We start from the raw sequence: 144,179 nt of genomic DNA, 5'->3' as shown, positions 1-144,179 counted from the left end.
AGGAAATAGAGACGTAACGATTTAGCTTATACAAATCCCAGCTTAGATTTGAGGACGATTGTAATTAGAAATGGATTAATTACCTTGAGAATAATAGAAGAACAGTCACCTGCAGATCACGAATATATCGCCCAAATGTAATTTACTGCACAAGAAAAAAGAGGGATGAGAGACTATAAGGATAGAATAAAATAGGCTTAGAGACACAGAAGAAATACAACCTAAATATCTGCCAGAATTAACAGTCATAATCAAGAAGTAATACAAGCGCCAGAGGAAACAGAGACGAAGAAATTTAGCTCTACAAATCCCAGATTAGTTACGAAGTAAAACAATTGTAATTTGAAATGGATGAATTGCCTTGAGAAGAGCAGAACAGTCACATTAGATTAAGAAAATATCGCTCAAATAATAGTTATTGTACATGAAGAAAGAATGGTGAGATAATATGGAGGTACTGATAGTAGTACTGTGATCATCACACTTCATACATCTTTATGCACTTTGTAATATTTTAACTCATATGCAATTTCTTGTCGTCCTCTCTCTCACAGATTGTTTATCAGCCTTTGAAATACCACTCTTTGTTACATTGATATTTAGGATAGGATTAACTCAGTTTGAATGAGTCAAATGAGTTTCAGAATTTGTTGTTGTATCCGATTCTTCTACTAAATTTCGTAACCATGCCACTCGCTCAATCGGTAGATACCGTCACCAACAAAAGCATAATTCAATTTTCGTTTGAATTTTTTAAAATTTATTGTTTAAAATTTTCTATGATGTTTTCATCTGTTTTATAACTTTGCTATTCTAAAGTTAATAGCTGCAATAACGTTACATCAGTGTACAGTACTGTCAAAACTGACTGTAATATATGTTTTGTTTTCAATTTTATCAATTAATATGAAATTTGCATCATATTTTATAGCTTGATTTAACTTTTCATTACGGGGGCCTCGAGTGGCCGAGTGGTCTAAAGCGCTCTCCGTTACGGATCACTGCCATCTCACCTCTGTCTGCGCCGGTTCGAGTCTTAGATTCAGCAAATGTGGGTATGTGAGAAAGCTTGCCAGTAGTTTCGGGGGCGGGGGGGGGGGTCGGTGGTTCTTTTCGGGAGTTTCCCCTGGTTCTCCCTCCACCATTAATACTGGCCGCCATGTATAGCCTATCGTGTGCTGAAAAATGGCGTTAAACCCCACAACAACAACAACAACTATGCATTACCGTTATCTGTGAATCAGTTACTTTAGTGGAGAAGTCAGTCCAACGATTATGTTCGTAGTCCTCTGTCACATAATTAATTTGATCAGTTATCAATATTCACCAATGTGCAGCAATAACGGCTTCGTGATTATATTTACGTTTGTAAGCAGGTAACACAAGAAAATATGTATACTCGCAAAATACTATGGTGCACAGATTTTGTTTACTATACAGACGTATCTCCCGTCATTCTGGTACAATTAAAATTATTTCATATTAAGTAAATGTTGTTTCATATCTATATTATAGTTATTTGATTTTAATGTATTGTCATCAGGTACAGGTATTATACTTGCAGGCATCGGTTCTTCACGTCTGGAAATAAGCATGAAATTTGTATACTGGTTTGACCAATTCTGAGACATCTTGCGCTACCAGCTGCTGCCGTTCACACCACTCATTTGACTTGATTCCTGTAATAAATAGCTCATATCGTATTGTGCTCGGTATCTTTTCGTAGAACTATTATGGACGAGAGCATAGTTATAGAATGTTTAACGGTGTGTACCTGCAAAATATGAGCTTCAGTATAAAAAATGTTTATCTAGTTATAACATTGATTAAACTGAATTTCAGGACAATGGATATGTTCGGTGTCTAACTTTTTTGTTTCTTTTTTTAAATAAGAAATTCGAAGTTCACTTATCAAAGATGAAATGTTAAGCAATGTTTATCCATACTTGAAAGTAACTTTTCTTATGGAAACAGATACATTCAGCATATATTTCCTTTTTACCACATTCATGCGTATATGGTCCAGTCCGTCAATAGTGGACACCTCGCAGAAATGGCCAACTGGCCTTTCTACACGGGTGATCTCAGTATGCAGTTTCAACTTTTGGATTTGAGTTCTGAACAAAAACCTTGCAGATAACACAATTATCGTTACTGTTATTATTATCATTATTTATTATTATTATTAGTTTATTATAATATTCAACAAAATACAAATTACATATGTTATTCTATCTCAATGTTAGCTATGTTTAATTAATCTTCATTTCCTGTAACTGTAATGCCATTTTATTATTTCTGATTTTAAACACTTTCTACATAGATGGTTTTTTTTGTACTTTGTTTTTTCCATTTCTTCTGTCATTTTGATTTTGTTACATTTGAACATTTTAGAACTTGTTACACGGGGGCAGTGAATGTCCCTCCGTATTTGGTTTTCGTTATCTAGGGGTTGACCGCCCTCGATGTTATTGCCCGGTTCGAATAAATATAAATATAAGTGGTGAAACTTATAGGTGGAATAGATAGAGATCTGAGCAGGTATATAGAACAAGCCAACACGAGCCCCCGTACATGTAAACAAACAATTTAATCAATTACATACAAACACTGTGAAAATTCATTACATCAGGAATGTACTCTGCTTTTAGAAATTTAACTTTCACCGAAAGAAAAAGAAAACGCAAATAGATCTAAATAAGATAGCCGATCTGTTACTGATAGATTTAGTTCATCATAGGATCGAGTGAACAATCGAAGTCAACGTCTTCTACGATTTCATAACCTGCTCGTCCTCAGTCTGTTTTTGCTTCCTCTGTCGCTGTTCAGACCCTTGGATCTCAGGATGATATTTTTTACCATCCGTCTCAGGACACTCTCAGAATAAGTCTTCAGAAATTAATACGTCGCAGGATTGCGTCACAGGATTATACGTCTGACTGCACTCTTCTCTATGCTTCTCCGTATAGGTCTCAGAATAACATCACCTCATTCGTTCCATACGTCTCTGGAGCTATCTTCTCCCTTTTAAATAAATATAAATAGAGACAACCTATATTTCCCGTTATTTATGAAACAGTTAATTCTTCATTATTCTCCCTCCTTATCAGATTTCACTATCAGTGCTAAACAGACGCTAAGGCTATCAATCGACTCCACATGTCCTATAATGACCCTAGTTAATCAAATGGCTAATTCGTTACGCCTTGACCTTACACATTAACACATACGCGAGGCCTGGGGTTCTGAACCAGCCTCACTTTACACAGTGAATAAATAGGATACATCACGTCAATCAATTACTAGATCATTTCCGTCAATACACACTTATTCTTAATTATACGTGAAATCTTCTAAATTCGGCGAATTCACACGGATTCCTGTAATCATTTTAACTAATATAATGTATTAAATTCTTAGAACATAATTCTTATGCAAACAAGACGACAAATTCAAACAATTCGTCAAACTTATCTAAAGAAGATTAATGTACAACTTCCTATGCATAAACTCAACACAGTTATGCTTCATAAAGCAAATTATTACACGAATGTAGAAAAAAAGATTCATGCAGATACAAGTAAATAACTTCAGCAAAGCATTATATATGGCATCAACAAATTACATGGAATTGTCACACTACCTTTGCTTTCAAAGTTCCTCCCTCCAATCGGTAAATTAGTTCGTCGGTTCCTTTCGACAATCGTCCACTTTTTGGACAACAGTTGTTTTACGGAAACTTCTTGCAAATTTCCGGAGTCGTACTTTTTGGGTCTCCTCTCGTAGGAAAAGCTTAGACTGATTAAAATTCGATGCGGGCGATATTAAAACCTATGAAATTTTGTGTTGGAACACGCCCTCTCATTTAACGTAACCAATCAGAATCAAATATCTCTGCCGCCTTTTTCCAGAGGCGCCAAAGTCAGGGTCAACTTGACCCTGGTAGTTTGAGTAACAGAGTTTCTGCGATCTCTCAATTTGTGACAACTTTACCATGAAAATGAAGTTTTCCTTGTCCTAAAGTGTCCGCCTGGCTGCTGTATAAACAAATGTTTAATTAGGAAGGAAATTCTCCCTCTAAAGGACATTACCGTACACGGTAGTATGGCGATATGATACGCGCTTGTCTCCATAAATCTAATTAATGGTTGTCTGGTCTCAACTAATGTATTCTTGTTAGATCGACATAAAATTTGCCACTTCACAGAACTGATACTTTTTAATTTAGTAATCAAATTTCAATTACTACCAGATGTGATATGGAAATTTGAAAGGAACCGTATCTTCAAAATCAATGTACTGGCACATTGCTAAAGACATACAAGATTTAACTTCATCCATGTCATGTGAAAACTCTAATTCTTTATAACGAAAGGTTTAATAGATGTACTAAAACTCCCCATGGTTAATATTTTTTCCTGGAAAAGTTGGTAGCTAATGGTGTAGTTGCGCGAAGTGCGTGCACTGTTGGCACTTTTGTCACGATTGCTATGCCTTCTTTTAATGAAATTTGAAAGAAGTTTAAAACCTTATACATGGAATCATCATTCGTGTGACTTTTATAGCATTTTAAAATTACGAATTTCGTATTCCAGCTTATAGTGTTTAACACTGCATATACTTTGAAACTTTATTTGAGATGTAATTGAAATTGCCTTCATCTGTTTGAATGATGTCTGTTTATATTTCTTCCCTAATTTAATTTCTTCAACTGCTATTTCATTGTTCACCTTATTCACCTTTTAAGTCCATTTATTACATTTTGCATGTGCAATATTTTGATATTTACTTGTGGCGTATATTTCTTGAGTTTACTTTCTTTTCTAAGTTATATTCGTGATCAACGTAAATTCGGATGCAGAACAATCTTTTAATTCATACATTTTCCAATGCACTGCTTAACAGCAATAACATTCAATAAACATATATTTTAAAGGTCCAAGATTTGTGATGTTGTTTAATGCTTCCTTATGTATGTTATTCCTCCTCCAATTATTGTATTGTCATAATGTTTTCTGCTGGTTCCCAACTTTCAAGAGTCGTACTATATCTTCAATTATACGAGTATATACCTTTTCTCATTCTTCTGACATTCGTTTCTACTTTATGTTTCTTGTTTGTCGTAAGTAGTATATGGATGTTGTTTAGGGTATATGGAAATCCCAGTGAAAAAGGTCATGGGGCTGTTTAGGGTCTAAGGGAAATTTAACATGGGGCAAAACCTTAGGGTTGTATAGAGTCAATGGAAGTACCAGTCATAAACGTGTCCCGGCACTATGGGGTCTATGGGAATTTAACATGGGTGGGCATGTGTAGGGACGATGGAAATTTAACATGGGAATGGCAACAGGGGAATTGAACATGGGTGACGTCGTGGTGTTTATAGGGTCAAAACTATTTACAGGGTGAAACGCATTTATAAGGACAAAGGTTGATAGGGACAAACATATACATACATAAACAAACAAATACACATTCAAATAAAGAAGATGCAAACACACAGAAAAGAAGATAGAAATGTTCGGAAGAAAAACTCACAGATATAATAGAGAATCGAAAATGAAAGGTCTACTGTATGGGTACAAAACATTGATTCAAGTATATACATAGGCTCTCTGGCCTGTGCTTTGGTCTAAGCACTATCCATTTAATACATAGACATTTAGACATGAAACAAACCTGTTTACAAGTTATTTAGTTCTTGGTTCTAGTAAACTACACTTTAAAATTAAAGTTCACGCCTTTCTAAAAATCACTTCAAATACAACGTATTTACATTAAATGTTCATTTATAAGAAAAAGCTAAAACAAAACAAGTAACAAACAATCAAATAGGACAAAGTTTATGTTTCTCTCTATATCCGTCACACACGTTGTTTAAAATCTGGTCAGCTACCACTTGTGTCCCAGCGTAGATATTTCCCATCACGTACTCCCTTTCATTCGTAAATCTGCTGTTATGTCCATCGTGCTAGGTACACTTATCGGTAAGCAGATCAAGCGCAGTCATCGTCTTCTTCCCATAGAGGTACAACGTATACCATATGAACGGTCACTTTTCCATCGGTGATGTCACATCTTACTCTCACAGTCTGCACGTCTTTAATAGTCCTCAAAAGTTTGGAAGACGTTAATTCTGCAGGCGTGCTTAACACGAGACATAGAGGCGAGTTCAAACTGTCGTGATATCAAACTACCTCTATTTTTGACTTGGCACTGACGTTTGAGTTCCTCTAACAGTGAGTCAAGTAGGTCCGTAATGAAACCTGCTACTTCCTCGGGTGGAAAATCAGACGCGAAGTCTTTAAATTTCACTGTGTAGGTGTAAGTTGTCGTCCTAAATTTTCTCGAAGTCGCTGTCTGAGTCATTTGGATGCTAAAATACTCATTTAGGTCTACTTAATCCTTTCCCTTCTTGGACGCACTTTGTTGTGACGGTATGGCGGTGAAATAGGTCAATGATGTTTGTCCTTTTTCTTTTTTCATCTGGGTAGAATTATTCATCTTTCTCGTCGCTTGTCCTCGCAATGAAGTGTCGTTCTTCAAAGTCGTCCCTTTTTATACTGGGTGGTTTCAGCATGTCCATAAGGTAAGTCTTGTGGTCTGGAAATTGTACGTGTTGCACGTAGTTTGTCATGGTGTTAGTACATAAACATCTAAGATGTGTAACTGAATTGGTGATGTGATCGTGACGCATAGCACACCTGAGTTTCTCGTTAGACTTGAGTCTTACGCTCGATACTTGCTGTTTCAAAGAATTCATCTTCCTCGATTGGCGTTGGTAGTTACAATGAACTATCGGTCTTGGACGTTGTCCCTTTTTATATGCTGACCAATATCGACGTGACCGTACGGTAAAGTGATGTGGTTAGGATGCTGAACTCTCTTCTGGTACACGATTTGATAGACTCTTTCCAACGGTTGACAGACGATTTGGTGTGTGCGTAAACGTACAATTTTGTTCTGTTCACGCGTGGTCACTTTAAAGTTTTAATCCTGTCCAGACTGCAAAGCTTCTTTCAATACGCTAAAGTTCACCATTCGACAGTTGTGATAATTGAGGGTCAATCCTTTCACTTTTCACTCCATGTGCACTTTTCCTTGTGGGTCCCGGTATTCGTAGTCGTAATGTTTAGGACCTCCATTAGCAAAACGTAGAATCTTGTCATCGGGGTGCTCGTCCGTACAGGCTCCTAAACGGTCTCCTTCGATGTCAGGGTGACGTTCACCCAGGCGATTGATGTAGATGTAACTGTCCGCGTCAAAGTACAGGGCCCGATCTCCTAACAGTTTATAGATTCGTACAATTTTAAGCGAACATGGGCTATCACGTAAGCTGCAATGATGACATTTCCAAATTCGTCGCCTTCTACAAGTCCAGTTCTTCTTTGTAATTGGCTAAGATAAAGACCTCAGGAAGGACGTCCACGTGTTTCGTGTATTTGGTTTTGTCGTGAATCATCTGGGAAGGTTCTGTCAAATATTCCGTCTTGGCTAAACACGGTCATTGTGCAATTTTACCACACAAGCAATTTAACATCCCTTTGGTAAACGATCACCTTCCTTCGTTTTTCCCCACGTGGTCTAAAGTGATCCATTGCTGCTCCCAGTATTTCTATTTGAATTTTATTTTGATCTTCGGGAATGTGGCAGGATGGTACAAGTCCGTGGGAGGCAAGACTTTGCACTTGATCAGTCCTTCGTGTTATCGAATGTTGTCCAAGTCGATGTGTTCCTTCAGCAATTGATGGTGCCCAGCGGGAAAGTGGCGATATTTTCTCACGTAAGGATACAGAGAACACACGTCCGAGTATATGATTTCTTCTCCTTTCTTCTCGTCGGCTTGGTACAGCAAACAGGTAATATTTGTCTGTCCTCTGCACAAACTGTCCCTCGGGTTCAGTGGGTCGACCAGCTTGTAACTTTCCATGATGCGTTTAAAATATGGATCGGTTTTCAAATGGTGATCGTACTCGTGTTCCCACATTTAGACCACTTGGTATCCTTACTGTTCTAACTTCAAGTGCCGCTGGCAAGAGGCCTCGTACAAAATCTTCCATGGTACTTTGTAAAAACTAACTTTTAGTGTCACGTTGAGGGTAGCATATAGGACATCCGTGAAATAAGCATCCGTTAAACTCGTACAAGATCTTGGGGTTTCTTAAGTCCCAACCATCCACCGAATACGTTCCGATGATCTTTGCGCCTCTCCGTTTCGAGTATGTTGAATCCATTTGTCTTCCTTGTCGCACAAATAATGTAGTCAGCGTAGGGCTCTGACCGAGTATTGACGTTTGACAAAGTTCGTCGCTTGAGGGCTTATGACAGCCATTGTGTTTTCGGGCATACATCTTTGGCGGTACACTAAGGAACACGCTTTGGCAATGGTGCAGGCTTCTTTCAAAGGATGATCCCTAAGTATTCCATGATCAGTTCTCGAAATTTTCCACAGCAACGCCGAAAAATGTCCATGTCGGAACGACAATACTTTAACATCTCTTCCTGAAAGTCGAAAGGGTCCGAAGCGTGAAACTGGTATCAAGCGTAGAAAGCTTTTCATTGTTCGGTATTGATTGGCTTCGGTATTGAAAAAGTGCGGAAAATAGCCTTTGGCCATTTCTGTCATTCCAAACGGTTTAGGCATTCGACTCAAAGTCATGGCCAAGTAAATCATTGAATCTTTAAACTGCACTCGGCCCACTTGCATACGTTCGTCCCACCACGATGGCATGGGCTAAACACATCTGGTCTTGAGTGTTGTTAATTTGAACAAGGCTCTTTTTGGTGATGAGACGTTCGTCCACCAATAACATATTTTTTGCGTCCTGTCCCTTGGGGATGAGAAACGTGGGTCATGAACAGTGTCGCTTTCCCATCGGTGATGTGAAACTTATCGTTGGATTGTTGCACGTGTTGAATCTTGTCGATGACTTTGGAAGGTATCAATTCTGCTGGGCTGCTAAACTCGATCCAAACGGGGGACTTCAAATTTTCGTGATGAATGGAAAGTCTCAAGCGATCGTCTTCTTTGGCTTCACATTGCTGTTTCAGTGTGGTTAACAAAGAATCACACACATCAGTGATGAACCCCACTGATATCTCCTCCGGTACGTCGGACTTGAAATCTGTAAACTTCACCGTGTACGTGTAGGCCGTGGTTCTAAATACTATAGAGGAGCGCTTTTCCGTCTCTCGAATGTGGTAGTACATTTAAGGGTTTACTGGTGGTGGTGGACTTTGGTTCGGAATAGGTTCTCTTGGTCTGGTCGAAGACGTGGAAGGTGTTGGTTCAGGTTCGCTTATGTCTTTGATTTGAGCGAACACTTCTTTTCGTTTGTGAGGTGATATGTCACGTCGCTGCCTCTTACCTTCTTCTCTGTCACTGAAATCGTGCGACAGTTTCATCTCGACTGCTGATTCAGAAATGATTTAACCAAGTTCGTTCTCTCTTTATATATCCCTCTTTACCTCTTGTTGTGACAATGACTTGGCATATGTCACAAGAGCAAGCAAAAGTCCAACCGTTAGGAACCCTGGCTGACTTATGCGAATGACAATGGTGCGTCTTAAACACATCATGCATCCTGACAGCTGGTGTCATCACGAGAACTATAGACGGCACTGTGCCGTTAGGACACGTACTTACTCCAGAAAACCACGCTACTCGACTACGATGTCTCATTCTCTCTGTCAACGTTACGTTGTCGTTGAGCACGATGTCTACCAACCCTGATTTAACGAAAGTTTTTCTTCATTTGATAAAAAAAATATACTAAACCCATTTTTAAAAGAACTACCCTTTTACGACAGCCGGGATGATGTCTCATCCTGCTCTTACCACCGTTGCTGCACGTATAGCGGCGATCTTTCCTATGACCAAAGTATGAGACAGAGCAAGTAAGTTGTGAAGTTTAGCAGAGGTGTCTAAACAACAACTGTCAAGCTCCTATGTTCCAGTTCTGGTTGTGATATAACTTGCGATACTTCTCATTTTCTAACGTGGAAATGTTTACAAGCCGTACAAACGTTATGTGACTATAGCTTTTGACACTTGCACAGTCTCTTCACTTCATAAGTGTCACGAGAAAAATATCTATCCGATTTTTACCATTTTCCAAAGCACGCAGACACTTGCAACGTGACCAGAATCTGTACTTCTTTATTTGTGGATATCCCACAGACCCGTCCCATCATATATAGCTGGTTAAGAACTAGGAATATCCCCTCATTTTTTTCAGAAATATCAAAACTTTTATGTATATCTTCCTTGTTTCATCCTTTATTAGTGCTTAGGTATGTTCCCTAAAGATACAAACAATTTTGACCAAAATTAATTTTGAATTAAGCTTTCTCTCTGTTAATACATTTTTTTTCTTCAAGTTGTTGGTGCATGGCAGATTACATCCAAATACCTTCTCAAAGTGAGAGGCTTTTCTACACATGTTATTGTTTTTGTTAAAGTCGGTTTTGTTGGTTAGTCATCGTTAATTTTTACTTCTATTTTTTGATGTATTTCTTTTTTATAGAAGATGTAAGATTGTTTACTTTTGTAACGGTATTTATGTTGTTTAGTCTGTTGCTGCGAAAGAAATTATATATAGCAAAGTGCTTAAGTTTGTTCAGTTTCATATATATATATTTCAAGCTCTACAAAAGGTACCAAGTTTGTCTTGCAAGGGGATTGAAACTTTAAGTTACGCGGATGTGAAGGAAAACATACCTTTGATATTAGAGTTTGCTGTCTTTGTGTTCATTCTAATCATGCTTGTCTTATATCTTTGTGTTTTAGAGATCATATTTCTTCTGATGTAAATACACGCATCAATGGACAGACAGCTTGGTTTATCATCATTGAGGTTCACTGTACTTTAGTTCATTTACTTCATAGATACCTCTCCAAAATTGTGATCAGTAGTCAGCATAATCACGTGAACTGTTCCGTTTGTCATTTAATTTTATTCCAAAACTTAACACCCTAAAATTGTAGAACGATTTTTTCTTTCATCAGTAAATTCTTGGATGAAATAAAATCTTGAGTTGACTTGAGGTTGTACAATTCAGGTATCTGAGCTTTATCCTATTTTTGCACTGCATTGTGTCACAGAAAAAATTTCTGATATCTGATCTACCGTTTTTTTCTTTCTCAGAAAGGCAACAAAACACGAATGACGCGAGTGACATTGCACTTTATAGCCCTGCCTATCGTTAACTGTAAATTCTAAAGCCAAAACATGCGTTTAGAAAAAAATGTAACAATGTTCGACCTATTTTCTCTCAGTTTAGATTGTCGATAGAACAAGGCACGTTTTGTGCTGCTTTTTCTCTCTCCGCCCTTAGATTTGTGAAAACTTTGCAACATTGTTGGTAGCGTGTGCTGCGAAACACAGGACATCTCTTAAATTTGGGATCTACAGCAAAATGTTAAGCAGTCAGTCGACAATAAATATCACACTATGTTTGTTTTTTTAATTATAAAATTGCTGAATGAATGAAAACAATGAAAATTTCTCACAACGAATGCATGGTTGTCTTAATTACCTTAGTTATATAATACTGAAAAAATGACCATTTTTTCTTTCTTTCTTCTAGTAATGTTAAATCTGTCTGCCCATCTCTCAGAACGACTCCAGACTAAAGTACCACCCGATCTACAGTCACCAAATGCAGTAACACTTGTGTGCGTGCTTCGCTTATACATATTTTTTAAGCGAAAGCACGCACACAAGTGTTACTGCATTGGGTGACAGTAGAAATGGTGGTACTTTAGTCTGAAGTGTTTTGAGAGATGGTCATACAGAATTAACATTACTGAAAGAAAGAAAGAAAGAAAGAATGGTGTTAAAAAACGTAGGACACCATTTTGGGTCTGTTATATTGTGCGGTATTATAGGACGCACCATTGTCGTTCGCATAAGTCAGCCAGGGTTCCTAACGGTTGGACTTTTACTTGCTCTTGTGAAATATTCCAAGTCATTGTCACAACAAGAGGTAGAGAGGGATATATAAAGAGAGAACGAACTTGGTTAAATCATTTCTTAATCAGCAATCGAGATGAAACTGTCGCACGATTTCAGTGAGAGAGAAGAAGATAAGAGGCAGCGACGTGACATATCGCTTCACACACGAAAAGAAGCTTTCGCTCAAATTGAAGACATGAGTGAACCTGAACCAACACCTTCCATGTCTTCGACCAGACCGAAAGACCATATTCCGAACCAAAGTCCACCACCACCAGTAAACCCTGAAAAGTACTACCACATTCGAGAGACGGAAAAGCGCACCTCTTAAATTTAGAACCACGGTCTACACGTACACGGTGAAGTTTACAGATTTCAAGTCCGACGATCCGGTGGAGAAAGCAGTGGGATTTATCACCGATGTATGGGATTCTTTGTTAACCACACTGAAACAGCAATGTGAAGCCCGAGAAGACGATCGCTTGAGAGTAGTATATAGGGACGATTCAGCCTCAATGGGAATTAGCATTACAGACCCCCCCCCCCCGGGACTGTTTAGCCTCAATGGAAATTTAACATGGAGAAAAATCGTGGGACTGTTTAGCCTCAAGGGAATTTAACATGGAGAAAAATCGTGGGACTGTTTAGCCTCAAGGGAATATAACATGGAGAAAAATCGTGGGACTGTTTAGCCTCAAGGGAATTTAACATGGGAAATAGATTTTGGGACTGTTGAGCGACAAGGGGAATTGAACATGGGAATATGGGACTGTATAGCGTCAAAGGAATTTAAACAGGGTGGGACTGTATAGCGTCAAGGGAAATTTAACATGGGATTTTATTTTTTTTATTTTTTAAAAAAAAAATAAAAGGGGTAGGCAATGGAAAGTCATTCTCTTTTCGAGACCTATGAGTGGCCCTAAAAAGGGCCTTTGGGTTTCTTCTGCTTCTAATTTCTTCTATTTCTCCACCAACTTCTTATTTCTGTCCTACACTCTTTCTCTTCTTTTCTTTCTTTTCTTCCTTTTTTCTCTTCTTTCTTCTTCTCTTCCTCTTCTTTCTTCCTCTTCTCATTTTCCTCTTCTTTTTCAATTTTTTCATTCCATGCTCTTATCCTTATCCTTTCCTCTTCATCCTCTTTCTCCTCCTTTATTTCTTTCATCACAGCACTTATCATTTCCTTTACTTTTCTTAAGTTGTTAATTTCCATCTTCACTCGATGGGGGCTATAAGAATAGTGATCCTCGTTTAACCTCACTAACATTTGCTCCATCATACCCAAATTGTCCAGGACGTCTTGCAATGTTTCGTTTTATCAAACTGGTTCGAAGCCATCTTCTTTTTTATTCTTTGTAGAATGGTTTGAACGACGAATACTGTGGGTTCTTATAGTGAAAGCGCGGACGTGATGGAAAACATCCCCCTAAAACATAAAGTTGATCTTACCTAGATCATAACCGAACAACGCACGGACGTGAAGGAAAACATCCATAACTTTTCTCAATTCATATGATCTACTATCCACATACGTGAAGCATCAATAAACAAATCCCTAATCTACTATTTACACACGCAAAGCATTAAAATGAAACCCAAATCTACTATCCACACAAATCTACGTCAGCGCTTAAAAACACAAACACAGACACTATAAAAAAAAGAGTCAGTATTTATATTCACACTACTCTACCTACACACATTGGCAAATTGATTGTTATTTCTTTTCTAAAGGTTTGGGTAGCCCTGAAAAGGGCTGGTTTTTTTTGTTTTTTTTTGAACTCCATGACACCTGGTTAATGATGGCACCTTCCAGGCCTGGCACCACACACACATCTTCTTCCCCAGTCTCTTTTCACTTTTTTTGGGGGGAAGAGCAGAGGCGGGATAAGTGGCTTCAGAATCCCAATTTTCTGTCTCTGGGATTCTGAAATTTCCTCTCTCCTCTTCTTTGTTTCTTCTCTCCTCCTCTTCTTTGTTTCTTCTCTCCTCCTCTTCTTTGTTTCTTCCCTCCTCCTCTTTCATCCTACCCTCTTCTACTAGGGCCTCTGCAGCCAGCTCATTCACTATACGCCTGGCATATTCCAGGTGTACATGAAGTTCAAGCAGTTTTGCTAGTCTGGTGTTCATTCTCTTGATCAATCAACCAGGGTAGCTAGACTGCCGAACGAGTTTCATTTATACTAAAAGCGCGGACGTGATGGAAAACATCCCCTAAAACAAAATTGATCTTACCTAGATCATAACCTAACAAACGCGCGGACCTAAAAGAAACACTCACTCACTTTTTTATACTGCCCATCACTATTCTAAAAAATTTTCATTAATCACTTCAATATACTATTCACATACGCAAAGCAATCCAATCAAACCCCAAATCTACTCTCCCCACACCTCAAACAGCCAAAAACACGATCTTAATCTACTATCCACACAAACGTACGTGAGCACTTACAAACACACAATCATATACACAAACACATACACTCACACTATAAAAGAGTCAGTGTTTATATTCACACTACTCTACATACACACATTGGCAAATCGATCGTTATTTCTTTTCTAGAGCATTGGGTAGCCCTGAAAAGGGCTGTTTTTTTGTTTGCTATGGCAATCTTTTAGTTTCTAAGAATGCAACGTCCTCTGAGGATAGACTTTCTGACGATAGGTCTGCTTCTTCGGAAAGAGAAGAAGAACTCTTTGGTGTCGATACGACAATCGACAAAGCCTCTGTCAGGTTCAGGTTGCTGCTGCTGCTGCTGCTGCTGCTGTTGCTGTTGCTGCTGTCTCTGAAGTCTGTACTTCTCTGTCCATTCTTCTTTCTCCCTGTTCACTTCTTCTCTGAAAAGCTCTTCTATCAGGTCTTCAGTGACTTTTAGCATTCTCACATTCTCTATCTCTTCAGGCTTCGGTATCAGACTGTGTCTGACCCTATGCAAATTCACGTAGGCTTCATTTAGCTTAGCTAGTTTGGAGCACATCTTCGTAGGAGGATGAGTCGACAATGGATGGTTAGACTGGAGGCTACCCCCGGCTTTAAAGTCAAAGCGCGGACGTGAAGGAAAACATCCCTCCGCGGTTTTCGAGCCGCAACGTTCAATGAGTGTCATGAGAGGGATAGTAAGAAGTCAAAGAACATGAATCAAGATTCCTATAGCCAAACAAACCACAAAGGCATTTTTTTTTCAAAACACAACATTTTTTTTTATTTAAAATCACTTAACACTAACAAACAACTCTAATATTTTTAACAATAATCCAACAATATAACAACAAACATTTTTTTCAGATCTCAAACATTTTTTTCAAACAACACTCTACTTTAAACAGGGCTGACAACGTTGTGAATGAAATTGTGATTTCCACTGTTGGAAGTCATTAGACCATTGATGGACACTACGTTTCCTAGCTTGAGACAAAAGATAAGCATAATGGTCACAAAACCATCGATCTACTTTCACATCGTTTCTAGAAGAAGAACGAGGATCAAAATGAGTCACTAAATGTTCTAAGGAATAACCCAGGCTGCGATGATGCAGAAAATACACACAATATTTTCCACACACCAAGGAATCTGTGCCTTGTAATTTCACATTATTGAATCGGGTGGTCTGAGCATTTCTTCTCATAAAGTCAATGATATCGTCTTCCAAAGGGGGCAATCCGTACAAATCGAAATATTCCACACATCCTTCCTGAGGAAAGTAAACGGCTACCCAGTGGGTTCCTGGGAGATGACTGTCGTCCGTGTTGATGACATAAGCTTGATGGTCTTGAGGTTTGCGATGAGGGAGTTCATCTTTAGCACAGACGACAGGATTCCAAGAAGCCGTGTACGAACTGTGGTTCAAAAGGTAATAAAGTTCCCAGGTATCCATGTTTTGTTTTTTTCTTCTTCACAGGTAATAATAAGTCATCAATTCTATCCTGACTTTTTGCTTGAAAATGTCTGACAAATAACCGTTTCTTCGTTTCGTCTCCTCACTCTGATTCAGGAGAGCTTCGATACGATGGATCTCTTGAGTGGTTAATGGTGGACAAGAATGTTCACGCAAGTCTTTATACCACTGATGCAACACGACTTCGTCCGAGATGAGACTCCAAGCTTCGTCCAGATACTCGTCCAATTTCTCTTCTTGACTCAACATCAGGCATTTATCGTGTTGAATTTGACTGGGATGATCGTTTTGACATCCATAGCAATCTTTCTTGATCAATTCCGTCATTTGTTCGACCAAGTGTTTGGCAAAACAGGAGACTAAATGGGCTTCTTGTTCTGGCCATCGGGACTTCATCATGACAACTTCTTCTTCCACAGTCTCCTCACATTCCATGTCCAAAGTTTCTCCACTAAGTAAAGAGGGATAACAGTCTTCCATGGCTTCTAATAGTCTAGAATGACTTCTCTCAAACTGTTGATTTCTATCGTATTATCGAATTCTGCATATAGGATGACGTTCAACGTTTCATCAGGCTCTATTTTTGCAAACTGAATTTCCACTCGAATCTGACCAGATTTTATAGGGTGGAAATGTCCCTCGTCGCTGCCTTGGTCTGGAGTGAAATCGAAAGCCCACAAAGCATAGCCTCCTGCATAATCCTCGTACGTAATACCGTGACTGGTGTTGGTTCCTAACTGTCCGGTGGCTTCGTACAGGGACAAGTACGACCTCAAGTAATTCTTCTTCGTATCACTAAAGTCAGGTTCGAAAGGTCGGGTACACAAGGTCTTGCCATCACGACTGACTTCAATCTTGGACACATTGTTATGCTTAAACTCAAAAGGATTTTGATTGTAGGCTCCGTTGAAGGCTGCATTGCTTACGATGCCAAGGATTAAACGTTTGGGTAGCTGTCCTTGGAACAGATGATCTTCGATGATAGATCGCAGTCCAGTAGAAATGGTGAACGTTTTCACTTCTACGCGTCGTATTGGATACTTGGCGGTCGTTCTGCTCAACGTCTGACTGCTGTCGTTTCCCACTTTAGGTAACACTTCCACACGACGCACGTAAAGTCGGGCTTCTTGAATGATAGTTTGTAAGAGGCATCAGCCATCAAATGGAATGCAGCACTACTACGATTCAGTCTCAGGCGGACATCCACTCCGTTCAGCAAATACTTTTCTCGCAACCACATGTCCAAATGCAAACGATCCATCAGTTCTAAACTACGACTTTGCTTGATTTTCAGTCGTCGAGCTATATATCCCGCATTGCGAGGATTGTCATCTTCTGGTGCAATAGCTAGGTCCGTAAACGTGGTTGTACCCGCTGTGTCAGGTTTCCATACCACGCAAGCATCCAAATGAGTATTCTTGGCCTCTTTTCCGTACGTCAAGAGATTTTCCAGGTAGGCGCGATAAGGGTAAGTATCCATGTTGCTGCTGACTAGTTTGTTATTCAAGTACAGATCCACTGAGGTGAACAAAGAATGCATGAAATTGTTGACGGGAGCTACTTTGTCATTGAGTCCTGAAGGAGTGCTGTCCGCTTTGATCACTTGGACTTTCAAGTACAAGTAACTGCTATTCAGATCGATGTAATCTTCGGGCTGTCCTTTGATTTCAAGCTCGATGGGAGCTGAATCCGTCAAAGAGGAGACGGGGTGAAATTCCACCCACTGGGATTCTTGCATGGTCATCATGGTGGGGGGCATGGCAAACATATCCAGTTCCGACTTGGAACAAGCGCAAGACTCTCGGTGCATAATTTTATTCTGTTTCTCGATACTTTAATAATCGAAAACGTCTAAGTCTCGAACGGTTCTTCTTTTCTTTGTCTTTCTAGTTTTAGACGTGTGAAGACTGGTGAAAGGGTGTTTTCTTCGTCGTCTCTTTCTACCTTGTCCTTGCTGTGGCGTCAGGGAAGAAGGAATGCCTGACTCGGTAGCGTGCAGGGTATTTATAGGTGTTTCTCGTCGGCCTAAAATGTCTTTACCCGTTTGCAACAAGACATTTTTGCCTGCCCTCAAGAAGGCTTCTTTAGGGTTTTGTTTGTCGATGATGACATTTTGGAGAAATTCTTTGCCTTGCGTCAATGCCGCATCTTTCAAGGCGTGCAATCCGCGTGTTACCATCGGTTTCAACACCGGGGCCACCGAACGAAAGGCCGATTTCAACATATCTCCTAAACCGTGTCCTCGCTGTCGAGCAACCCCTCGGTACACTGGATACATGACTTACGAGTCGTGAGAGAACCGTTTTCGAAAATGGAGTTTCACCGTGACTTTTCCTTTGGTGAATGGAATATTTTGTCCCAGATCTCCTTTTATAGCAATGTTGACCGTGTCGAAATACGACTTGCTGACAGGCAAATAGTGAGGATGTACAAATTCGCGGTGTACGTGATAAGTGTTTCCACCTTCTTCGTCAGTGTTCGTGGCAGAACTTACTTTGAAAGGAATGACACGCAGTAACGGCACGGAGGTGTGTCCCACCACGTTGTACTCCACCACATCGGAGTACACAAACATCAAATTCAGTCCCTGGTTCAGTTCTACCGGGAAACGAAAATACCTTGCAAAATGCACGTTGTTGTCAATCTCTGCTTTCTCTATCTTTTTGGTCTTTTTATCCGTGACCAAATTGAGGTCTCCACCCAAAATGTCATACAATTCAGGGCAAAATGTAATACGTATACTTTTTTCCTCACTTTCAAATTTAATGAGTAGACGATGAGACAGTTTGTGGTACTCAATGGTGACACGTTTTCTTAGTCCGGTCAGAACTTTGTCAAATGTTGCATAGAATTTGTCAGCGATGGCCTCCACCAGATGTTGACCACTAAAATAATGGCCTGGGTTAATTTTAAAGTGATAAACGTAAAAAGGAGGAGAAGTGTCACTGCTGCTGCGGGGTATTAGGTCCTTCGCAAGAAATGATCTATGTTGAGGAGTGTTCGTCATGGTTTGCTGCACCGTTGGGTCCAGAATTTCGACGTCAAAAGTGTTTTGAGTTTCAGTGATGTTTTTGATTTGTGTTGGGTAAATCATTTCTACCAAAGCCACTTCCCAATGGGCTTCGTGCTCTAATGGGATGGCCTGAGGTAATTTGGCCGTGTAACAGCACAACGTGTTGTGGGGAAACACCTCCATGGAACTGTCACTGGGTAAGGTTAAATAAAATTGGTTTTGATGACTCATAATTCCAGAGTTCTGTGGCTGTCCGAGGGGTTACTGGACGTCAGAGGCGTGTCTCCGCCCAAAATGGGTTTGTTATTGTTGTGGTTGGAGTGGTGACTGGCACTGGCACTGGACACAAGGTTTCCGTGGTTCCCGTTCGAGGAGAATTTCAGGGAGGGATTGGGAAGCAGGTAACCGATGCAACTGCTCAATAAAATGGTCCACAATTGTTTGTCTCCTTGTTGCAAACTCAAATTGGCGATGGCTGCCCCGATGACACAATACACCACGAAGATTTGACAGAAAAAGACGATTTGCGTTTTAGGCACACGTTCTCCACACCACACCCACAAGGGTTGTTTTTGTAAATCTTGCACAGAAGAACTGGGGGAAGGAGTGGTCGACGTAGCTGCGTCTGTGTGAAAGGGCATGATGGTCACTTCTTTTTATAGTCGATGACTTGCGAAGCGTCGATCCAAGAATCAAAACTGGGTGGATATCCTTTCCAACGTACTTTGACTTCTTTGACAAGTCGTTTGCCCACTTTACGGGTTCTGCGTTCGAGAATGCTTTCGATGTCGTACACGTCGTCTTCTTTTTTGGTGACACGTTGTAACTCGGGCAAATAAAACGTTCCTTTGAGCACTTCTCCGTTCATGTCTTCCAATTTATAGACGGCAGGATGACGGCCATGCACTCGTCCAGTGACACGAAACAATTTGGTCGTCCAGTTAGGTAAGTAACCTTTGTCAAAAGTGCGTTTGGTTTTGCCAATGCGCACCCAATCTCCTACGGCCAACATTCCACTTTTCTTGGGGACAGCACTCGTCGGGGACGTACCAAACAGGCGCTTAAACACCAGTACTTCGTTGTCGGGAGTCACTTCTTGCGGGGCACGTCCAATGCTTCAATGGTAAGATTGGTTGTACGCTTGCACCAGGTGCGGTAAGATGTCGATGTACTTCAGAGTGTGGTGATGCGTAAAATATTTCCACATGCGTTCTTTCAAAGTGCGTTGAAAACGTTCCACGATGCTGACTTTGGTTTCGGGATTCTCGGTGGTAAAAAAATAAATGTCACGTTTCTTTAAATCTTTTTGGAAAGCTTGGTTCAGAAATTCGGTACCTTTGTCCGTTTGCCATCGAAGAGGGTGACGACCGCTTTGTTCAACACCCGTTGCAGGGCTCGCACTAACTCGCTGCTCGATTTGGAAGTCAAAGGCACGACCCAGGCAAATTTGGAAAAGACGTCGATGACACAAAACAAATATTTGTAGCCACGATTGTAGCTGGCCAAATGAGAGACATCGGCTAAATCGGCTTGCCATTGATGATCGATGCCTTCCACTCGGGTGCGACTTCTGGCAAACTTTCGTCGAATGGGTTTGTGTAAAGTGTAAGTAGCTTGTTCTTGTAACCATCGTTGCACTTGAGGTAAACAGAGACTTTTCAGTCGCGTTTTGGCAGCACGATACAATTTTTGAACTCCTGCGTAACCTGCAGGATGGGAGGGATCGTAGTAAATGCTGGCTAAGACTTTTTCCATTTTTTTGTGTTTGTTTGTGTGTTAATAAGTCACCCACTCTTCGGTGATGCTACTTTGGGTGGGTCGAAAGTGTGGTTTAGAAACGGATTTACGTGTGCGATGGGCTACGGGAGTAGAAGTAGAAGGTAGTGGTGGTGGAGGTGGCAATGGAATGGCTTTGTTCTTCTTTTCTTTTTTCACTTCTGGTTTCCCTTCTTTCTTTTTCACTTCTGTCGAAGGAAGAGTGGACATCATCTTTTTAACCCAAGCTTTCATTTCTTCTCGTTGGGGTGTGGGGGACGGGGTCAACAAGGATGCTGAAATCTTACTCGAAATGGGAGCTGCTAACGGTGTTTGAAACACTTCTCGCATCTCTTCTTCCTCAGGTCATCGTGGGGTAGCATCTCTGGTGACCCGTGGGGATGGCAGTAGTGGTGGTGGTGGTGGTGGTACTGGTGATGGTGCTGGACTTTTCATCAAGGTCTTAAAATCTTTCAGAGTGGGTAGAGCTGTTTCGTCTAAAGCTTTCTGGTGAAAGAGTTGCAGTCGTTGCAAGAGTTGACCGTACTTTTGCGATTTTTCTGTTTCGGACAAATCTTGGCGATCCATCAAGGACTGCAGTTCGTGTTGTAACTGGGACATCTCGCCCATATTGGGATTGGGAGGTAAATGCGGGGTGCGTTGTTCTTGCCAACGATGGTATTCCATCCATCGTTTGTAAGGCACTAAAGCTAGTTTTCGTCCTTCCATGGGGTTCTCAGGGGTCGATTCTGAGATCTTGGGACTTCCGACGGATTTTTCATCTTGCTCCCACCAGTCCTCCCAACATGGTTCCCAAGACTCCTTTCAGTAAGGGGCCTAACAAGAGGGGTAAAATGCCTCCACGTTGGACCAACATCTTCTTCTTTTGACGAATGGGAATTTTCTTTTGAACCATTTGGCGAAGAACGTGACGATGTTTGCCTAAGCATTGTTTCTGGTGTTTGGACAAAGGGATCGTGCCTTTCAAGACGTTCAAACAACATTCGCACACGGTATCGATGACCTCTTTGGAGGCCGATTGAATGAGTTTTTTTCGTAGAGGTGGAGAAGCTTTGGAAAGGACAGATAACATGTCCCAATGTTTGACTGAACGAGGAGGCAGTCCTTTTCTTTTCTTTCCTTGGGGTTGTTTAGAATAGGGATGTTTTCTGGAGGGTGACATCTTTGAGTCTTCAGGAGCACCAAAAACACTGATGCCCCGACTTGGTCACAGGCCATTGTTATACTGGAACGCGTCGCCACTGATTGTCTTTACGTCGTATCAACTTCAGGACAGGCATGACACGTCGTGTAGGGGTACGCAACGGACTAAATCGAGCCAGTTCTTGCTTGGACAAATCCAGCAAACTTTGTAACATGCCCGATCTTTCTTGGACTTTGATTTTGGGAGAAGGTACTTTGTGAGCAGCAGCCACTGCCACTAAATTGGAGGGTCCTGCCACTGGGGAAGTTCTTGGGGTCATCAACGGAGAAGTTCTTGGTGTGATCAACGTCTCCAAGTACTCTTCAGTTCTTGGTGTCATCAACGGAGAAGTGGATGAACGTGAGGCTGCCGGAGACGCGGTCACAGCCGTGGCAGGTCGTGGTTTGCGAGGGTAAGGTTGCGTCCTGGCCGAAGTGCCTCTCTTGCGACTAGTTTTCTTTTGTGGGCTTTTCTTTTTCTGGGGACTTTTTCTCTGTTTCTTTTTCTGGGGGCTTCTTTTCTTTTTCCGGGGTGGTGTCTGGTAAGAGGAGGGTCCCGCCACTGGAGAAGTTCTCCTTGGGGACCTGGTCTTTTTCTTCTTCTTGGGGCTTCGTTTGACTTTTTTCTTGGGGAGAAGTTTGGGGTCATTAGGATCCCATCTTAAGAGAGAGCGAATGATGACCCCTCCTAGAGTACCGCTCCCTCCAGGTTTCAAAATGATTTGTTTTTTGGTTTGAGTGTCGATGCGGGGATCGGCCAGTTGGGTCAAAGCGACTTTGTTTCGATCAAAAAAGCGTTTGGTTTGATGAAGAATCTGAATGATTCCTTGGAGTAATTGACGTGCCGTCACCGTGAACCATCGTAAGACTTCTTTGATACCAGCTTCTAAGACACGAGCTCGTATTTGTGGATTTTTTTCTCGACTGATGCCATACAAGGCACGAATCAATTTGACGGGAAGATGCGACTGAAGGGACGTCATGTTCACACTGTGTGAGACAGACGAAAAAGGGTTTGAGGTTTTTATAGATTTTTTTATGGGAAGTGAAATTAAGTCGAGGACGGAGACGTGTACAGGACAGGCCCTCCGTCTTGGCACCAGTGGTGAAACAAGTGGGTACGAAATCGCAAATCATCGGGGGTCGTAGGTTTCAAATCGACGAGTAAATAGGCGTGTGGCGTTTGAGTGGCATCGTCGTACGCCTGAGTCAGCCAAGGCGTTCCTAACTGTTTGGCTAAGACTTGCACTTGCGATTTATCTCGAGGGCTTTTAAACAAGACCACGTAATGCGCATTGAGACTGATGGTGCGATGGGTTTTACTTTGTTGAAACAAATTTTGGGTGATGTAAACGACACTGGCATTACAGTGATGCCCTTTGCGCGTGAACCACAGTTTAATTTCTTCTTCGTCTTCTCCTAACATGTCGTCAAAAATGACCAAACGGGTTTGACGGGAGTCAGAGACGATGCCGTCGTCTTCTTTAGGAATGCCTTCCACAAACACGATGGGATCGCCTTGACTTTCTCGCAAGAGGCTGTACGCCGATTGCCACTCTTTGTAACACCACACGATCCGCTGAGGTGGCCGATCGATCAAATGATGTTTATGTTCGATCAAACGTTTGACGAATTCGGTTTTGCCTGAACCCCTAGGTCCAGCAATGAGCATGTTAAAGGGATGACGAAGATACAAAGCCTCCCAACTGGCACGATCTAAGTGTTCGTCGATGACTTTGACAGTAGAGGAAGAGGGAGCAGAGACAGCAGAAGTAGCCACAGTGTTAGGAATGTCACTTGTGACACGAAAACAAACAAGACAAGAGTTTATATACTTTTTTTTCAGAACACGTTTATTGAATGTTTTAAACATGAATACGAAAGACAAAAATGCATAAAAGCCAAAGGCTTAAGTACAAGGATAAAAGGCACATGATAACCATTAACGTGGAATAAAAACAAGTTTCTGTACAACATGTTTTGGGTAAAGTTCTGACCAGTTCTATAGGGGGTAAGGTCACACAAGTGTCCTCCCGAAAGGGGCTTTCAGGCCTGTCCACGACAGTCCCGTCCTGGGTGACGGGTTCTTCTGGCACCGTCACTAACACGGGTTGAAAAGTAACTTTTTTCCTTGAACAACTCTCGTGCATACTGGGCCACTTCTTGGGTCCAAGCCTCAAAATCCCATTCTTTCCAGGCACGGACATCTGTCCAATGGGGGTGTAAGTCACAAGCTACACACACATCGTCATACACGTCTTGGGTAGCTAAAAGGTGATGAATATTTTTTTTCCCGTAGAGGTCGAGAAGTATCCAGATGAAACCGCAAGGCTTTGAGCAAAAGGAGTCTTTCGTGACCATTTAAGGCCATGGGGGTGTGGTAAGTACTGATCGTAAAGAGTCCACAAGGAATCGGCTGGTAAACGAAATCCTAGAAAACAAGTCACTAAGACACACACCACTTGTCGACCCAAATTGAATGGATACAGTTCTTGTAAAATCGATGGTAATGATCCACAATTTGAATATGGTCATTGAGTTCCTTCCACGGAATCTGTTGGATTACATGCGATAAAAGTCGTGGCATGGCAGCCTGTTTTTATAGTCTCTTTGTTTCGGAAACAATACACGAACTTTCTAGCCAGAGATCTTCGTTCTCCAGTGGGGAATTTAAATGTTGCATACTGTAACCGAAACGTCAGACTTCGTTTAGAAGTTTCCTCTTCCGCTAAGTAGATTCCACGTAAAATATGTCGGTAATCCTTTACCTTGTCTTTCTCAATGTGTTGTACTAGGTGAATCTCGAAGTAACCAAAATGATCAACACGTGGATCATCGGGTGCTTGGAAGTATTGAACAAGGTCTGACCACTGAAATAATTTCTGACGAATCAGTTCTCTTATACCATTCAGGTACCAGTGGTTAAAGATCTGGTGACGTAACGGATGCAACTGTTCTTTACGTTTGACTTGTATTTTGACCAGCTCTCGGTAAATGCGTTCTCTCAACTCCACAGGCAAAGCACGAATGTTCTCTTGTAAAGTATCCATGAATAGGTCAGTACGTACAATTCACAATCTTCTCCTAGAGCAAAAGTAATCCACATAGTGAGTAATTTCTGACCACTGCCATTCAGGGTAACGTCCAAGAATGTCACTGAACTCTTTTGATGTAAACGGTCTAGAGTAATACAATAGGACGAATGCACACTTGACCCAAAGAAATCTAACACACTGGTTGACTTTTTTTCACTTTCCTCTTGTGAATTTCTCGGCACAAAAGTTCTACAGTCACCCATTGAGATTTCACGCTGGCAAACCCCTGCCAAACTTCCTTGTAAATCTTCTCTTGCACTTCTTTAGGTAATGATTCAATATCGTTTTTGAAATGAAGTTTAAATACTGGTCTCGTTGATGTCCAACATTTGACTCTTAGCCAAACTGGTTTCTTCTTCGTCAACGACATGGTAAGTTACTTTAATGTCTCGGTCCCACTAAGTGTAAGTGATGACAATTCCGTGACCGTCGAGCATGTTCTACGTAGGCCGAATCTTGCGGTTCCCAGTGGTGAAGTGACACACCGCAACTGAAGCACTTGACTTTATCTCCTTCGCCCAAGTAGAACAATCCGGCTCTGGCTAATTCTTCGGGGTTCGGGCCTCCCAGATACTTAGGCCATTTTCCTTTGAACGATTGAAGACGATTTTCAAAGTCGCAGTATTCCGACAAACGCACAGGAAACGAATATTCGTCTTTCACAGGTTCGTTTCGATGAGGGTTGGATGACATGGACAGGAGTTTGCTCAGAGCTGGATGACATCCGTAGGGGGGTAGACGTGAAGGTGAACATCCACCTTTAAAACGAAACCCAGTAAAATGTCCTTGAGGACGAGCGGCATCGCTTTCGCATCCCTCAGGTTTGACACGCACAGCATCACTTTCCATGATAGGGGAAGTGAGAACAAAGTTCCCATGATGCTTTACGGCATCACTAAGGTCACAACGTACAGCATCGTACCCATCGCAAGGCTCACAATCGCATTCCACTTCCGAAGCCCCACACTTGAATTGTGCCTGTCTAAACTTGTTTTGTGCTCCTCTGAAAGTATTCATCTTGTTCGCTCGGTCTTGGTAGTCCCAAAGAACTATCGATCTTGACCATAGCCCCTTTTTATACTAGTCGCAATGCAGTCTCAAGCTTGTACATCGTTCCTTTTTTATGTTTTTTATGTCTTGTTTTGGAAGGTACCGTCTCTAAGGTACCGTCATCATTGTACCGTAATGTCATGGGTGGAAAGGCCATAGAAAGGTAAGGGCAGTGCGGAGACCATCGAGTATGTTCCAAAATAGCTGAATCTTTATAGATACATAGATCCATTCGTAACTTCAGGCCACAAGCGAAACACTGTACTTCATATCCCAATCCTGACTCAAGTCCCAAGTAGACAAATCCTGTTCTAGCTAAAACATGCGAAGAAGGTAATCCTTCCCTATCCGTAGGCCATTTCTGAAACGTGTCCAATCGACGGGCACAATCACAATAGTCAGGTAAGAAGATTGAAAAATGGTCGGGTTTGAACTTGGAGTTCTCATCGGGTTTCTCACTCGATTCTTGCTGTGGCGAAGTCATCCTTGTGGTGGGTGGCTATCCTCTTACAACCAATGTTTTATACCAACGTGTCCATACGGCAAAGTAAAGTGGTTGGGTGGTCGCACTCGCTTCTGGTACACGATTTGATAGATTTTTTCCAAGGGTCGACTGACGATGTGGTGATTGGGCAAACTTACAATCTTGTTCGGTTGATAGGTGGTCACTTTAAAGTGTTGATATTTTCCAGACTGCAAGGCTTCTTTCAGTACCCCAAAGTTGACCACTCGACTGGTACGTTAATTCAGAGTCATTCCTTTCACTTTACACTTCGTGTGCACTTCTCCTTGTGGGTCCCGGTATTCGTAGCCGTAATTTTTTGGACCACCACTGACGAAACTTAGAATCTTGTCGTCGGGATGCTCGTCTGTCCAGGCTCCTAAACGGTCTCTTTCGATATCAGGGCGCTGTTGACTCGGGTGATGGATGCAAATGCAACTGTCCGTGTCAAAGTACAGGACGCGTTCCCCTAACAGTTCTAAAGCTTCGTAAAATTTTAAGCGAGCATGAGCTGTCACGTAAGCCGCAATGATGACATTTCCAAAAGGGTCGTCTTGTACAAAGTCCAGATCTTCTTCGTAATTGACCAAGATAAAATCCTCGCGAACGACGTCCACGTGTTTCATGTATTTGGTTTTGTCGTGAATCATCTGGAAGTAGCGGGAAGGTTCTGTCAAATATTCCGTCTTGGGTAAACACGGTCGTTGTGCCATTTTACCCACAAGCAATTTAACATCACTTTGGCAAACGATCGCCTGCCTTCGTTTTTCTCGATGTGATCTAAAGTGATGTCTTCTTGTTCATAGCATTTCTCTTTGAATGTCTTTTCGTCTTTGGAAGTGTGACACCAGGAAGGATAGCCGCTGGCTTCTTGCTTCAGTTTCAAAAAGGCATCCACGTAGTCTGCGAAAATGCCTTTCTCTTCGTCGGCTTGGTACAGCAAACAGGTGGCATTGGTCCTTCCTCCGTGCAAACTATTCCTCGGGTTCAGGGGGTCCATGAACTGGTAACTTTCCACGAGGCGTTTAAACTCGGGATCGGTTTTCATACGGTGATCGTACTCGTGTTCCCACATTTCCACCACTTGGTATCCTTGCTGTTCTAACTTTAGGCGTCGCTGACAAGTGGCCTGGTACAAGTCTTCCATGGTTCGTTGTAAAAACTGATTTTTAGTGCTACGATCAGGGTAACAGACGGGACATCCGTGAAATAAGCAACCGTTAAACTCGTACACGATCTTGGGGTTTTCTAAGTCCCAGCCATCGACCGAATGCGTTCCGATGGTCTTTTCACCCCATCCGTTGCGGGCATGCTGAATCCACTTGTCTTCCTTGTCGCACAAGTAATGTAACCAACGTAGGGCTTTGACCGAGTATTGACGTTTGACATAGTTGGTCGTTTGAGGACTGATGACAGCCACGGTGTTTTCAGGCATGAATCGTTGTCGATACACTAAGGAACACGCTTTGGCAATGGTGCAAGCTTCTTTCAAAGGATCGACCCCTCCGTGTTCCATGAACAGTTCTCAAAATTTTCCACAGCATCGCCGTAAAATGTCCACGTCGGAACGACAATATTTTAGCATTTCTTCCTGAAAGTCGAAAGGGTCGGAGGCGTGAGCCTGGTACCAAGCGTAGAAAGCTTCTCGTTGTTCGGTAGGCATGTTGTCGGGGTCGTAATAGTGAGCCTCAGGTAAATGGGGTAGAACGGCATGTTGATTGGCTTCCGTATTGAAAAAGTGGAAAATATCCTTTAGCCATTTCTGTCATTCCAAACGTTTTAGGCATTCGACTCAAAGGCATGGCCAAATAGCTCATCGAATCTTTAAACTGTACTTGTCCCACTTGCATGAAAATGAGTTTGGCTCCGTTCAAAGTGACTTTAGGACGGTCGGTGCCTTGTTCCGTATAGTATCTGAGAAGAAACTGTCCATCGTATATGGAGAAATTGTGAGCCATCACCGTGGCATGACGATGACAATCTCCGTAACGTTCGATGTCCTCTTGGCTCCACGTCTTGTCGATGGGGTCTAAGACCCATTGTGCAAAATCGGCTAACGTGTTCGGTCCTCGAAAGATTTTTTCACGCCATCCGAGAATCTTACTGCAGTGAGGGCAATGACTGAAGATAGGTCCTGAATGCACTTCTCGCACGCTCGATGAGCCACGCAGAAATTAGGAATGTGAATGCCGGTCTCTTGCATGCATTCGAAATCAAAAAAGATGAAATTGCCTTTCTTCTTGTGACCGTCCTCTTTCTCTGGTGGGGGTTGGTATTTTTGCACGTAGCATTGGTGTTCCAAGTCCACGATGTGGTGACAAATGTGACATTTTTTCTTTCCTCGACATACGTGTGCCTTGACAGTATTGGTACATAGGCCTTGTCCACAGGTAGGGCACAATCTCAGGAGTTGACAAGCACATTTCTGCTGTGTACACTGCGTCTTCAGATGTTGTTGGTAACAGGCAGGTCTGACAAACGTGCGCAGACAAGCAGGACAATGTACTCTTTCTTGTCCTTCTCTCAGACAGGGTGGAGAGGCCAAACATCCTGAGCATTTCAATCCGCAATGTTTGTGTTGCTCTCGATTATTATAACCATGGTCACATTTCTCACAGTAATAACCGTATCCCAGGAATGCAGTGATACTGGTAATGGTATCGAAATGTTCATCGTGATAATAGACATGAATGTATTTTCCGTCCTTAAAGTCTTGGCCTCGAAACAACAGAGGCCCACGCACTTCTTGAGGGTGCACTTTCAAGGTGTAGCGTGGAGCTAGGACGTCTTGCAATTTTTGCATTTCAGGAATGCCGCAGGGTGTGTCTTTGGATAGGTCAGCTTGTTGCAACAGGAGTTCTGCTTCGTTTCGTTGTTTGGCTCAGTCCGATTGTCGAATAGTTTTCCAGGCTCTTTTCCATTCTGCCGTGTCGTTCTTGTTGGCATAGGTTCGTCCCACCACGATGGCTCGGGCTAAACACATCTGGTCTTGAGAATTGTGAATTTGGACGAGACTCTTTTTGGTACTGTGAAGGTCGTTCACCAGTTAACACCTTATTGCGTTGTCCGGTCCCTTGAGGAGGAGAGACGTGGGTCATGTCCAGTGTGGCTTTTCCATCGGTGATGTCAAACTGGTCATTAGATTGTTGCACGTGTTGAATCTTGTCCATGACTTTGGAAGCAGTTAGTTCTGCGGGTCTGCTAAACTCGATCCAAACAGGGGATTTCAAACCGTCGTGTTGTATGGAAAGTCTCAAGCGATCGTCTTGTTTGGGTTGACATTGTCACTTGAGTGCGGTGAGCAAAGAATCCCAGACCCCAGTGATGAACCCTTCTGCTTTCTCTAACGGTACTTCGGACTTGAAATCTTTAAACTTCACTGTGTATTTGTAAGCCGTGGTTCTAAATTTTCTAGAGGAGCGCTTTTCCGTCTCTCGAATGGAATAGTATTTTTCCGGGTTGACTAAGGGTGATGAACTTTGTTTAGATGGTTCGGATTCTGGCTCACTCATGTCCTCTTCAAAATCACTGGCATGAATTTGTGCCAAGACTTCAGCCCTGGTACGAGGCGATAGATCACGTTTCTGCCTCTTACTTTCTTCTTCTTTCTTCTCAAATGAATTGGATCGTTTCATCTTGAGTGAAAAACATCAAATGACTCAAGTTTAAACACTATGGGCTAATTTATAGTCATGGCAGACCAGCGTATATAAAAGGGTGTGTGTCTTGTCCTTTCACTATTCATTTCACTCTCTAACTGAGCACAACGATGGAAGAGACTAGCCAAATCGAACGTTTCATCACGGCCTTGCGAGGGGTCATTAGAAAATTCTCTTCAGACCAGCCGACGGACTACTCTCATTCCGTTCGAGATAAAAGTCAAGATACTTGCTATATCTGTCAGAAGAAAGGGAATTGGTCTTCAGAGTGTCCAGACCGTCAAAAAAGAAAAAAAGGGGTTAGAAAAGACAAAAGTCAAGATACCTGTTATTATTGTCAAGAAAAAGGACATTGGTCTCCAGATTGCCCAAAAAAGAAACAAGAGGAGTCAGAAGAAGAGAGGAATTCTTCAGAAGAAGAGAGGGATTCTTCAGAGGAAGAAAGCAGCCAGGTAAAGAAAAAGAAACAGGAGAAGAAAAGAAGAAGGGAAGAAAGTGAGGAGGAAGAGGAGGAAAAGACTGTGACGGTGAAGAAATTTAAAAAACAGAGAGACTAAACAATGAGACAGAAGAAGTCTATGAACTTTTTAAAGTGTTGGGTTATGAAATGTGAATTGAATTGTAAATATTGATAAAAGAATACATTAATTATATAAGGTAAGAGTCTTTGAGTTTTAATTTTAAATAAGAAGCTACACTCACGCACTCATATACACGTAATATAGGGGTAAAATGGTTTTTTTTCTTGATTTTTGAGTTATTGGCAATTGAAAGTCTATCTCTTTTCGAGAGACGTGGGTGGCCCTGAAAAGGGCCTTTGGTTTTTGGTGTAGGGGTGAGTTTAAGCAATCAACTTTAACTGTCTTAAGCCTTTGCCACGGCCAAGGCCTACTTCTGGACTGCGTACTGTTGATGATGATGATTTGGTTGAAATCACTAAGGGTGGTACGGTAGGCTTAGTCACAGGGTTGACGTGTTTAGCTCGGGAAGGTCGTATTCTCTTCGGTCGTAATAAAGAAGTCTGATACATTTGTTTCAGACTTCTTAACTCCGCTAAAATGTCCAACAGTACCGTGACCGTTTGATTTTCACCCTCTTGTTTCTTTGCTGCTACTTCTTCTTGTTGTTTTTTTTTTCTTACCTCTTCTTCTTGCTGCTGTTGCTGTAGGAGAAAAGCTTGTTCCGCTTCCTGTTGTCGTTGTATAAATTTCTCCAATTTTTCTTTCTGTCTCCGTCTAAAATTCTCCAATTGCGGTAATGAAGAAGGTGACGAAGATTCCGGAACAAATTCTTGCGAGGTAAGAAAATCCACAAAATCCCAATGTACCTCTTCTGAAAGTAAGTCCGGGTTCCTTTGGGCGGTCTCCACTGCTGGTGCACCCCAATTTATAGTTTTCTGAGTTTCCGTCATGTTGAATCACCGTCGCATAGATTGACTGCACACAGGCGCTAGCGAATCTATATAGACCACGTGACGTCACAGACTGCTCTCTTCGGATTGGATGCGGGCTGACTGAATTGTGTAACGCGTGTTTGGATTGGTCAACAAACTCAATCCGTTTGAATCCTACCTCTACCTATAAATAAGTGCAGTTCACTGCATTGATTCACCTGTTCTCGGTGCCTCAAGATGTGGACCGATGTGCAATCTTCTACGCTTGTGTATTCAATGATGTTCCGGACGGACATACCCATGTATGTCCGATCCAAGTGGACAGTTGTCCACAGGACAGACACCAGTCTGTGGATACGTAGGATCTACGTAGAAAGACAAGGATGCCTCAAAAGAGTCCTGATTTACGGTCCTACAGTGAGACGCAGCCTAAGGACAAGAAGAAGACCAATGCGGTGCCCTTTATGTTAATGGATACATTAACATAAACCCAAAGGCCCTTTTCAGGGCCACTCATAGGTCTCGAAAAGTGAATGACTTTCCATTGCCTACCCCTTTTTTTATTTTTAAAAAAAATAAAAATAAAATCCCATGTTAAATTTCCCTTGACGCTATACAGTCCCACCCTGTTTAAATTCCTTTGACGCCATACAGTCCTATATTCCCATGTTCAATTCCCCTTGTCGCTCAACAGTCCAAAAATCTATTTCCCATGTTAAATTCCCTTGAGGCTAAACAGTCCCACGATTTTTCTCCATGTTATATTCCCTTGAGGCTAAACAGTCCCACGATTTTTCTCCATGTTAAATTCCCTTGAGGCTAAACAGTCCCACGATTTTTCTCCATGTTAAATTTCCATTGAGGCTAAACAGTCCCGGAGGGGGGGGGGGTCTGTAATGCTAATTCCCATTGAGGCTGAATCGTCCCTATATACTACTCTTTAGACTTTCCATTCATCACGACAGTTTGAAGTCCCCCGTTTGGATCGAGTTTAGCAGCCCATCAGAATTGACACCTTCCAAAGTCATCGACAAGTTTCAACACGTGCAACAAACCAACAAGTTTTACAGCATCGATAGGAAAGCGACACTGTTCATGACCCACGCTTCTCTTCCCCAAGGGACAGGACGCAAAAACGTGTTATTGGTGGACGAACTTCGCAGCACCAAAAAGAGCCTTGTTCAAATTAACAACACTCAAGACCAGATGTGTTTAGCCTATGCCATCGTAGTGGTTCGAACGTATGCCGACAAGAACGACACGGCAGAATGGAAAAGAACCTGGGAGAACATTCGACAATCGGACCGAGCCAAACAACGAAGTGAAGCAGAACTCCTGTTACAGCAAGCGGGGCTATCCAGTGACACACCCTGTGGCATCCCTGAAATGCAAAAATTGCAAGTTGCCCTGGTTCCACACTACGCCTTGAAAGCGAACCCTCGAGAAGTACGCGGACCTTTGTTATTTCGAGGCAAACATTTCGAAGACGGAAAATACATTCACGTCTATCATCACGATGAACATTTTGATGCCATCACCACTATTGCCCCATTGCTGGGATACAGTTATTACTGTGAGAAATGTGATTATGGCTATAACAATCGCGAGCAACACAAGCATTGTGGATCGAAATGCTCTGGATGCTTGGCCTCTAAACCCTGATTTGACGAAGGACAATAACGAGTTCATTGCCTTGCTTGTCAGCGAACTTTTGTCAGTCCTGCCTGTTACCAACAACACCTGAAGAGGCAAGGTGCACAGCAGAAAAGTGCTTGTCAACTCCTGAGACTGTGCCCTACTTGTGGACAAGGCATGCGTACCAATATTGCGAAGGCACACGTATGTTCAGGAAAGAAACGATGTCACGTTTGTTGCCAAATCGTGGACTTGGAACACGAATGCTATATTCAGAAATATCATTCCATACAAGAGGAGGAAGATGACCAGAAGAAAGGGAATTACATCTTTTTTCGATTTCCAATGCATGCAAGAGACCGGCATTCACATTTCTAATTTCTGTGTGGCTAATCGAGCGTGCGAGAAGTGCATCCAGGAGCCTAACTTTAGTCATTGCTCTCACTGCCACAAGATTCATGGAGGTCGTTAAAAAATCTTTCGGGGACCGAACACGCTAGCCGATTTCGTCCAATGCATCTTAGACCCATCGACGAGACGTGGAGCCTAGAGGACATCGAACGTTACGGAGATTGTCATCGCCATGCCATGGTGATGGCTCACAAGTTATCGGGATACGATGGACAGTTTCGTTCCAGATACTATATGGAACAAAGTACCGAACATCTTAAAGTGACTCTGAACGGAGCCAAAACCATTTCCATGCAAGTGGGCCGAGTGCAGTTTAAAAATTCGATGAGTTACTTGGCCATGCCTTTGAGTCGAATGCCTAAAACGTTTGGAATGACAGTAATAGCCAAAGGCTATTTTCCGCACATTTGCAATACCGAATCCAATCAACACGCATTTCTACCCCATTTGCTTGAGGCTCACTACTACGACTCCCACAATATGCGTACCGAACAACGTTAAGGTTTATACTCTTGGTACCAGTTTCAGGAAGAAATGTTAAAGTATTGTCGTTCCGACGTGGACATTTTGCGGCGTTGCTATGGAAAAATTCGAAAACTGTTCATGGAATACGGATCGATCCTTTGAAGGAAGCCTGCACGTTTGCCATAGCGTTTTCCTTTGTGTACCGCCAACGATTCATGCCCGAAAACATACTGGATGTCATAAGTCCTCAAACGACGAACTTTGTCAAACGTCATTACTCGGTCAAAGCTCTACGCTGGCTACATTACTTGTGCGACAAGGAAGACAAATTGATTCAACATGCCCTATACGGAGGTGGCGAAAAGACCATCGGAACGTATTCGGTGGATGGGTGGGACTTAAGAAACCCCAAGATCGTGTACGAGTTTAACGGATGCTTATTTCACGGATGTCCCATCTGCTACCCTAAATGTGACACTAAAAATCAGTTTTTACAACGTGCCATGGAAAACTTGTACGAGGCCTCTTGTCAGCGGCACTTGAAGTTAGAACAGCAAGGATACCAAGTGGTGGAAATGTGGGAACACGAGTACAATCAATGTTTAAAAACCGATCCCTATTTTAAAAGCATCGTGGAAAGTTACAAGCTGGTGGACCCACTGAACCCGAGGGACAGTTTTTACGGAGGATAGACACATACCACATGTTTGTTGTACAACGCCGACGATGAAAAAGGAGAAGATTTCAAATACTTGGACGTGTGTTCTATGTATCCTTACGTGTGAAAATATCGTCACTTTTACGCAGAGTACCTGCAATTGCTTAAGGAACACATCGACCTGGACAACATTCGACAACACGAAGGATTGATCAAGTGCAAAGTCTTGCCTCCCACGGACTTGTACCATCCCGTTTTACCTCACCATTGCCAAACAAACTGACGTTTCCCTTGTGCCGTACTTGTGACGAAACGTGCAACCAAAACCGACCTTGTCAGCACACCCAGGAAAAACACTCCTTGATGGGAACGTAGCTAAGTGTGGAAATGTTTAAAGCTGTGTACCTGTGATGCAAACTGTTAAAGTATACGAAATGTACAGAGAAGAGTACCACAATGACGACAATATGTTATAAATCTAGTATTCCTCATTAAACTGCATCTATTCTTACTTTTTTTGGCTCTTTAAAGTTTTCTTTAAAAGCAACATGTGCGTCATCTCCTTTTTTTCGTTTTCACGTTGTCTGCCTAGGAGTATTTCGGTAAGAAATATATAATTGTCAAAATATAGTATTCCTATTGCTATATTATTCATATGCTTGTATCTAACGATGGCCGCTTTCCACCCGTTGTCCTCTTGACAGATATAAACTATTTTTTTTAATGAAAATCGTTTTATCGCTTGGTTGATAGGTAAATTATTTGGTCAACCATTCTTTCATTTCCCATCAATTTTTGTTCAAGCAAGTTTATTTTCGGGATGGCAGAAAAATGTCTCAACTACTTTCTTTGTCATCAATTTTAAACAGTATTAAGACCACCAGAAAAAGAGTGTATTTGGGGATGTTATCAGGTAACTGACATGACAACTATGTAAAGCAGATTGTCACCAATTTGCAATGTTTATTCAATAATTTAAAAAGTACGAATAATTTCAAATTTATGTCACATTTTGCCACTCTTATGCTTGGTTCAAGAACATTTATTTCACCAATTGTCGTTTGAAATGTTTGTTTTCCACTGATTCTATCTCTGTCTTTATGGAATCTTCAAGTTGTTTTGTGAATTTGGTCGAACACAAATTTTTGTATTTAAATTACTCACGTACAATTTGTAATTTATTCGTTCCGAATAATTTACCTGCTTTTTTATACTTATTTCAGTATAGTATCGTTTGTAAAGGACTGTTGTGCTTGTTTTCTTATGTTTGAAATAATTATTTTAAAAAATGGGATCAGCATTATATTAACAGCGTATGCTGGGGCCCCGAGTGGAGGAGTGGTCTAAAGCGCTCTCCGTTACGGATCACTGCCATATCACCTCTGTCTGCGTGAGTTCGAGGCTAGAATTCGGCCAATGTGGGTATGTGAGAAAGCTTGCCAGTAGCTTCTCGTGGGTCGGTGGTTCTTCCCAGGGTTTTCCCGGGTTTTTCCTCCACCATTAATACTGGCCGCCATGTATAGTATCGTGTGCTGAAAAAATGGCGTTAAACCCCACAACAGCAACAACAACAGCGTATGCTGTTTGGAATGACAACAATATATTTGTTGATGCTTGTAGTCCGTCCAAACGTGTAAACAACATACATTACCAACACTATTATCTGAAACTCACGAAACAACTCTACTGACTGTTGAATTGAAAGCAACAAATTTTCGGCAGTATTTATACAGCACTAAAGAATTAATTTTACTGTGCATATGAGTGTGTGTGTGTGTGTGTGATGTGAATTTTTAACGTAACTTAACAATTTTTCAATCATATCGTTACGATGCCTGCAATGTGGCAGTTAAAAGTGATGATTATCACCGAGGCATAATGCCGAGACATGTAGCATGATGTCCCATCCCAGTCACATTATCCTGACACCAGGCCGACCAGACCTACACACTAACTTCTTAATGCTGAGCGCTTAGCGAGGCAGCTGTATGTACCATTTGTACAAGTCTTTGGTATGATTCTGCTGGGTTCGAACCCGCGACCTTCCGCATCCGAGGCGGACATTCTAACCACTTGGCCACCGGAGCGGTCGGATACGAAAGTGAAAGACGGAAATAATGTATACATCGGTCTATGAATTTGGGTTCTATATTATTTTACAGCAATATTAGTGGTCCAGAAATTGTGTTACAATAAAGGTTTCGAGGGTGTTGCTCAATACTACCCTTAATTTCACCTGTGGTGAAACGAAATTTTAATCGGGTTGAAAGGTATATATAGCTCTCATATACAGAACTTCCCTACTATCCAAATCAGTGGAGTCGTGTTTACTCGTATACAGTTACTACTGTCGTGAATATCGGAGTATTGTCTCCTGTCCAGCAAATCCGGGTAAAGATAAACATGGCTTCACTTAAGGAGATATGCATGGGCATTCCTCTTAAAGCTTTGCCTCCACCCCGACTCCGAGACATGTCTGTGATACATGCACCAGTTAGGACACCCAATTTGACTCAAGAAGAAGAGCGGGTGAGTGTGCTGTTTTAAACATTGTCATGTTTCCACCGTCGATTATACTCAATAGTCAGTTGTTCTTATTCCGTGCACTGTGTTCTTCAGTGAATGATGTAGTCCAAGTTTCATCTGACCCTTGCCACCCCATGTTTGATATTTGTACATTTACATTTATGTTGGGGTGGCAAAGGTCAGAGGAAACTCTGACTATGAATGCTGTACCGTCTCCAATTCATCTGGGCGACAACTGACTTCACGACAGGTGTCATCAAAGTTAAGTTGTGGCATTGCAGAAAATGTTTCTTTATATTCAAATTTTGAGGTCATTCATGACTATCAATGACAAATCGTAAACGAGCTGTTACAACTCAGTGGCAGATGGAGTGGCTGACAGATCACAAAACAAAACACTTGCTGTGTAAATGTTTACCATGCATACACCCCCCCCCCCCCGTGAATGCAAACCATTATTTCCTCCTGATGTGTCGTATGCAGCAGCTTGGAATGGGCGTAATGGCACCCACTTCTTGGGGAGGGAGCTAAATTTGGACATATATGCACATTAGTCCTACAATGTAAGACCGCGACTCTGGTATTTATGTTTTGTTTTTCGACGCCCAAAACATAAAAATCAGGGTCGCAGTCTTACATTGTACGACTAAGATATGCACATTAGTTTTGCTTTCATATTATACATACTTATGTTAAGTTGTTACCTTCCATGGCCCAATGCTCATGAAAATATTATTGTCCCCCCCCCCCCCCCCCGGTCTCGCAAACGCTTAATCACGCATATTTTGACGCAATTGTTTCATCTGGGACGCAGAAAATTACTTATAATGTTCTCCGTACGCACGCATTTGCCTAGCCCAACATGTAAGACCATGACGCTGATAGTTATGTTATAGCACTAAAACAGCATGTAGGACTAGCATTTGCCAGACGACAAATCCAAGGGCTTGACAGTCCTTATTCCACCACCTGCTGAGTGGGATAATGTGTTGATCAAATGATGATTTTAGCTGTGTTGACATTTACAATGAGAAAATTCAGTGGCTGAAAGACCCCCAGATGTACACGTTGTCATTGTAAGAGTACATCCGAAGAACAAGACCCAATAGCTTGGCGGCAAGTTAAAAGACTCGACTAGCTGCAGAGCGGTGTAAAAATGTACGGATATTTACAATGACTGAATTCAGAGGCCGAAAGACCCAGTCATGTACTTAGTATAAGAGTACATCAAAGGAACAAGGTTGTGTTTGTTTCCAAGTGTAGCCGAATAAGCAGTGTATGTGACCTTGAAATCAAGCCGAGTTGAGAGTTAGACAAATTTTGGAAATTTGGATAAGTATTCTGGGGCAGATTGAGGAAAATTGTAACGAGATTTCTAGCAGAGTGCTAGAAAGTTGCTAAAACTGATAGTTCACATTGAACACTATGTGTGATGCCTAGCTCAGTGCTTGGTATAAGACCTTTGCTTGGCCTGACATAATTCACTCTCACACTAACGGACAAACAAGAGTTATATGTCAGTGGTGTAAAGGAGTTGGAAAATTAAACTCAGTGGCAACCACTGGTTCAATTCATCTGGAAATTTAGCCACTTAAGGTATCCCAATATGCTTCTGGTAGGGGACTGCAATTTTTGCTAGTGGGACTCGTGATTTTCCCAAAATAGGAGTCCTGGACTCATAGTATTAAAAAAAATCCTAGCGAGACCTCTGCTCCCCCCCCCCCATGTGAAACTCTTAAAAAAAAAAAACCAATATTTAAAGCTAAAAAGTTGGGAAATTACCAGTGATGCCATCATTCCAAATCAAAACACTCGTGCATGCAGATAGAAATGGTCGTTACATTTTATCATCGACAATTTGTGCTTTTTTTTCTGGTGTCCCTGTTGGGCTGGTGCCCATATCATATGCGTAGTCTGCTTAATGGGTAATCTGCCCCTTGTGTATATTTACTGTCATAAGTAGATTCAGGAAACTTGGTGAGGGATTCACCTTGACAAGTACTACACACAAACACAAGTATGACAGTGTTACCCCTATTTCATGCTTCATTGACTGGTTAAGTTTTTGGTTTTTGTTTAGAAGATCTTATCATGATAGAAATTCACTCTGACCTTCATTTCACAGTTTACTGGCTTAGATTAAGTTTTTCCAGTTGAATTATGACCAACTGATTTTTTGGGATGGGGTTGTACCCTGTAGGGTTTGCACACCCTCACATTTGCTTGTACCCTCTTTCCAAATTTAAAACGAAAAGTATCAAGGGTAAAAACATGCACAAAGCTTAGTCATTTAATTTAGTGATTTATAATTTCTAACAATCTGATCCTATTGCCCTTTCTGACCATTACAGCTGGAAGCAGCAATACGTTCTAATATTAATGGATATACATTGACAACATCATGTTAACTGTGTATTGTAAAACCGCTCCCATGTTCTAAGTAGTTAGAGAGTCTGCCTTGGATGCAGGTTAGAGAGTCCACTTCAGATGTAGGAGGTTACGGGGTTGATCATGTGCCCACCTGACCTTTGTCCAGGTGAGGACCATATATGCCCACATGGCTTTGTCAAAGTGAGCAAATAACATAATGTATATATAGTCTGTTCTCTTTACTTAGAATTCTAAATTTAGCTTCAGCTTTCCCTAGCCATTTCTTACATTTCTTTCATGCCATATCTCTTTGATTGTCCATTTAGTGAACCCTTCGTATAAAGGCCAGCCGTTTGTAGGTAAATTTGGCAAACACGCTAAGGACCACTATGGCAATGATTAACTGTACTTGAATATTACAACACTAATACAGACACATAATGTGCACAATCTTCAAAACAACCCCACACTATTCTATATAAAAAAAAGACATATGGACTGACACAAAAGTGGTGGTTTGCGTGGACTTAAAATAGTCATATTTCTCATTTGTTTTACAGTATTCTATTTTTTTAAACTGCAAAATGGTGGTTTCTCTACCTGCTGTCTTCCCTCACCCACCCACCCTGCTCTCTAACTCCTGGCTGACTGAGCATAATAGATGATTATCTGGACAGTGAATAACCTTGAAACATAGTGGTTTATGAGAGAACACAGGTGGTTATCAATATGTGACAGGAACTCGACCTGTATTTGACCCTAAATTTTATAGCACTCTGTGGTCAGTGTTCCATGGTCAGGTCAGCAGCCTGTGGTCATTCTCTTGATGCTTCTTTTATTTGTCTAAGCTATTCTTGTATTGTTGTTTATTGAATGAAATAATAAATATTAGACACTTGACTGAGATTTTCTCAAATTGATCTTTATTTTTTGTCAACAACTTCTACAATGTCTTTATTGATATGAGGAATGTGTTTTAATTGATACCTTCTTAATCTCTGTATACAGGGATGATCCTAACGAGTCTTGCCTGTATAACATAAAATGAATATAAAGAATTCATTTGGAATATTTCACAAATCTCCATCAAGAAAACATTATAGCAATTATGCACAAGTAAATCTACTTATCACATAACTAACATGGTTTTGGAGTTTATACGCTCATATCATACTTTTTCATCATTACATACCAATTTAATCTTGAAAGGATGAAGTGGTTTTCAGTAAGGATGGTCGGTATTTCTTTGTCACCCACTCAGACTTGAACTTGAGGTTTTCACCGATGGCCTAGTGTATGTTGCTTCAATGCAAGGACTCAAACTTTAGTACATGTACTTTAAAAAAAATGCCATTCACACTTAATAGAGGACAGTACTTGAACAGAGTAAAAAAAGGGGGTATGTAATGAAAAAAAAAATGCATTTTTGATTTGTTTTGAGTTGGGCAAAGAACTTGTTTGATATGGCTTACAAATACGTGTGCATTTCATACTGACAGCCTTGATGTATCCTTACATAGCATACAAATACAAGTAATTTTCATACTGACAGCCTTGATGTATCCTTTCATAGCATACAGATACATGTACAGTTCATACTGACAGCCTTGATGTATCCTTATATAGCATACAAATACAAGTAATTTTCATACTGACAGCCTTGATGTATCCTTACATAGCATACAGATACATGTACATTTCATACTGACAGCCTTGATGTCTCCTTATATAGCATACAAATACAAGTAATTTTCATACTGACAGCCTTGATGTATCCTTACATAGCATACAAATACAAGTACTTTTCATACTACCAGCCTTATCCTTACATAGCATACAAATACATGTACATTTAATACTGACAGCCTTGATGTATCCTTATATAGCATACAAATACATGTACAGTTCATACTGATGGCAATGATGTATCCTTATATGGCATACAAATACATTTACATTTCATACTGACAGCCTTGATGTCTCCTTATATAGCATACAAATACAAGTAATTTTCATACTACCAGCCTCATATCCTTACATAGCATACAGATATATGTACATTTCATACTGATAGCCTTGATGTATCCGTACATAGCATACAAATACAAGTAATTTTCATACTACCAGCCTTATCCTTACATAGCATACAGATACATGTACATTTCATACTGACAGCCTTGATGTATCCTTATATAGCATACAAATACAAGTAATTTTCATACTACCAGCCTAATATCCTTACATAGCATACAGATATATGTACATTTCATACTGACAGCCTTGATGTATCCTTATATAGCATACAGATACATGTACATTTCATACTACAGCCTTGATGAATCCTTATGGCATGCAAACACATATACATTTCATACTGACAGTCTTGATGTATCCTTATGGCCTAATAGATGAAAAGTAAACAATTCTTGTATGTTGTTAAGAAGCTATGGCTGATAGTTATGACTTGAATTATGATATGGTAAATAGCACAGATATTTTTGAGTACACCCTACCCTCTTGATCTGATATAGAAGACACTGTTTAAATGTAGTGATACAAAGCAGATTTACTTGTAATTCATTGTAGCAATGTAACAAAGACTTCTGCAACTCTTAGATTGAAACAGTTGGCACTTAATTAGGTTTCCATGGCATGCTCATGGGTATCACTGTGAAAATGAGATTTTCTCAGAGTCTCTCCAGGGCATCTCTGTGATACTTAATTAGCTTCTCTGTGACACTTAATTAGCATCTCTGTGACACTTAATTAGCATCACTGTCATACTTAATTAGGTTTTTAAGGAAATATTCATGGGCATCACTGTGACACTTAATTAGCATCACTGTGATACTTAATTAGGTTTCCATGGAAATATTCACAGGCATCACTGACAATTAGGTTTCCATGGAAATATTTACAGGCATCACTGTGACAATTAGGTTTCAATGGAAATATTCACAGGCTTCACTGTGACAATAAGGTTTCCATGGATATATTTACAAGCAACACTGTAACAGTTGAAATGACATTTAGAAGACATGCCATGTTTACAATGATAATGTTTCTAAAATCATATTAAAAAATAAAATTCAAACACAAATTTAAGTTAACAAGACTTATTTAATTATTATTTCTCAGTGTTGTAAGTAGGAGGCATTAAAAAGATATCTGTTGATCAATATTTCATCATTTATTGTTATTAATCCTGTGTTTATTGTTACTAAACATAACATTTAAATAAATGTGTGATTTCTTGTTAAAAGTTGTGAATCAAATGATACTGATTCCAAATATTTGCCAACTAATCACTGCTTTGATGGTAAAATGATCAGTACACCAATGTTTCGTTTACTAATTTTGAGTGTGATGGTCATCTTGTTCAACAGATAGGGTCCTATTGTGTTTGTATTTTCTACATGAAAACAAGAAGTGTCTATTTGCATGGCTGCTGTTTACTAACTTTTGGAAAGAATGTTTGCATGGTCACCATGTGCTCACAGTAGAACAGATTAATTATCTGCATGGTAACTGGTGAATGTATTAGGGACAAGTGAAAAATATTCTGATGGATAAAAAGGATGTGCCTTCTTGCACTGCCACCATTTGTAGCAACATTTGAAAAGACTATTTGCATGGCTGTCATGTGCTGGCAGTAGAATAGACTGTCTGCACAAAATCAAGTGAATGCATTAGGGATGAGTCCCAAAAATATTCCTAATAGTGTCGCTCACTTAAAGTACATTGCAGCCGTGCAAAAGGCCTTGGCCAAGAAAATAAGGTATCTACACCTATCCCTGCATTATAAGTTTATTTGTGAGTTATCTTGGCATGCTAAAATGAGTGCACTGTATTTCAGTAATATGTATGATAACACCTCATGATGTCACTCATGTAACAACCGAGGCATTCAGATGTATTTGACAGTCTGTTCACTACATTTTTCTCAGCTTTTTCAGATATATAGAACGTTACATTTGTGCTCATTTCGAATGAAAATGAACCAATTAAGTTCAATTTTTGTACTTCAGAACTTATAGTAATTAGAAATAATATATGTTTCACACATTTAATTTGTATTAGATGATCTAGCCCTGCATTCTATAAATGCTTTGAGAAAAAAGCTCCAAATCAAGGTCACTTTTGGGGCAGAAACTCAAGGTCAGGCTCACATTTTGAGGAAGAAACTCATAATCAAGGTGACTTTTTTGAGGAGAGTACATAGGCAAACCTCACTTTTCTTCAGCTTAAATCCCATATGTAGATATTATATACTGTAAATAAATCTGGGTAAATACAATTTAGCATGCTTGTAAGGAAACCAAACATAATTTTAAAACATTTTGCAAGTTGTATGAGCCAAACTTCGTTCTAATAAAAATTACAGAATATCCCAAGATTTCGTACTTTGAGCTTGATGAGACAGTTGTGAAATATGGGTTTGGTGTGGTTTAGTATATGGAAAAGGTTTGTGTCTATTTCATTGTCACGTAGGATCATTTATGCTTTTTCAGAGGAAAAATGCAGGCCCAAGTGTCCTATTTTGCATGAAAAATTGTTTTCACATTTTATGCCTAACAGTAGAAATATCTGGTTGTTGACCAGTAGGGTGGGGATCAGTGACTTTGGAACATTTCAGTATGGAAGCTTCCACTTTTGTGTACCTGTTTCTGAAGTAGAATACAACAAAATGACATTGATCAGATCAAGCTTCTGCCCTACCTTTTAGGCATTGGACATGTTTCGGCATAATATATTTGTTGTTCTTTTGCAAAGCCAAGAAAATATTCATTTCAAGAGAAAAAGTTTTTGTACAGTCATATCATTGTGATAATTGTCATCATCATCATCATCATCATCAGGACATGAAATTCACAAGGTGTTGGAGAAAATAAAATAAAATACTTTGAATTCAGCTGAGTTTATCATCATGCTATTTACAGGAAAAAGAATATGGAGTTGTCATATAATCTGAGTCGAACAAAGGCTTTTATATATATTACAAGTTTACACAAAGTTGTCTAACCTTCATTATCAGATATTAAAAAATGTTTTGGTAACTCTTGTCAATGGCATCATCATCCAAAATATTTTAAAGTTTAAAGGTCTTTAATGTTTTTTCTTATTTCTCTATTTAAGCTTGCACTGCGAAATGCTCTCCGTTACCTTCCTTCTGAAGTTCACGAGGAACTCTCGGCGGAGTTTGTGGATGAACTCAGAAACTATGGACACATCTACATGTACAGATTCATGCCAACAATTGAAATGAGGTATTAATGCACAGATAGTTAGATATTGTGAGGCTTTGAAACATGTATAAAAGAGCCATCTTTGATACTGGCCATTGCTGGTTGTTAGTACTGACCAAAACTGGTTGTAACTTGAAGATTACTGTTTTATCAAGGTTAATTTTATATGAAATTTTGGTACAGGAAAATGTGGCTGTCTTATGAAGGTGTCGGTCTTTACAAAATCTGATGTCACGTTTTACTGTAAAAATTATACTATGTTCCAAACAATTGCTATGCATTTTACTTTAGATCCAGAATTCATAAATCTTCATCTGTATAGAATATACCGAATATACTCGCGTATAAGCCCGTTCGCGTATAAGCTGGCCCCCAAACTGAATAGGGATAAACATTAAAATGTGCAAGATCCATTGTAGGTCAGACTTTAAAATTTTACAAGAGATTTATATTATGCCAGTGTCTTCTGTATAGCTTTTGAGATATTTGACTCTTGGATATAAGGCAGCAATGTTTTACCAAAATGTGTAAGTGTATATGTAGAGTATGTTATGTATATTTAATTTATATTGTGTGCTTTTGTCCATGATTGTAGATTGAACTTAAAGATAATGATTATTTGTAAACATGTTGACACAGATTTTTGATCTCAGAATATTCTGGAGACAAACTTGTTTACAGTTTGATGGAATTTTCCTGTTAGAAATGATAAGTTTTCCAGAACATTCTGTTGTGTCATAGGTCAGGTGACAATTTGTATAAAATTAGAGGTTTTGCAAACAAAATCTTCATTCCTGTTTAATTTTTGTCTTTGGGAATCTATGATGAGAGTTTGTAGTTATGTTCAGTTATGATTTGAGAGGAATTATTTATTGAAATTATCCATTGGAATTACAAAGTGCTCATTGTCTATTTGGATTAAACACTTTTTTGGGGATTATTGAGGACTCATTCAAAGACATTCTGGATTATATCATGGTGATACATCAAGATATTCAAGTCTATTGGAATTCATTCAGAACACTCAACACTTTTTGAACTTTTAATAGAACATTTAGAATTATTTGGGATTTAATTCACATTACTGTAAGTTCCTTTTAAAATTTCTCTTTTTATTCTTGGAATTGTTTGTTGAAGTTTACAAAACTTGTTGCTTTTGCTTCTTTCTTTTACTTTGTTTAAGACCATAGAGTCATAACATGTAAAATAATTGAAACAAAGCTTTTAAATAAATAATATTACACCTTTGATCATCAATCAGTTAAGAAATAAAAATGATTACTATTATACCTTTGGTCATCAGTGATTCAAGAAATAAAAAATGATAACAATTGCTAGAAGAAAAATAAAATACAAAAAATATTGTGCATTCAAATGATGATGTGCTATTTTGTTTTACTTTCTTTTACTTTATATGGGGGCCCCAAGTGGCCGAGTGGTCTAAAGCGCTCTCCATTACAGACCACTGCTATCTCACCTTTGTTTGCATGGGTTCGAGTCTCAGATTCAGCCAATGTGGGTATGTGAGAAAGCTTGCCAGTAGCTTCTCATGGGTCGGTGGTTCTTTCCGGGGTTTTCCCGGGTTCTTTCTCCACCATTAATACTGGCCGCCATGTGTAGCCTATCGTGTTCTGAAAAATGGCATTAAACCCTACAACAACATTTACTTTATATAAGCCACAGTTAGAAAATAAATATATCAGATCCTTGTTTTTATTCAGAATTATCAAAAATACCTTTTTAGAAAAAGAATTTCTTGGAAATAGTAGATAGGGAACATCTTGTATTTGTAATTCCTTATCTCTATTATAACATTTGACCATGTTCTACTTGATAATAGCTGTTCGTGTTTCAACCTGATAAAGTTAAAACACAAGATATAATGAATATGCATGTTTGCATTTCAGAGTTGTGTACCATATAAAAGGGGACAACTTTTTTTCAGTATTCTTCTCATCTTCTCTCACTTTTATTTTCTCCAAATGTTAGGTCAGCATCATTTTTGTAACATTTAGAAGGATTTTCATCATCTGTATAAACTTGAAATGAGCTGTAGGCCTACCTGGAAAGCTCTTCATAATAATTCCTGGTTTGTCACAGTATAAATGACAGATCCTGATTTTGGGCATCTTTCTTCATTTTTGAAATTTTGAAGCAAGGAAATCAGTAACCATTTTTTCTGTTTTTGATCACAGAATTGTGACATTATACTGCACAAAATCTGCAGTTAGCTCACCTGTGAAGTGGTGTTAAGCTGTGGTACTGCCCCAGGTGTCGGTGTCACTAAGATACAAGCATACACATATTTGCACCCTTGCTGAATGCCAGCCATTCTTTCACTTCTGTCTGCATGTTTTTTTTTTTGTCTTTGGCTCAGCTAACATGGTTATGTGAGAAAGCTTGCCACTACTTTCCCCACGAGTCAGTGGTATGTCAGGGTTTTTTCCTCCACCAAATGTACTGGCTGCCATGTGTAGTCTATCGTGTGCTGAAAATGGTGTTAAACCTATAGAAACCAACCAACGAATGTTCTTTGTAGGTCCTAGGCAACAGTTTGGAGTGGGTTTCAGAGTCTGTAGAGGCAAACTTTCTACATATATGCACATTGGTTTTACATTCTTGGTTAATCTTTCACATTGAGCACAGGGTTTTTGTTAATGATACAAATACTGTTATACCACAAATCATGAAATTTGGTATGGGGATGCATCTTTATGAGTACTAGACCCTCATAACAAAAGTAGGTCGCTGTTGCTTATATTTCTTACTTCACTGACTTTAGTGAAATTTTATCTTTTAAATATATTTCTCAAGCACTATTTATGCTATGATCATCAAACTAGATGACTGTCATTATTAGTATAATATGAGGTCATGGTGACCTATATTTCATCAATGCTTTCAAATCAAGATAAATCATTTCATGTATATCACCAACAGGTCACATGAAAAACAATCAAAAACTCTGTCAAGTCACATGCTGTTTTTCAAGTCACATGCTGTCTTTCAAGACATATGCTGTTTTTTCAGGTCACATGTTGTTTTTGATTTTTATATAGAGCTTATCCGATAGAAGAGTACCCAGCTGTCTCTCGACAGGCTGCTGCAATCATGCATATGATCATGAACAACCTGGATCCACTTGTGGCACAGTTTCCACAGGAACTTGTTACTTATGGAGGAAATGGCCAGGTCTTCTCAAACTGGGCACAGGTCAGTGTTGGCAATTGGTGACCATTCTGGGTATAGAATTATGCATTTGAGTCTTTAAGATGACTAGACGTCTCATTAAATCTAAGACAAAGTGGAAGAACTTTATTGATAGCAAGCAAGGCATATGATAGTTTAAATGATCTGACACATTCCAGGCAATACATATTTTGAATGACGAGAATTACCATTGGTAACTATTTATGGAAGTGTTTCTCACTATTTTAGTACACTGAATAAGCCACCTTTTTACTGACTCTTGAAATAAAAATACTAGTAATTTAGAGAAATACTTTTTTCTCAGTTTGACTGATTTTCAGATTTGTTGCATCTGAAAAAGGGTGTAGGGGATTTGCTGGTAATTTTATTATTATTCATGGACATCACAAGTATTGAATCGATCTTGACGTATGGTCTTTTTTATTTGTTTGTTTGCAGCTATAATTTAATGCCAACTTCAATGCAAACTAATATTTATGAAAATAACACTTCTTTGTCTATCTTAAAGTGTTAAATATACTTGGTAAATGCTGAAAAATGGTTTATTTCCAATAAAATATATTATATTGTATGGTAAAATATTTTTGTCTGACATTACTTCAGTTCTTGCTGGTGATGAAGTACCTGTCAGAGATGACTCAGGAGCAGACACTTGTCCTGTACTCGGGTCACCCCATGGGCTTATTCCCCAGCAGTCCCTCGGCACCAAGAATGGTTATCACCAATGGCATGGTGAGTTGTTTTCACTGCAAAATGAAAATAAATTAACAAAACACTATTTGAGACCAGGGTCCATTGGCAGTATTCATTTTTTTCAAATAAGTACATATGCCGATTTAAATGACGCCACATTTATGACTTGAACTTGTTAGAAAAAAACTCCAATTAAAATTAATAAAGAATGATGCAAGCATGTGAACCCATCAGGTCTTTTGCTGATGTAATGCATACAATACTGTTCTGTCATCTACTGTAACAATGCTGGTCCTTTTGTTTTAATGTGTTCCATTGATTAAAAATGAGCCTTCAGTTTTGAGTTTTGCACAGAATATTTTGATCAGGCATGCTACTAATTACCCTGTGGTTTAACTAATTTGCATAGAAAATCCATCAAAGATTTGTCACAGGCTTTGGTCAAATTGTGACCCTTCAAACTTTATTTGACATGCTCTCTGTTCTTGAGCAAATAAACTTTTGTTTAGGTTTATGCTGTCAGACCAGACATTACTTGAAGTTCATTTCCACCTCTGAGACTGTTTTAAATGTTTTTTCCTTCAGGTGATTCCTAATTATTCATCTAGAGATATATACGAGAAGATGTTTGCCCTCGGAGTTTCAATGTAAGCTTATTTTCTTCTTCATTACCCACAAGAAAAATATAAATGACACACGTTTTTTTGTGTTTTATATTTTCCCCCAAAACATTGTTATCACAATCTTCATTCTTCAAAAGGAAACCACAGTTACTATCAGATAGTTGATTAATTACTATGATAATGTTTTGAACCGCCTCAGTGCTATCCTAATAACTATTATTTTGTTGAATCTTGACAGAAACAATGTAGGTCACATTGAATCTGAATATAGACATAACTTTTTTAGCCGATGATATTAACAGACGATATTAAAGATACAGATATTTATTATAGGCTCTGCTGTGTTTATCTTTCAGGTATGGCCAGATGACAGCGGGTAGTTTTTGCTACATAGGGCCTCAGGGGATAGTCCATGGGACCACAGTAAGTTTTTAACTATACTGGTGATATATCAGAAGAACTTATGGGTGGCCTATTGTCTGTGGTCCATCTGTCAGTTAGTTTATGGGTGGCCTATTGTCTGTGGTCCATCTGTCCGTCATAAAACTTGGTGAGTGGATGCAGCTTGATACGTTATACATCATTTTTGCAAAAAGAGGCCTCGATGACCTATATTTCATGCTTTAGTGACACTGTTGAAATTTTGTGTTAAAAATGTATTTGTTGGGTGCAGTGTCTGTTTCAATTGTTAATCTTGTTAATTATAATACATTGCGGAGGGTAAAATGATAATATATTGTTGAGCAAAGACAACGATTAAAAAAGAATAGTACAAAAATGATGTAAATATGTTGTTGTTATCAACTTATTATAGTACCTCTATTTTGATATCATAGAAACATATATGTATTTTTATCACTTTATGTCTTTTATGCCCTGTCACAGATTGTAGGTAGGTAGATTGGTAAGGTGGGTAGGTGTGTGGATTGGTTCATAATATGTCAGTACAGTACTGGCTACATTCTGCCAATTTAAAAATTCAGATGTGACGAAAAAAGAATTGCAGTAAAATCTTTAATTGGAAAATGGGCCAAGATCACTTTAGTCTGAATTTATTTTGTGCATGATAATGTTTATAATGCTATAGGAGACGAAGTAAGTTACAGGCAAGTTATGTCATTATTGATTACACTCTGGTCTGACTAGGATGAAAAGTCTCCAAAATTAACAAATTTTGATTATATTGCCTGAATTTTATTTATAACATTTGTACAGGAATAAAACATTACTTATTTGCTTCAGCTGACTGTCCTAAATGCTGCCAGAAAACATCTTGGTACGAGTGACCTTAGAGGAAAGGTAAGACAGGTGTTTTTGCTCATTATTATCATTGTTCTAAAATCAAAAGATTCTTGTTTTTTTATAATTAGCCCATGTGTCAGATTAGGACAGATCAGGAAATTGTCAAATTTGGTCAGGCGTTTTTTTTCTTCTTCAAATTAGGAGGATTTTATTGACCCCGATTTTTATTATGCCAAGAGACAACTATTGAATGAATTTTAATGTTAAAATATGCATATCATCTCTTCACATCAGACCTTTCACAGTAACATGTTGCCTTTCATACTGTGTAGCACAAGCATTTTTAGCCTTTCTTAGCCAGTTGTTGTCCGGATTTTGATTAGTGATTTGTGGCAGTCCTCATCTTCGTTGATCTCAAAACTCGAGAGAAGATGTGTCCGTACTGGATCCAAGTTTCCTCTGGGGTCGGCCTGAATTTTTCACAGAATGGAAAATTTCCTTTGTGTGTCAATATTGGAATGTGGTAATGTTAATACAACTCTACAGAGTTCACCTAGAAGATTAGTTTTGTTATTTTCTGCTTGTGGGCAGATTCAGGTTGCTGACTGCTTACTCAAACTTCTCAAGATTGGTGCTATCTGGGTGAAATTTGGGAAGTTCATCTTAAAATAAACTTATAGAAAATGGCAGAGTGCATATTCATTCCCCTTTGAATTTGATTCCAACCACTGAAATTCTTTTTTTCCAACCATTATTGAATTTTGTGTGCAATTTTGGTTGTTCTGATTTTGATATTTTAGTATTGGGAGATCATGCATGGTTATAAATTGACAGACATTAAATACTGACATCAGACTGACCTGTTTTAAGCCAACCAGGCTTTGTAGCAATGTCTGATCCAACCATAATCCATTAATGTCATTAATCCTTTCCGAATTACTACTTATCACACATAATCCAATGATTATCTTTTGTGGTTATTGTCTATTGAATTAACATTTAGAATGTCCTACTTGCAGTTATGTGATCATAGGAAGTTGTTACCGGATATATACTACACCGGAAGCAAGATGTTTAAAAATCTGGAAAATATGTCTGTTTTGGAAATTTTATAAATAACAATTTTGAGTATGCAGGAGATACGAGTGAGTGATGGGAGGGATGTTCACATGTATGAACCCAACATGTACCTATTATAAGATCAACTCTCATATTTCAGATGTCATTTTCAGGAATGAAAATATAGAGCTGCATTAATTACTTACCTTAAATTTGACTCCCTTTGCAGGCTTTGGTGATGTGCCCTCCTGCATACTTCAATTTGACTCCTTTTGCAGGCTTGGGGAATGTGCCCTCCTGCATACTTAAATCTGACTCCCCTTTGCAGGCTTGGGGATGTGCCCTCCAGCATACTTAAATTTGACTCCCTTTTGCAGGCTTGGGGAATGTGCCCTCCTGCATACTTAAATCTGACTCCCCTTTGCAGGCTTGGGGATGTGTCCTCCAGCATACTTAAATTTGACTCCCCTTTGCAGGCTTGGCGATGTGCCCTCCAGATTACTTAAATTTGAATCCTCTTTGCAGGCTTGGGATATGCATATTGTATGAGGAGACTAATGGAGGCGAGAGGCATGTTGGCGAGAGGCATGTTGGCTTATTGATTAGTATGTGCCAGCTTAGCTGACTTTTGAGATTTACTCATTGGCTCTATATATATATATATATATATATATATATATATATATATATATATATATATATATATATAATGGATATCTTAAGAGATATAAATTAATCAAGTTACTGTACCTTAATTTTGCAGTATCTATCTTTGGGTACTATTAAGTGTGTTAAATATAATTATCTATGGATACTGTTAAGGGTGTTAATTATAATTAGAAATTATGAACTTAAAATTCCATTTTCGTACAGGTATTTGTAACGTCTGGATTGGGTGGCATGAGTGGTGCCCAGGCCAAGGCAGCTGTAATATGTGGTTGTATAGGAGTTGTTGCAGAGGTATGTTGTTTGTTTTTTCAGTCTCTTCCTTAACCAGTTGTTTTTATTATCAACTAGTATTAAAAGTGTTGTTCTTGCACCTATTTTTTCTTTAATTCTAGGGACAGGACTCGGCAGTATTCAAGGGTCAATTTTTTTCATCCAGTACAGCTCACATGATTTTTTGTTTCTACACTGATTGTGGTTGGGTGGTTAATCCTGTATATGCTCAGTTTGCATTAAAGCTCTGCAGCAGAGGGTTAAGTACCTAGTAAACCACCACATTGATTCAGCAGGCATGCATTGTACACCTCCACCATGAATGGGGTAGTTAGAGGTAAGACTGACATTTGAATACCCCAAGCATGAAGACCACGCATGAAAGACTGAGATGTCAGAATGATTTACAGTTGGATACCAAATAAAATATCAGTTGACTTTATATATTAAAAACAGTCAAAATAGTCATATCAAAAGAGTCTTGTATATTCAGTACATGTGTGTTTAGAAGAGGTTCGCCAACAGAATACTATGCATGACCACTATTCACAGTTGTTATCAATTTCAGATATTGATGTGCATTGTTAATTGAGTCTGAATATTGTAACTTAACAATTTTACATCATCATCAGTGTAAATTATATCTCTCTGACACTTCCAGAAATTGTATATTTTTATATATATTTTATTGTTAGTATTTTTCTCTTTGATCATATTTTATCTATAATTATATTTTGGACTTGACCTTGTCCAAAATAAAGTTCATTGTGTACCTGACCAGTAAACAAATAATACATAGTTAATATTTCTCAATGAGTGTGGATTAAATATTAGGATCATTATCAATGGAAGTAAACATGTTTATTTGGGTCTGAGTCTTGGACATTGGAATTCCCCCATGATAAACCTGGTCTAACTAATGTTTCCCATATTTTTTTAATTATACTCTTAGTAACAGATTTTGCCTTGTTGACAACTGAATAGTTTCTAGAAATGAACTTTTGACCCTCATCATGGTTCTACTTTTGTATGATAACTCTTTTGATAATGTTGTTTACCTCAGAAATTGCTCATTCTTTTATTTAACATCTGAGGTAAAATCAGTGTTATTGCTGTGTTCAGTTTTTCATTTGGGTGGAATTATTTATTCAGATTATTATTTACTGGAAATACAGAGTTACCAGCTAAAATATTCTTGAACTGGAACATAGTTTGGAATTATTGTGAATTAGACAAGAACATTTTTGGATTATAATATTGTGATGCATCAAGAAACTGTTACACATCATCACACTGCAGGCCATTGACACATTACCATGAACATCGGTAGTCCAATGAGACAATGACAATTAACTTCCAAACAACAACCATTGCTATTTACAAATGGAGAAAAGCAACATAAAAAACTTGAATTTACACTGAAATTTCAACCACATGCTTGATTTTTAAGCAGCAATGGCAGTACATACTGTCAAGAACAGTACATGTTCATGAGGTTGTGTAATACACAACTTTGAGCCAGCTAAATTTTGATGCAGTAGGGTGCACTGTATTTGTGCTGTAACAGGGATGTGACTTCATTGGATGTTCAGCTGAAATAAGGTTGTAACTGTTGTCATTGTTATATAATGTTGACATATCCATTGGTGAGATAGTATGCCCTGATAAAGGCATTTGGCCCCCATTTCCTCAGCATGCAATAGCCAGTATTCTGTTTATAGTGTCATTAAAATCTACCAGTCAAATCAGATGCATTGCCAGTCAGAGTCAATCGTACCACCTCATCCATGCTGCTGGGTAGGGCTTTACAGGGACATAGATCTGTTACCAGAAGCAGGCAGTACAAAATATCATTGAACATTGAACTGCATCATTCTCTAGTTTGGCTTGTTACTGGCACCTGCCTCCAGGTTAGTTCAGTCCTGGCAACAATGGGACCATCCAAGCCAGAAAGAGATGAGACTGAACACTGCAAACACTGTACAAAAGCAGCAGATTTAACTTTAGTCAAATTTCAGGCAGCAGTGGATTGCATAATTCAGGAGGCAATTGAATAAAAGAGGATATGAAGCAAGGTTTCTCTTTCCCCAAGCCTCCCAACAACTACCGATGACTTCCTTCCCCCACCCTTCCAAAAGAAATTTTTGCAGAATATTTGGTTGTTACTGAATAGTCATGCAATGCAGACAGTTTGCAGACCAAACTCTGAGCTTTTACTCCAGGCTGTTTCTAGTGCCTAAGATCAATGGGAATTTAAGTTATTCACTTCAACTGGCTCAGCAAATACATATAGCCATGTTGAGTTGAAAATGAAGATGGTTTTCCATAAAATTGAACAAATGTGCAGTCAGTGTAGTCTTAACCAATGTGTATTTTCATGTCTGTATATACCAGGTGTCATACAGGTTCCTTTGGTTTGGATCCCAATTTTGTGTACTCCCATTTAGTCTTGAGATCAGTTAATGGATGTTCAAGAGATCATCAACTACATTGTCACTTCCTTCTGCTGGAGACCGCTCCGGTGGCATAGTGGTTAGAGCGTCCGCCTCAGAAGCAGAAGGGCGTGGGTTCGATTCCCGGCCGAGTGATACCAAAAACTTACAAAAATGGTACTAACAGCTGCCTCGCTTGGCACTCAGCATTAAGAGGTTAGTGTTAGGACTGGTCAACCTTGTGTCAGGATAATGTGACTGGATGGGGCATCATGCTACATGTCTGCGGCATGATTCCCCAGTGCTAGACATCACTATAAACTGTCACACTGCAGACATCGTAGCAGTATGACTGAAAAATTGTTAAAGCTATGTTAAAAATCCAAATCACACACACATTTCCTTCTGCTGGACGTCATCAACAGCACTTTAGTGTCCATTATGAAATCCTTCAAAAACACATCGCAAATGAATTTTCGGTTCAGGCATAAAAACTCTTCTTTCCCTTGTGGGTTAATCAGAGTTCCTTGTGAACTGGGACAAGTCAGATCTTCATTTGCATTTGTTGTGTGCACATGGATCAGATTGTTGAGCCTGTGGAGTTCATTTTGAATAATAAGGGGATTTCAGTGAGAGAGTTTCTGCAGTTCCTTGTCCTGCTCAATGTAGCAGTGGATTTGATCCTTCTCAGCCACCTTTTCATGCACCTGCTGCAAGATAGCCCTGCTGGCCCTTTTTCAGTTGACTCAGTAAATATTAATCTGGATCAAAATAGTGTAATTCCTGCATGAATGATGTAACAATCAGTGACTCATGGCAGAAATTCCTCTGGAAGATTCGCAGCCCGAATTTACAGTTTGCACTCATACCAGTTGGTACAGTTGGGCAGCCCACTTGTTACCCACCTTCAATTTGGTCAGTGGCAAGTGGTGGCCAGAGGAATTACCTCTTCACTGTGAACCTAGGGACTTATTAATCCTCAACATACCCTCTCCACCTAAACTGTGATGTTTGGAGAAATGAAAACTCATATGAACTGTACTGTATGCTGTTATTTTACAGTAGCTATATACAATATTCCATGTAATTGTTATGCCATTGCTTACAAGGCTGCAGTTCCTTGTATTCAATTTTGTATGTAACATCTACTGCATAGATTTTGTTTGTGCACTTTATTGACACTTTTTTATCTACCAAAAATGTGCCTTCAGTTATAAGACCTCGATAAGCATAGTTTGACAATCAAAGAGAAGAATAAAATTGTATTTGTGCCTTTGACACTGACGTTTGTACATAGTAGCATTCATTATGATATAATTTAATTGGCATCATGTTACTTTAGTGATTTTGTATACCCCACACAGATTTCAATCTAGTTTGACAGCAATTTTGTGCCTTTCCTTAATTAGGTGAGCAGAGATGCTGTAGATAAAAGATACAACCAAGGCTGGCTGATGAAAGTGACCAGTGACCTCGACGAGTGCATCCAAATTATCAGAAGGGCTAAGAAGGAATGTTCTGCGCTCAGCCTTGGTTACCACGGAAATGTTGTTCACTTATGGTATTCATTGTATATACTTAAATCATTGCAAAATTTTGAATTGGATGGTAGATATTAATATTGATATAATTTTCGTTAAAAGAAAAATGTTAAAAAAATATATTGTAGTGAACTGTGCTGAACATAACACATAACTGACTATTATGTTTTTATTATACATTGCCTTTGCCATGAAAGAGCTTTACTTTTGAGCAAAATGTTACTTTACACAGGGAATTTTGAGCCAGATTTGGTGCAGAAAAAAAGCATTTTGTAGATTTCCTCTACAATCCATGTAATTCTGTTGAGTAGGATATGTAAAAGACACTATGTTTATCAGAAATTGGTTGAAAGAAAGTTTTACACATGCCTTAAAAATACCCAACATCCAGATGTTATATATATATATATATATATATATATATATATATATATATATATATATATATATATATATATATATATATATATATATATTATTGGGTTGTATAAATATGGTTTCTAGGGAGAGATTAGTTGATGAGTACAACAGCACTGGAGATTTATTGGTTGACCTTGGATCTGACCAGACCTCTTGTCACAACCCTTACCTTGGAGGATACTACCCAGTACAGGTAATGCTTGGTATAGATAGGTATAGTGTCACAACCCTTAACTTGGAGGATACTACCCAGTACAGGTAATGCTTGGTATAGATAGGTATAGTGTCACAACCCTTAACTTGGAGGATACTACCCAGTACAGGTAATGCTTGGTATAGGTAGGTATGGTGTCATAACCTTTACCTTGGAGGATACTACCCAGTACATGTAAGGCTTAGTATAGATAGGTATAGTGTCACAACCCTTAACTTGGAGGATACTACCCAGCACAGGTAATGCTTGGTATACATAGGTACAGTGTCACAACCCTTACCTTAGAGTATACTACCCAGTACAGGTAATGCTTGGTATAGATAGGTATAGTGTCACAACCCTTAACTTGGAGGATACTACCCAGTACAGGTAATGCTTGGTATAGATAGGTATGGTGTCACAACCTTTACAGGTAATACTTATTATAGATAGGTATGTTGTCACAACCTTTACCTTGGAGGATACTACCCAGCACAGGTAATGCTTGGTATAGATAGGTATAGTGTCACAACCTTTACCTTGGAGGATACTACCCAGCACAGGTAATGCTTGATATAGATGGGTATGGTGTCACAACCTTTACCTTGGAGGATACTACCCAGTACAGGTAATGCATGGTATAGATAGGTATGGTGTCACAACCCTTAACTTGGAGGATACTACCCAGCACAGGTGATGCTTGGTATAGATAGATATGGTGTCACAACCCTTACCTTGGAGGATACTACCCAGTACAGGTAATGCTTGGTGTAGATAGGTATAGTGTCACAACCCTTAACATGGAGGATACTACCCAGTACAGGTAATGCTTGGTATAGATAGGTATAGTGTCACAACCTTTACCTTGGAGGATACTACCCAGTACAGGTAATGCTTGGTATAGATAGGTATAGTGTCACAACCCTTAACATGGAGGATACTACCCAGTACAGGTAATGCTTGGTATAGATAGGTATGGTGTCACAACCCTTAACTTGGAGGATACTACCCAGTACAGGTAATGCTTGCTTTAGATAGGAATAGCTTAATATCCACTTTTCTCATTTATTAGTAAAAATCAATTTAACTTGAATACTTGTTCTCATTGGAGGTATATATGTTCTTCAAACATCACTTTTTTGTAGGGAAAATTTAAGAGAAAGTTTTCATTATAGTAAAGAAATAACCATTTTTGACCTTTGTCCAAAGATATTTGAGTGTGCTCACTGTCAAAGCCGTAATAAGTTTTTGCAAAGAGATTAACTAAAGGATGAGCAAAGTTAATGTTACTTCATTGCAGAAATGAAAGAAGACCTATCGATACCTCTTGACATGACCAATGAACCAGCAAGCCCAAATGTCATCATTGACAAGTTCTTTTCTCTATAGAATCCATTTTTTTGTGAACGATTCTAAGACAACCCTTGGAGGTGGCACTAATTCCAGTAGTTGGTAATAAACAAAAAGACCTGGAATGTGCAAGTGAAACATTTGTAGCACAGTTTTTTTTTATTCATTGGTGCTAATTGTTACCAAATCATATCAGTTCTTCAAAAAAGAATGAGAAGGTACAGGCCACAAAACTCGTACTCCAGATATTTAGGGTTAATATTGGTTTGATTATCTGGGAGACATAAAAATATTATGAACTGAGAATTTATGATAATAATAGAAGAAATACAGGTTTTAAACTGTAGCTATTATAGTCTTATTCATTAACACTTTAACTCTTCTGCAATCAGCTTTCTTTTGAAGAATCCAGAGAATTGATGCACTCAGATCCTGTGCGGTTCAAGGACCTTGTGAAGGAAAGGTTAGTGCTAGTGGTCATGTAATATCATACAGATTATACAATTGAAATGATTATTGATTAGTGACATAAGGCATTTTTTTATCAAAGAAACCTTACAATTGATAATTTTACCAATAAGTGACAAGTAGAACGTCACAGATTTTTGAACTGTGATTTATCATACCTGTCTGTTTTACAAATTGTACATTTATTGAGAGTTGATGGTTGGGTGAGGATGTGTAGTCCTAACACATGGAGATATTGTCAACATTTAATGGTGCAATATTGTACAGTTCCTTTATGCATAGATATTGTTTATACTATGGATTCATTCCTTGATTATAATGGAATATCAATAAATTAAAAGTTTAGTAATGTCTACTGGCAGCAACACTTTTAAAAGTAAATACCAATTAAATATGTCTTGTCAAGTGAAATTCATCCTTCAGTTTTATCTTATAATTAATTTTCAATGTAATCGTCATAAATGAGATGTACTCTCTTGTATTCAAATGTAAAAAATATCAACGGACCAAATCATAGTTGCCTATGAGCATGTCCGTGAGAACCTACTTAAGCGCCAGCTGTGTTTTGACCTCTGACCTGTGAAATTATTTGTTGCATTGTTACAGTCAATTAAAAGTAGTTCTGCTTTGTATTTTCACATTAATACTGTCCTTTGTATCAAAATCAAAATAAAGTGGGTAGAATCAAAAGAGTTAAAGGCCCTGCAAATCCTACTTGCATAAGAGTTAAAGGCCTTGCAAATCCTACTTGCACAAGAGTTAAAGGCCTTGCAAATCCTACTTGCATAAGAGCTGCCAGTGATGATTATGTGTCAGTCAGCTCATGTTGCGATATTAGTCAAATACGATTTTAAATAATATTAAGTAAGTAACATTATATGTAGCATATATCAGTGGCTTATTCTACTCATTTGCAAATGTGATCAAGAACAGCATGAGAACCAAGCGAAAGGCATACTAGGTGCATAAAATGCTTAGTTTTATGGATTGGGTTCATTGTGGAGGAGGAATTTAATTTGTTTTTTAATTCAACATCAATAATAAAACAAATAATAGTTGTAATTATCATCATCATCATCATCATCAATAATAATTTTGAAAAATAATAGTTGTTGTAATTATCATCATTGTCATATATATATATATATATATATATATATATATATATATATATATATATATATATATTTTTTATATTCTTCTGGGTGAAAATCATATCAGACACATAAATTGGACCACAAGTTCCTGCAGTTAAAAGCAGAAATTACCAGATAAAATTGAATTTGTGTAACTGTACAGAATTCTGTTTCCTCGCCTCAGAGGAATGGTTTATCAAAGCCCCTAATGAAAAAAGGTCTTGCCTCATCTGATTGGTCAAAAATGGATTAATTTTTAATAATATTGAAAGAAGAACGTTTACTTATGTTCAACATTAACCTGAGTTTCAATGGCAACCAGCCAACAAACATTGTAAGGAAAGTGTAGAAAATTATTGTAAGTATATGCCTCCTCACTGTTTCTTATCCGTTTCAGACCGAATATTGAACAAATTACCTGTCTATATAATTAACAGCCATATGTTGTTATATGTCATTTTCCTGGAGGTGAACATGTCATTCTCCCAGAGGTGACATATCAGAGATTTGAGAATATTAAATGTTCCATTCTGTACATTTTAGCCTCTGCCGCCAAGTTATAGCCATCAATCGACTGGCTGATAGGGGAATGTTCTTTTGGGACTATGGAAATGCCTTTCTTCTAGAAGCAGATAGGGCTGGTAGGTAGTCTTAAGAAAAGAAATGCATGGTTATTTGTGAACGTCACCTTATATCGGCCTATTTACCTGGAAAAGGTCATAAATGTTATTGAAGGTGTCAACAGAATGTATTCAGGATCAATTATCAAAAACCAGGAATTTTTCTTTGGCAAGCAAAATAAATTTTAACAAATTGTGTGTGTGTGTGTGTGTGTATATATATATATATATATATATATATATATATATAAAATTGCTTAATTGATAATTCTTTATTTTAAGAGTCCCATATCTCAAAATTAAATTGTCTCATTCATGGAACTTCCTTTTTTCTCTAACTAGGGGCTGATGTGGGTAGGCGAGATGGACTTAATGGGACTTTCTTCAGATATCCCAGCTATGTGCAGGATATAATGGGTGACATATTCTCTCTTGGTTTTGGACCATTCAGGTAAATGTTACAAGCACATTTCAAATTGAACCATTCAGGTAAATGTTACAAGCCAATTTCCATTTGGACCATTCAGGTAAATCTTATAAGCACATTTCTGATTGGACCATTCAGGCAAATGTTACAAGCACATTTCTGATTGGACGATTCATATAAATATTACAAGCAAATTTCCAATTGGACCATTCAGGTAAATGTTACAAGCACATTTCTGATTGGACCATTCATGTAAATGTTACAGGCACATTTTCGATTGAACCATTCAGGAAAATGTTACAAGCACATTTCTGTTTGGACCATTCAGGTAAATGTTGTAAGCGCATTTTTGATTTAACCATTCAGGTAAATGTTACAAGCAAATTTCCAATATTTGGCACAAAAAAAAACATCATCAAAAAATGTATAAAAAAATGTGCCTTGTTTGAATTTCTCACATCATACTCCAGTTTAACTACTGGCATTTTTTAACACTGTGATGGATAGCTAAAGAGAAAGGCACTGGGTTTTTTTCCCTCTCAGTTTCAGGTTTTGCAGTTCTGAATAGTTATTCTCCAGAAAACAAACATTTTTTTTTACTGATTACATATCTGAAAACAAGCCAAATTACATGATACATATTTTGTATATTTCATATCCTAACATACATTTTATTTTTAACTCAAGGTGGATTTGTACATCGTCTCACCAGAGTGACCTAGATACAACAGACAAGATTGCAGCTAGTGTCCTGGAGGATATTTTAAACCAATCAGGTAAATTATGGATTGAAAGAAGCTCTTTCTGTTGGCTTTTATTTGAATGAATAAATACTCCTGCACTGATCATTACTACATTATTTTGATTTCTCTTATTGCTCAAATTTAAATACAAAATCAGTTATCCAGAGATACCATGTTTGCATCTAATTAAATGTACTAAAATAGATTTTTCATAATGATTATAAATAATGGGTGTCATAATGTTGTATAAATAATGGGTATCTTAATGAAGTATAAATAATGGGTGTCTTAATGAAGTATTGATAATGGGTGTCCTTATGAAGTATTAAAAATGGTGTCTTAATGAAGTATAAATAATGGGTGTCTTATTGAAGTATAAATAATGGGTGTCATAATAAAGTATAAATAATGGGCATCTTAATAAAGTATAAATAATGGGTGTCTTAATGAAGTATAGATAATGAGTGTCTTAATGAAGTATAATAATGGGTGTTCTTAACTAAGTATAGATAATGGTTGTCTTAATGAAGTATAAATAATGGGTGTCTTAATGAAGTATATATAATGGGTGTCTTAATGAAGTATAAATAATGGGTGTCTTAATGAAGTATAATAATGGGTGTCTTAATGAAGTATAGATAATGGGTGTCTTAATGAAGTATAGATAATGGGTGTCTTGATGAAGTATAGACTATGGGTGTTTTAATGAAGTATAAATGTTGGGCATCATACTTTTAGTCCTCTGCTTAATGTAGGGTTGGTATATTTGTAACCTGCAGTGACCTGGACACATCAGATGTTCAGGATGGTTATTCACTTATGTTGCCAGTATAAATAAGTTTTTGTAACAGTAACATGGAGAATCTAATCTGCAAGAAAATTTAAGCACATAAGTGAGTATAAAGTCCCAAATAAATGCCCGTAAAGCCTCAAATTTTATAGTAAAATTACCTGCTGCCATGTTTTAAAAACTGTACGTAGAAGCTCTTTGATGATGGTGATGATGATGGATATGATTTAACATAGGAAATAGTGTGGTGCCACCCCAACATTTTATTAACTGTATTTTCTTTTGAACACTGCAACAGTTGTAAAAGAGTTTCGTTATTTATCATCATTAGTAGTTTTATTATCATTAATTCAGGAAGGTGACATCAGGGGTTATATACCTGCCATATTCCCAGACAGTTTTGGGTTTTTTTAAGACTCAGAAATTGTGTTTTGATTTCCCAAGAGGGTTCTGTGATTGAGAATATGTTCTTTTCAAATAAGCCTTTAGAAAATGACTTTAAAAAGAAATAACTTGTCTGTTTTCTTTGAAGTTGTTAATACACTTAAAAACAAAATAGTTTTTAGACTTAGCACTGTCAGATATCACAAATACAATGACAAAAAGTAATACACACCCTACAACCACACCTATTCCTTATGCTTGGGGTCATATTCGTTCAGTGTCATAAAGTGACTGACAACACATTGCTGTTCCTGGATTGGTCAGCAGTCCATCACAGGTTCACCTAATAGGTACCCCAAACTCCCTGCCCCATCCTCAACCTCCATCCCACCCCAAAGTGATGGCAAGGGTCCTTTTATGGTTGAGTGAATGGAGTAGTCGACACATCAGGACTTGAACCCACCTCTCCCCGATCATGTGTTCACTGTGTCTCATGAACGTGAACATCTATCTCTGCTCTCGTGATCGATCATTCTCCAAGTAAAGCTGTCCCTCAGTCAACTGTTACAAATGAAAAGGGTATCAGATGGTACAAAATAGCTACATCCAACATGACGAAGAGTATCAGATGGTAAAAATTGGCAATATCCAAAATGAGAATATTAACATTTAAGAATTTCTTCCATGTGGAATTCTGCTGTATTTATTCATTTTGTTGTCTTCAGCAGTGCCAGAGTCTGTCAAGCAACAATATTCTGACAACATTCACTGGATAAAGGAAGCTTCCAAAAACAAACTGGTATATTTTCTAATTTTCAAACTCTGTATGTTTATTCATGGAAACTGCTGTTGATAAAGCAAATGTATTTATATGTATTTGTAAAATCTCATTTGACACCAAACGCACATTGGTTTCTGGCTTTCCATGAGTGCTATTGATGATTTACTTAGTTTAGCACAAAAAAACATATCAGCTACATCGCAAAAAAATATTATCTATTTTTATTTTTATTTTGCTTAATATTGATTGTGAACTTTGTAAACTGTCAAGTAGAAAACATAATTTTCTTTATATCTACATGTGCGAAAATGACAGGATATAAAAGTTTTTGTTCAGTTAAAAACACTAAAATGCATACAGATATTGTGTTTCAGTACTGACAACTATTAACTTATTACAATAGTCTTAGGAGGGATAATCATGTCTTTAACATCTTCATTAAAACTGTACTATGGTATTTCAGGTTGTGGGATCTCAAGCAAGGATATTATACTCGGATGAGAAAGGTCGAGTTGCTATTGCTGTTGCTTTTAACCAAGCCATTGCTGATAAAAAGATTAAGGTACCACACTAATTTTTTTAATTTAATAATTTCATAATACACATCATACATAACGGCAGAACAGCATGTTAGATATCTTTTAAACTAATGTCCATGTCCTAAATATGTGCAACTGTTCTGTATTTGATTTGTCCTAACCGAACTGGTGTACTTGATTGTCCTTCCAGTTTGATTCACTATTTTTAGCTCATGAGAGGATAGACCAGAAGAGTTTATGGACTGACCTGTTATCCTTCTTTCAGTGTCTTTATGTCAATTATCACAAGCTTGTTATCGCTACACCACCTAAACTACTTTAAGGATTGCCATGAAACTTGATGCACTTTCATCCCATGGTCTGATTTATCCTACCCGAAACTGGTGCCACTTGGACATTCATTATGGCTGACACTGAGGCCATCTTATAAATATTTGCTATCACTAATTCTCAACAAGAATGCAGACTGACACAGGATTTTCACTGTGGGGCTTCTTACGATGTCTGGTTGGTCCTAAATGAAAATGGTGCAACTCAAATAGCCACAATGGCTGCCACAGTGAACATCTTGAAAAATCGCTGCAAATATTTATATAAGATCTACAATAATTTTTTTTTCTTCTTCACAAGTTTACTTCCTGGTGTTGGCTGATGATATTCATTGTAATTATTAAGTTTCAAACTTTATTACAGGCTTTCAATAATCTTCTGATCCAGATTCCTCTTTATGGGATGGTGTCTCGATATGTCAGGTGAAGATTTCATCCTCCATATAATATCTTAAATTCCATTTTGCATTAAACACACAATGCAAACTCAGTACCTTTGCTACTCTTCTGCACTGACTTGAACTCTGATTTCCAACCACTGTTGAACTTGTTATACTTTTTATTTGGTAGCCAATTGTATTCTGGCATTTTGGGAAACTTACATTTTGCCATTTTATCATGAATTGACCCTTCCCCCCACATAAATAAGAACTTCCCTTAAATATTCCTCTTAAAACATTTTGAAAAACACAGTAACAATTAAACGCAGACATTAAAACAAAATGCTTATGAAAGGGTTCTGGCTAAAAATCATATTTTGTTCTGTCCTTCCTTTTTATCTCACCTCAGTCAGCTAAGTGTTAATCAGAGATTGCTTTTAAACCACCTTTGATCTCTTTTTTTATAAGACCTCAATAAATAACCCACTTTTGGCCTTTAACCCATTTTATCCTGTTTACCAATTTCAACTGCGGTGTCTGATTCCTAAGAAGCAATTCTAAATACATTGTGGTAAAATGGAGCACCATACAGCAGCAGCTGCTGAAATTGTGACTACCTTCACCTTGTTTACTAAAAATGTTGTAACAATGTTATTTTTTTTATAAAGTATATAAAACTATATATCTCTGAAAAGGTAATAAAATTTGCAACACAGTGAAATATGTTTTGTTGTAATTTACCAATGTACATGCTCACAACTGTATTTTGAAATATGACTTGAGAGAGAAAAAAATAAATTAAAAAACTTACCAAGATGTTCAGTGAATATTTTGTCCATGAAAATTAATGAAATATGAATAAAATAAAGATAATTCAATTTCTAGTATTTTGGTCCAAATTTGAAGTTTCTAGCACTGTTAGTTCAAAAGTTATAATAATTTTACTAAAATTGGACAACATGACACAAGGAACAATTTGTTTACTTCACATTCCGGAACATGTACTTCAGCATGCAGTTTCTCATGAAAACTTGTCACAAATTAATCCTAGAAATCTTTCGGCATAACGATTTTTTCATCAACAAGTTTTTTCCAGATTAAATCATCCCGAAGTAACTCAAAATAATGTTTTGCATCGGCTTCTCCTGGGTGTTGCTCCTTCTATCAATTTAAATCTTGGCTGCAACCGAAGTGAAAAATCATCCTGGACCCATTTTTCTTGAAAGCCTTCAGAGTCAGCTTCATTCTTCGAATCGCTGTCGAAAAGTGCATGAAGCCATGCATCATCTCTTTCATCAACTTTATTAAATTCGAACCCATCATTTAAGTCAATATTATCAGCAGAATCATCCAAATCGTTAACTTCATTGTTGCTACCCTCGCTATCAACATCCATGTTTACATCAAAGTTGTCGTCCATCATTTTATCGATCGATTTTCAAGTCAACAATTTCTTTTCCAACAGCGTTTTTTTATTAAAATTTCACTGCGCATGTGTGCTTTAACCATTTCCTGTGTAGTTGAAGAAGTACACATATATTTGTGATGTATAACACGTGTTTCTAGAGACGCTACACACATACGTAGTAGAGTATGACCATAGTCGTATTCAGGATAAAATGGGATACTACGACTGCAGGTGTATTCAGGATAGAATGAGGTATTACAACCACAGTCATATTCAGGATAAAATGGGTTAACTCTCCAGGTTACAACAAAAAGTTAATCAATTCGGGGCTTGTTATGACATGTCAGTAAATGTGTAATAGTTCTTAATAAGATACTCAGCATGTATCATTGTACCAATCAGTGGGCTGGTGGAATGGTTCCAGTACTCATTTGACTGGGTGTGACTGGCTTCTGTAATGTGTAATAGTTCCTAATAAGATACTCAGCATGTATCATTGCACCAATCAGTGGGCTGGTGGAATGGTTCCAGTACTCATTTGACTGGGTGTGACTGGCTTCTGTAATATGGATAGAACACAAAAAATACTGGGTATTTTTCCTCCAAAATTTATGAAAATCTTTTAATATTCAAAATTTATAGATTTTCGGTTATAAAATGGCACTTTTGTTAGACAGCCTTTAAAACAGCATTTCTGCCTTACCACCAGTAGAATTGCATGTATAAATCCTACTGACATGAGATTTAACTGGAAGACTTTTTATGATGTTTAGCTAGTCCTAAATGAAAAATAATGCTACTATCCAATATGGCTAGCACAGTAGCCATCTTGCAAATCTTGTTAACACTTCACCTGAATGGAAAGTTGTATTGACTTGGGGTTTTCACTAAAAGACTTTCTATGGTGTTTAGTTGGTCATAAATGAAAATGGTGCTGCTCAAATATAAAACATTGGAACATTATTGCAACCAAATTGGTTGACACTGTAATCTTTCATAGCAACATTTAAGATTTTCCTAAACTGGAGTGTACTGTGAATAAAAAGTATGCCCAAAATAAAAAAGTACAATATGCAAAAACAGAATAATGTAGCATTCACACATGTGTTGTCCATACCTGACTGAAAGTGATGCAAACCTAATGTCAGGAAATTTTGTGAGGCTACTAGTCTTAGCATCATTTGGGTTATGCCGATTTAATTACAAGGGGTGGTAGTCTCTTCCATTCTTGGGTTGATCTACAAGCACATGGTTAGATATTAAACTCGTTCAAGTAAGCAGATGTCATTTTTTGTGAGTAACAAGTATCTAAATGATACAGATGCCTCCAAAAATCTGTGAACAGGATGTTTCTTTCTCTTTTATTACTTGATATATTTTTCCCCACAACTAAAATATTAGAGAGAATAAGGTTTTCTTTTGCAACAGATCAGAGCAAGAGTAAATTTTTTTAAAGTCTCCTGGATTTTTTGCTCATATAAATCTCATCTCTTCCCTCACTCCTCACCAACCCTCAAACAATGAGAATGGTCTTCATTCAGTTCATAAGCTCTCTCTCTACACTATGTATCTAAATTAGTAACCATATATACATGTATATGTTTGTATGTATGTGCATGTATATGTAGCTGTATATGTGTGTGTATGTTTATTTGTCTGCATGCATGCATGTTTACAAGTATTTGCAGCTATTATACTACAATTCAAATATGATTAAAACATTTGTCTGGAAATGACAGTGAAAAGTTCACATTCTCCAAACACATTAATATTAGGAAGGTGCTTAATCTCTACATTCTTAATCCAGCAATTGCGGAAAGGTAAAAAGTTCAAATTTCCCATCTATTTTCCATGTAGATAAAGGGAAGAAACTCTTTTCAATCCTTTCCCTTACAGCTCCTCTTAGCCATCTCTAGATGGCTGTAGTTGTATACCAGCTTTTGCGTTTGCAGAATTGTTTTTGCAAGTCACATCAAATGTTCACCTCTCGAGGAATCTAAATCAGTCTTGTGGAGTTTATAAGCATCCATCAACACTTGGTATGGCATTAATGGTTAAAGTTTATACTAGATGTTTCAATCATTAGTTGTTGAAATTTCTTGTTTTTTTGTTAATTTGTTGCATTGTGGACTTCATGTTTTTTTTTTAAAAATTCAGCATATTTAGTACGTGTTGTTGGTTGTTTTAGCATGCAATGTGGATATTTATTTAGTAATAAGCATTGCTTCTTGGAGGAAGTAACATAATTCAGGTTCTTATTTCCCAAATATTTTTGTCCTTGTCCACGATGCAAACAAAATACACAAAATGTAAAAGAAGTCTTAAAAGCCCAGGAAAAGAGAATACACACATGTCACTTGTCTTGTGTTATGTATGTTTAATTTTTATTGTGTGCTTAACATTTGTTCATGATTGTAAGTTGTAAACAGAATGTTTACATAGCTAACCTTTGTTCATGATTTAAGTTGTAAATAGAATACTTGTGTAGCACTTGAGTTCAAGGTCAGCCTTGTTTACCATAAGACTCGTTTTCCCATAGGAGTACTCCACATTCTGTTATGTTATTCCAAGTGGTAATGTGTATAAATAGGGATTTGATAAATAATTTATTTCTGATTTAGGTCAGCCCTGGCAAATCTATCTAAAATATTCATTGGAATTACTAACATGCTCATTGACTTTTGCATTACTTTAGATTATTGTGAACTTCATTCAGAGACATTATGGATTGCATCATTGTGGTACATCAGGACATTCAAGATTATTGGAATTCATTTGGAACATTCTGTACTTTTGGACTTGTGATAAGACATTTAGGATTACTTAGAATTTAATTCACAAAACTGTAAGTTTCTTTTGAATTTTGACTTAGTATTGTAGAGAAAAAAGTTGCTTCTTGATTTTACTGAAGTTCTTGGTTTCACTTTCTTTTTGTTACATATATTACAATCTAGAGTACACTTGTTACATATATTACAATCTAGAGTACACTTGTTACATATATTACAATCTAGAGTCATCACACTTGTGTGTACTAAATGTTCATGTGTGTGAGGCTACAGTATTAATGCAAGGGCTTAAAACTATAGGGAAACAAAGTAAATCCAGGGAGATGGAATGTGACTTCTTAAGTTTACATTCTAAGATGACATTACTAGCTAACATTGTGAGGGAAACATTGATGGTACCTTCCCATCCCAATGTGATGCATACAGTACCAACAGCTACCATGACATCAGGACAGCTGCACTTAAAGTTTCTGCAAATTTACCTTCTCAGCAAGCTTTGTTGGAGTTGCAGATGAGGTGACTAATACAAGAGACTATGACAGATGCTTGCCTCAGGTGAATTCATTCCATCTAAACCCTCTTTTATTTCAAGTTGATCCATTTATAGCAGATTGTCTTCCTTTTCTAGGCTGCCCAAGTTCCCCAAATGTCAGAGCTTGGCCCTAGGGCCTGTAAGTCTTGGCATGTGGGGTATTTTCTGTACATGGCCACCAGTCAGGTCTGTATAACACCATTCTGGCTGCCATCCAAGCAATCCACCATCCATACCAGCCATACTTAACAATCCTTGACTATGAATCAATCACTTTGGTCAGCCAAGTTGTAGACTGGCCAGTTGCACGTGGTAATGTGGAGCTGTATGGGGATTCAGGTGACCTGATTTTGCAGCCCAGTCCAACCAGATGTTTATTCAACAGGCTGTCCATCTGAAGACCATGCCAGTGGTCCAGCCAAGAGCCGGTATGTTTTATTCTGAAATTGACAGAATACCTGATGAGGACAACCCTCACAGTGAGTGTGAGGAACAGCCATGAAGATTCACCATATGCTTGTCCTACATTGGAATACTGCTTTAAAGTGGCCATGAAGGAAATTTACAGAGCACTGCCTATGTCCCCAGCAGCTGTAAGTCAGACATATAAGGTCAAGGCTTCAATGGATTTGGAAGACAAAGAACATCCATCCTTTAATCTTCTTCCGTCAGCACCTGACTGATAAAATACTGGACCCAGGCAGTTACAAAGCTTTCTTTGTGGAAATATGGAAGGTCAACCTTATATCCTGGAGAGATGGCCCTCAAAATGGAATGATATCAACAAGAAATGGCATATCTTTAAGAACTGGTGCAAAAGTAACTGTGTCATTCTTTTGATTGCCTTAATCCCAGAATTGGCTAACTTATTCGTCTGTCTCTTTAAGTAGAAAAAACTTATTGCCATGTACAATTACAGGCTACCATTCCATGCTCTCTGACATTTTCCAACATCATAGTAGAGTGGATGTAGGTCATGATAAACATTTATCTGATTTACGAGCCGATTTTGAATCTAATAGACCAAATTCTTCCACCCAGTTTCCTTAGTGGAATTTATCATTGGTACTGATGTAACAATTCAGTTTAGTCTGAGCCTTTAGCCAGCACCTCCCTGAAGCTGCTATCATGCAAAACCTGTTTCTTGATAGCCCTAGCTTCAGCATGCAGGGTCAGTGAGTTGCATGCCCTTTCAGTGGACCAGAACTATTTACAGCCCAGATCAGATGATTTGGTGACTATGATGATACAAGGATACAATGATGCAGGACCTGGTTCACACTTTTAAAGATGCTATGTAATGTCAAAGAGATGCTGATGGTATTTCAAATTTAAGGTCCATAAGAAGTTGACTTTGTTGTTGTTGTGGGGTTTAATGCCATATTTCAGCACATGATAGGCTATGCATTGCGGCCAGTATTAATGGTGGAGGAAGAACCCGGGAAAACCCCAGGAAGAACCACCGACCCACGAGAAGCAACTGGCAAGCTTTCTCACATACCCACTTTAGCCAAATCCTAGACTCGAACCCACGCAGACAGGTGAGATGGTAGTGATCCGTAACGGAGAGTGCTTTAGAAGTAAAAATTACATTATACCAAGCCCAGAGAAGGAATTGTTTTTAAAAAAAAGTTTTCAATATACTGGTCCACTGGTATGGAACAACACTCCCAGTGTCATAAGGCAGGCTCCTATCTTTTCTTCTTTTCATGTCTCAAATGGATGCAATCTTTGAACAGTTCTGTTATTTTGCATCATTTTCACAGTTGAATTTTTCAATGCAGGATGTTTATGTGTTCACAGATGCCTGTGCAAATGTTCCAGGCTTGTTACTTTGATTTTTAGAACCACTTAATTATTCAGTGTCAAGTCAGATTGTTCACATCATGTTGTATATACCGTATATACTGTATATATTGTAGATAACAGATAGAAGGCCGCAAGGTAGATTAGTTCTGTAACTAACTGAGTTACCTTCTCTAAATAAAGTCATTATTATTATTATTTTGCGAAAAATGCCCAGAAGGTGGGAGGGGAGTGGGATGGTGGCAAGACAGGGATTCCATGCAATTTAGTTGACATTTCTACTGAAACAATAAAAAGATGAGAAAACAAAGCATACAGTAACAATTCATCATGTTACAAACAATCTGATACTGTAGCCCAGACTTCCTCTAATAATAATAATAATAATAATGCTTTATTTATAGAGGCTGACTCATTAGTCAAGGACTGTTCTCCCTTGAGGCCCTCTTAAGGAGAGTGTAACAATGCACATCATATGAAGATAGCAATAATTACTGTTTATTTTAACACGTTTAGATTCCATTATTAGACAACTTATTAGACACACTGCATATCATAGACAAATGTATACTTTGTATATCCAAAAGTCCTGGTTGACTTCCTTGTTCTGAATTTGCATTCTATGCATTTAGTTGACATTTCTGCTGAAACAAAACAAGAAGAGAAAACAAAGCATAAAGTAGTAATTCATCATGTTACAAACTCGCTAACACATATTCCCATTACTGATGGAATATTCAAAAATAGTCAGTGTCGCATTTGATGCCTTCTAGACTGTGCTTTGAACTTATGCATTCCATGCATTTAGTTGACATTTCTACAGAAATTAAACATGAAGTGAAAACAAAGCTTAAGTGAGCAATGCAGCATGTTAATAACTTGCTGAATCCAAGTTTGTTACTAATGGAGCACATGAAAATAGTATTATACTAATTAGTAATCAGCAACTGGAGATCAATGATAGTGTAGTGTAACTTTGTCTTAAATAGACGAAGTTCATAAAGGTGACAAAGTTGCTTAAATTTGGCAAAATGTTTAAAAATAATATATGCAGCCTGCAGCAAATGTCCCACACAGAAAAACCAAAATGAAAATTGGATGGTCCAATTTGAACACTAAAATGGCTTGGATTGTCAGAGGTAAAATGTATAATGTTATCAGTACAGTAGCGAAGCTAAAAACTAGTGACACCTGTTGGTGTCAAGAGGAGGTGATGGGCAAGAGTTATTGCACTTTGTCTAAATGAGATAGACAGGAAAAGATGAGACTTGTTATATATTCCTGGCTTTACAACACTAGTCACTTCAAGGGACTCTTAATTCAGATAGTTACAGAGAAAATACTCTTTTAAAAGGGTAAATTATGATAATCATTTGATCTCCAAATTACACATGAAACGTTTTGAATTTTAGTTAGATTGCTTTTGACATCTTTGATTTTCATAATTGAAATTTGCATGTAGGTTGTGTGCCATTTAGTAACTGTGATATTTCTCCTAACTCGATGATTTTCTCAGACATAGAGTTAATATGTATTTCCATCTGAAAGTAAGTGTCCTTCTGTTTTCCAAGAGCCCAGTGGTAATCAGCAGAGACCACCATGATGTCAGCGGTACAGACAGTCCATTCCGAGAAACTTCCAACATCTATGATGGCTCAGCTTTCTGTGCAGGTCAGATGCTTTCTGTTAATACTTTCATTCCCAAAGAACTTCGAAAAATTCTCATCACTTGAAACACATTGGCCCAATTGTGCAAACCATCAGCTCAATGGACAGCAGTTGTTGTTGTTGTTGTTCTAGAGTTTAACGCCATTTTTCAGCACAAGATAGGCTATACATGGCCGCCAGTATAACTGGTGGAGGAAGAACCCTGGAAAACCCAGGGAAGAACCACTGACCCATGAGAAGCTACTGGCAGGCTTTCCCACGTGCCTCACTAGCCGAGCCTTGGACTCGAACCCACGCAGACAGAGGTGAGATGGCAGTGATCCGGAACAGTGAGTGCTTTAGACCACTCGGCCATTCGGAGCTACAGTGGACAGCAGAAACTAGAATGAACCCAGCAATGTTCAGAAGTGTAGCATACTCATTTCTTGTTGAGTTGAAAATATTGCTACAGACGTTTCCCAAAACATAGAGAAAGCAAAGCTAGAGGGTTCAAACTCTTTCCAGAGTGTTCTGGCAGACACAAGACATACATGTGATATATACCTTATAAAATGAATCATAAGATCGATAAATTACTCACAAATTATCAACAATAAATATTTTTCTATTACAATTATCAACGATAAATATTTTTCTAATACAAATGTCAATTGGCAGATAAAATCATAATATTTTAAACTTATGTCATCAAATTGAGTGAACTGAAAATAAATTTAGGATGTTGTAGCTATTTGTGACTAAAAGATTAAGGAACAGTATTGGAATTTATATTATTGCTTATATTTCAACCAGTTATTCATAGAGAAATGTTGTCAGAAGGACATGGCCTTGACCTTATTAGGTTGTATATTGAATTGAGGCTTTTGATGGTTCACTGTTGATTTATTCTTGCTGGCTTGTGATGTCAAATTTTATTGTATTTGAAACTGAACCAAAGTTTGTTTCCATAATTATATTTTCCTGGCTCTAAAGAAGGAGATTCCAAACTCAACTCAGTTCTCATGTCTGTTTGGATAATTTCAAATTTTTGACATTTAATGTCAGCTTGACCAGTGCAGCAATGTGTAGCATTTTTCATGAACTTGTTTTTGATTGGAAAAAGAAAGTCTAAGAGAAATAAGTACCTATCTGTGTGTAACATTTGGAGTGAATATCACATCTCTAAATATATAAATCTTTATTTACGTGATTATTAGGCATGGCAGACATTTATGGAAATTGGCAGTCAGCATTTGTAGCTTCTCTGACTAAGCTTGTAAAATAGTATTTCTAGCATCTAATTTCATACATAAAAGCCAGATCAATGAGGTCATTACATCATTTGTTTATTTTATATGTAAAATCTTCAATATAGTAACAAAAAAGTTATATTCCCAGGTTATTCTGCCCAAAGTTAATGTTCTCTGGTTATTCTGCTATAGGTTACATTCTCAGGTTGTTTTGCCGCACATTCTTGTGTTGCCACACATTATTGAGTTGCCACACATTATTGAGTTGTTCTGCTACAAAACCTCAAAAAATAATGTATACTTGGTTGGCTGATTATTATTAATGTACATTTTCAGATATAAAATTCAGGTCTCTTCTTGAAAAAAATTTAAAAATCATCTCTCATTTTTACCAGATATGGCTGTTCAGAACGTTATTGGAGATGCCTTCCGTGGTGCAACATGGGTTGCCATTCACAATGGAGGGGGAGTTGGGTGGTATGTCTCTCTCTTTTGCTCATATTTCTCTTGTTCTACACAATCCATATAAAAAGCTGTTCAAGAAAGTATTTTCTATTTTCTACCTCCCAAAAATGATCTTATAAATTTTGTTAAATCAACATGTGGCTGTAAGATTACAAGCACTGTTAATGACAAATAATATAGGAGGAGTAGATTTGATCTTCAGATGTAAATAATATACAAGGAGTCAATTTGATCTTCAGAGGTGAATAATATGAGGAGTATATTTGATCTTCAGAGGTAATTAGTATACAAGGAGTATATTTGATCTTCAGAGATGAATAATATACAAGGAATATATCTCATCTTATGAGGTAAATAATATACAAGGAGTATATGACGTTCAGAGGTAAATAATATACAGAGAGTATATCTGACCTTCAGAGGTAAATAATTTTCAAGGAGTATATCTGACCTTCCAAGATAAATAATATACGAGTATATCTGATCTTGAGATATAAATTAAAAGGGCAGAGACTAGTAGGCTATTCATTATTTGTCTGCATTGTAATGCACCCCTTCAAATGAAAAAAAGGATGCGTCACTGTTTATTAGTCGCTTGGTTTTCAACATTCACCAAATTGCTGATCAATAAATTCTTCAATGTCAACGTGCACACTTGACTTGACCACATTCAACAATTATATTTACTTTATATACTGACAAGATAATGCATTTTTATTTATTAGAATAGGTACTATGTGCATCCACCTTCGAGCTGATTAAAAAAGATAAATACATTTAGGATAAATCTGTCATTTTAAGCAATTCTTTCTGCAGGGTAATGTGAAATAATAAGTATGGTATGTGAAGTTTACAAAGGTAGCCCCCCCCCCCTTGATATTTTTGCAATTAATAATCGACTTTTGTCTACATAATTACAAGCACTTTTGATGAGAAATAATATACAAGGAATATCTTCAGGATCTTCAGCGCTAAATTACAAAAAGCAGAGATTGGTTGGTTGTTAGATTTCTGCCCTGTTGCATCACTTGGAATGAAATAAATGCCATGCTCGTTTGCTCACTTGATTTTCACATCCACCCACATTTTGATTGATAAATTCTTCAGTGTCACACTTTAAATGACCAGACTAAACATGTATTTGCTCAGATACTGACCAGAACATACATTGATGTGTAGTAAAATAGTTGCTGTATTTAAATGCCCTTGAGTTTAGTTAATAATGAAAGAAAAATACAGGCAACTGTTCAGGTAAATCAGTATCTTTTTAAGCGGTTTGTGGTGTGGATAATGTGAAACAAATTTGGCATGTGAAGTTTACAAAAGTAGCTCCTCCTCCCCATCCTCCAAGCCCAAATTATTGTATTTGCATACCTTCAACAGAATGCATGGTCAATCTTATATCAAAGCATATTTGAAAGGCAGGTAACTTAGTGGCATTGATTACAAGACTGTGAAATAATGGAAATATACGTATATTATAAATTACTCTGTCATCTAAACATTGCATTGTACTCTAATGAAAATGTAGACATGGTTTCTTCCTGGTTAAGTATACATTGTTTAACATCTGAAGATGAAAGATTGTATAACAGTGTTTCTCTTTCCTTAGGGGAGAAGTCATCAATGGTGGATTTGGGCTTGTTCTTGATGGAACAAAGGTACAATCACAGAAAATTTGAATCAAATATTAATGTATCTAAAAATTTTTGTAAAGTTTAATTTTCCATGCTTGATGATCAAGAGGGTCCTTAGATGAGTGGATATTATAATGTTATTGATAAAAATCTTATATTTATCAAAAATATGCCGTATTTTAAGATAGCTTTGTATTTCTGAGTGATCAGCAGAGCGTTGGTCAAAATAATTTTCAGGTGAAAATGTGAACAGCATCATTTCCAAGTGTATGGATTAAATGTAATTTTTTTTGACCATGTATTACAAACTGAACTTGGTTTTTCAACCCAGTATGAAATGATAGGTTATGGCTGACTTTGCTTGCTATTGGGCCTTCTGTTTATTGTGCTTAAATGATAACAAATACAAGTCACAATTGAAAATTGGTATGTATTGTTTGTAAACATTTTTCATATTATAGATAGACACTCATGTGCATGGTAAATTGACCTATCGCCACTTGTCAATCAGTGAGCATAAATTAGACACACCTCCATGCATTGCTTTCATCCGCCATTTTCCTCCAACAAGCTGCTTGCGGCAATAATGAATTGATTATGAGTATTTACAAATTTTGCAATGATTTGTTGATTCTCCATCAATAAGGGTGAAAAAAAGTCAGTGGGAGCCTTGTAATTCTGACAGTCGATACCCAGATAATCTAAATGGAGGAATTAGATTTATTCCTTTCCCTAAACATAGACAAAACTTAGATGGATAAAGACCCTTTTTTGTGGATGTGTGTACAATCAGCTGAATGTGGAAATAATAGATGGCAATTACAACATGTTTGTTGGCATAATCAAATTTCCGTCTGATGAACACGGTAGAACTTTTATTATGTACAACAAAATAAGATTAATAAGGATAAGATTATATACTAAATACATTAGCATCTTTTGCAGCGAATTTCCGTTTACAAGAATACGTTCTCGAGCAACTTTAAAATTGATTTTTATTATTTACTGAAATAAAACATTTAGGTTATTACTATACAAACTTGAACTACAAATATAAATATTATCTACTGCAGGATAATTTCTGCAACTTTGTAATTTTACATTTTTAAGAATAATACAAATTATTTTGAACATATCACTTAAAATGAAACATATTTATTTGCCAAATACTCCATGTTTGTCGGCAGTTGACAGATGGTCATGTCACATGATTTGGTAGGCAGAGTGATTTATCATCTCGTGTAAGATCAATTAACCTTTACCTCATTTGTGACTTGAAAGTATCAAATACAGTGTCATAAAAGGCAACTTAAATATTTTCTTTTTGATGGTGTTACCCCCATTGCTTGATACAGACCCAACTTAATGTTCAAAGTGTACAGCAAACAGAAGACTTTAAATCAAATACAAAAGCTTTTAGTAAATATATTTTATCATTCTGTTGTATAGTAAAACCCAAGGACCAAAATCATGGCAGACAACAGATTTGTCAGTAAGCCATTTGACTTCATCTGTTACCGGTAGTTTACCTCGTGTGCAATACAATAATATTTTGTACATAAATTTTTCATGAACTGTTAACTAGATATGATTTTAACAAAACTGAAATGGAAAAAAATTGCCAGTTCACAATCACCTGCAAAAGCTTGTCCACAGCTGTATGTGCTAGAAAACATAAGGTCAGTACAACAATTATGATCCTCACTAACAATTAAATGCAGATAAATTAACCAGCCAAAAACTATATCATGCTTGAATTAGGGCTACTAAATTAGATAAATGAGACAATGTTGGAGTCTATATATGTTCTTTTTTATATTACCATTGGTTTAGATGTTCTTTAACCAAAGATGGTACTAACAGATGCCTCGCTTGGCACTCAGCATTAAGAGGTTAGTGTTAGGACTGGTCAGCCTGGTGTCAGGATAATGTGACTGGATGGGACATCATGCTACATGTCTACGGCATGATACCCCAGTGCTAGACATCACTATGAACTGCCACACTGCAGACATTGTAGCGATATGACTGAAAAATTGTTAAAGCTACATTAAAAATCCAAATCACACACAGATGTTCTTTAAATTTGTGTTCTTGTTCTGAATGAAAACTTTGCTACTTATTGTATATTTTTAAAAGAACGTGTAAAATTTTGTTTCGGTTGATTGATTGGTGCTTAATGGCATATTGCCACAAGTAAGATATATTGTGCCAGGACAATTAGAGCCAAGTATCTTGCCTAGGGGCACACATCAGTGGCCAAACATGGCCTGGTTTAGCAGGATTAGAACCTACATTTCTCTTGTTCTGAGCCTGGAATGCTAACCACTGAAAACCACAGCTTCTTGTGTTTCAACTATTTTGAAATATATCTCATTTATGGCACAAAGAATTGTAACTGTAGTTCTTCACATAGTGAAGATTCATGTTTAATGAATCATCTCAACCTGATTTCATATTGACGAGACCTGGAACTGACAGGACTACTTTTAACCAGGATAGATGTTATGCTCCATTTGTGACCAGTTTGAAATTTGAGTGCATAATTCATGAATGGAAAAGTTTCAAGCAGAAGAATTGGGAAACAAGTTGTATTGTGCGCAGTTGATTGTCTTCAGTACCACAGGCACTGGAGAGGAGATAGTGAACTCAGCTGATTTGATTTGAAGGAGTTGTTTCCTCTTAGCAAGTTTGACTTTGTACATTTTAAAGTAAATCTAAAGCATCAAACTCATCAAAAGTAAATATCTGTCTAGGACTGTTTTGGTCATTATGTTGTTGTGTCATATGACTTGAATTGAGCACATCAGAAATTCTGCATTGTAATTAATTAAAATAACTCAATTACATGATTCTCATTACAAATAGGTAAAAATATTTAATCGTCAACTTGAACAAGCAATTTATTGTATTGTTTCTTTTTAAATGCTCAAAAATCAAGAAACTAGATTTGTCTTCGTCTCATTTTCTTTAGGTGATCTTCTCATGCTTGCAAATTATGTTAACCCTTTACCTCATGCAAGCATCTTTGGATGCCTCTACTTCATTCGCATGGAAGCGCCTTTTGACACCTCAACTCCATTTGCATGGAAGCGCCTTTTGACGCCAGCTGTAAACATCAGCCATTTTGAGCTGGTTTCCATAGCACCACCTTCAGGGAAAACCCCCCTATTAGATACTACATTCATTTCTGCGAATGACAATTACATCAGATCACGTGGTCGCTGTTTATGCACTGGTCAATATCTGCTATTTAAAGTAACTGGGTCGTAAACTCCACTCTCCAAAATGGCGGTCACGGATTTCATTCAGTACTTACGAACTTCGTCGAAGTCACAATTAGAATCACAACTATGCAAGATTCAATAACTTAGGTAAAGGCTCTGACATTGATGTAGGCAGCAATTAGTTTTTATAAATTATCAAATTCAGATGACTTAGTGATGTAAACGCAGACGAAAAATGTAAATTTCGAGTATGGGAAATGGCAGCTATGGTTGGTCACACGGCCTCACTGACAATACGGTGAACGAGTTCTCTCAAGATTTTAAAGCACATAAAAAATTCTTCCGTGAAAAATAATTACACAGCTATAACAATCAGACTTTATTCTTAAATTTTTCCACATATAATAGATGTGTACCAAAAATGTAAAATGGTTAAAATTATGGTAACCAGTATGTTTAAAGCTTCAGCAATAAGCTCGCTATCTTGCAATACATCAAGGACCTGAGGGTGAGAAAGAAACCTCAGGCACATGTGAACCTAATGTACCACTGTTGCCATGAACCCTATTGTCAGGAAAACTGAGCAAGTATAAGTATGTTATATTATCTAGTCATCCTGTTTCTTCGAAAGCATTGCTTTAAATAGATTTAAAAGGAAAACTCATAAAATTAATACAGATATTTAAGAGTTTTATTTATTTTTGTATTAGAACAAGCGGAAGTAAACAAAATGTATGTTAAAAATTGTGTATCCTTTTCTTAGGAAGCTGAAGAGAAAGCCCGTAGCATGTTATCCTGGGATGTTTCCAATGGGGTAAGTAAGAAATTATGTTAACGATACAATTAAATTTCTTTTCCCCTTGAAAGCAAAGCTGAGAGGGGATGTGGCACTGTTTTTTCATTCATTTCTATGTTTGTTAAACCCTCAGTATCTTGGACCATATTTGACCTACATATAAGACTTGGTATGTGGATGAATTTCAGGAAGTGTAACTCCATACCAGTCTATGTTAGCTTAACCTCATACCAGTCTATGTCAGCAACCTAATCTACACACTTAAGTTACTTTTGTATTGTCAGATGTTCATTCATTACACATTAACATCTTTAGACCCAATTTCATCTACACATGAAAATTTTAGATAGATCTAGATGAAAATATTTCAGTCATATCAAAAATAGTCATTGGAATTCCCGTCTGTAAGTGACCATTGTATTTTCAGCTGCTCATTCATTAAACACTCAATGTCTATGACCCAGTTTCACCAGCAGTCATGAAAATTGGTATGTTGATGCATACCAGGAAAAGTATCTCAGTTATATGAAAACTAGGTCACTGTGACCTAAGTTTCATGCTTTAGTGACCTTTGTACCTTCAACTATTTATTTGTTTATACTCTGAATCACTCGGATTGTATTTAGTATACAAAATTATCTCAACCGTACAAAAAATAGGTCAGCTTGACCCAGTTTTCATGCTTGGTTGACTTTATAGTTTCAGCTTTCTGTTCATTATACCCATATATTTTGGAGCCTATTTCACCTTCATCCACGAAACAATGGCAATTAAATGCATCTCAAGAAGGTTAATGCAGCTATGTCAAAACTAGGTCACTGTGACTTAATGCTTGAGTGACATTTGAATTTCGACCTTTTGGTATGTTTTGTGCATCTCGGTGACATTTAACACAGCCATACCAAAACTAGGTTAATGTGATCCAGCTTTCACACTTGCATGACACTTGTATTTACAGCTATTCATTAATAATAAATTGTTTCCTCAGGACCTTTGATTTGATTTCAGTCAAGTCACTTTTTCTATTTTTAGGCATATGCTCTTTATGCTCCTATACTTTAGACTCAATTTTACCTTCTCACATGAAGATGGGTATGTGAATGCATCTCAGTGAGAGTAACCTAACAGTACTAAAACTGAAAAACTAGGTTAATGTGACCAAATGTTGTGCTTAATTTACTGTTACATGTGTAATTTCAGCTATTTGTTACACCGTATCTGTCATGGAACCTATGTTATCTTCATTTAAAGAACTGGTACATTAATGCTTCTTAAGGAGAGCAACTCAACCATAAAAAGATAGATCCATGTGTCATAATTTCAGTTATCTGTATTTTTCACCATCAATATCTTTGACCTTGCTGCATCTTCACTCAGTAAATTTGGTATGCAGATACAGAGAGGAGTACAAAAATAGATCATTGTGCCCCAATTTTTGTCGGAATAACATTGGTATTTTGATCTACCAGCTCCATATACCTACAGTATTTAAAAACAAATCAGCACTAATGAAAATTGGTATGTTGGATTTTTGTCCAGATGAATAATTGGACCATATAAAACTAGATTAGGACCAATTTATATGCTTGAGTGACTTTTGTTTTTTTTTAGCAATCCATTACTTACAGCTGCAGTTTCTATTTCACACACACTCATGTAGACTGTATGTGGATGCATTTCATGGATAGAAAACTAACCCATACCAAAAGTAGGTCACTCTGACCTGATTTTAAGGCTTGAGTTATGTTTGTTTGCTCCATACCATTTGGTGTTGTTTTTTTTGCTACTCAAGATTTGTTCCTAATGGTGAGGATATTCATATTTGTGAGTAAACATCTGTTCTCTTAAAAATCCTATTAAAGGGAAACAAAATTCCACCATGAAGGGAAATCCCAGCCACCTCGTGCTCAATGGTTAGAGCCCATTCTAATAAAAATAGGGCATTTTAATGTTAAAAGCAAAATGAATTCTTTCAACTGTCACAGGTAAGAAAACCGACTATACAATTTGCTTTGCTTTGTTTGTTTTATTGGCTTTAATGGCACTTGTAACACCTGAATGGCTATACCATGTCAAAGACTTGGGAGATAAGTGCTTTCCCAAGGCAGCTAACCCAGGCTCTATAGCAAATAATTTATTCTGATGGACAGTTCCAAGCATTCCCTGTTGCATGAGATGTTCACAATATTAGGTTCTTCAAACCCGCAACCTGTATCTTGCGAGCTTCTTCTGTCACTGTTTTTTGAGAGACATCATTTTACACTGTAGGTGGCCAGACGGTGCTGGGCAGGAAATAACAAAGCAGAGGAGACAATCTGTCGAATTATGGATAGCAACCCCATGCTGAAGGTGACCATTCCACACCATGTGACCAATGAGGAGATCCTGGACAGAGCCCTGAAGAAATAATTGACAAAATTGCAAAAGCCTTACCTGTATAATACGACCTGTCATTAATTTTATATTTGGAATTTCCATTTTATAGGTGGCCAATTTCATTGTGTGCTGTTTGTCAACCATGTAGTAACTGCCTTTTAAGTGCTGCATCTAAATTTGAGACATTAATTTCTGCTAATAAGAATTGTTTTCAGTAGACAGATTATGATTTCGTAGAAAATGCTTTTATCTCCTGTCTGGTGATTCATCATTTCATTCATACCTGCCATATTCCCAGTGTTTGAGGGGTGAGGGGGTGAAGACTCAAAATCGTGTTTTAAGCACCCACAAGGTTTTTGTGTGCATGATAAAAAAAAACAACATTGTCCGGTGGGGAAGAAGTTATCTTTTGTGTAAGCTTATACAAAATTACTGGAAATACTTTATTTTGAAAAGAGGAAAAGAAAAAGAAAACTTTTAGAATGCAGCATTTAATATGCTTACAAAAAAGAATAGCTGATAAATTTAGCATTGTCCAATACCATCACTACAAACATGAACATGTTCACAATCAGACACATTAAATTAATTAAACAATGTACCAAGTATCTGTCTTTAAAGTCAGTTGGACAATGCATTATTTTCTTAATTTCATGCAGTCTTTGCTGCCGTCAGTTGGGGGGGGATTGGTAATGCAAGTATCTTTGCACTTAGAGACTTGTTACTGTTGTTCAGAATTCCCCACTAATCATGATGAATTTTTCTCAGCATAGAAAATCTTTCTGTATCTGAATTTCAGTGAGGAAGTGTCATACATCTTGGGTGATGTTAGCAGATGTCATACACTCTAGAATAACTGATGTTAATATGGTGTTTGCAGTGTGCAAAAAATAAACAAATTTTGCTGGATTTTGCTTACTTTGCATATGGCTCATCACAGCTGCATTTTACCTTCAGAAATAAGTGAGACCTGTACATTATACCAGTTACCAAAGTAATAATGTTTTGCATTTTATATATTGAGCGAAATAAGTTGTTTTTTTAATTGCTGCTTATCACAGACTTGTCAGTAATCTTTAACAATAGATGACTTGAACATTCAACATGCTCTCACACTTCAGTCTTTAAAGCCACACCATAGATATTCTCAGCCAGTTAAATAGTCTGTGAGACCACCTTACATTTTTAATTGCTTCTTTGATAATCTGTTGTTTAAACTACCTACAAGATAGTTCACAAGGGCTCTAAGCAAAACTGGTTTATTGTTTACATGACATATTTCTCATGCATGCAACAGAAAAATCAAGCTGACTTGCTAACCTTACTTTTCTCATCTGTCTGGTGTCTCAGTCATGGTGTTCACATGCTAGGAACTACTTTTAAAGGGAAGAAACCCTTATTGTCTTCTGCTGTGCCTGATGGAATTGTTTTAAAATCAAACAGCAAGAGATATATAACAAAAAGAAATTCACTCATAAAGTAACTTGAGGTCTCTCCGACTTTGATAACACACCATACAAAAGATTCGGAGAAAGGCAGACATTCCTAAGTCAAGGTATTTTGTTAGAGGTCATAAATAAAAGCATATCATATAACTCAAAACAGCTACGAACATCAGTGTTTATCACATGAATAAACTGTTTGAATCCTCACTGTTGGGTCCCATGACACCATCAACTTTATTATACACTTTTTGTTTTAAAATTGTGTTGCACTTTGGGGTACAAGGAGTAGGTGAAGAACACAGAAACATCAAGTAGGATGATTTTCTTATACGTAAGATTGTGAACTAAATTTAGAATATGTAGTTTAATGACAGACAGATGAAGACAAGGACAAGGGAGGATGTAAAAACAAGGAATGAAAAACCAAAAATGTACACTAACCCCACATTTCCTGTATTGTCAAGATTTAATGTCATAAGAACTAACATCCCAGTGATTTGTGTGACTTGTTCATACATTCTACCTTTCCCATGTATCCCATGTGCTTGCACCTGGGCCAGTTGAGCAATGTATTTTTTTCACAGGCACAGGTTGGGGCAAAAATGCAAACTTGCCCAAGTTGACTTCTAAACTTATGACATTATGAGAAAATATTTACACTAGAAGCCAACAGAAAACATTGTTCCAGACACAGGTTATACACATCACTGGCTACAAAATCCTAATTCACTCTACAACTGCTGCAGATTTTGCAAGAACCAGAAATGTGTTATGTCAAACCTGCTTTCTTTAACCCCCAGTCTGCTCCAGTTGAATGAAACATAATAATAACAATTGCAGATGAAAACTCCTGCACTTACTGAGTGGTTCATTCATCAGTCCACGTGCTATTCCACATAAACATTTACATGTAGCTTATCGATGCACTTTTAAAAGCAACACTTGTGATATTTCCACGACAGAAATGATATACTGCCATGAAAATCATGAATGCGAAATCTCACATTATTTAGCTTGGTATTTGAGTGGTCTTTAATACATGGTGGTAATTTTACAATCAGTATCAATTACAGTATCAGTACGTCACATAGAAATACAGATCTATAATTCTCAATGAATAGTCCAATACATACAAATCATACTAGTCATTATACACATTCAATATCATATCACTGGCTACCATAGAACTTTTCAAATCGAATGAAAGTTAAAAGTTATCATTATAAAAGATACTAATGACTATATATTCCTAATTTAACACCCCCACTGTAATTAATGCCCTCTCCCCTTTTTAAAGAACAGAAAATTTAAATGGCATATTGTAAGACCTGTGCTTTTCAATACCCATCTGCTTCAGATTCATGATTACAACAAAATGCTGCAGCAGTCTCAGTTGATCACGCTGATACAATGTATATATATATAATTGTATACATTACTGAAGTCACTGGAACACATGTAGTGCTAAGCATGATGCGATAGCTGGGTGGCAAGTTCAAAGACTTACCAGTCCTACTTCAAACCAGCTGCTGAGTGGGAAAATGTGTTGATTGATTGATCATTTTAGCTGAGCTGATATTTACAATGACTGAATTCAGTGGCAGAAAGAAGCCTAGATGTACATATGGCTATTATGAGAGTAGATCTAAAGAACTTTTGTGGTCATTTTTGTGCTTTAATAAATTCCCCATTTGGAAAATGTAACACCACTGGGGGCATTAATTAGAGAATAAACAGTATTTATTGTTATTTTCATTTGACGTCCATCAATTAAATCAGATAATATGGTAATAATATCAAATGTTTTTATGTTTCTGTTTTCTCATGTTAAACTTGTATACTAGGGGTCAACAAGGCACCACTGCATTCATTAAAATAATCACATTAATGCACGGTGTTTTACAAACAATAGCATGTGACTCAAGATGGTCATGGTGTAATACTTCCAATACATGTAACAATTATAAAATTTCTTTTCTAAGAGTGGCATGTATAGCTAGATTCTGCTTAGATAATTACTCAGATTTTCATACAGTATAGGACTTGATGACCTACCAATACAGAGGTAATAATAGTACCTGATGAATGAATGCTGTATTTTGTTAAATCTGATATTGCAGCAGTGCAGGTTATTTTAATTTGAATGGAAAACATTGGGTGAGAAAAATAATCTATGTTAGTGTTTGTAACAAGACTAGCCTTGTGGGAAGACAAATGTAAACCCTTGACTGGGATTTCCTTGTCTCGATGCAAACTCCACCATGGATTAGATTCTGTTAATAGTGGTGGTCCAAAATTTTATCTCATAACATCTGTTATTTTCTCATTTATTTCTGACATTACTGAAAATCATGTTTGTTGAAATGCTTTTTGCGTTAAAAAAATTGTTTTTCATATGACAAAAAAAAACTGTTTTGGCAGGCATGTCATTTATATAGTGTATTTGTTTCAATCAAAGACTGGGCAGGACTAGTGAAATTATTTTCATTAGAGAGAAAAGTACTTAATTTTTTGTTATTATCTTGTTGTAGAACTAAAGAGTATAAAAAACTGTACAGATCAAGGTTCAAGGTTGATTAAAAAATATATGATTGTACCCCTTGCTTTTTGACCAAAATATTGGTGCCTGTATGTTACTTATATGTAAGCTGTGAAGACTGTTCCAAGTCCAGATGCATGTACATTTTGACGTAGCAATGGTGTGAGAAAGCAAATTTATATGTTGATGTATATGACTCTGAATTTGTTGATAAGAAACACTGAATGCATCTTTTGTACGTTTAATAACCTGACATGAAATGCAGTAATATTTCTTACACAGCTCTGTAATTATTCATCAGGTACACACTTTACTTATTCTTTGTATAATTAAAAAATTTGAATCATACTTCAGTTCAATAAAAAAATGTGAATGTAATATTTGTTATATTGACTCTCTTGTAGCAATTTATTCCACTTATGTTGTCTCCTCTATTACCATCTTTCAAAAAACAAAAACTCACTCAGTCTAATAAAGATGACAAACTATGACGAGTCAGTCTTTCCAATTTTGGTTTCAACAGCTTTAATACCATATATACTCATGTATAAGCCCATTTCACCAAATTCCAACATTAATCACCCATAATCCAACTTTATCATCAATCTAACACTTTAATACCATATATACTCATGTATAAGCCCATTTCACCAGATTCCAACATTAATCACCCATAATCCAACTTTATCATCAATCTAACACTTTAATACCATATATACTCATGTATAAGCCCATTTCACCAAATTCCAACATTAATGACCCATAATCCAACTTTATCATCAATCTAACACTTTAATACCATATATACTCATGTATAAGCCCATTTCACCAAATTCCAACATTAATCACCCATAATCCAACTTTATCATCAATCTAACACTTTAATAAAATAGCACCATGAGAACAAATCATTGTAGAGTAATTCAAAATTAACCCCATTTATGTGATAGTTAGGTTAATCTAATGTGCCGAAGAATTGTGTCAATTTTACCCGACTATTCTTCAGTGATGTGCCTTAGGTGCACCATTACATGAATATGGTGATATTTTATCACACAAATATGTTCACAATGTGCATTACAGTGTGCATCAATTTGTCAAGTTGTGAACTTTGTTCCATTTTAATGTCCTCGAGCAGTAGTAAACATTTTGAGAACAAATATTAAAGTATCTGGTTGATGTACCATACATACTCACATATAAGCCTGTTTGCATATAAGATAACATACAGCCCCAACTGAACAGATAAAACATTAAAAAGTGCATGACCCATGCATAAGCCAACCCGCAAGTCTAGCCATACTGAAAATCTATCGCTACTCCATCTAAAAGGACAGTCACATTCACACAGGGGTTCATATGAAAATATGGCTCATCCTTCAGTTTCAGAAGATAATTTGAATGTACACAGCCAGTGATAAATTCTTTTGTCATGCACAATCTTCACATTGTTATAAATTGAGAAATAATGACAGAGATAAATTCTTGCAAAGACTGAGGCTTGCTTTGTGTTTAATCAATTGACTTGCCCATTCCAACAGATTAAACAACATGATGATTGCCTCTGTTCATGAACTTGCCCAGAGTTTACAGATATTAAAGAGAACTGCTCCGGTGGCCTATTTTTTAGAGAGTCTGCCTCGGATATGGTAGGTCATGGGTTCAGTCCCTGGCCGAGTCATATCAAAGACTTAAAAAAATGGTACTAACAGCTGCATCGCTTGGTGCTCAGCATTAAGAGGTTAGTGTTTGGACTGGTCGGCCTGGTGTCAGGATATTGTGACTGGGTGGGACATCATGCTACATGTCTGTGGCATGATGCCCCAGTGCTAGACATCACTATAAACTGCCACACTGCAGACATCATAGCGATATGACTGATTTTGTTTTAAAGCTACCTTAAAAATCCAAATCACACACACAAAGATATTAAAGTAATTTTAACATTTAGCACAAACTGACTGACCTGGTTTTACAAACATAATGACAGGAGTACCTCAAAGAGGCTGATGATCTATGGGCTGAATAGAATTTTCGAGAATTCAAGATAAGACCATGTCATACCAGACCAAAATAAGTGATGCTTGAATGCAATGTGATGGTTTATTACAAAAGTATAACAATTCAGAAGTCCATCTTTAGAACAATTCTTACAACACCTTGTACCGAATGTCTTTTATTTGCATTTGTAAATCTCTTAATGAAAACTATTCCATAATATAGCAAAATTGTATAGCTTTGAGAAATTAAATATACCGGTATATACCCATTTTGAGCCATGATATTAAGCCTGATTGCAAGATAGTGAGATTTCTGCAATTTCTGCCCCCCCCCCACCAATCTGCTATTGCAAATAATTATTTACTCCTTTCAAAATATTCGAAGTACTCCAGACAATGTACCTAGCTCAAAGGAACTTTAGTACAACACTTATTTATCAGCTATCAATCCTTTTCATCACATTATCCCTACTCCATTTTCGGAGTGGATCAAATTTCTAAGACTGGCAGATCATATTCTAAAAATTAAAGAGACCATGGCTGACAATTTGACTGCAACCAAAAAAATGATGCAGTGATAGACAATATCACACAACTTTTCATTTTCTTTCGAAAACTTAGGGACCATTAAAACTTTGTAACTCAAGCAGTCAGAACAAATAACTCACAAGAAATGAGGAGACTGATCAGCTACTGTATAACACAAAGAAAGTGTTTCTACAGTAATGCATAAAAACCTTTGTAAACTGTAGAAAAAGAAAGTTGTTGTGGGGTTTAACACCATTTTTTAGCACACAATAGGCTATGCATGGCAGCCAATATTAATGGTGGAGGAAGAACCCGGGAAAACCCCGGAAAGAACCACTGACCCACGAGAAGCTACTGGCAGGCTTTCTCACATACCCACATTGACCGAATCCGAGACTCGAACCCATGTAGACAGAGGCGAGATGGCAGTGATCTGTAACAGAGAGCGCTTTAGACCACTCGGCCACTTGGGGCCCCGAAAAGAAAGTTAAATATATTTTAATATGTCTATTTCTACTATCCAATGGATTGTTTCAAATTTTAATCTATACAGTTTTAAGTGAAATGAAATCAGTAATATACAGCACCCCTCAAAGAAAAAAAAACAATTCAGTAGATGTGATGTGTCAGTGACCATGATAAATACTTAAGTTAAATTGCACTGTTATTTTCCTGAGAAAAAAGTTCTGTGTATCCTTCCACAAAGATCTTAAACAAAATTTTACAATTCAAGTGCAGATGGGGAGGACAATACACAAACTAATTTGGTTGACTATTGCTCACTGTGCAAGAATGTACATATATTTATTGATGATATTCAGTTTCAAATATACTTCCACTTAATCCTGTTGGGGTGTCACATGAGACCCATCTCTGTTGTTTTAAAGATAAAGTTATGACCCTCAGATACTGAAGACAATCAGTCAAAAGAAAACTGAATCTAGAAATAGGGGTAAGGTACATCTGACATCAATAGGAGATACATTGTTCAAGTGCCAAAGTACATTTACTATTAAAATCCAAATGTGTGATGGACATTTTGTTTGCCCTGTTTTTGCCAATCTATTTGAATAAGGCTGCAGTGTTTACATGTATAACAGCTAGTTGAGTTAGTTTATTGCCTGTAAACATGTACAAAATTTGTAACCATATAAACCATAGAGGACGTACATTTGGTGCTAGCCAATGCACTTGTCCAGGTAATTCCTGGCTGCTTATTGACTTGTTCATCATGTAAAAATATGCAGTAGTAGAAAACAATTTCATGAGGCTCCTAAGGGTGCTGTACTTAAACTGTTATAAATATTCAACAAAGACAGGTCTTACAAACTAAATCTTGACATTATAAGAGATAAAAATGCATACAACAATTGAAATAATCACATACAGAGCAAGGTATAGCATTCAAAATGTCTGACAAAATTACATAGCTGCCAGCTGTAAGCCTAAGGTACAGATCAAGGAAGGTCAAGTTTTTAATTGGTTTGACTGAACGGCTTGATTTAGAACAACAAGTACCATTGTTTAACTAGCTTGGTAAACATTGCAGACTTATTTGCCTTTAACATTTATTCAGGTCTAGACACCTGTCATAAAACATTTCAAGATGAACAATCTTTCTCTTGCATAAATAAAACTTTTGCCAAGTTAAATTTTTCAGATCTCTTCAGGCTGGAATTTTCTGGAATCACTTCTACTTGTCTTTATGTTCCTCATCTATTTGGAGTCGCAGGCACTGAAGCACTTGTTGCCTTCCTAAAATTATTAAAATGCTCCAGGTATTGTTGGATTGTGTCTTCAGGTGTGTAGACTGTGTCCATTTTTGATTTAATATGAGCAGGAGGGTTCTCTGCTATGTTGCCCATAAAGCTCTGTATAAACTCCTTCATTAGGTTCCAGCACTCACTGGGTATAACACATGGACAGTACTCCACCTAAAATTAAGAGATACTAATAATCAGCAAAATTGGTAAGGTGACCAACCAAAATAATCTGGTAATAATAAAAGTATAAGAGCTCTTTGTACTGGCCCCCAAATGCTGATTTCAATAGTGATGATAAGAAATTATACCAGATAGACTACTACTGACCAGTTGGAAAAGGTTATATATGCAAAATCAACAATAAAATCCAGAATTATAATGAATAACATGTAATATATCAATTAAATGTCAAAAATTAGTTAACAAGTAAAAGCACGACTGGAAATATGATAATGATTTGTAATAAAGTGTGAGAAGGGCTGGTAAAATCTATATGAATGGCAGAAGTATAATCCATGAAAGGCTGTAATGTTGTGCACTTTTTGCACTAAGTAATCAAAAGAAATAGAAAAGAGCACAGGGTACTTAATTCATTGATGCATGTAAAAACCTTATTAAATTATCTCTGTAATCACACAATGCAAAATGATAAAATCAGATTGGAAGAGCTTACAAGGACCAGCTGCATAATTATATCTAATGATGGTGCTCCTTAACTCACCAGACATTAAGAATTATGACCTAACAAATGCTTTCAAGTTATGGCATGCCACTGGAAATCAAGGAGTATAACCAAGCTGTGGCATGCCACTGGACATCAAGGAGTATAACCAAGCTGTGGCATGCCACTGGACATCAAGGAGTATAACCAAGCTGTGGCATGCCACTGGACATCAAGGAGTATAACCAAGCTGTGGCATGCCACTGGACATCAAGGAGTATAACACAAGCTATGGCATGCCACTGGAAATCAAGGAGTATATCACAAGCTATGGTATGCCACTGGAAATCAAGGAGTATAACACAAGCTATGGCATGCCACTGGAAATCAAGGAGTATAACACAAGCTATGGCATGCCACTGGAAATCAAGGAGTAGAACCAAGCTGTGGCATGCCACTGGACACCAAGGAGTATAACACAAGCTATGGCGTGCCACTGGAAATCAAGGAGTATAACCCAAGCTGTGGCATGCCACTGGACACCAAGGAGTATAACACAAGCTGTGGCATGCCACTGGACATCAAGGTGTATAACCCAAGCTGTGGCATGCCACTGGACACCAAGGAGCATACCCAACCTGTGGCACACCACTAGACATCAAGGAGTATAATCCAAGCTGTGGGATGCCAATGGACATCAAGGAGTATAACCCAAGCTGTGGAATACTGATGTGCATCAAGGAGCATAACCCAAGCTGTGGCATACCACTGGACATCAAGGAGTATATCCAAGCTGTGGCATGCCACTGGACATCAATGAGTATAACCCAAGCTGTGGAATACTGATGTGCATCAAGGATCATAACCCAAGCTGTGGCATACCACTGGACATCAAGGAGTATATCCAAGTTGTGGCATGCCACTGGAAATAAGGAGTATAACCCAAGCTGTGGCATGCCAGTGGACATCAAGAAGCATAACCCAAGCTGGAGAATACTGCTGGACATCAAGAAGTATAACCCAAGCTGTGGCATACTGCTGAATATCACGGAGTATAACCCAAGTTGTGGCATACTGCTGGACATCAAGGAGTATAACCCAAACTATGGCATACTGCTGGACATCAAGGAGTATAACCCAAGTTGTGGCATGCCACTGGACATCAAGGAGTATAACTCAAGCTGTGGCATGCCACTGGACATCAAGGAGTATGAACCAAGCTGTGGCATACTGCTGGATATCAAGGGCCATAACCCAAGCTGCAGTATGCCACTGGACATCAAAGAGTATAATTCAAGCTGTGGCATACTGCTGGATATCAAAGGCCATAACCCAAGCTTCAGTATGCCACTGGACATCAAGGAGTATAACTCAAGCTGTGGCACACTGTTGGACATCAAGAAGTATAACCCAAGCTGTGGCATACTGCTGGATATCAAGGGCCATAACCCAAGCTGCAGTATGCCACTGGACATCAAGGAGTATAACTCAAGCTGTGGCATACTGCTGGATATCAAGGGCCATAACCCAAGCTGCAGTATGCCACTGGACATCAAGGAGTATAACTCAAGCTGTGGCACACTGTTGGACATCAAGGAGTATAACCCAAGCTGTGGCATACTGCTGGATATCAAGGGCCATAACCCAAGCTGCAGTATGCCACTGGACATCAAGGAGTATAACCCAAGCTGTGGCATACTGCTGGATATCAAGGGCCATAACCCAAGCTGCTGTATGCCACTGGACATCAAGGAGTATAACCCAAGCTGTCGCATGCCACTGGACCTCAAGGAGTATAACCCAAGCTGTCACATGCCACTGGACATCAAGGAGTATAACCCAAGCTGTCGCATGCTGCTGCTGGATCAAGAAATAGAAGGCCAGAAATGGACCTACAATGAGTTTTGTTTGTAAAATGCAGTTGTTATTGTTTTGAGTAGTAGTTAATGAATAATAATTTTGGAATTTGAAACTAACTGGCTTCTGTTTGATTTTAGCAGGTTCTTTGCAATTTAGACGTGATATTATAGGTTAGTAAAAAAAATAATTCATTATTTCAAAGCCTGTTATGTGGTCTGATACTGAATGTATTAAAATGAAGCTTAAACAGGTAAACAATCATTAGATGTGTGATCACTTTGAGTGATATGGGGAGATAATGGGTAAGAGTTTCTTCCCTTTTTATAAATGCTATATACATGGTTCCCACGCATTTCTAAATATAAATTTCCTGGTCTTTTTATACCCTTTTTATATATGCTATATAGATTGGAAAGACAAAATTTTGTCATTCCAAAAATATTAGATTCAAGAGATAGCTGGGCTTATTTTCCTAATTTTAATGTTTTTGGAGACGGTTTCTTCCAATGAAGATGTAGCACAATAGAACAAAGACTGAAATAGTGTTTATAGCTAATAAAGGACTAATTTATCTGATATTCAAATGATAAAACATCTTCCCAAACAAAAAGATGTTGAGAAAACAAATATCCATCAGTTCATTTAGTAGCATCAATGTGAAAGAGTTACATTTTTTGGTAGACCCCATTTTAAATAATATGAACTCCTGTAATGAACACAAGCTTGCTAATAACAATAACAGAGTTCATACAGACTTTAAGAAATAAAATTCATGAACTTTTCATGTACTTTCACTGACCATTTTTTACAAACTTCATAACCTACAGAGAAGCAGAACTTGTGACTTATGAAAATGGAAATCTTTATCATGTTACCATGTCCTAGATCTGTTAATGCTTCTTCAAATACATTGTGGAGACTTTCAGCTTTTGTATATCCAATGAATTTTGAATCACAATAATGTATCATTATTTTGTTGTCTTAGAAGAGCCAAATGTACATGTCAAGTTGCTTGCAAGTCCTTGTTAAAAGACCCATTAAATAGAAGAACGTGTGCATTGCTCTGCCAGACTTTGTTGATAATTTGCAATTTAATGTCGCCAAAGACAGCCAAATATGTAGTCTTTCTTTCCCCAAAGAAATACTGCAAAGCTACTTAACGATCTGGTAACATCAAGTGAAAAATGTTTTCATCACACAATTTAAAACTGTAATGACCATTCACAACATTTAAAGTCCATATGATTTCAACTTTCATAACATCTTGTTTGCATATGTATTTCGATGTTGGTTGACACTGGCTGCTTAACTGTCTTTTTGCTGAAGTTCTCAGAATAAATGAAGTACTAATCTCCATGTCCAAATAGGGTGTAGTTTTGCTAAAGAAATTTCAAAGTGGCACTGTTGGCTGCAACTGTTTTGGTAAATCCTTGTGGGTGTTTTATTTTAATACTTTTTCCATGACTGGAAATGGCATGCTCTTGCAATAAAGCTACATCAAAGCTTTTCTTACAAATAAATCCAAAATGCTTTGTGCTAATATCAAATGGGATCTTTTTTTTAAACCATGATTTTAGGTCTGACTTCTCAAACCATTTGGCTTAAAAAGAACACTTTCCAGGCACTGCCGGAGTGATTTAAATTGCATATCTATGGATCAATTCTGCATTACTAATCAAGTTTCAATAACTCAAAGACAGTATCAAAATCAGAGCGAATTATGCTGTTGGAAGATGAAACAAACATGCATGCATGATCATACAAACATACAGTTCATGAGTTACTTAAATTCCTTTGTTCACTTACAAAGACGGCAAATGGTAGGTGCCATCAAACTGATTAATTATGATATTTTAAGTCAAGTTTCTTTTCTCAATGGAATGAAAATAATGCAAAGAAAAAAGTGAACTCCAAATTCCCTCAAAATTAAAAATTTTCACAAACCTTTCAAGAAAAGGTCATTTTTCATGACCTTGTGTTTAAAATAATGTAACTTTTTCTCTTCATCTTTCTTTGTATCTTGTTTTTCTAAGATTTTTTGTAACTTCTTTAACTTTTGGTATTCCTTGGTATTTTGGCAATGCTTCTGCCTTTACCAATTTACCTTGCCTTTGCTTAGCACTTATACAGCCAGGATTGTGTTGATATGCCCTTAAAGAAAGGTAGGTAGGTAGGTAGGTACAGTGGAACCCCGCTATAATGCGATAATTAGGGTCCAAAAAATTGGATCGCGTTAATATCAGTGTTGCGTTAATGTGGGGATTTTACAGTATTTTACTTTTTTCGGAGAACAACTCTTTGCACATATGTCTAATGTATATGATGAATAAGGTATCAACACCATTTACTATCATGCTATCGTGGCATGCAGTTCATCTATAATGCATGTAATTCCATTGAAAAACTGCACACAGATTTACAATATTCGATAAATTCTTACCAGATCATTGTGTCTGAATTCAACGTCTAATATACAGCATGAACAGAGTATCAACACCATTTATTTGCCGTCTGACATTGTACCGTCGGGGCTTGAAATTAATCCATGAAACACGTAATTCCATTGCAAAAGCTGCATACATATTTAAACTATTCAACAATAATATCACGGATCATTATGTGTCTGAATTCAATAGGAAAAATTAACACCAAAATTAGGTTAAGAAAGACAAAGCACACGTACGGTTCATTACGTCCCAGGGTCTATGAACGGTGTCTGCACAAATTTCATACTGCTAAAACTTTCATATGCGTTTCCGTGTACATTTATCCATTGCAAATTTCCAATAAATAATGCTTGTACACCTATTCGTTTGAACGACTACAGCAAGAATAATTAACAATCAACACATGCTTTCAGCGTGCATATAACTTTGACTTCAGATTTTGTGAATATCAAAAGAAATGTGTGAAAATTACTATACTAATCATTGCACAAAGTGCAGAGAACGACTTGCATTTGTGAACTTGCTTTTCCATAATGGTAAAATATTTTAATAAAAAATAGGAAATTAATAATAAGTTCATAAACAAACACCAAACACATGTAAAACCAAAGAACTAAGTGCAGTACGCCTACAACGGTCACGAGTCACTTCTATCATTTTTTAAAAGCTGAATTCATGTACAATTTCATACCCTTTCAATTTCCAGCTAATAAAGCCGACATTATTTACTGGTCAACTGACTGTATATAACAATACTGCCAAGCCCAGCGAACACGTTGGCAGCTTTCATTTTTTTATGTTTATTAAATTGTGAGAATCTTTTATCAACCACCACATTGTCTGCTGCTTGGTTATGTATGCAGTTAAAGAAGAAACACATGTCGACTATTGTTTGAACAACAATTGTATACAGAATTAATTGAAGACAATCACAAAGATGACTTATTGGCTTTACTCATGGATCAGTAATAAGTAACATTTCCAATAAAGTTTATTTTGTCATAACACTTTAGAGCCTGGTGAAATTGTTAAATTTCAGAAGCCAAGCCACGATCATATTAGATTTGAATTAATACACAAACTCTTCCCCAAAATGATAATAAACATTTTACACACTATTTCTTGTACTTAAAGTATTTTCCGGATACAAAAAAAATACACATACATATATTTAACATTTCAGGAACCACGCCACAATCGTATTACATATCGTATTATAGTCTAATTCATACATGGTCTTTTTCCCAAAATGATAAAAAAAATTGTGCAAAGTGCAGAGAACGAATTGCATTTGTGAACTTGCTTTTCCAAAATGGTACAATATTTTTTAACAAATAGGAAATTAATAACAAGTTCATAAGTAAACCCCATACACATGTAAAACCCAAGAACTAAGTGCAGTAGGCCTGCAATGGTCAAGAGTCACTTTTATAAAAAAAATTTAAAGTAGAACCCATGTACAATTTCATACCCTTTTGATTTCAAGCTCAAGAAGCAGACATTATTTCCTGGTCAACTGATTGCGTCTAATAACACCGCCAAGCTAAGCAAACATCTTGGTGGCTTTTGGTTTTTTTAATGTTTATTAAACTGTGAGAATCTTTTATCAACCACCGCATTGTCTGCTGCTTGGTTGTGTATGCAGTTAAAGAAGAAACACATGTTGGCTATTGTTTGAGCAATGATTGTATATAGAATTAATTGAAGACAATCACAAAGACGACTTACTGGCTTTACTCATGGACCAGTAATAAGTAACATTTCCGATAATGTTTATTTTGGCATAACACTTCAAGAATCTGGTGATATTGTTAAATTTCAGAAGTTACGCCAGGATCATATTATATTAAAATTAATACGTGAACTCTTCCCCAAAATGATAATAAACGTTTTACACACTATTTCTCATACTTAAAAATTAAAATTCTTTCCCGGTACAAGAAAAGTACACATACATGTATTTCAAATTTCAGGAACCAGGCCATAATCATATTAAATTAAAATTCATACGCAATCTCTTCCCCATGATGATAATAAATTTTTTATACAATTTTTCATGTACTTTGAGAAGAAAAAAAAAATTCATGAGCAAATGAATATATAAAATTTCGGGAGCCACGCCACTACCGCGTTATATCCGAAATCGCGTTAAAGCGGGGTTGCACTGTACATACATATATACATACATATCATGCTATTTATTACCTCTATCAAAATCCCTCTGAAGTTGGAAGCTAAAATTACAGAGCCAACTTTAACAATGAAGTCCCCCAGTTCATAACGCTGACCCTTGGATTCCACCTTAAAGCCTTTCCTCTGCTGGTAGTAACTGTCCTTGCCTGACTTTTTATCGGTCAATTTGAGAATCAGAACCTCAAACAGGAGATCAGATACCAGACACATGCCGTTGTCCAGCACAGAGAAACATGTTGCTGGCTGCTCGCTGTTATGAAACAAGTGCAAGAGGCGTTGCTGGGTAACTGTCAATAATAATAAATGATAAAATTAGCATTTCTTGTTCTGGCAATCATCCCTTAATGGATTCATTTGAAGTCTATGAGTAAATCCTTGATCTCAACAAAAATTATTATACACAGTTAACACATGTAAAACAGAAAATCAGTTACAAGTCTTATTATACTAGAATACTTTTCTATGCTTGGTTTGGTGGTTTACAGCACTGTAAAATAATTAATAGGTTATTTAGTGTCAAGGCAATTGGAGTAAAGAGCTTTGCCCAAGGACACTCCATGGTAGTTGACCCAAGCTTGTCTGATGGTAGGATTAGAACTTGCACCCTTTCAGTCATAAGTCTGGCATGCTAACCAGTGAGCCACTGTGGCTTTCTATTGACTGGAACAAAAATAATGCTTTGAAATTTTTTAATGGAGCATTTTTTGTATTACTTTCATTATTTTACAATCACAAAATGTCCAATATATATACTCTTTATTGCATGAAACTGAACCGTTAGTGACCTATATAAAGTGATTTCAAACTTTTAACACTCTTTTTTCTGGAAAGGTGCTCTCTCCTGAATTCAGCATAAGTCACTAAAACAAAATTTTGCAAGACACCAATGGCAGTTTACCATTTGGTCACAACAGCATATTTGAATTACTGATAATTCTATTTCTTCTATTTATACGATAACTGTACTATCAAGGGCCTGACATAAATGAAATTTCTGCACCACATGGTGCCAATAAACTTGTCATGGGTAGGAAAAAAGTGACAAAGTTATTGTGCCACATCAAAACTGAAGGCCAAAAAAAGGTCGACTTACCTATCTTAGCATAGAATGACATGGATTAGATTCTTTGTTATGACACAACATGATGGGCTTGCCTTTTGAAGAATGATGAGATCTGGTGACTTTCATGTAAATATAAGTGTTCAAACAGTTTTAAAAAATGTTAACAGACTGCAGAGTTGTGTCCATCACCCATTGGTAATGCATTGTGGGAAGTGGATCATGGGTTTGCACTCGAGATTCCAAACATTCAGAAGACTTGTAGAGATAAATAACATAAATAACATAGTCTTGTAGGGGATAAATAACATAAATAACAAAGTCTTGTAGAGGATAAATAACAATTGGCTATGGTATTTAAAATCAATATTAACATGGAGAAAAATGCTTGAGAAGCAAAGCTTTGATATCAAAGATAAAATTCACAGAATGTATATAGTGTCTTGACAATGGTATATTTGTGCTGGATAGAATGCAAATGAGTTAAGTTTAGTGACAAATGCTTATGTAATTCTGACAGGGATTGTCATGAATTCACCAGATAAGGGCAAATGGCTCAATTATGGTTCAGACTAGAAGCATCATAGACACTAATTCAATTCAACCTGTACTTGACTATGAATTTTTGATTGTTGTCTTTGCACACAAGAGACTACAGCAGGTGGTCATATCAAAATCACACTGTAAAACCCTAATGGACAGCTTAATATGGCCCTGATTGCTTATATGACACCTTATTGATAAAACTGGATCACGCTGAGCCAATGGGTGTGCTTAGCTCTAACCTGTCTGTAGGTTGGACTGGTAACTTTCACAGTCCACGCAGAAGTTGCCAGACTTGTGTGCCCCTAACAACTCTAGTTGTTTTTGTATAGTGTCCACAACCTGCTGTCCACTCTTTTCCTCTGGCACTGGATATGGGTAAACACTAGTAGAAAATAAAGGGAAAAAAATATTCAAAGGTACATCTCTGTATATCATTAGAGAATATGGAAAAAAATGTCAAGAAATATTTTCTGAATTCAGTCTACGTTAAGAAATTAATTTAACTGATTTAGTTATAAATCAACAATACCTGATAGACCTTGTGAAGAAATAAACTGTCGATCCTTTTTCAATTTGTCACTATTAGACTTACTATATTTAGTAATTAGAATTCTGTTGCAGAACACATATTCCCACACTTTCCCATTCTGACCTCCACATGGAAGTTTGAGCATGCCAAGTAGACTACTGAGATTAAAGACTACCCCAGGGCATATACATTTATCTTTTCACACCGGCATATACATTTAGCTTTTCACACCCAGCAAGAACATACAAGGTTATAAAGTGGGAATCTCATGTTTTCATGATATAATCTCTGGCTAGGTCTTTGGTGGTAAGGACTGTCCCTTAGTTACAGTCATAATTTTGTCTCTTCATGCCCAGTAAGTGTACTGGTATATATAGTTACATGGTGGAAATCTCAACAGAAACTATGACCATGGAGTCAAGTCCTGTGGGTAGGGTTGGAAGCCAGGATCAACGCAGCTGCATATATGACTTTGTCCTTTTTGTGTTCAGGGTATAAATGGTTAAATGACTGGATCTCAGTAGTTTCCATGTTACAATCAAGGGGCTAAATCTCTGGGGTTCATGATGGGTCCAAGGGTCAATGTGAGCTGCAGTTAGAAATTTCTACTTTTATACCATACAAGTGTACATAACATTTATGTTAAGGCATATATCTCAATTCTGTCATGACCCAGGGGTTATGTTCTGAGGTGTATGGCAAGATCCCTGGGGCATCACCTGGATGCCAATCTGATATGCAGTCACTGAAAAAATGTCCATTCTCAGAGAGGTAGAAATAAACATCTCTGCATGATTGGCAGTGTGGAAAGTTTTTATTGAAAAAATGTCCATATTTTATCTCCATGTTTATAATGGTGTCAAGAATTCATGACTTCATATTGTATTACAACTGGGTTCTGGTACAAAAACATATTTAGGCTACCCAGGTTTCAGATTCAGTTTTGGCCTACAATGTGCATGAGTTGATGTCCATTTTCTCCTAGCGCTAGTTTTATACATTTACAGAAATTTGGGGGAGGGCTGATGGTGTGAACCAATGGGGAATAATCCTGTATGGATCAGCTTTGTCATGCCATTTTGTTTTTAAATTATAGGAGCTTAGGTAGTCAGAGGTCTCACAAGGATTTTAAAAGTAGGAGTCCAGAACTCCAATTAATGTAAAAATAGGAGTCCCACAGCAAAAGTTGAAGTCCCCACATGTATCTTGGGCGTACCTGAATTGGCTAAATGTCCAGATGAGAATAACCAGTGGTTGTCATGGAGTTTAATTTTCCAAATTCTTTACACCACTGACATATAACTCTTGTTTGTCCATTAAAGTGAGACTGAATTTTGTCAATTCAAGCAAAGACCACATTCCAAACACTAAGCCAGGTATCACACACTTTCTTATACTTGGCTATTGTTCCATCCAAACTATCAGTTCTGATAATTTCTTGTGTACTTTTCCATCCAAACTATCAGTTCTAGTAACTTTAGCACTCTTCTGAACCTCATTACAATCTTCATCAATTTGACGTTTAACCCCAAAATACTTATCCAAATTTTGCAATGGCATTTTGTCCAAGTCTCGAAGTGTCTTTATTTTGAAGTCACACACACTATTTATTCTGCTCACTAGGAAACGAACACAATAAGGAGCTAAATTTGTTAATTTGATGTACTCTTATAATGACCACAAGTACATCTCTGGGTCTTTCGGTCTCTGAAATCAGTCATTATAAACATCAGCACATTTTCCCACCACTCAGCAGCTAGTCAAAGTCTTTGAACCTGCTGCCCAGCTACTGCATCATGTTCTTTTGATGTACTCTTATAATGACAAATGTACATCTGGGGGCCTTTCAGCCAGTGAATTCTGTCATTGTAAATATCAGCACAGCTAAAGTGATCAATTTTCACACTCAGCAGGTGGCTGAAGCAGGACTGGCAAGCCATTGGATCTGCACCACAACTAATGCATGTGTATGGAGGAATCCTGCATTAGTGAATATCTGTGTCCCAGATAAAAAATGTGTATTCCAATACACATGATTAAGCATTTCTGAGACCTCTGTTTTATGAAACTTTATTTTTATAGTGTAATAGTGTGTGGCTTAACCAGTGAGACAAAAACTATTTAGTGCATTTCCAGTGAGCATTTATATACGGCTCAGGCTTCCTCTGATTTTAATTCCATACTTGAAATTGACTGATGTCCCTGAATCAAACATTTCTTTTTCAGAAAATTATGATTAAAAAACAAAAACATCATGCAACATGATCACAACCCACCCCTTTCCTATACACTGCTCCAAAGAAAATTGCAATTTTTAATATGTAAACTATACTTTTATGATATCAATGGTTATATACAAGAACTGGAAACTGACATGTACAGAAACTGGAAACTGTCACTACACTGTCCCTCAGATATCTAAGATTTATAAGTAGTGTTACCACTTGAAACTAATCTCAAGGTCACAATAGTCAGTTGTCATTAAGTGCTAAAGCATCATATTTTACTAAATTTGGTAAAAATGGTAAGTATTCTGGCTTAGAAATGTTTCTATTTAATTTATGCCACAGTAAAAAACGTATCCAATGGGTAACTTTCATGGTATTTATTAACATGTTTTATATTTTTTGATCACATTGTTGTGGTGATACAAAGCTGCAGTTTCAGGCAATGAAATATTCTCCTAAATGGTACTTTAGACAGATCCATAGGCAATTTTATTTTTGGCACAGCTTGGAGAAATAAGAAATTCTTAATGAAGTGTGTTATGAAACTGAGGGACACAGAGCACTTGGGAAACTGCTGAACTTCTCCAAGCTGTTATGACGAAGTTTCATGATTGGGGTAAAGGTCTTCCATACTTTATTTCTACATCTCTATTTCATTATTTACAGGTGTTAAGAATGCATATTTCATACTGAATGCAAAACTGGATTCTTGTACAGCAACACATTATGAACAGCTGTTCATATTCTCCTAGCTTTTTTATGCATGTACTATACTGTACTTGTAACTATGTGTTAAATTTTTCTGTTCATTTAAGGGGCCCCGAGTGGCCGAGTGGTCTAAAGCGCTCTCTGTTACGGATCACTACCATCTCACCTCTGTCTGCGTGGGTTCAAGTCTCGGATTCAGCCTATGTGGGTATATGAGAAAGCTTCCAGTAGCTTCTTGTGGGTTGGTGGTTCTTTCCAGGGTTTTCCCGGGTTCTTCCTCCACCATTAATACTGGCCGCCATGTATAGTTTATCATGTGCTGAAAAATGGCATTAAACTCTACAACAACAACAACAACAGTTCATTTAAAGTAATATCTTGTACACAACTGTCGCCACTTTTATTTATTTCAAACTTTATACAATAATGGTTGTTTGAATGGTTGACAATGAAATGTTCAAGCATTATGATGCAGGGGTTGCAACTCACTTGGTAATTACAGAGATCTTGGAAACACTTAATCACACGTATTTGTACAAATTTTTTTTACCTGAGATGCAGAAAAACTTATACAGGAGTCCTCCATATGCACACATTTGCCAGATGGCAAATTCAAGGGCTCGCCAGTCCTGCTTCAACCATCTGCTGAGTGGTAAAATGTGTTGATCAAATGATCAATTCAGCGGCTGAAAGACCCCCAGATGTACATGTAGTCATTGTAAGAGACACAATAGCTTCGCGACAAGATCAAAGGCTTGACTAGCTGCAGAGTGGTGGGAAAATGTACTGATATTTACAATGACTGAATACAGAGATAGAAAGACCCAGTGATGCACTTTTGTGTAAGAGTACATCAAATGAACAACTTTATCTTTCGTTATTGTGTTTGTTTCCAAGTGTAGCCAAACAAGCAGTACATGTAACCTCGAAATCATGACATGTTGAGAGTTAGACAAAATGCTGTTTGCAAATTTGGATAAGTATTTTGGGGCAAATTGGCAAAGATTGTAATGAGATTAAACAGTGCTAGAAGTTGCTAAAACTGATATTTCACATGGAAAACTATGTGTGACGCTTAGCTTAGTGCATGGAGACTGGAGTAAGACATTTCCTTGGCCTGACATAATTCACTCTCACTTTAATAGACAAACAAGAGTTATATAACAGTGTTGTAAAGAAGTTCGAAAATTAAACTCAATGGCAACCACTGGTTCTAACCATCTGGAAATTTAGCCACTTCAGGTATGCACAATATGCTTCTGGTAAGGGACTGCAACTTTTGCTGGTGGGACTCCTGTTTTTTCCAAAATAGGAGTCCTGGACTCATAGTTTTAAAATCCTAGCGAGACCTCTGAATTATACAACGATCCACTTTGCCAGGCGAATTTTGTTAATGATACTGTTTCTCCATTCCCTGATAGTAATGTATACATGTTGATGGTATGGATATTTATTGAAGATACATGTTGGTGGTTTTTTGGTGTGGGAGAGTACATCTTTGACTGCAGTTGTATTAAACTATTTAGTGCAACCACAAATCTGGAAATATTTTTAATTTATGTAAAATTACTCCTACCCCCAGCACTAGGAACATAATCAAAATTTCAAGTGTTGGCACATTTATTAACCCATATTAACCCACGCTTCATGTGTCTATCTGTGTATAAACTGGAGAGTTTAAGGACATTACACACGGACTGTATCACAATATATCCATGATACTCTGAAACCACGCCAAGCTCTGAAACCATGCTGAGATTATATCCAGCCCTTGAACCAGCAAATTATTCTCCACTATATTTTATTATTTTATAACGTTAATAGTGTTGTGGAGACCAAATGTACAATGAAAATTTCAGTGGTTTACATTCTGCACACATATATTAGTGGTCTGCACCAATTTTTTTTTGTGTTAAAAATTGAATACAAAAGTAACCTTATTGTCGAGCCCTTCTTCTATTCAGTTAGAAATATATATATATATATATATATATATATATATATATATATATATATATATATATATATATATATATATATATATATATATAACGCATTAAGCTTGATCTAAAAATCTTCAACATCGACATATATCTAGTATATGGACTATCTCACGGGCAGACTGATGCAAGTACAGATGAGCAAACACCGGGTTCTAATGTCGAGCTCCCCCTTGGCGGGCTGGACTTAAATTGGGGTGGCCAATTTAAAACATCTTACAAGTATATTACAATTTACAGCTCATTTAATAACTATAAGAAAGTACTGCAATTAGGAAAATTCCAATATAAATAATTCTTGTTACCAAACAACTCCCATATTGCTTTTTTTTTATTTCTCTAAGCGCTTATGAAACACAACAAAATTTCATTCATGGAGGCAGCCATTGTAGTAATAAACTTTAATAGTTATGTGAAAATAATTATACGAAAAGAAATAATTCTGGTTATCTCAAATTTAAAGCAGAAGTAAAATTGTTAGATTATAAATTTTAATTAATAATTCAAAAATAAAAAATTGATTTTCTTTCATTGCAGAGGACTTATTAACATAAATATATATTGTGCTGCCATTTTAATAAATGTCTTTAACTTATAACCTGAATAAATCTGCCGGAAGTACCTTGTCACGCAGGCGTTAACGACACAACCACGCTTTTTGCCGGCAATATACGTTTCTTTTTGTGCTTGAAACTTATACTGACAACATGACGGTAAATAGAATCTTTCTACCTAAAATAAATATTTTAAAAAAGCACAGAAAGCTTGTATCATATACAAGTTGAACTGTCGAGCACTACATGTTTTCCTGCTCATATCTCCCGTTGTGTGATAATAATCATCGCTTGCGCCCAAAACGTTACTAAATATCAGGGTCGAGGTCTTACATTGTATAGGGATAGCAGGCCAAATTTAAAATTTAACCTCAGGTTAATACATATGGCATTTTTTTAGAAGGTCAGATCATCATAAATAACAAATTTGCAAATAAAGTATACTCCTTTTCATGGTTTTTGCTCATAGCAAGTGCAAACAACTTATTTTATTGCCTGCCAAATAAAAATAAATTCTCCAAAAAGTGATCATTTTATGTACAGTGTATATATTGAACACAAATTCAGTAATGGAATGTTTTTTTGGGGTTAATTAATGAAACAGTCACTAGATAATATAACCAGACTATTCTTGAGGTGTAATTTACAAATGCATGTGGTGTAAAAAAGAAAATTTGGGAGAAATCAGGCTACATGTAAGACCTCGACGCTGATATTTATGTTGTGGGCATCAAGGTCTTTGAGCCTAACTAACAGTGCTGTGTAGTGTGTTTTGATGTCTGCTAACATCGTTATGAAAGTCAAATTTTTAGGAATATGTCACAACTGACAACTAAGATAGTGCCGCTTTTCTACAAAGTAAAGTCATAATGTTTTAGTCAAACTTTACTTACTCTGATGTCTTTAATAAATTCAAATTTTCACAGATGAAATGGACCTGTTCTCAAGTTTCATTGGCCTACATTTCACTTGGCTGGAAAGCGATGAAAGCCAAGAATGCCGAACTCGGGTTTAGTTGAAATATTATTCTTTAACGAAATGAATAAAAAATATATTATACCTATTGGAACTGTAAGCAATGGTTCGTTTTATTCAAAAAACATATCCCCCAACACAAACCTACTTGAACTTACTTAAGCATACTTCGACTACCGTCGCATTGCAACAAATTCAAACGTATGTCACAAGGAATGTGAAAATGTGTCCATTTGCTAGTATCATATTTTCATTCCACCAGGATAAAAACTGCACAGTAAGTTTATTAATTACACATAAATTAGTGGAAGAGTGTCGATATATGCTGCCAAGTGTGTGAGATGTTCCTGAAACTTTGATTACTCATTCCGATGTCAACGACATCATAACACGCTATACAAGGCCGTTATTTGGATAGTAAGACATAGCACTAAAACAAAAACGTGCTATGTCTTACATTGTAGGACTAGGGGGAAATGTGCCTCAGCCAGTTCAGAATTTGCAGCTTTAATTACTCAGAATTTACAATTATGAGTGTATGTCCAATCCAAAATGGCAAATTATATGTAAAGCTTCTCTTTGTTCATGTTTTATTTATGTGAAAGTGAAAAAAGGGATTAGTAACAGGGATGGTCCTGGCTTTTAAAAAGCTGTCGCCAAAAAAATCGCCAACCTCAATATTTTGTCGCCAATTTTCAAAAAGTGTCACCAGAACAAGTAGTGTGCATCTTTTGAAGTGTTAATTTAGACTATTAATGTAACAGGCAATGAAAATTACAAAAGATGGGTTAGTTAATACTCAAATTACAGTAAGCATTAACAAAATGTTACAAAGTGTTATATGAAGATCCGTCGCGATTTTAGGGCTGCCAGCTTGTTGAATGCAGTTTCAAAGTCTAATTTTTCACATCTGTACATGCTGATTCTCATTAAATTCTCGAGAGATGAGATGCAGAGTTTATTTCTGATGTCATTTTTTATGAGGTTCATCTTACTGAATCCGCGTTCACAGTCTACAGTGCTGACAGGTGACACCAGTAGTCTCTCGGCAGCCCCCTTCCCCTTATGGCTAGCTTCACAAAGCTTGAAGTGAATTGCTTCCTAAATCCCAAGAATGATCACTGAATGCTGTATGAATTTTCTCGACAAGCAAACTAGGATCTCCATTCCCACGAATGAAACTTAACACGAGTCAACACCTGGCAATATTGGACCGTATATATAAGCATAAATTCACCCCCAATTTAGGGATTCTTTCACTCCTGTATTTTGAGAAATAAATAATTATTATTAATTATGCAAAACTGTTTTATTTTTGCTATTTCTTGCTGCGGAGTTTAAGTCTCTGCAGCCATAACACGGATTGATGGCAAAAGGAAAAGATCAATGAGTAAAATGCTGCACTGGTGACATATAATTGTGATTGAGGTTTTTTTCCATTTGCTTTGTATTTATACGCAATAGTCGGTATCAGTTTTCTATGAAGGTTCAGCAAAACTATTGTATTGATATATGTAAAAAAAAAAAAAAAAAAAAACAACAACAGAAGGATTAGCCATTCAATTAATTGTATCTGTTCTATTCGCGTCTTCAGAAGTCAGTCAGTTGTAGGTATAGTTCGGTGGCATGACTGACTGTATCACAGCATACAGTACTCAGCCCAGATGTCAGCATAAGCAGATTATGATGTAACAATGCACTGTAAAGATGGGGTTGTCAATACGAACAAAGGATCGTTTGTGTAACAGATTGATTCCAATGCATTGCTTAGTCAAGTTTGTGGCTTCCTTTCATTCTCCCTTTTAATTTATCCAGTCGAAATCCATGATTGTATGTACAAATTAAATAACCAAAAAGTCTGTCGCCAAAAAAATCGCCAGATGGGATATTTTTGTCGCCAATAAGGAAAAAAAATCGCAATTTGCGACATTGGCGAAGCCCAGGACGATCCCTGAGTAACATCCACCTCCTTTTCAACAAAAACATCTGTAAGGATAATGTAATAAGACAATCCAGATATTTATTCCTAATAAATGCCTACCTGTATGAGAATTTGTTTATGCTAATTCATCTAAAAATATTGTTTCCATGACTGCATGCTTGCATAAAATATTAATTTTTTTCTAATATTTCCTATGAAAAGCTAAATACAGTACTGCATATAATTTTTTTGTAATATTTCCTATGAAAAGCTAAATATAGTACTGCATATAATTTTTTTTTCTAATATTTCCTATGAAAAGCTAAATACAGTACTGCATATAATTTTTTGTTTCATTTATTTATTTTGCAGCTGCAGTATTGCATGGCTGGATTGTGCTGGCATTTTTTGTCATAGTAATTTTAACTTATTTCTTAAACTGTAAAATAATAATAAAATCACAGACAGCCTGATCTGCAAGCAGCCTTAAAAACGTTAACAGTTTCTTTTAAATTATTACAGGGTAGGGGATCTTATTCTTCACACAGAAAACAATCACATCTCATTTGTGAAGACACAAGCATAAATTTGTATTAAGTCTTTACTACTACATTAATTTCATATCCAAAGGTATCAATCAGGTTTGATACTATTTTGTAGCAGTAATAATAAAAAACAAACTGCTTGGTTATGGGTAGTGGTAGCAATGATATTTATATTCATTCAGTGTATAGTTGCTACCAAAGGAGTCTGACGTTTTATCAATAAAGTACCTTACAATAAATCACCTTATATGTACTATAAATATATGTATATTTGTTGTATAGAGAAGATGATTTTGTGTTGCCACAGATTTTGTTGTACTTTGTTGATAAAATGTCAGACTCTGTTTGCTATCACTCCCAGGTGCTCAAGGGAGAGATCTGACACTCAGTTCTGGTTAAAGATGAAATTGGGGGTGGGTGTATGTTATATTACAGCTCTATTCCTACGAAATGAAGATAAGTACCAAAAAGTTCTGGACACTTTCCATATTTAGATACATAAATAAAATGTCTCCCGTGTGAAACCCTCCATGATCCACACCTTTTTTTCTTTTTTCAGGAAAATTTTCTCTGAGCCTGTTGCCATATCAAATTCTTACCAATAACATATAGTTTAAAAGAAAAGCCAAATGGTTTCCTTTGCGCAGGTTATGACATAAAATTTTCCCACTATTCATTAAATTATCCAATCAAATTTAAAAGAATTGGAACCCCGTAAAGAGGGGTACCCTCCCTGTACAAAAGTATTAAGATTGTGGCACTTGGTCTGACTGAAGTGCCCCCTAGTTATGTTGTTATCGCTACATTAACATGTACTAACCACCATTTTTAATATTGGTCTTGGTCACTTTTGAAAATCTGGACCCCATGTTATTTCAGGATGAAATCTGCATATGGTTATATAGACTTTTGGGGGTCAGCATTCAGCTATAAGAATAAATAGATGTTTCCTATGTTGCAGGTGCTTCTAAAGGCTTTCTGTGCCTTTTATCTAGTGCTTCCCTCCTATTCCTACATGGAAGACCTGGATGCTGATATTTATGTTTCAGGCGTCTAGGTCTTATTTCCTAAGTAATGGCGCTGTATAGCATGTTTTGATGTCGACTAACATCGTAACAAAAGTCAAATTTTCAGGATCTCACATAACTGGCAGCCAATAACGATGCTTTTCTACAACTAGTCGTAATGTTTTACTCGGGCTTTACTTACTCTGATGTATTTTTTTCAAATAAATTCAAATTCTTGCAAAAGAAATGGACCTGTGAAGTGAAATGTAGGCCAACTGAACTTGAAAACACATGTATGTCCATTTGCTTATGTGGGAATTTGAATTTAATAAGAAAAAGACAGTAAATAAAGTCTGGCTAAAACAATATAACTTTAATTGTAGAAAAAACACCAGTATGGGCTGCCAAATGTGTGAGATATTCCTGAAAATTTGACTTTCATTCCGATGATCAAGGTCTTACATGTAGGACTAGCCCCCCTCCCAAAATGTTTGTATGAAATTCAACTGTGTCAGCCTATTCTGCACATCGGGTAACTCTGTGCACTGATGTAATTTCTGTAAACTTTGGATCATGTGTTGTTTGTGATCAAAAATCCAATTTGTATAGAGAAAAAATGATTATCCTTTAATTAAGGAAAGTGATATTCAGAGTGTACAAAATATATCCCAAATTTCAATTATGAATGCATATGAAAAAACGATTTCTACATGAAGGCCTTCTCTATGACCTTCTTGAACTTGTAACCCAGAAAAAACTACTAATGATTTTTTGAGAAGAATTAACATATTAGATTACAGCAAATGTACTTTCTGTAAGAGTGAAAATGAAAGTATTGAGCATCTCTTTTATGATTGCAGTATGACTTCACAGTTTTGGTACCGTTTTATTGAAGTTTTTGTACCATTTTGCCCAAATATTGTACATTGGTCCAGATAAGAAACATTCTTAGGAAGTGAACAACTGGACAGTTTATAATTTCCTGATTATTTTGGCAAAATATTATATTTATACTTGCAGATTCAGTAAGAAAAATCCTTCTATTTTTGCTTTTAAAGCAAGTAGTTGCAATGCATAAGAACACTGAAAAATACACTGCTAAGTGAAATAAAAAAGAGGACCAATTTCTTTAAAAAATGGACCTCAATAATGATTATGTAACTTTTATCTGATTTGATGGTAAACAGGAACAAAATACTGTAATATCACAAAGTCCATGTTACCTAGACTGTGTGCCATATGCATGTGTGTGTGTGTTTTTTTCTTTTTCTGTAGATTATATTTATTATCCCCTATATTATCTGATAACCAGAAATTTTTGATTGTAAGGTGACCTTGGGATGGTTCCCCGACCCAGTGATCAACCTATTACGGGGGTTAATAAAAAGAATAACAAAAAAACTTATTTAATATTTATCATTTAGAATCATACAAATAAATACATTATTTTAAAGATAGGAATCCTTACCTTAAGATCAATACTGTATCTTAATCCAAGTTTCTTATTTTACAAGTTGTCCAACACCTACTTTATTGTCTGCTATCCAACTTGTCAACTTGCAACTTCTCAAGAAATTTCCATGTTTATTGTCTGTTTCTAAATTTTATAGTAATTTTTTTCCCCCCATAAATGTTGTAAACACATTACATCCTATTCATTGTTGTTTCTCTTCAAAATAATAGCTTATTTTTATAAAATGTTGAACTTTTACTAATTTTTTATTATTAGATTGGTTTTGTTTGTTTATTATCTCTTGCCGTATACATTGAAGTTTGTAAAACCAGCTTTAAACCGGACTTATTTCCCTGGCTGAAAAGCTGACAGAATGAGTCCAAATTCATGTGTTAAAGTTCCATAGCCCCATGCATTAGCATTACATTATATCAAGGCCTTGCGCAAATGTTTTATTAATGAGAAGTTAGTTTCAGAGTTTGTAGTTAACTTGTAATTCCTGAATTAGCACTCGGAGATTTCCTCACAGTTGAAAAGTTTTGCTATTACTTTATCATGGCATAAATATTTTACTGATGGAACAATTTTTTAAAAAAAATACTTTTGACATTGACAGATGTTTCATAAACTGAATGTTGGGGGGTGTGTTTTTTATTTTTTATTTATTTAAAGGAATCTTGTTTGATAATGACGTTTGAATCAGTAACTACTCTGGTTCCCTGCTTAGTATGCTCCGTGCCTTGCATTCCACTATAGTAGAGAACAAAGCAGGGAACATACTGATCAAAAAATTAGCCTACTCAACAAAAACATAAAGCAGTGATGTAAATCACATTATTTTTGCGTACACGAGAAGGTTGTTGAAACCACTTGGAATATTGTTGACCATCTCTCATAAAAACAAATAACTTTGTTAGAAAAAGCACTCTTTTGACAAAACAAGTGTTCAGCCATTAAACATACCGACCTGTTAGCTCTCCACCCTACCCCCACCACAGCAATTTTCTTGATTTCCAGCATAATTTCTTATTGTTACGGCGGTCCTTTGATAACTCGAGCCCTCTCTTTTAGTGCAGTCGATGTTTTTGGACCCCATTGTATGCAAATTATTGAGGGAAAGGTGTATTTGCTCATTTATAAGTCATGTCCAACTGGAGACAACATAGACCCTGTTCTGCCATCACATAATGTGCTGGCAAATCAGGGACTATTTGTTTTACTGATTATACCTAATCATAGACCCATATCATCCATGCAGAGGCAAGTATATATGGTACAAATTGACCCCTCTGCAGTCATGGAGGTCAATTTTTAAAAAAGCATTTTTTGCATGAATGTAATTTTCTGACCAAAGTCATGCAGTATATTAGTGCCAGTTAGTCCTTCCATAAAAAACACAAATGATTTTAACTTAATTTATATGATTGATGAAATAAAATATGAATGCTAGACTTTGTCCTCTATTTCAGTCTATGCCAATAAATCCTAAACCATTTCTCAATGGTCTGACTGGGAAGCCTGTGATGGTGAAGCTCAAGTGGGGTATGGAATACAAAGGCTATTTGGTTTCAGTAGATGGATATATGAACTTGCAGGTAGGAATGTCTATTAATAATGTTTATCAAATGTTCGTATTTGGTGGTCGGTGATAAAACAGACAATAGTTCCTTTTAAACGATGATGGGAAATCAAAACTTAACTGTGTGCCAACCCTCACCCACCCCATGTTTCTTAAATTCTTTGTTTCTTGTTGAATTCTTTATCACTAGTCAATTCTAAGAATGCTAAAAAGGGCTACTCAGTTGGAAAATATGCTTTAATTACTGATGTTACCAATGTAATGGCCATCAGTATTTGACAAAAACCATAAAAATTTATGTGGACATTTTCGAAACAGGTTTAGTGTCTTAATTTTTTAAGAAAAAGTACACATGTAATTTGAGAATTTTAGATTAGTAGGTGAATACATTTGTCCTTAGGCATGACTTAAATTTTTTTTGAAGAAAGGTGGTTTTAACAGAATTTATGTGATAGAATGTAATACATTAAAACTGAATAGAATGTGTCACTTTTTAAATTTGGAATTTTTATTGTATGCATATTTTCTATTAAATAATGAATTGCTGTTAAATGTAACATACACTACATTGCTTAACAGTTCACAGAGAGGCCTATGTATATGGAGTCGAATAGGTGATGTGTTCTATTTATAGCGCACTGCACCGGGTAACTTTGCTCTATGAGGTAATATGTTAAAACATGAATAATTTGACAGTGTTAGTGACTCCTTGACAACAATCAGGGTAGAAATCATAAACCAATGAATGAAATGAGAAATTTTTTTGCATTTTTTATAGATCCTTGATGCTTTTCATTTTTAAAAGGGGTTAGGCATACATGCCAACCATTACGCTTTTTCCCCACTAAATTACGCATTATGTATAACTATTCGGATTACGCATTTTCTGTATTAGCCCCCTCCCAAAAAATTTATAATTTGTTTTCTCATTTTTATTAACATCATATTAATCCCACAGACTATTCTAGAAAAGGCGGCTTCTGTGTAACTACAACATAAGAGTATGCTTGTCCGAAGACTTGCATGCACTTTCTTAACAGTATTGTGTTCTATTTATAGCAGTTACCCTATTTCCAAGAAACATGCTGGTTTCTACTTTTGACCTCAGTTTCTATTTATAGCAGCTGTATGGCTTAGTTAGGAGAGAACAGGCTGGTTTTCTAACTTTTGATCTTTGCTCGCAGATTCTTTGTTCTAATTCATATCTGGTACAGAACCAGTCTGTAGGTATTGGCACGATGAATGTGCTAGAGCAAAATTATTTTTCAAATAATTTCACAGATGGATTAGGAAAAGACAAAAAACTGATTCAGAGATTAATACATGAAATACACAATACAACGTTCCATTCTAGAGCAGCTTCATGCCCCTTGCAGGCTGCATGGATAGGATATTAATATTGGTCATAATGGTGAAACAAAGAGACCTTGAATTAGCTTGTTTTACTAACTCCATTAATAAGGTAACTTCTTTTTTACAGCAGAACTTAATTGTGGACACTAATTTTATAAATGCATAGGCATTATCTACCAAGTTCTTAATAGAACATGGACTACCCCTAGCAGTAGAAGACTACATTGGTCCTTTGTTCAAATGGAGGTTTTCCGATTCCAAAATTGCAGAAAATATGTATGTGCAAGAACAAAATCATCTAATATTTTTAGGTGTTTAGCAGAAGATACTTCACTTAAAATTGCAAAAGCCTTACAAATAATATGTAATGACTATAATTAAATATGAGCCAGCTCTGGAACCAAAAATCTCATATTACAGCCCCATTTCTAGTACAATAAGTAATCACATGTATTCTTTAGGCAAAATTTGGTGAATACTTCTTAGGAAATTTTAGTGACAGCCTAAGATGACTGAATACTCAGAATTACAGTATTTGTAACAATTAATTCCATCAAAGTTGAATGTTATGATTTTAGCATTGTAGATTTAATCAGGTCACAGATAAACCTGTCACTTGCCATATCTATTTCATTTACATCACAAGCACCTTACTTTCACAATCCTTTTCACGCACATGTAGTTATATTCATAAACAGTCCAAGATGAATTTAGTTGTATGAATTTTCTTGTTTTGATACCTGATTGTTATTCATTGCTTGTATTCCAGCTTGCTAATACAGAGGAATTTATCGATGGGGCAATAACAGGAAACTTGGGAGAAGTTTTAATAAGGTAATTATTATTTCAGTAATGAAAATGACCCAAAAATTTAAGTGATAATGAATGCATGTCACACTTTTCTAAATTCTTTCCTAAATATGCTAAATATGCAAACTTTGACAATTGGCAAAACTTGTGCATAATGTTCATCTAATTGGCTGACCTTGTCATAACTCTGAAGACCAGATTTCTGATCCAATTTTGAGCCGACTTGAAATACATTCTTGTGTCATCATGATCTCTGACTTCGATAGTGGTTCAGTTGTATGCATGTTAATGAGGTGGTCTTGCATCTCAATGACTGAGCTTGTTACCTTCTTGAGGCAGTATTTATGATTGTTTTTATTAGACTTGAAATATGTGCTATTAGTGGTGTATTGTAAGATCCTTTCCTTGTTCAGTAATAAGTGATTTGTAAGCATTTTAATTAGTTAATCTTCCAATTTGCTGAGCTTGTTACACATACCACTCTAGAGCCATAATCTAATTAGATTTGTATAAAACTTGAAGCACTGGATTATATCATCATTATCTTAGATGGTTTTTGATAATGAGCGAGATCCATTTATATTATTGATGTGAATTTCCATTTGGTTGGTTGAACTTGCCACTCTGGAAGTCATATTTGTGATTTGATTTTTGATCTTACTTGGTATGTATGCATCTAACATAAAGATCTTTGACTGTTTCATTGTTATGGAAGATAAATGCATATTTATTAGGTAATCTTGCATGTGATTGGCAGAATTTATTATCACTGAATTGTGATTTGAGTTTTGATGAGAATTGGAATAAGGGCTTCTATCATCAAGATCTGGAGCAGTTTCAGAAGTAAGCATATTAATGAGATGGTCCTACGTCTGATTGGTTGAGCTTTCTACCACTACTGAAACCATGATCGGATGAATTTATTATCATTAAGATCATGGATCAGGAGACTGCATATTGATTATGCCTTTACTTTTAGAAAGAATTTTTATCCAAACATAGTAAAATAGGTCAAATCAACCCGATATGAAGCTGGGAGATAGTTTCCATAGGATGCATTCTTATAATACTACACAAGACTGCCAACCATATGCTTGAATATTCAGGATTCTGTCAGCTCAAGATTCAGCTCTAACATTTTATATGAAACTTACAATTTGAATGACTTTAATCAGTTTGCTTTCTCTTTATCTGTTTTCTTACAAGACCTGTTGATAGTTCATATTGGCTTTTTATGATCTGATGTTTTATTTACCTTTTTTATCATTTTAGGTGTAACAATGTCCTTTACATTCGTGGAGTGGAAGAGGAAGATGAAGAAGGAGAAATGAAGGATTGATTATTAATTTCTTTTGTTTCTTAAGACTTTGTGTGAAAAATCCATCACTGATGTCAGCTGAGCTTGCATGGAAATGGAAGCGACCTAGATGTGCTTCTGATGTACTTGAAAAAGAAGAATTAATGAACAGTAGAATTTCCAGCAATACAGACTGACATTTTCTTGATTGTGTACAAAAGCATTATTTTCCTAAATGTGCATAGAGAAATCATAGATTACTTGATAACATAATAAACATACATTTTATCAAAGGTTGATGCCACTAAGCATTCATTATTCAAAAAATATCTGAATTGACAAGCTTCTTTGTCTTATTACTTTATGGTAGGTATCTTAATGTTCAATAATATTACTAACACTGTTTAGTATTGTTTCCAACTATGATCACTTTCTTTAATTATGGAAGTACAACGTTTTAAAGGGTTTTAAGATGGATCAAAAAGAGTTCCATGAGGAAAGAGATCTGAATTTCCTCTTGAAATATAATTTAGAAAGAAGACACAATAATTAATTTCTTGTTTCTTTTGCATCTGTAGAATAAAAATTACTCTTATGTAAAACACCTCAAAAGTTAGGTTTGTCAAATGTTCTTGGATTAGATAGAATGGAATATGAAGACTACATTTTTCATCATTATAAAACTGAACATATTTCATCTACTCATTAGTCATTTGTGTCCGAAAAGTACTTTTTCATTCTGTGATCATGATTTCTAATTGAAGGTGAGTTTATTCATGTATCATATTATTGTGACATTTTTTTGTCATCATTCATTAAATTGAATGAAACTTAACATTGTATGGTTATTTTTTCGAGTCAGTTAACATAAGCTATGTATACAGGTATTCCATTAAAAGTTTATTTCTTCTTCAAATACATTACGGAATCATAATACCTTAGAAGAACTACTACTACCTCGAGGGGGCCCCGAGTGGCCGAGTGGTCTAAAGCGCTCTCCGTTACGGATCACTGCCATCTCACCTCTGTCTGCGTGAGTTCGAGTCTCGGATTTGGCCAATGTGGATATGTGAGAAAGCTTGCTGGTAGCTTCTTGTGGGTCGGTGGTTCTTTCCGGGTTTTTCTGGGTTCTTTCTCCACCATTAATACTGGCCGCCATGTATAGCCTATCATGTGCTGAAAAATGGCGTTAAACCCTACAACAACAACAACTACTACCTCGCAAATCCAGTTCTCCCAGATGTTAAATGAAGCTGAAATGAGCTATAAGACTTGGCAACAAATGCTTAAAAATAACTCAGTTACTATGCTCATGCCAAGAAGCCTGCTCTCGTCACAAGAGACATCACAAAAACCAGTATCTATGTGGAAGATATACCTCTACAAGTTGGAGGAGTTTTTCACTTCTAAGGAAAATATACTTCATTCATATTTCCATCTTTTCCTCTTTCTATCACAACAAGTTTACACTTTGTTGTCGTCATACATTTAGGTACTTGCACATATAGCCTAAGTGACATCACATTCTGTTTGGGCTATAATTATTTTATATGTGTCAGTCTCTAGCACTTTTAGAACTCCTATATATGTGTAGGTACATAACAAACAGGTACATATCTCGAGTTTCTATTCCAAGGCATTTGTGGCATCCGGGCATCACTTTCAATGTTTTACTTGTATGGGCCTTTTTTCCCTTCAATTATTACCTTGTAATATATATTGTCACACTTACTGTGTAAATCTCCATAACGGTGCCTCAGTTCTCTTTTATGTGAAGTTTTTTTAAATGTGTAATGTAGACACTTGTGTGCATATTTGTATTTCTTCCGCTCTGGTTGGGCAAGTACAGATCAGTACTCTATACATGGTTTATTCCATTTCATCCTGCACATGTATGTTTCTGTAGGTGACATTTGAGTCATGTTTATCCGCATAAACATTCCATCATATTTAACATGCAACTAGTTGCTCGCACTGGTAGTCTGTGTGACCTCACACATTAGGTTTGGGTACATTAATTATGTACATGTGCATGACTATGCTCTTAAGAAACTCCTTATATATGTATAATTCCATCTTTTCTGGTACATTTACCACAATATCCTTAGCCTTGGTATGCCAGGCTTCAATGATTCTACCTGTACAGGCCATTCTTGACCTTCTTTACAGGTAGCATTGTATTGAGATTGTCTGCATTCTCTTTTTTCTGGATAACCTTCATTTGCTATAGCTTTGCACCCACATGGGATTCAAACATCATGTGCAGGCCCACAAGATTATAATTTCTCCCCCATGCAGATAGTATTGTAATTATATTTTACCTGTATGTTTCATTGCTTAATCAAAGTGCACACAACACACAGCTCAGAATGAAAACATATCCAGTCTGCATGCTGACTTTTTCCTCAGGGTGAATTTTTATCAGAACAAAGGAGATAATTCAACTTGCCCTTTAGCCATGGAGCGCAAGTCACCACCACATGACTCAGTAGTTTTGGAGCCCCATCTACCTTGCCTCCACAGGGTCAGACTTGATACCTCTTATGGAACAATGAAGGACAGAGCTAACTAAACAGCCAAGTTCCCTCTCATTCATCAGACATACTAACAGTTTACATGGATCAAATATCCCAGTTCCTGTCCCAACCGATGATCCTAACAATATCCTCCTCACACAGATGGCCTATTTCTGTTGCAACCAGCCTAGGCATATACTAATGATCATGAAGGGACAAACATCAATATTATGGGCCTAATAAAAAACAACCCGCTTCCAATAGGTAGATCCCGACGTTTGCAGACGTGCAGGGACCAGTCTAACTCTGAAATCACCTTAAGACACTTATTTGGCACAATACCAGAAGTAGTTTCTCATGTATCAACAGATGTCACTTCACTATTTCTCTACACTCTGCCACAAGAAAGGCCTTTTTACTCAGCGACTGTCTTGAAGTCTTGGTTTCTAATTAGGGCGTTCTACGAGTCTAGTGAGTGACAGACCTCATCACTCTTCACCAGCTAAGTCTCAAGCATTACAGGGGACGTTCTCCAATACTATCATCTATTCTACAGCTTGTACCGATGCAAGTACAGAAGGCTGGGGAGCCCGCCTACTACCTATCTTTCAGGATGCAAGTAAAGCATGTTCTCCCCAGAAATTATATTTTTATATCAATAATTCTGGAGTGGACAGCTATTGTGAAAGCTTTTCACCTGTGGCAGAAATATTTGTTTGGCAAGAGAGTTCTCATTCTGTCCAACAAATCTATAGTGCTCACTTGTCTCAAACGACAATTAGGAACACAATCCTACAGTGGTGAATTATCCCCAACGACAATTAGGACCCATGTGTCCAGACGTTTGTATCATGGTGTGGAATGTTCTGAATTAGTGTTGTTGTCAACAAAGCCACATGTTAGCAATATCCCAGGATGCCTCAAATGTACTGGCTGAATCTGTGTCACGGAATAATCAACCAGTCAGAAGGAATTGTCTTTCCTTGCCTCAGTTCTCAAATATGTACCCTATGATCTGTACTGTTGATCTGTACACTTTTTTTTCCACTAAATTACGCCTTATGAGTAAATGTATTTGGATTGCACATTTTTGGTATATCCCTCTCCGAAAAAAATTAAGATTGTCTTTTCTCATTTTTATTAACATCCCATTAATCCCGTAGACCGTATTCTAGAAAAGACAACTTCAATGTAACTACGACATAAGAGAACACTTATCCGTAGACTTGCATGCACTTTCCTAACAGTATTGTTCTATTTATAGCAGCTACCCTATTTCCAAGAAACGTTGGTTTCTACTTCCAACTTTTGACCTCGGTTTCGATTTATAGCAGCTGTATGGCTTAGTTAGGAGAGAACAGACTGGTTTTCTAACTTTCAATCTTTGCAGATTCTTTGTTCTAATTCATATCTGTTACAGAACCAGTCTGTAGGTATTTGGTGGTAAAAGTCAAGTCAGATTTATTCTAGTCGATGCGTATGTTAGAGCACAAATATTTTAAAATAATTTCACAAATGGATTAGGAAAAGACTAAAACTGATTCAGAGAGGAATAGATGAATTACACAATACAGCTTTTCATTCTAGGGCAGCTTCATGCCCCTTGCAGGCTGTGTGGAAAGGATTTTAATATTGGTCATGGTCATAAAACTAGACCTTGACCTTGAATTGGCTCGTTTTACTTACTCCAGTACAAAGGTAACTTCTTTTTTACAGCAGAACTAAATTGTGGACACAAATTTTATAAATGCAGAGAAGTTATCTACCGTATTCTTAATAGAACATGCCCTAGCAGTAGAAGACTACATTGGTTCTTTGTTCAAATGGATGTTTCCTGAATCCAAAATTGCAGAAAATATGCATGTGCAAAAGCAAAATCATCTACTATTGTTAGGTGCTTAGCAGAAGATACTTCACTTAAAATTGCAGAAGTCATGAAAATTGGCCCATTTAGTATTGCAACAGACAGGAAAATGGCAAGGTCAGAGTGCTCTGTGTAAGAGAATTGTAAGAGGTTTTCAGCTGATACTGCATCAGTGATGACTGGAATTCATAATGGAGTTGCATTCTATATTTTGAAAAATGTCTCCATCATTGTACATATCAGGTTGTCACTGTCATATGATGCACCATGCTGCAGGAAAGGCTGCTGATAAATTAGAAGTATCAAGTTGGCACTCTACCTGATGATGTAATTCATGCAGAGTTTATTTTTTTCATTTTATTTCCCAGCTAAAAGACCCAGTAACTGGAAGATATAAATTTCTTCCTCTTCTTTGTCAGGTTATAGGTTGAAAGGAATATTGGTTCTTTACCATTCTAATGCTGACTGTGAGAGATGGTTCAGAATTGTTAACAAAACTAAAACTGAATTCAGATCCAGGCTCTGTGACCCAGCACATAGTGCTCTACTTGGATGCAAAACATTCATAATCTCAGCTGGGAAAGTAAGGTAAAGTATATTTTGAAATGCAGTATGAGAGGCTGTTGCTTTTTAAAGCTCAAAGTGTTACAGGAATTTACAAAAATTTAAAGCAGTAATAGATGTTAAAAGTCCAGAGGGATAAATAAATAATTTTGTACATCTGCTCATTGAGTTTTTATCATGTTATATGTGGATTACTCTTTTTCAGCTTGGATTACTCTTTTTGTCAACTTTGATTACACTTTTTCCTCACCAGGGGTTGGCATATATGTATTGGTGGGCCTGTTTGCGACAAGGTGGAATGCCAGACTCCCACCTTTGTCTCTCCCATTCCAGATTCAAAAGCTTGGTCAGTCGATGCCCTACCATTGGATTGGACCAACCTGAATGCATCCACCTACTAATATCGGACTCTAAAAGTGACAGATACATTACACCACTCAGATGGGCAGAGTCATGGATCAATGACCTCATCAATCTTGCATTGGAAACCTTGCAGAAAATTCGGGTTTTCCTTTTTCTACTCGTACCTGTCTGGAGCTCATGAACCTACCCATCTGGACCATACCAAACATGCCCTCAGACTTAACCAATTCTATCAACCAGTTGTGGAGAGAATTGCTCTGGCACGATGGCCTCCACTCTGAAAGCATATGAAGTACCTCCAGGCATCTGTTCCGCATATAGTTAATTTCCTCCTCTGGCTCTTAAAAAAGATAAAGTAAGCACTGAATATGATTAAAGGTTACCACTCCACGATTGCTAACTCCGTCACCTTTCATCATCATGGGAGAGAGAATATTGGACAAACTCAGGAATTATCCAACCTTCTTGCCATCTCTGTATATACATGGCCAACAATTTTAACCCTCTGTCCAAAGTGGAACCTATCTTGGGTATTAATCAGGCTGGACAAGACACCTTTTGAACCTATTTAAAGGGCACCTGGGGCGCTCCTTTTCCTGTAAGACTTGCTTCCTCATGGTATTAGCAGCAGCAGGCAGAATTTGCAAAATGCATGCCCTATCAGCAGACCCAAATTACATGCAAGGTCCGACAAGACAGGTCAGTCTTACTCGAGAGGGCATTCTCTTTCATTGCCAAGAACCGTCTCCCTTCCATGAGTAACCAAACTTTTGTCTTGAAACTTGTCCCATCTGGACACATCATCTGAAGGCTGGATTTGTGGGGGAAATTTTTTTCCCTTTTGAAGCTGCACCCCAACAGATGGAGTCCCCTCCTGTCGGGTTACCTAAAAGTTGTCTCGCATACATTACTGGACCACCTATTCTCCTAAGGTTATATGATTATGTCAAGTATTTTGAAGGAAAAAAACATTTTTTGTAGCAAAATACGTTTCTTTGAGAATACTTATCTAATCATAATAAACAAACACCCTCCCAGCATTCCTGCAGTTACATCCATACAGAGCATCCCTTCCACTCCAGTAGTAACAGGTATTTTTAAGCTTTGCCAGTCTTATACCCAAGGGGAGAGCACTCTGCCTGACCACCACATAGTTTGACAGACAACTTTTAGCTCCCTTTAGCAACAAGTAGTATCTGAGGGGGCTGGATTTGTGAGGTGGCAGTAGTTCTCCTAAGGTATAATGACTGGTTAAGTATTCTCAAATTTGAAAAAAAAAATTCCATAACTAAGTCTTGTTGAAGAGAGGGATAGAGTGATTCTGCCTTTAAACAAACAAAAGAAAATAGAAATCACACAAGTATTATCATGTTTCATTACATTATTTATAGTTAAAAAATGCAAGAAATACTGATAAATTTTTTCTTTTTCCCAGTCACTTTTAAATTTTTTCTTAACATGTTCCCATACAATGAATTATATACAGCACTTCCCAAACTACAACTTCTACTAGTCAGCCTCTGTTTAGTACTTGTGACCCAAATATACACATCCATGCAACATATTTTCTCAGGAACTAGAAACGTGTTTACTTTCACCATCAACCTACTGCTTTTATGCAGACTCTACAAAAAGCATGTGATGTTGCATTCTATACCCAGCAACTTAAAAAATTTAATAAAGTACAGTTCATGTGTATTTCTGGAACCCCACACATTGCGGTGGGGGCTTAATCCCCTCCACTTTCACTCCACGATGGAGCAACAAAATACCTACAAATCATGCCAGTGCATTTTCACTATGGAGCAGCTGATTGCCATTTGAACAGCTGATCAGTGAAGACCACCTATGGAAAGACCGAGACGTCATGAGTGATTTACAATCTAAGCAATCAGTGATTTATTTCGGTCCTATATATGGACAATAGAAATTAATTTAAAAGTCTTGTATAAATTTATAGACATGTGCATGAGTCAGCGAGAAACATGCTGTATTGATCTTTTCTTGAACAGTTTTAATTTATCTTGCTGTGTAAACATGAAAATTAATCCTCTAAAGTTTTGGCAATTAAATTCAGTTGATAACCAATTCTGAATTTGTAAACCATGTAATGACCCAGTCACAAGGTAAACATACATATTTGTTCAATGTGAAGGTTTGTTTTTGGGGGGTGGGGGATGTATTTTAACAAATGGCTGTTGTCTGGAATTTAAATGTACATACCTTGGAGGATTAGTTTTCATGTTTAAAACAATAAGATAACCTTACACCATTCAAGAGAATGTCAACAAGGTCTTATCAAGTCAGTGCTTAACTTTGTTCAGATTTGTTTAAATAAAGTAAAATAAAAAGTACAGTAGTATTAGTATAGTCTATGAGGCATTGTGACTGTTAATATTGCCTAACATTTGATTTGGCATTATGTTACATTATCATCATTAGAACTACGATATGTGCATAATCATCTGATAATGAAGTAGATAAATTGGTGCCTCTCTCTCCATTAACCTTTGAATAGCATGCTTGCAAGGGTCATACACAGTAAACCACACCCATTTGATAGAGACCACATCCACTCCATAGTGGTCATCCTAGACGACACGAAAGCATAGTGTGCAGAGCAATTCTCCACAAGCCACTGTGGCAACTCTGTGAAGAGAGACAGTGATGGAATGTTTTCTTGATTTTCTCAGCTTTATCCAACCCCACCACAATGCATGGGGTTCCGAAAATACGAGTGAGGTGCACTGTAGGATTGCTAGTTTGGTCATGCGACAAGCTCAATATTGCTGTTAAATATGTAACATTATATTATTTATATTATTTAATATTACCAAATGGGTTGGTGAAAATGATGAGAAAGTGTAATCACTTAAATATTTTGGGTAGGAGCAGAAACGGTTATTTGTTACTGTACCTTCTTTCAGTCAGATGACATTCTGCAAAATATTCCTTAATGCCAAGTGAATATTGTTTATCAGTTTTAGTTTAAAAAACTTCATTTTGACCAAATGATCTTTTTTAAGAAGTTGATACGAGTACAAATAAACATTGTGTTGCCAAAGAACACTGACCAAATGCATATTTATACAGGGTTTAGCAACTGATCCAGTAATGTGAAAGGACTGAAAATGTCAATAACCATTCAAATAGCACTGAATGTTTGGAAACCAAAACTAATAGCTGAATGCTGACTGCATATCTTAAAAGGCATCTTCACTAGCCAAAGATTCTTTTGTATAAAAAAAGCCATTCAATTTTTCAAATAACTAATTCAAGGACCTCTACTTTGATATCACAGTAAAGAATTTTCTTTTTTATTCCTTTATCTTTTATGACCAGTCTATGTATGCATGTTTGTATGTAATTTATGGTATGTCAACACAATACTGGCTATATTATATAGTGATGTGCAAATTTTGAAAAGGATAAAGGCTTAAAGGGTCATTCAAAGTGACTGATGCTCTACTGTCCAAAACGAAGAGCAGGTTACAAATTTGCCTTGTAGCTTTAAATAGATCTTACCCACGGCCTGATGTACATTGCCAAATTGCTTACGGACAAACAACAAAAGCGAGTGTTCATATTTTGATGCTTACCTGTACTCTGAATGATGCATTGTACTCAGTGAACCATGTTGCTCTGCTCATATCAATGTGTACAAAAATGCTGAAAGGTAATTATACCCCAAGAATATTGACCTCTTCAGTTACAACTTAGCAAACATGGTATAGTTTTAACTTAAATGATAACTTAAACGATGTTACGATGTTTGTCTGTATGGGTTTAAGACATTGCTCATGTGGAGCTATTATCAATCACAAGCTCATTGTGTGTGGTGTTAGATCTGCCTAATTCCTAACCTGCCCTATTGCCTGAAGTCAAGTCAAAACCTTATTATTTATTAAACTGCTGAAAGTTTAAATTACCTCTGACATTCTTTTGCTATCCCAAATTAGCCACTGTGGCAGCCATATTGGATAAAACTCAGCTCGTTTTCATTTAGGACAAACTGGACACCATTGAAAGATGAGGAGAAAACCCCATGTTGATATGAACATCCATTCAGGAGAATTACTGCCAATAGTTTCAGTATGTTTATTGTGGCAGCCCTAATTTAAAAGTCAGATCTTGACCATTTTTATTCAGGATCAACTAGATATCATAATTCATCTTCTGGTGGTATCAGTTTCCATTTAGGAGAAGTTTCAATAACAAGCTTTTAAAGATGGCTGCCACTGTCGGTCATACTGGATGCCAGATCAGCACTATTTTCATTTAATACCAACAAGATACAACCAGCAAGGCATAAGAAGTCTTCAAGTGGAAACCCAATGCTAGTATGCTCTCCATCTAGGAGGAGGAGTGATTAGATTTTCATTATGTTCATTGTAGCAGCCATATTGGATATCAGATGAGCACACTATTTATTAATGAACAACATGCTTCACTCTGGCCACAACATAAAACCACATGCAGACATCACTTTCCATTCAACAGAATAGTAATATCAAAAGCTTCAATGGATGTCAGATTGGCACCACTTTCATTTACATGTACTACCAACCAGACATCATACAAAAATCTTCTGGTAAAACGCCCAATGATGGTATGACAAAGTCTTTAGTGAAAATTCCATGTTAATATCCATTTGGCTGGAGTAGCAATAACAAGATTCACAAGGCAGCCTCTGTGGTGGCCATATTAGATGTCTGAGTGGTATCATTTTTATACAGGTTCAACCAGACAGCAATAATAAGATTTTAAAGAGGGCTGCCATTGCAGACACATCGATGACATCAGCACCCTTTTTATTTAGGACGAACTAGACATCACAAAGTCATTTAGTGAGGCTTCGATATTTATATGACCATTCGTTCAGGTGGAGTAGCAATAACAGTGTGGTTACAATGGATGTCTGAGAGGACCAACCAAACCTCCTAAGACGTCTTCTGGGGAAAACCACAGTCGATATGACCTTTCATTCAGGAGAAGAGGCAACTCGATTTTCACGATGGGTGCTACTTTGGTTGTAATTCCATTACAGAAGACATTTCAATAATTTTTAACGGCTAAAACAATAAACAAAAATGTTTTGTGAAACATGTTTATTGTACAGATAATATAAAACTATACAAAATAATAGAACTTATCAGCCTTGCCCTATCTTGTTTGGAACCAAGAAGAGGACACTTCATGACCCATCATTCACACAGCATAAACTAGAAAAAAAAAAGAAACATTTATTTAACACATTAACTTGACAGAAATATGCCGTGTACACCTAGCTGACATAAATTCCCCAGTTCATATTTGATCTGATTAATATATTGGCAAAATGAATCAAAGTATCAATGATACCAATCTCGAGGAAATGACTACAAAAGATGAAAGAAATGTTTAATACTGATACAAATTTTGTACCAAACAATGACACGATCAGTCAATATATTTAACGTTAGCATATTTACCAAGTCTGGTTACATTTAGGTCAGAAATACCATTCCTTAAGTGAAAATCTGATTCAAGATTACCTCAGATACAAGATCACATTTTTAACATGTGGATCTCACTTATAATAGTCTTCATTAGAGATTTTAGATGACTGAAGTCTACATATATTTATCAAGCTAAATCAAAAATCAGAAGAAATAAAATACAGTCCCCAGACTGACAAAACATGTCCATATATTTTAAGTCAAAACTAAATCAGATGGTCTCCAGGATGATAACAAGCTTTGCCAATCAGAAATGATCTGAGAAACCTGTCAAATGTTAGTTTGAAGAATGACAGTGAGTGGAACTTAGATGTACAATGAGGCAGATTAGTGCAGTTAACAGAAACTTGTATCACACCAGCTTACTGGCTTGAAGAGAACACTACCAAGGTGTCGTCTCGATAAGGCTGCACTCCAAATGTTGGAAATCTACGTATTCCCCGTACCTTGTGGAAACCCAATTGTTTAACAGAGAGACTGATGAGGTTTGCACAAAAAGACCAGATTCCAAAGCCCCTTTATTAATAGTTCTTTTTAAAATATTGTATGCATTCATCTAAACACAAAATCATATTTACATTTGAAGATCACATATTTTAGCATATGAAATCATTTCTGATTTACTCCTTTTCCTTAATAACAACTTAAATTTGTCTTACTGATGTTTAAACCGCTTTTTTGCAAGTGGTCTGCTCTTTTTCACTTCTTTCAGTTACAATAATTTTTTTATCCAGCCTTAAAATTTTAGCTGGGGGTTCATCCATTGTTATTAAGGTTCGATGGGTTAATATTAGTAGTGCTCAGTCGTAATATCAAACTTGAATAGATGACAGCTTTGTGATTGAGATGTAATCACTTAACATCGGCCGAAAAAACAACAAACATTACAAGTCTTGAACACTATCAATCGAATCCCTCAAACGATTCTCTCTTGCTGGTTTAACAGACAATGACCTTATTCACCCCCAGGCAATACGGATTAACTCTAAAGACAAACAAAATATGTGACCACTACATCAAGTTTGGCATTACAATGGCAAGTTGTGACATGTACATTAGCCTGGTTTACAGACTGCAGCTTCTATCACTGGTAGCCACAATCCTATTTTTTAATGTTGTTTTCATCAGAACAATCATTGGTAATCAAGCGATTGTTGTAACCATTGATTACATATAGGTCAGTGGTGTCTGTCAATGTTCTCGCAATATGGTCATTCATAGGAATGCTGGGTCCTACTTGTACTTATGATCAACAATGTTGTTGTGTTTTTTAGAATGGTCGTTGTTACTGGGATTAAATAAAGGTCAGTGGAGTTTATCCTTGTTTTCGTGATGTGGACATTCATAGCAGTGCCGAAATGCATATTTTGCCATGACATCACGGCGCTGGTCACATTCAGCAGGTGGTTGCTCACGACAGTTTTTATATAATAAAGCCAATCTGTGCATTATGATTGTGGTCGGAAATGACAGGTGGTCGCTTATAGCAAAGGTCACTCAGGGCTGTTCCATTAAAACATACACGGGACCCTGGGAAGGCACATTTAAAGTGGGTAAAGTGGGGAACTCACCCATAGATGCAATTTAGAATTTTCTTATTATTTTAATATGAACGCTGTAAAAAAAACAAGTACCCTGGCATATATTTTTCAAAAACTGCCTTCCCTGGGTACCATGTACGTTTAAATGGTGCAGCCCTCATAACAGTTTTTATTTCACTCATTTTGATATAGCCCATAATGTGTTAATAATGTTATTAAAGCCAACCATTTTAGAATATCAAATCATTTTATCAGATTATGTTTGCCATAAAAAAACATATAAATGAAAATGTATGAATATATGTAAAAATTTCTCAAGTGATACAGCTTAATGGTACTTTTAAAGTGACTGGTAATTGTGACAGGATTCATTTTTTGAAACAATTTTATAGATGGGAAGTAATATTTTCAAGAGTAAACATCTAAACTTGGGAAATCGAAATCATAAACAATTTTTTTCTTTATTTTTAAAAAAAATTTCCTTGCTGATTTTATGACTTAAATATCACCTACTGAATATTCAACCACATTCAGCTGGATATGTCTGCAACCATTGCAGGAATCATTATTGTGATGCAACTCCTGCTGCTAATTCTGCTACTGCTGCCTCATCAGCAGCTGCCATCTGACGAGCAATATATACACCCAGGGCAAATAGGGCTGTACTCTTCACTATCTTCCTGTAATAATAAACAACAAAAGCTCCATTTAGAACAAACTGAGGGTCATCTGAGCAAATTAGGAAAAAATTTACCATTCATTAAAACTTTTAATCGAGTACATGCAGCATTGTAATGGATTACTTGCTCTACCAGTGCCACTTGCAAAGACCAGCTCAAACCCTGCACTGAAAAACAAAATACCACATTTCTGGGCTTGTAAAATAGACATATCTGCTCCTGCCAGTTCCACCAAAATCCCCAAACTTTAGTCTCTTAGATAAGGCTGGCAAATAAGTGATGCTCAATAAATGAGAACAAATGTACTCTGTAAAACAAATGTTTTTCAGGTCAGCTGCAGGTTTAAACAATCAGTAATGGCAGTGATTTTTAATGATCATAAATGTCCCTAAGCCTAAGTCTGTGAGGGTAATGATGGATTCACTGACTGATGTCAGCTGCCTACATCCTTGGGGTCACACTACCAGGTGAAGTGGTGACTAAGTTGCCTTAAATAATGAAAACTTCACCTTCTTCTGTTAGGAAAGTGAGAAAAAAAATTATTTTGCCCAGTGATTTTTTAGATGTACTTTGAGTGACCGTACCTTCTGAGATGTTCCCTCACCTTAGTCAGTTATTTCCTGTGCTGTCTTGTAGCTCAAGGCAAAATGTAGGCATCAAGCCATTAAATACTAGTGTTGATATCAAATTGTGCCAACAAACTCTTGCACATTCACAGACATGTGTTTTGATAGCTGACTGACCATTAACCCTTACAGAAAGTAAATATTTGATGATAAAAACACAATCTGTATTTCTAAATTTAAACAATAGTATGTAAATAGCAATTTGTTTTAAGGACAGAATCGGTGATCTGAAAATTGTATCTGCTGCGTGTGCATTATTTTCTTCATAAAATCAGTCTGAAACCAAAAGTGAAACTGTCAGGGCCAAATTTGAAAATATTAAATGAAAGTTGGAATATTTGTAAAAACAAAAATTAATGCACATTCTATTCTCAATATATTTAATTTGAGAACAATGACCTGAAACCTGTTGGTCTCGCAGCAACCTGGAGAAAACCAGATTCATCAGGTAATGAGCACATGTCAGTGATGTTTTAGTAAGTATTACATGACTAGTGAATCTGGCTTGAATCCAGATTTGTCTAAGACGCTGTGACAGTGACAGGCCATTGTTCTCAGAATAAACATTTTGAGAAATTTCTTTTTTTCTATAAGCATGATGTGACTTTCTTTTATATTATTGATCAGTTTTCCTACAACAATAGTAAAAATGGGTTATTTGTTTATAGCACATGACTATTGGACCTCTTATGTCATGGACATGTAGCTTGCGAGAGTTAGGTAGTCAAGTGACTAGCAATGCAAATGGCGAGTTCCTGGACAAAGTTCATCAACATTGTAGTTTCAACTTGTCTGTCAACGGATTAAACAAATAATGTCATACTTGCAATTCCTGGGAAAATAAATCATCTTCCTATTGATTTCATGCATGATGTAAGGTTGTTAAATTTGCTAGGCCTGCTAGAAAGTGGCAATCCTATTCCAACACTGCATGGTGTCGGCAAATCACAATTTTCAATAAGCAAATGATTCTGACCCTTCACCAAAACATTAATGCCCAAATATTAAAAATGGGGTGAGTAGGGTCAGAGGAAATGCTAGTCCTGCAATGTAAGACATATCATAAGATATTTTTGTTCTGGTACTATGTCTTACCGCCTAAATAACGGCCTTGTGTAGCATATTCCCAAGTTGACTGAAAGGAGAATGTGAGGTAAAATTTTCAGGAATAACTCACACACTTTGCAGCCCATATCAACACTTATCCACAAATATAAATCTAACTGCTTCTACTTTTCTGTTTTGTTTGTTTGTTGTTGTAGGGTTTAACACCATTTTTCAGCACAAGATAGGCTATACATGGCAGCCAGTATTAATGGTGAGGGAAGAACCCGGGAAAACCCCGGAAAGAACCACCGACCCACGAGAAGCTACTGGCAAGCTTTCTCACATACCCACATTGGCTGAATCCGAGACTCGAAACCCACGCAGACAGAGGTGAGATGGCAGTGATCCGTAACGGAGAGCGCTTTTTAGACCACTCGGCCACTCGGGGCCCCACTTTTCTGTCTTTATCCTAATGAAATCATAATCTGACAGTAGTAAATGGTGCATTTTCATGTTCTGTTCAGCTGTATGGAATGTAATGTAAGCTGGATTGACAAAATCGGACTAGGTTGAAGAATGTTTCTTTAACAAAACGAACAAAGACATATTACTACTGAAGAAAGTGTTTAGACTGCTTCATTTCAATCAAGATATTTACCATCCTTTAACCAACTTCGGCATTCCATGCTTCCATCGCATTAAACCAATGGAAATGTAGGTCAATGGAACTTAAAAACATGTCCATTTGCTTGTGCGAGAATTTGAATTTATTTGAAAAAAAGACACCAGAGTAAGTAAAGTCTGCCTAAATCAGCACGACTTTAATTTGTGGAAAAGTTTCAATATGTGCTGCCAAGTGTGTGAGATTTTCTTGAAAATGTGGTCTCTTGTTCCAATGTCGGTTTCATGTGGAAGAGGCTTATTTATGTATCGAGATATACAATGTGCCAAGGAAATTATGGTACTTATCTTCGTTTCATAGGAGTAGGGTTGTATTATAGCAACCCCAGTCATTTTTTTTATATTGAAATAACTGCAAACACTTGCTTTCTTCATATAGATCTGTTTAACAGCATTCCAAAACAGTTTATTGTTTTAAAATATCTCTATTAGAAAAAAAGTTATGTAACTTTTAAGTTCCAAAATATTTACAAATTTCTAGAATTTGTGTCTTATGTAAATGTATTCAGATTATGTGGCAGTCGCAGAACCGAAGTAAAATTTGATTTCTATAAAAATGTTATAACTTTCTTATTTGTTGAGTATTATTATGAAATTTGATATTCTGATTGCATTTATCCTGCTGAATGCAGTACTCTCATTAAATATGTTGTCTGACTTCAATATTTTCATTTACAACTGAAAATCATATAAAGATTTCACAACTTTTATGACAGTTAACTTAATACAAACATTAGCAAGAGTTCATATGTAAGTAAAACAACTTTAAAACCAACAAAAATGCAATGTTTATTCATAATTGTGATTGAAACAACGTTGCAAGACCTAATTTAAAACATACTGTGATGTTAAACAATATCACTAATTCCCTGTATAGAAGAAGAAAAAAATGAAGAATTGACAATAAAATGTACTGTAAACACAAAAAACCAGTATCCATGCACAACACATACATTTTATATTCCAGCTAGAGACCATGCTTTTATTAAAAGTATGCACATTTAAAGTTTTCATACTGCCTTCCAATTTCATTGAACTGTTTGATGATCCATTGTCGACCTTAATTTAGGCAATCGGGAATGAACTTGTTTGTCAGAATAAACTGCTTGTCAACAATTTGTGTGTCTACCCTACAAGGCCACTGAAAGTACCCTTCCTTTCTGCATGGTGACATGAACTTCACACATGCTGTTTCATCATCCTTTACTTTTTCAACAATACCAGGATACCAGGAGTCCTGATAAGCAATTGCCACATACTCATTTTCTCTGAACACGTGTTTTAATCCTATAAACATTATGTCATGAGAATCATCTGAAACTTTGTGTGGATTCTTTTTCCCCCTTTCAGTAGCAGATCCTTTCCTTTTCTGGCCTTTCTTTGTGACCGTTTCTTTGTGCATTTTAGACACATCATTTTTTTCATTTGATATGTGGTCTTGTCGCATTTCCCGACCACCTTTTCTTGCCGAAAGCAGAATGTTGTGATGATTATCAGGCTTCATTTCACTTAGCCACTTCATCATGGGAATTCTGTTCCGTTTCAACAACTGTACTGATGTATGGTGGTGCATTGATGCATTAGGTCGCCTCCTCTGACTGCTGTCCAGATCACCAAAGTGATACTCACATCCAAGATTGGTAAGATGAGCAAAATTTGTTCTCTGTTCTTCCGTTTCACTGATCATTTCAGCATCGACATGGAACTTTTCACCATCAAGAAAGTCTATCAGCTGTTTGTCGATTACTGCAACCATAGCCGAGGCAACAGTTACGATGGTCTTCAACAACAGATCTCTGGTCTCTTTTTTTTTATTGAAAACAGACAGTCAGCTAATCTTTGATGATGATTGACCTTTCCAATATCTAAGGGGTCGTTTGGTGACCAATGTTCATTTTGGTTCAGAAGATGAGTGGGTGTTTCCATACACTGTTGTAAAAATTGTTTCATTTCCAGAATATGTTGTGAAAGGTCAAGATAAATTACTTTGCCTGTGGTGATGAGATTCCAGTATGGCCCTGTCAACTTCATGAAAAATAGACCAAAGCACTGTAAAAATGTACAGACTATGTCAGACTTTAAATCCATTAATACAGATTTTAGCTTCAGATTGGGACTGTCCAATGTTTCAATAACTTTTATAAAGTCCTGTCTATGGATAAATACTTCAGCTGAAGTTTCAAATACTGCATTAAACCTGTTGTCTCTGTGATTTCCTATTACTGACTTAATACCATTTGCCATGCAGTGTGCATCCCACCTGTCCCGTATTCCACTGTGGTCACCAGCTGGTCCAAACACTTCTGATGTTGTACGAACAACCCACTCAGTGACAGTTTCTTGTTTACTCCAATACTGAAACAGTGGTAGAGCATCACGTCCAACCGGCCCCACTGAATTGACTAGTTTAGTTTCTAATTTTTTAATGCCAGGTTTGGTGTAGCTATGGAAGCCAAGAAGCACATGAGCCATACAGTAGAAATGATGAACAATACCCTTGTCCCCTTCAAAGTCTTTCAGAACATCATCATGCCATTCTTCTAACAACATACTGGCCAATTTTTCATTGCTTGCTCTATCACTCATTGTGTAAGATAATTTCTCTAAAGACCGGGCCACAAATGTTGCTTCATCTTCTGTTTCTTCCTTGACCAAGTTTGCATGAAGTTTACCGAGCTCTTTCAGGTGGTTCTTCGTAACATTATTTATGGAAATTGCATTCTCTTCATAAACTCAATCAAACCCTAAACTGATCACATCACCACTGTCAAGTGTTATAGAAGTGTCCACAATTTTCTGCTTTTTCCATGTTGTGCCATCCCTACCTAAGCCCCAATTTTCAGCTTTATTGAGTTTTTCTGAATTAAATGTTTTTGCTATGTAATGTCCTTCATCGACTATTGCTTGAGTGGTTGTTGGGTTTGGCAAATCTGATCTGTCAAAACTTTTTTCTAAGATATGTCTTAACACAGACTGAATTACTGGAGACACTTTCTCAACAGCAACTTCTAACCCAACCAGTTCAATCACACAAAGACGAACCTCGTGGCTATAGCTTCCATCTTCATTTTTGGTCTTTATACTTTCATTTATAATTTCATCAACATCTTCAAGTTCTGCTACTCTGTTCTCCTTGTCTAGTATTTGAGATCTAATCATTTCACAGTTGTCACATTTGGCATTACATCTTTCAGCATCATCAGGTACTAAAGAGTCTCTCTCTTTCAATTTCAAGCGAAGACTTTTAATTTCAGTTCTTAAATAACTGTTGCTTTTCTGAAGGGACAAGATCTTTGATTTCTCAATATTTCTTTTCTCAGAAATAACTCTTACTTGCTCTGTCAATACAGTAATTTTGTCAGCTGATACCCTCTGTCTCATCTTTAACAGGAAATGCCGGTCAGTTCTCTCACTTGAGCATCTGGTAGAGGTAGCAGTCACAGAGTTGACGTTTTATCAACAAAGTACAATGAAATCTGTGACAACACGAAATCACCTTATATATTTATAGTACATTAAGATGATTTATTGTAAGGTACTTTACTGACAAAACTTTAGACTCCTCTAGTAGCAACTATATATTCAATGAATATAAATATCGTTGCTACTGCTACCTGTAACCAGCAGTTTGTTTTTATTATTACTCTTACAAAATACATGTAGTATAAAACCTGCTTGATACCTTTGGATACGAAATTATTGTAGTAGGTAAAAAGATTAATACAAATTTATACTTGTATCTTCACAGACGAGATGTTATTGCTTTCTGTCTGAAGAATAAGACCCCCCACCCTGTAATAATTTAAAAGAAACTTTTGAAGTTTTTAAGGTTACTCACAGCTCAGGCTGTTATAGCATCCATACCCCTTTCATAAACATCTTCATTTGTCTGTGAGTTTATTGTTATTTTACACTGTTCAAAAATAAGTTAATAGTGTTATGACAAAAAATGCCAGCACAATCCAACTATGCAATAAAGCAAATGCGAAATAAATAAATAAAAATAAAAAGTATATGCAGTACTCTATTTAAATTTTAACTTTTCACGGGAAATATTTGAGAAAAATAAATATTTTATGTCAATATTTTTAGATGAATTAGTCTAAACAAATTCTAATACAGGCAGGCATTTAAAAGGAATAAATACCTGGATTGTCTTGTTACATTGTCCTTATAAATTTCTTTTGAAAAGTAAGGAGGCAGAAGTTACCAATCTCTTTTGTTTTTCACTTTCACATGAATAAAACATGAATAAAAACATGCTTTAAACAAAATATCGCTTTTGGATTGGACATACAGTCATAACTGTAAATTCTGAGTAATTAAAGCTGCAAATTCAGGACTGGCTGAGGCACATTTCCTCAAAATTTCCCTTTATATACCACATACATCTGTAAATCATGCCTCAAGAACAGTCTGGTTATATTCTCTAGTGACTACTTCATTAATTAACCGAAAAAATTCCATTACTGGATTTATTTTCAAATCTCTCTACAAAAATAGTAAGATAGTGGCACTGGGCCCGACTGAAGCGCACTCTAATTACGTTTTTATCGCTATATTCAAATTCTTTTATTGCACGATCATCCTCCATTTAAGCTTGAGGAATCATTGCCTCACGTGTGAAGGATTTAATTCTGGGATTTACAGTCGACTTGATTCTTTCTGTACAAGTGCACTGATTTTTTTAATTTAATTTTTACCAGAAGCATGAATCGAGTGCGACCCTAGAAGTCTGTCAACTCGAAAACAAATAACGCTACCAATTTTAAGAGAAATTAATGTTTTCCTTCTAACAAAATTACCAGTCGCTATTTTCTATTAAAATAAAAGAGATCAAAATCTTCACCATTTCAATGGGTCATTCCAAAAACTTGTTATAAAAGCAGCTGCTCCCATTCTCTTGTTTTTCACGCGTGTCACACTTTTCTCTTTAGTGTGTATCGGTAAATTAAGACCGGAAAGCTATTAGCACTCGGAGCATCCTCTACCTTGTCCGTTGCATTCAAGACAAACTGCGACAAACTTCTTAAGTTCCAGCTTACAGTGGGTAGTAGTTGTTTTTGTTCTAGGGTTTAACGCCATTTTCCAGCACAAGATAGGCTATACATGGCGGCCAGTATAACTGGTGGAAGAAGAACCCTGGAAAACCCAGGGAAGAACCACCGACCCACGAGAAGCTAATGGCAGGCTTTCCCACGTACCCCCTGCTAACAGTCGGTAGTAGTAATGTGGGGCGATGTAGGGACAATGGGACTTTCATGTTAAAATAGGGTCCTGGCACTCTGGGGACAATGGGAATTTAACATGGTGGGTCTGTCTAGGGACAATGGGAATTGAACATAGGAGATTTATGTAATATAGACAAGACTTACATTATATATATATATATATATATATATATATATATATATATATATATATATATATATATATATATATATATATATATATATATATATATATATATCCCATTTAAAAAAAAGAAATTAGGCAAGAAAGTTAATTTCTTTTCGAAGCATATGAATGGCCCTGAAAAGGGCCTTTGGGTTTATGTTATCCTTATTCCTTGTTAACACAGAGGGAAATGCTTAGGTCTTCTTCTTTTCCTTAATCTCTGTCTCACTTCTGGACCGTAAAATAAAACTATCTTTAAACATCGTTGCCTCTCCACGCATATTCTTCTCTTCCAAAGGCTTGTATCTGTCATCCTGACAATGGTCCACGATGATCGGACAGACATCGGTAAGTCCGACCGGAACAGCATTGAAGAGACTAGAGTAGAGGATTCCACGTTGGTCCACATCAGTAGTATATGGGGATCTTATAGGGTCAATGGGACTTATCATTACAAATACCCTTGGGAACATATAGGGTCTATGTAAATTTAACATGGAGAAAAATCGTGGGAACATATAGGGTCTATGGGAATTAACATGGCCAAAAACCTATGGGACTGTATAGGGTCTATGTATATTTAACATGGCCAAAAAACCCTTGGGACTGTATAGGGTCTATGTAAAATTGAAACAGGGAGGGTCTCTATTTTTTTTTTTTAAAAAATAAAAAATACAATAAAAAAAGGGGTAGGCAATTCAAAGACTATCTCTTTTCGAGAAATATGGCTGGCCCTGAAAAGGGCCTTTGGTTTATGTTAATATGCCCTTAACATAAAGGGCATTTGCGACATCTTCTTGTCCTCAAACTTCGTCTTACAGCAGGGCCATACATCAGAGTCCTCTTGAGGCAACCTTGTCTCTCTATATAGACTCTTCTTATCCACAGGCTGCTGCTGGTCCTGTGGACAACGGTCCACTTGGATCGGACATACATGAGCATGTCCGTCCTGAACATCATTGTTGACACAAGGGTTGAAGATTCAACGTCGGTCCACATGTTGAGGCTCCTACAATAGGTGAATCAATGCAGTGAACTGCGCTTATTTATAGGGACAGAAAGGATTGAAACGGATTGAGTTCATTCACCAATCCGAACACGCGTTACAGAATTCAGTCAGCCCGCATCCAATCCGAAGAGAGCAGTCTGTGACGTCACGTAGTCTATATAGATTCGCTAGCGCTTGTGTGCAGTCAATCTATGCGACAGTGATTCAACATGACGGAAACTCAGAAAACGATCCAATGGGGTGCACCAGCAGGGGAGACCGCCCAAGGGAACCCGGACTTACTTTCAGAAGAGGTGAATTGGGATTTTGTCGATTTTCTCTCCTCGCAAGAATTTGTTCCGGAACCTTCGTTACCTTCTTCATTACCGCAAGTGGAGAATTTTAGACAGAGACAGAAAGAAGAATTGGAGAAATTTATACAACGACAAAAGGAAGCGGAACAGGCTTTTCTCTTACAGCAACAGCAACAAGAAGAAGAGGTAAGAAAAAAACAACAGCAAGAAGAAGTAGCAGCAAAGAAACAAGAGGGTGAAAATCAAACGGTCACGGTACTGTTGGACATTTTAGCGGAGTTAAGAAGTCTGAAACAAATGTATCAGACTTCTTTATCACGACCGAAGAGAATACGACCTTCCCGAGCTAAACACGTCAACCCTGTGACTAAGCCTACCGTACCACCCTTAGTGATTTCAACCCAATCATTATCATCATTACGCAGTCCAGAAGTAGGCCTTGGCCGTGGCAAAGGCTTAAGGCAGTTAAAATTGATTGCTTAAACTCACCCCTACATCGTAAAGAAAAAAGGCCCTTTTCAGGGCCACCCACATTTCTCGAAAAGAAATACAATTTCAATTTGCCAATAACTCAAAAATAAACCCCACCCATGTTACCCTTATAGTACGTGTCTGTGTATGAGTGCGTGAGTGTAGCTTCTTATTTTAAAATCAAAACTCAAAGACTCTTACCTTATATCATTCATTTATTCTTTTCTCCATTTTTTACAATCCAATTCACAATTCACAACACAACACTTTAATAAAAAGTTCATTTGATTTCTTCTTTTCTCCTTTTTTAGTCTCTCTGTTTTTTGAATTTCTTCACTGTCACACTCTTTTCCTCTTCTTCCTCCTCGCTTTCTTCCCTTCTTCTTTTTTTCTCCTGTTTCTTTTTCTTCACCTGTCTTCTTTCTTCCTCAGAAGAATCCCTCTCTTCCTCTGAAGAATTCCTCTCTTCTTCTGAAGAATCCTTCTTTTCTTCTGACTCCTCTTGTTTCTTTTTTGGGCAATCTGGAGACCAATGTCCTTTTTCTTTACAATAATAACAGGTATCTTTACTTTTGTCTTTTTTAGCTCCTGTTTTTTGACGGTCTGGACACTCTGAAGACCAATGCCCTTTCTTCTGACAGATATAGCAAGTATCTTGACTTTTATCTCGAAAGGAAGGAGAGTAGTCCGTAGGCTGGTCTGAAGAGAATTTTCTAATGACCCCTCGCAAAGCTCTGACGAAACGTTCCATCTGGTTAGTCTCTTCCATCGTTGTGCTCGGCTTGAGAGTGAAATGAATAGTGAAAGGATAAGACACACACCCTTTTATATACGCTGGTCTGCTATGACTATAAAGTAGCTCATGGTGTTTGAACTTGAGTCATTTGACTTTTTGCTTTCAAGATGAAACGATCCCATTCATTCGAGAAGAAAGAAGAAAGTAAGAGGCAGAAACGTGATCTATCGCCTCGAACCAGGGCTGAAATATTGGCACAAATTCATGCCAGTGATTTTGAAGAGGACATGAGTGAACCAGAATTTGAAACCTCTAAACCAAGTTTACCACCCTTAGTCAACCCTGAAAAATACTATTCCATTCGAGAGACGGAAAAGCGCTCCTCTAGAAAATTTAGAACCACGGCTTACAAATACACGGTGAAGTTTAAAGATTTCAAGTCCGAAGTACCGTTAGAGAAAGCAGAAGGGTTCATCACCGGAGTGTGGGATTCTCTGCTCACTGCACTTAAGCGACAATGTCAACCCAAAGAAGACGATCGCTTGAGACTTTCCATACAACACGACGGTTTGAAATCCCCTGTTTGGATCGAGTTTAGCACCCCTGCAGAATTGACCGCTTCCAAAGTCATGGACAAGATTCAACACGTGCAACAATCTAATGACCAGTTTGACATCACCGATGGAAAAGCCACATTGGACATGACCCACGTCTCTCCTCCTCAAGGGACCGGACGCAAAAAGATGTTATTGGTGAACGACCTTCGCAGCATTAAGCGTAGCCTTGTCCAAATTCACAATCCTCATGACCAGATGTGTTTAGCCCGTGCCATCGTGGTGGGACGAAACTATGCCAACAAGAACGACACGGTAGAATGGAAAAGAGACTGGGAGAACATTCGACAATCGGACCGAGCCAAACAACGAAGTGAAGCAGAACTCCTGTTACGACAAGCTGGCATGTCCAAAGACACACCCTGTGGCATTCCTGAGATGCAAAAATTGCAAGATGCCCTAGCTCCACGATACACCTTGAAAGTGTACCCTCAAGAAGTGCGCGGGTCTCTGTTGTTTCGAGGGCAAGATTTTAAGGACGGAAAATACATTCACGTTTATCATCACGATGACCATTTCGATACCATTACCAGTATCACCGGATTCCTGGGATACGGTTATTACTGTGAGAAATGTGACCATGGTTATAATAATCGAGAGCAACACAAGCATTGTGGATCGAAATGCTCAGGATGTTTGGCCTCTTCACCCTGTCTGAGCGAAGAACCAGTGCCTTGTTCAACTTGTCTGCGCACGTTTGTCAGCCCTACCTGTTACCAACAACATCTGAAAACGCAAGGTTCACAGAAGAAATGCGCTTGTCAACTCCTGAGATTGTGCCCTACGTGTGGACAAGGCATACGTACCAATAGTGCCAAGGCACACGTATGTTCAGGAAAGAAAAAATGTCACATTTGTCATCACATCGTGGACTTGAAACATCAATGTTACATGCAAAAATACCAACCCCCACCAGAGGAAGATGACGGTCACAAGAAGAAGAAGAAAGGCAATTTCATCTTTTTCGATTTCGAATGCATGCAAGAGACTGGCATTCACATTCCTAATTTCTGCGTGGCTCATCGAGCGTGCGAGAAGTGTATTCAAGAACCTATCTTCAGTCATTGCCCTCACTGCAGCAAGATTCCTGGAGGGCGTGAAAAAATCTTTCGAGGACCAAAGACGCTAGACGATTTTGCCAAATGGGTCTTAGACCCCATCGACAAGACGTGGAGCCAAGAGGACATCGAACGTTACGGAGATTGTCATCGTCATGCCACGGTGATGGCTCACAATTTCTCCGGATACGATGGACAGTTTCTTCTCAGATACTATACGGAACATGGCACCGAACGTCCTAAAGTGACTTTGAACGGAGCCAAAATCATTTTCATGCAAGTGGGACAAGTACAGTTTAAAGATTCGATGAGCTATTTGGCCATGCCTTTGAGTCGAATGCCTAAAACGTTTGGAATGACAGAAATGGCTAAAGGGTACTTTCCACACTTTTTCAATACGGAAGCCAATCAACATGCCGTTCTACCCCATTTGCCTGAGGCTCACTATTACGACCCCGACAACATGCGTACCGAACAACGAGAAGCTTTCTACGCTTGGTACCAGGCTCATGCCTCTGACCCCTTCGACTTTCAGGAAGAAATGCTAAAGTATTGTCGTTCCGACGTGGACATTTTACGGCGTTGCTGTGGAAAATTTCGAGAACTGTTCATGGAACACGGAGGGGTCGATCCTTTGAAAGAAGCTTGCACCATTGCCAAAGCGTGTTCCTTAGTGTACCGCCAACGATTCATGCTTGAAAACACCGTGGCTGTCATCAGTCCTCAAACGACCCACTATGTCAAGCGTCAATACTCGGTCAAAGCCCTACGTTGGTTACATTACTTGTGCGACAAGGAAGACAAGTGGATTCAGCATGCCCGCAACGGAGGGGGCGAAAAGACCATCGGAACGTATTCGGTCGATGGCTGGGACTTAGAAAACCCCAAGATCGTGTACGAGTTTAACGGTTGCTTATTTCACGGATGTCCCGTTTGTTATCCTGACCGTGGCACTAAAAATCAGTTTTTGCAACGAACCATGGAAGACTTGTACCAGGACACTTGTCAGCGACGCCTAAAGTTAGAACAGCAAGGATACCAAGTGGTGGAAATGTGGGAACACGAGTACGATCACCGTATGAAAACCGATCCCGAGTTTAAACGCCTCGTGGAAAGTTACCAGTTCATGGACCCGCTGAACCCGAGGGATAGTTTGTACGGAGGAAGGACCAATGCCACCTGTTTGCTGTACCAAGCCGACGAAGAGAACGGAGAAGAAATCAAATACTTGGACGTGTGTTCGCTGTATCCCTACGTGTGCAAATATTGTCGCTTTCCTGTAGGGCACCCGCAATTGTTCACGGAACACATCGACCTGGTCAACATTCGACAATACGAAGGCTTGATCAAGTGTAAAGTTTTGCCTCCCACAAACCTATACCATCCCGTCTTACCTCACCATTGTCAAGGCAAACTGATGTTTCCCTTGTGCCGTACTTGTGCCGAAACGTGCAACCAAGACCAGCCTTGTCATCACAGCCAGGAAGAACGGGCCTTGACGGGAACCTGGGTCAGCGTAGAATTGTTCAAAGCTATGGACATGGGATACCAACTGTTAGAAGTGTACGAAATTTGCCACTTTCCCAAGACACAACAATACCACAAGGGTGACCCCACTCAGAAAGGCATTTTCGCAGACTACGTGGATGCCTTTTTGAAACTGAAGCAAGAAGCCAGTGGCTATCCTTCCTGGTGTCACACTCCCGAAGACCAAATACAATTCAAAGAGAAATACTACGAACAAGAAGGCATCACTTTGGACCACATCCAGAAAAACGAAGGCAGGCGATCGTTTGCCAAAGTGATGTTAAATTGCTTGTGGGGTAAAATGGCACAACGCCCGTGTTTACCCAAGACGGAATATTTGACAGAACCTTCCCGCTACTTTCAGATGATTCACGACAAAACCAAATTCATGAAACACGTGGACGTCGTTCGCGAGGATTTGATCTTAGTCAATTACGAAGAAGATCTGAACTTTGTACAAGACGACCCCTTTGGAAATGTCATCATTGCGGCTTACGTGACAGCCCATGCTCGCTTAAAATTGTACGAAGCTTTAGAACTGTTAGAAGAACGCGTCCTGTACTTTGACACGGACAGTTGCATTTACATCCATCACCCGATTCAACATCACCCTGACATCGAAGG

General features: G+C 37.3%; 3 protein-coding genes, 1 long non-coding RNA gene and 1 pseudogene across 6 annotated transcripts; 2 read left to right on the top strand and 3 right to left on the bottom strand.

Moving 5' to 3' along the window:
• The first annotated feature begins 36,793 nt into the window (after nt 1–36,793).
• On the top strand, nt 36,794–87,431 carry LOC149803920 (urocanate hydratase-like). Of its 3 annotated transcripts, none has more exons than XM_089953732.1 (21): nt 36,794–37,224; nt 44,728–44,858; nt 47,897–48,050; nt 48,651–48,779; nt 49,326–49,387; nt 49,720–49,786; nt 50,606–50,662; nt 52,538–52,624; nt 56,445–56,596; nt 57,081–57,189; nt 58,932–59,002; nt 60,687–60,784; nt 61,106–61,214; nt 61,878–61,966; nt 63,836–63,906; nt 64,352–64,450; nt 73,243–73,342; nt 74,964–75,045; nt 76,646–76,694; nt 80,661–80,711; nt 82,962–87,431. In XM_089953732.1, the coding sequence occupies exons 1-21, from the start codon at nt 37,099–37,101 to the stop codon at nt 83,100–83,102; spliced, it is 2,034 nt and encodes a 677-aa protein (XP_089809858.1). In that variant the 5' UTR covers nt 36,794–37,098; the 3' UTR covers nt 83,103–87,431. The 3 variants fall into 3 exon arrangements, with proteins under 3 accessions (XP_089809858.1, XP_089809857.1, XP_089809859.1); XM_089953731.1 differs by having other exon boundaries at nt 36,796–37,224; nt 63,833–63,906; XM_089953733.1 differs by lacking the exon at nt 36,794–37,224 and adding an exon at nt 38,114–38,817 and having other exon boundaries at nt 63,833–63,906.
• Nucleotides 87,432–89,142: 1,711 nt separating this feature from the next.
• Nucleotides 89,143–105,976, bottom strand: LOC149803919 (mediator of RNA polymerase II transcription subunit 20-like). The gene is made up of 4 exons (XM_089953734.1): nt 105,882–105,976; nt 100,351–100,493; nt 98,518–98,792; nt 89,143–91,515 (listed from the first exon to the last, which is right to left on the bottom strand). The coding sequence occupies exons 1-4, from the start codon at nt 105,893–105,895 to the stop codon at nt 91,294–91,296; spliced, it is 654 nt and encodes a 217-aa protein (XP_089809860.1). The 5' UTR covers nt 105,896–105,976; the 3' UTR covers nt 89,143–91,293.
• Nucleotides 105,977–106,187: 211 nt separating this feature from the next.
• On the top strand, nt 106,188–117,905 carry LOC149803918 (small nuclear ribonucleoprotein F). Its single transcript, XM_089953730.1, has 4 exons — nt 106,188–106,289; nt 113,501–113,626; nt 115,733–115,797; nt 117,046–117,905. The coding sequence occupies exons 1-4, from the start codon at nt 106,284–106,286 to the stop codon at nt 117,110–117,112; spliced, it is 264 nt and encodes an 87-aa protein (XP_089809856.1). The 5' UTR covers nt 106,188–106,283; the 3' UTR covers nt 117,113–117,905.
• A 9,565-nt stretch (nt 117,906–127,470) lies between these two features.
• Nucleotides 127,471–137,455, bottom strand: LOC149803916 (uncharacterized). The gene is made up of 3 exons (XR_016420275.1): nt 137,300–137,455; nt 129,930–130,096; nt 127,471–127,599 (listed from the first exon to the last, which is right to left on the bottom strand). It is a non-coding gene; the product is annotated as an uncharacterized LOC149803916 (long non-coding RNA).
• Nucleotides 133,227–136,269, bottom strand: LOC149803917 (uncharacterized; annotated as a pseudogene).
• Nucleotides 137,456–144,179: the final 6,724 nt, after the last annotated feature.

Source organism: Sinohyriopsis cumingii, chromosome 3 (genome assembly GCF_028554795.1).
Source record: "Sinohyriopsis cumingii isolate HCF-2022 chromosome 3, ASM2855479v2, whole genome shotgun sequence".
NCBI classification, from domain to species: Eukaryota; Metazoa; Mollusca; class Bivalvia; order Unionida; family Unionidae; genus Sinohyriopsis; species Sinohyriopsis cumingii.
The sequence above is the reverse complement of the archived record's forward strand: the minus strand, read 5'-3'. Positions and strand labels throughout refer to the sequence as shown.

What these genes read in the sequence shown, in the direction of transcription:
- LOC149803918 (XM_089953730.1), top strand. An exon ending in ATGGATATATGAACTTGCAG is followed by an intron (nt 113,627 to 115,732) that starts GTAGGAATGTCT and finishes CTTGTATTCCAG; the next exon opens with CTTGCTAATACAGAGGAATT. An exon ending in TTGGGAGAAGTTTTAATAAG is followed by an intron (nt 115,798 to 117,045) that starts GTAATTATTATT and finishes TTATCATTTTAG; the next exon opens with GTGTAACAATGTCCTTTACA.
- LOC149803919 (XM_089953734.1), bottom strand. An exon ending in CCAGTCCAACCTACAGACAG is followed by an intron (nt 98,793 to 100,350) that starts GTTAGAGCTAAG and finishes TATTATTGACAG; the next exon opens with TTACCCAGCAACGCCTCTTG. An exon ending in TCAGAGGGATTTTGATAGAG is followed by an intron (nt 91,516 to 98,517) that starts GTAATAAATAGC and finishes TCTTAATTTTAG; the next exon opens with GTGGAGTACTGTCCATGTGT.
- LOC149803920 (XM_089953731.1), top strand. Translation starts at nt 37,099, where the DNA reads ATGGCTTCACTTAAGGAGATATGCATGGGCATTCCTCTTAAAGCTTTG. An exon ending in ATGCCAACAATTGAAATGAG is followed by an intron (nt 44,859 to 47,896) that starts GTATTAATGCAC and finishes ATTTTTATATAG; the next exon opens with AGCTTATCCGATAGAAGAGT. An exon ending in GTATAGGAGTTGTTGCAGAG is followed by an intron (nt 52,625 to 56,444) that starts GTATGTTGTTTG and finishes TTCCTTAATTAG; the next exon opens with GTGAGCAGAGATGCTGTAGA.